Source organism: Pan paniscus, chromosome 13, assembly GCF_029289425.2.
Source record: "Pan paniscus chromosome 13, NHGRI_mPanPan1-v2.0_pri, whole genome shotgun sequence".
Taxonomy (NCBI): Eukaryota; Metazoa; Chordata; class Mammalia; order Primates; family Hominidae; genus Pan; species Pan paniscus.
The window spans coordinates 43,848,338-43,990,792 of record NC_073262.2 but is presented as its reverse complement, the minus strand read 5'-3'; the positions used below and the strand labels follow the sequence as shown (position 1 = coordinate 43,990,792).

Sequence of the window (142,455 nt, the reverse complement as noted above, 5' to 3'; positions counted from 1 at the left end):
TCCTGAGGGGCGATGCTTCTGCAGGGCCTGTGACTTGGTGCACAACTTCAGACACCATCGTCCTGGGGCAGCACTGCACCCTCACTCTCCAGATTACCTGAGGTGAGGAGTTTGAGACTAGCCTGGCCAACATGGTGAAACCCCGTCTCTACTAAAAGCACAAAAATTAGCCAGGTGTGGTGGGCACCTGAAATCCCAGCTACTCAGGAGGCTGAGGCAGGAGAATTGTTTGAACCCGGGGAGTGGAGATTACAGTGAGCCAAGGTTGTGCCACTGCACTCCAGCCTGGGCAACAAGAGTAAGACTTCATTTCAAAACAGCAACAACAAACAACAAGAACAACAAAACCCAACATTTTCCAATACAACGAAACTCACTAAGCTTTATAAGGCCCCCATCCCTCCAAGTATTATCCTTTCTGGCTGCCCCAACATTAATGACAGCAACTGGTACTAGCCATCTGACATACAATCCCAGTACATTTTTGGGCTCTGATGTTTTCTAGGAATTTTTTCTTTACAGACTTACTGAAATTAAGCTCTATTCCCTCAAGACCTGGTTTTCATAAACTGTATAGTTTTGCAGTTGAGGGAAAATGGTCTGAGGTCAGTCAATCCACTGTTGACACAGAAATGAAATAAGGTAACGGTAGGATTATTGTTAAGATTGAGAGGTGTATGAATCATCCTACCCTCTTTCCCAGCCCCCAGGTGACCATATAATTAAAATATCCTTGATATTTCTATGTCGTTTAAGTTGTTTTTAATTCTAGAACCCCTCAATCTTTCTCTATTCAACTTAAATGAAAAGGCATTTGAGTATCCAGAAGACACTCAGCACTCAGAAGCAAAGGAAGAAAAATGGAAACATAATGGTCAATGCCCATGTTCTACCCCAGGATCAAATGAGGCATTAATATTGAGAGTTGTGATTCTGAATGAGTCTTAATCTCATGCACATCTTAGTTGTTCAAAAATGTGTCATGTCAGCAAGGTGGTAACAGTGAAGATTTTCTACAATCAAAATAGTATAGTTATGTTCTGTTGTATAAAATAGAAATAAATGGACCACATTGATCAGAAAAATCACCCTAGCATATTCCGACAGCTTAATTTTTAAAAAGCTATGTTATATTAACAATTTAACCACATAGATCTGTCAGCTAGAATACATGTTGCATATTTAATTGACAATAATTTTTTTGCTCTCTCAGAGAGGTGTAGATAGATTTTGGGGTTATCAAATGGTTCTGACTTTTTTTTTTTTTTTTTTTTTTTTGAGATGGAGTCTTGCTCTGTCACCAGGCTGGAGTGCAGTGGCAAGATCTCAGCTTACTGCAACCTCTGCTCCCTGGTTTAAGTGATTCTCCTGCCTCGGCCTCCTGAATACTGGGATTACAGGTGCACGCCACCATGCCCAGCTAATTTTTGTATTTTTAGTAGAGACGGGGTTTCACCATGTTGGCCAGGATGGTCTCAATCTCCTGACCTCGTGATCTGCCCGCCATGGCCTCCCAAAGTGCTGGGATTACAGGCGTGAGCCACTGTGCCCGGCCGGTTCTGACATATTTTTAAGAAAGTTTGGGCTGATGCTATGGTAACTCAATTATTCATGATACATGTCATCTTGTAAGTAGGAGTATTCAATATTCATGATTTTGAAGCTATTTCAGAATACTATAATCACACTTGACAGACTTCAGAATTCGTTGAAAATCTCTGGAAATAATTAGCAATTTGTTATCATAGACTCTAAACAGACCTTCAAAATGCATTACATAGATTTGGTAAAACAGATTGTCAGTCTGCCAAAAGTAATCACTTTGGTTTGATTTGCATTGAATGAAAATTTTATAATGTAAAGCTAAACTTTTCAGGATCACTGCACTGGGTTTCTATAGGACAACATTGAACAGGGCTGCCACTGAAACACCTTGGATGAGAGCCTCAAACTCCCTGAACACAGCTTCCAGCACACTACTGGGAGAATGATTGGGACTCAAAAATATGTGCAATGAATGTACTTACGAGCTTGTTGGAAAGGAAGTAAAGAGGTTGTATGTAATTACCTCAAATTAATACTACTACAGATAAAGTAGTAATCAGTACTGACAAAGTAATAGTAGCGCCAAAGTAGTACTAATAGCCCTACACTAGTAGTAGTAATAAAGTGGCATCGCTATTGATTCTATCCGTCTACCTACCTACCTGTCTGGATGGGAGGGCATAGGATTTGACTGTAAGATTGGGCTTAGCAGTGAAGACAAAAGAGCTCATGCATGCTTTGGACAGGTACGCACTCAAACTTGGTATCATGTGACTGTTCTGAATTCCAGAACCAAGGCTAAAAGGTGGAAGTTTTGCTTGACTGTGTCTCACATTTTCCTGTTGGTCTATTTTCTAACACATGTTGCTAGAATTCTTTTTACTCTGACTGCCTTTTATGTACAGACAACGCTGTTATTGACGAGATCACTCCCAAGCGGATTGGAGATTGTCCCAATACTTAGACCTATAGCAAGGCCTTGGGAGAAATGGTGGTGCAGCAGGAGAGCAGGAACCTAACCATTGCCATCCTAAGGCCCTGCATTGTGCGGAGCAACGTGGCACGAGCTTTTCCCGGTAAGCCCACTTACCTGGATTCTGTGTTTTGCTTTCAAACTGAGGTTCTTCTAGCCCAATTATTTTCTGATGTCTTTCTTCTTCTTCTTCTCCTTAGGATTTATAGCTAAGTGCAGCCAATCAAATATTAACCCATTATACTAGGGCAAAATTCCACTTTGGGATCATGCGGCTCTTCTGGCAGTTACCCTATCTTAGAGTTGGATGGAGATCTTAAATTAGCTTCTAACTACTCTAGTCTCAAAATTCCCATGGGTGATGTTTTCATATCTTGGCTTTCCCACTATAGCTTAAACATACCAGAATGTTCTTGATGGCCAAATTGGTAGTATTGCAACTAACTGCCAGGGTGACAAAGCTCACAGAAGGATCTCAGTTTGGGAATACTAATTTTTTTTAACCTCCGTATACTGCTGTGTCCTTTTGAAAGTACTTTGAATTATACCATCTTCTTCAAAGCAAGTCTGTGAAGCTTTGGGGGCAGATAAATCCCAGCTCCACCACTTACTGGCAATGCAACAGTTTTGAGTTGTTCTTTCCATAGAACAGGACAGATACTACTTTGGAGAGTTGGTTTAATGAGACAATGTAGGAGGAGTGCTCAGTCTCTAGTAAAAAGCAGGTCCCTACTAAAAGGCTCAGTGAATATTAGTCCCTTCATCTCTTCTCCTCCTGTATCTTTGGTCTCCCATTATACGCATTTCAACTTTTATACTGTAAGGTAAAGAGACGGCTTAGGGCTTAGGAAACAAACTGAAAAAGACATTTCCCTCTAACTACTCTTAAGCATAATCTTTCCTGTAACATCTTTAAGCAAGTCAACACACATTACTACCAATCATGTTTTCGATGTTCTCCTAAGGAGGCTAAAATCAGGAATGAGGTGAAGTATGGTTGGTGAATTGCTTAGCAGATCATGATATAAGAACAAGGTTCAATGTAGCCCTTAAGATGTCATAAAATGCCACAAAACCATTCATGACTCCTGCTACGAACAACAATCCTGGCCAAATTTTAATTCTTGCACAAAGTGCAGAAAATAGCCAATGCTTTGCCATTGATCTTTGGGATCAATGAATTAGATCTATTGGCTGGAGTTTCAGTGCCCTTGTTTAAAATTTATTAAGATTAGACTGCAGATGTTCCAAAGATACAACAATTTTCTGAAATGTGTAACCAATGGAAATTTTCTTTCTTTTAGGGTTGGGTTGATAATCTAAATGGATCTAAATTAGATCTATCGGCTGGAGTCTCAGTGCCCTTGTTTAAAATTTATTAAGATTAGACTGCAGATGTTCCAAAGATACAACAATTTTCTGAAATGTGTAACCAATGGAAATTTTCTTTCTTTTAGGGTTGGGTTGATAATCTAAATGGATGTAGCCGACTCATTATTGCGGTATGTATAGGGATGAGGAAGTAACTGTAATGTAGTGGAGGAACAGTAACAAAATTCTTAGTGCTGGCTTAGCTTCATTGATCCAAAAACATAAATGCTACTTTACTATCAATTGAAGCATATTATTTCAATTATTCTGGTTATAATATGGAGGCAGGATGAAATTATTTTTATTCTTTTAGAATTTTTTATCAGGAAAACAGGTAAAGTGCTATCAATTACTATTTAAGAGTTCTATTTTGAAAAGTCTTTAATAATTAAGGATTTTTCTTTTATTTTAAAAAAAGTTTTTTAAAAATTAAAAATAAAACAAGCAAAAGTCTTAGGAAAATGAAGCAAGTAGCCCTGCCACTGTATGTACAGTAATACAATATTTGTCACAGTTATTATGTACAATATTATAAAAAATTTCACATACAGTACAAATTAAGGCCCTGTTTCTCAAAGGACATCAAGCCTTATGACCTGGTGGGAGGGAAGATGACACTTAATTATTGCGCCATTTTGAAAAACAGAATTCGTCAAGGCGGATAGTGGTTTTTTCCCACCTGGTCTTCAGTCACAGGTGGGGGCTGGGGTGGTGGCGTCGTCTTTGTCGTCAAGGTAGACCCTCTGTAGCCACACTGCCCTGGGGGTTCTCTGGGTGCAATAAATACCAGTCACAGTTTGGGAGGGGGCCGTGCGCAGGTGGGCGGAGGCCTCTGGGCTGCATGTGCCACTTCCTGTGCAGGGCAAGGTGGGCAGAGCGCGAGAAGGCGCGGTCGTACCAATGGCCCTGAAATGGCCAGTGGCCCCTGTGCTTGTGGTGGTGGAGAGTTAGCTTGTCTGAGTGAGCACGCTTCCAGCTGCATCCATCCCAGTGGCAGTGGTCGGGCTTGTCACTTGTGTACTGCGCAGATGTGCCTGCAGGGGAGAATTCTTGCTGGAGGTCTTGCCGTAGCCGCATAGGTATGCCTGGTGTTGCGGTTCCCAGGCCAGGAGCAGCTGCCAGCTTGGGCTTGGCCTCTAGCAGCTCCAGCGGGGACGCCGGCGCCACCACAAGGATAACGCGGGCGACTGGGGTTGCCAGGCCCAGGGCTGTGGCGGCGGCGGCCACCGCCTAAGAGACTAAAGACGGGCGTGGAGGGGCGGAGCTGGGTGGGGGGCGCCTCATAAAGGCGGGGCTGGGTGTCCCAAACCAGGGCCACGGAAGGGCAGCGGGAAGGAGGCGTGCGGGCCGTAGGGGCTGAGGGGCGGGTGTTGGGGGCGGCGTGGGGGGCACCCGGGACCTCGCATGCATGAAACTGCAGGCCCGGGGCGCCCTAGTGTTTGAGGACGCGCGGTCCATGCCTGAACCTGGGTACGCAGCCATAGCCACCGCCATTCGCTTCAGGGGGCTGGGCTTTGACCAGGGGGCTGGGCTTTGACCAGGCGGCTGGGCTTTGACCAGGGGGCTGGGCTTTGACCAGGCGGCTGGGCAGCGCCAGTTGAAAGCGGTTGAGCAGGCCTGGTGCGGTGGCTCATGCCTGTAATCCCAGCACTTTGGGAGAGCAAGGCGGGCGGATCACGGGGTCAGGAGATCAAGACCGTCTTGGCTAACACGGTGAAACCCCGTCTCTACTAAACATACAAAAAGAAAAAAAAAAAAAAATAGCCGGGCGTGGTGGCGGGCGCCTGTAGTCCCAGCACGTTGGAAGGCTGAGGCGGGCGGATCACGAGGTCAGGAGCTGGAGAACATCCTGGCTAACAGGTGAAACCCCGTCTCTACTAAAAATACAAAAAAACAATCAGCTGGGCGCGGTGGCGGGCGCCTGTAGTCCCAGCTACTCCGGAGGCTGAGGCAGGAGAATGGCGTGAACCCAGGAGATGGAGCTTGCAGTGAGCGGAGATCGCGCCACTGCACTCCAGCCTGGGCGACACAGGGAGACTCCATCTCAAAAAAAAAGAAACCGGCTGAGCAGTGCGTGCCATCTGGCAGCGGGTCCAGCTCCGGGGCGCCTTAGGGCAGCGGCGTGCAGTGTTCGGGTAATAGGACGCAGACGGCGGGGTCGCCGGGGGCTTCGGGGTGGCCTCGGCCCCAGGCCATCCAGCCCTGTGGACCGAATGGAGTCCCGCACGCTGTTGAGGTAGTCGTGGGTTCCCCTGGCCTCGGGCTCGGCGCGGGGTCAGCGCTCCTGCAGGCGGCGCTTGCGGTACGGGCTGGCGAAAGTGGAGACGGACCGCAGGATGGATTCACTTGGCGACATGGCGGGGAGCTGGGAAGACGGACACCGGTGAGTGGCTGCCCGGGAGGGCTGGTCGGGGCGCGGACAGGCGGGCATGGTTCTGCCAAGGATTTTGCTTTATCGCAAGATGGGGGTATTTCGTCCTTTCTGCAGTTTATAATTGCATGAATTAGTGCAGTGAATTGAGGATGCAGTAAAAATATCTTCAAAGATTATTAAATTCGTTATTATAAAACAGATACAAGAGTTTATATGTGTGTATGGAAAGCAGGTATACATCAATAATTCTTAATGAATACAAGAAACAGAGCTACCAATATTGGAGCAAATTTTTCAAATACAAACATCAGTGAATATAGGCAAGGCCTTTTCTTTTTTATTATTCTATTTTAAGTTTTAGGGTACATGTGCACAACGTGCAGGTTTGTTACATAGGTCGACATGTGCCGGCAACGCCTTTTCAATAATATCTTACAAGGAGAAACGTGGCTCCTCTAGGTGAGCAGCCCTCAGTGCGCATCTCCCTGAAGTCCACATTGATCTGGCAGAGCTGTGGGGTTCGCAGCTCACACTGAGGCATTTAGGGCCTAAACCCCACTTTACTCTTTTGTACAATGAATGGGAAATCAGTGATCTAAATGGTTTAAATCTTATTAGGGATTCAGACTTCCCTTCAGACTCTGTCTCTATTCCTCCCAGAGCTGGGTTCAACATGAATTCAAATAGAAATATGAGACAATGAATTATGGCAGTGACAAAGACCTTCTTTCGAATTTCGGATTTTTCTAGCAGCCCCTTTCTTTCTGCTTCCCACCTGCCTTCAACTCTTTCTCCTAAAAAAGTTCAGTTGGGGTGAACGTTTGGTGACTTAGAACATCATTATTTTAACGTGATCCCAAAGCGGTTTTCATTATATGCAAAGCTATATATTTATTCACATTTTTAAAAATGTTCTAAATTGGTTTCTTATGTCCAAAAGAAGGGGAGCTAGTTATAAGAAAAGAGAATTGAGTAACATAAGAAAGTGCTAATCATTTCAAATTAAAGTGGGAAACATGCAAAGCAGAAAGAATGAATTTCATAAACTCAACAAATTATTAACATAAATAAGTCCAAACTCTTGTATCTATATAACATCAGTGATCTGTGAGGTGAAATGAGATTCTGAAGAAAAAGTAAATAATAAGGCCATTTTTCTAAGCCAAAAAAGTTTTTGTCATTAATTGTGGAATTTCACCAATTTTTTTCAAATAAAAGTTTCTTAAACTTTTAGTGCCTACTATTGCTTGTAGGTTAATAAACCCTAGCAGAAAACAAAATCATTAATGAAATGGAAAACAAACATTAATGGAAAATTTGTGTAACCTTAATTCTTAACGTGTCTTATGAGTTAATTTTTAAAATGTGAAGGTTTATTCTTGGTGTTTGGTAGTTAACTAAGTTTATTAATCTCTCACAAATATGAGGAATTTTATTCCCTAAAGGAACGTGAGGAACAGGAGTAGTTCAAGAAAATGCTGAAGATGCGCTTGGCTGGGAAGCTAGGATAGGCTGACGAAGTCAGACTTAGTGTGGGAACCTGGTAAGCAGTGGATCGATGTTAGCTGTTTTCACTTATTGCACTAGTATAATCAGTTTGATGATACATACTTCAGCCCCAGCTGTTACTTAAGACCTGGTTTCACATTTTATGTTCTTTTTCCTGTGCAGGCTGGGAAAGGGTTTCTTCTGTCCATAAAAGCTACTCCAATGGCTGTGGGAGACTTAATTCCAATTCCAGGTGATACAGCCGTCAATCTCCCACTAGCTGTAGGATGGTGTGCTGCAGTTCACAGGTGTGGATGCTCAAGTGGGCTTTCAAAGATGTCATGAGAGGGAGGGTTATTGTATTAGGCACATTTTCCAAATATAGGCATTTCATTGTACAAGACCCCAAATGTGAGAAGGTGTTTGTTTCAGTGTTTTATAGAGTTCCTAATATGCCATCATATATACATTCAGTTGTTTTCAAAATACACTTTAGTACTTGGCTACTCACAAAGTAATAAAACATTTAAATCACTTAACCATACAATTCTTGATAACCAAAAGGCTTTTCTTTCTACTCAGTAGTTTAACATTCAGCTTTCTTTTTTAGGACAAAGGAGATAGAAGTGGATGAAATGAGAGAATTTTCTTTAATTGAACTCTGGTTCATGCCAAAAGTGTTCAATCACTATGTGTGGGGAAGTTTCCTGGTACAAAGGAAAAAAAAACAGGTTGTTCATACACTTGGCTGTGTTAGTAAGTGGTAAACAGAATTAAATTTTTTTATGTGAACTCACACATATGTGCTTCATAATATGTCACTCCTATTTAACATCTCTTTCACACACACACATCCCCCCACCTCCGCACACACCCTTTTGCTAGTCTTCTTCCATTTTGCTTATTAACCCAAAGAAAGAAAAAAATACAGAAGCCTTCTTGCATAGGTTGCTTTAATCAGATGAATTATTGAAACCACTCTGTCTAAATATTATTTTCCCTTATTTTTCTTTCATTAGTTTTCCATTCAGTTGTATTTATTTAATTTTTATTTCATTTTCCAGACCTAAGTAAGTGTTAGTCTACCACTGTACATCTGGTAACCTCAATCCCTGCAACCGGGGCAAAATGGGTAAGTACTTTAGCCATGTAACTGCATAATTACTAGTGTCTGACACAGAGAAAAAATAGACAGTGTGTCATGGAGCTTAGAGCCTACATGGGGAGGAGGACAAAAAGTAAGCAAAGAGACAAAATAATGAGAAATTGTAAATGTGTGGTAGTTAATTAGAATGTACTGTGGTTACCAAGGAAAGGAGTCATTGGGAACACATACATGATTGTAAGCAGTAGGGGGTCCATTGGCTATAGAGATTTTAAAAAACGATGAAATAAAGCAAAAGTTGGCAGTTATAAAGAATCTCAGTGATAAAATACTGAAATACTCCTCCCTGCTGGGGCAGTGGGTCCTATACACACCCCTTCCCTTCTTGATATGTCACTGAGAATGCGACGTGATCAATGACCAATGAGATTTAGAAAAGTCGGGTGATGTTATTCCTTCCTTATTGAGTGTGTAATAGTGATCACTAATTTATGCAACTTGTTTCTCTTGGGTGTGCATTAACTACTCTACTAGTGATTTGTAAAAGTGAATAGGAATCACTATGGGAGAATAAAAACAACACCCAGATTTCTTGGACCCTGTGACCAAGGTCTTGGGTGATGCTGAGAAAACTGTATTTTTAATAAGCATCTAGATGATTCTTGATGCTTGTGGAAATGCTCTTTGAGAAACCCTGTACTATACAAATGATTAATTTGTCTGAATGTAAGGGATTTAATCTGATCCATGTACAAAAACCATGGAAATCAATTTGAGTACAACTTAAACATCTAATGATGGTAGAAGATAAAAGTAAGGAGTTTTGCTATTCTGTAGAATTTCTTAGTACCTACTAACTAATGCACCCCTTCTATCCCTGTTACATAGGTACCACTAGCTCTTCGTATTCCAATGGTAAGCCATGGTACCACACTGAGAGTTCTATTGCAGGGCAGCTGGACACTGTGGCTCATTTATATATTGTGGCTTTGAATTGAAAAATGCTTTTCCAGAAATGAAAAATACCTGGCCTGCATGTTTCCTCTACCTCTCTCACACCTATAGCAAACACTGCGGGCTGATACGACATTGGTTATCCCTGTGCCAAGGCTCTGTTCTAGATTCCCTTCTAACACAGCATTTCTGGAAGCTATTACTATTAATTTGATGTTGCATTCAAATTAAACTCATTTGTGTTTCCTATTGGGGACTCTTAAGAGGGATAAAAATGCTGCCTACTAGGAGCAGTAGCCATGTTAACAGGAGGTTGAGCATATATAGTCTCAGGTGATATTACAAGGAGTGATAGACAGCTGGGTGGGTGAACATGGGCTATCTCTCCATGGAATTGTCTCCTTTAGTGTCCCTTAAGAAGAATTTTTAATCTCCTGCATATAGATCTTAAGCATCTTTTATCAGATTTATACCTAGGGCCTAGGTAATTGATGCTTTTTTTTTTTTAACTAATTTAAATGTCTTTTGTAAAAATACATTTTCTAATTGTTTGTGCATGATGTCAAATGCAATTGATTTTTGTATATTGACCTTATATTCAGCTATCTTGCTAAACTTATTATTGCTAGCAATTGTATAAAATTTCCTCATAATTTCCTAATATAATCATAATCTGCAAAAATACAAGTATTATCCCCATTTTTTCAAGCTTTAGATCTTTATTTTTCTTGTTGATAGCACCATCTCAGCTCACTGCAAGCTCTGTCTCCTGGGTTCACGCCATTCTCCTGCCTCAGCCTCCTGAGTAGCTGGGACTACAGGCACCCACCACCACGCCTGGCTAAATTTTGTATTTTTAGTAGAGACAGGGTTTCACCATGTTAGCCAGGATGGTCTCGATCTCCTGATCTCATGATCCGCTTGCCTTCGCCTCTCAAAGTGCTGGTATTACAGGCGTGAGCCACTGCGCCCAGCCTTCTTGTTGAACTTCTACTATAATGGTGAATAAAAATGGCAATAGTAGGTATTATTGTCTTGCTGCTCATTTTAAGCGGAAGACTTCAAATATTAAACTCACCTGCCATTTTTAGGATAAACCCAACTTGGTCATACCATGTTATCTTTTTTTATATTTTGTTTAATTCAGTTTGCTAATCATATAGTGCCCTTGTTTTTCTATTATCTGAAAGTGCTTTTGTAATAGTGGAGTAATCTATTCCTCGAAAACTTGGGAAAAGCACCTTTAAATTATCTTGATTTATAATTTTTTGTGAGAAGATTTTTTATTGCTTCAGTGTCTTTAATAGTTAAAGAATTTTGCAGGCTTCATTTTCTGTTGGAATCAGTTTTAGTAAATTATATTTGTCTCTTTTTCTAAGATTTTGTTTGTTCTAAAATGTATTTACATTCTTTTTTGTATTAATATTTTTGTCCTAAACTGTATCTGTAATTATGCTTCTTTTTAAATTCATAATATTTGTGTGTCTTCTCTTTTCTTCTCAGCTAGTCTCCAAAGGGTTTATTTTATTTCTTTTTTTCAAAGAACCAACTTCTTCGGGCTTTATTGACTTTTTTCTTTGTTCTTTCTTTCTTTCTTTCTTTCTTTTTTTTTGAGATGGAGTCTCGCTCTTGTTGCCTAGGCTGGAGTACAATGGCATTTTCTTGGCTCACCGCGACCTCGGCCTCCCAGGTTGAAGCAGTTCTCCTGCCTCAGCCTCCTGAGTAGAGTAGCTGGGATTACAGACATGCGCCACCACACCTGGCTAATTTTGTATTTTTAGTAGAGACAGGGTTTCTCCATGTTGGTCAGGCTGGTCTTGAACTCCCGACCTCAGGTGATCCACCCACCTTGGCCTCCAAAAGTGCTGGGATTATAGGCATGAGCCACCGCGCCCAGCCTATTGACTCTTTATCATGCTGCTTTGTTTTCTATTGCATAGATGTATTGCCTTATCTTTTTTTCCCCTTCCTCCTGCTTTCTTTGATTATGTTTTTCTTCTCTTTAACTTAGAAATATAGCCCATGAATATTTGGCTTGTCTAATACATCATTTATGGCTTTATATTTCCCTCAAGTGCCACTTTGGCTGTATCCCACACATTTTGTTGTATAATGTTTATGTTATCATTACTCTCTAATCCTTCAACATTTTTCATTTGAATTTCTTCTTTGACCTATGAGGATGTAGAGTGCAGTTTCCAATTGCCAAATTACATTTTCTACATGTGCATGAGTTTCTCCTTGTCCCTCACATCAGACAGACAGTAGCTTAATGGTTAAAAGTCTTGGGCTTTGAGATCTAATAGACTTGGATTCAAATCATAGCTCATTCACTCACTCCTGTATTTATTAAATAGACATTATTCTTGGTGCCGAGGGATATATCACTAAACAGAAATCCATGCTCACATAGATGTTATATGCTGATATGCGTCCCGCCATTTAGTAGACTCCACTCTTATGAGTTGTATCAGTTGGAAAAAGTCTCTCAGTTTCTCCCTGTAGATCAATTTTTTTTATCTATCAGTGAAAATAATAATTATTCTATTCTAGGGAGCTCTTGGGAGAACGTAGTGAGATAAAGTGCTTAGTACAGTGGTTAGAACAGTGAACATTTTAGTAAATGCTTGCTATTACCATATGGACAGCTTTCTTAGAAACCCTTTCCAAACCTAGCCCCACCCCTCCCCTTCCTTCCTGGCACCCAGACAGAGCTAGATGCTTCTTTTGTGTTCCTCCAGAGCATATTGTACTGGCCTCTAGCAGAATACTCAGGCAAAAGATTGTAATCGTGAATTGTCCACATGTCCCACCAGACTGCCAGTTCTTTAAAGACAGAGAATATATCATATGTAATTTTTTTTACCTCAGCATCTACCACAGTGCCTGGCAAGTGTTAAATGCTAAATAAATATATTTGAAATGACTAAAGGAAGGATTGATACAGATTTAGGAAAAGGAAAGTAAGTGTATGTTGCTGAGATATCTATTGATTCGTTTAGTCAAAAAATGTTTATCAGGCACTGATTACCTGTCAGCCACTTTTCAAGGTACTGTATAGGTTCAAACAAAACAGACAAAATTTTGTTATGGTACTTAAATCTTAGAAAGGAGAAATATACATCAGATATGGTTGAGTGATTGCAGAAAAATAAAACAGATTAAAGAAGTAAACAGTATTGTGGGAAGGCTGCTATTTGATATGTGATGGCCAAAGAAAGTCTCTCTGATAAGGTGTCATCTTAGTAGAGACCTGAAAGAAGTGAGAGGGCAAATCAGAGGGACACGTGGATGAAATATTCCAAGTTGAAGAAACAGTAAGTGCTGAAGTTCTTTAATCATATTCAAGGACAGCAAGGAGGCCAGTATGGCTGCAGCAGAAGTACTGAGAGGGGGAGCGGTAAGAGGTGAAGTCAGAGTGGTGGGCAGAGAGAGTGAGGATGCAGAGAGTGCAAGCCCTTGCAGACCATGGCTTTGCCTCTAAATGAGAAGAGATTCCATTGAAGGGCTCTGAATGGGAAAGTTCCTGTAATACACTCTGAGTTACATTTTACAAGAATCCCTCTGGCTGCTACATGGAGGTCCGACTAGGGTTACAGGGGTAGTGGCAGAGACCACTTAGGACAGTATTGCAACATTCCAGGCTACAGTAGTGGTTTGGATCAGAGAGCTAGCAGGTGGAAATTATGATTCTGGGTATTTTTCAAACAGAGCTGATAGATTTTGTTCAATTGTGTGTGGGTTGTTAAAGAAAGAGAAGAATCAAGGATAACCCCAAAGTTTTTGGTTGAACTACTAAACAAATTGAATTAGCATTTGGTTAGAGGTAGAAGACTGGTGAAATAGCAAGTTTGTGTATGTATTGGGAGGGGGGTGGTTAGCAGTGGGTGTATCAGGAGGCCCATTTTAGAGCTGTTAAATGTGAATGTCTCTTACACCTCCAGGTGGAAATGTTGAATAAGTATATGGATATATAGATCAGAACATCAGTGTTGAGATCAGAATCTCTTATGCTATCAACCTGTACATAACTTTCTTATTTACCACCATCTTTTTAAAGTATAAATCCCTATGGACCAGATGATTCTTGAGAATCTTCTCTGAAGAGGAGTTATATTTTTCAGATAGATTTTTAGATTTTAAAAAAATGCCATTTTTTTTTAAGTAGGGCAATAATCGTAGTACTATAATAACTGACATCATAATTGAATAATGAGCTTAGGCATATGAAACCTACATACCTTAAATAAAATTGAATTCAAATGAGTATCTTTTTGAAAGAACTGCTGAATTCACAAATGTATGTAAACAGTTCTTAGTTCAGCTTAATCTAAGTATTAATATAAAAACACTACTATGGATAAAACCCTGGATACCAGAGTGGACAGTTGAGTCTTACATATTCCCAGAGAAATATTTAAAGTAAACTAACACAAGAAAATCTTGCCTTTAGAATTTTTAAGTTAAACTTTTAATAAAGATTCAAATAAAATATTAAGAAACTTTCTAAATGGTTCTGACAGTAATGGTCCAGCCAGGGAAATAAAGTTTCTAGCCTCTTTCTTGGGGCTTTCAGAATAGACTAGATAACCTTAGAATTAAATGTGGATTTATGTTTTTCTGAACAGTACCCCCTTTTATTGACTACATGTTTCCCCAAGAATTTGTTTTATAGTAGGTGTTTCAAATAAAGGGTACAATTCTTAACCCATTCACATTGTCTCATTTTGCAGATAACCACTTGCCTAGCATAAAAATCTTTACGTTGTTCTCAGAAATTGATTCTTGACTCTACACAGCAAATCCTTTGTCTTTATTGTTGTGACCCATTATAAATACCTTCCACTATGATGGGCTTATATTCTCCTATTCTCCTCTAGCACTTACTCTCTTTTTTTCCCCCAGGATTCCAGGTCTTGGCAACCTTTGAAATTCCAATTCCATTTGTGAGAGCTTTGACGAGGCCATATGCTGATTTCACCACCAGCAACTTCAGAACCCAGTACTGGAATGCCATCAGCCAGCAGGCCCCTGCCATCATCTGTGACTTCTATCTGTGGCTCACTGGAAGGAAACCCAGGTGAGAAGCTGAGTCAATGGCTTTGACAATGTCACTGCATATGGGAGATTGAGGCCCCAAAGTCTTTAGGGCTTCCTTCAGCCAAAGATTAAAGGAGACAACTGAATCTGACCCATATATACAGATTGAACACACCTACTCTGAAAATCCAAAATCTAGAATTCTCCAAAATCCAAAAGTTTTGAGTGCTGACATCATGCCACAAGTGGAAAATTCCGCACATCTTACCTCATGTGATGGGTCACAGTCAAAACACATTCAAAACTTTGTTTCATGCATAAAATTATTTAAAATATTGTATAAGATTACCTTCAGGTTATGTGTATGTGGCTAAGTGTGTATGAAGCATAAGTGAATTTTGTGTTTAGACATGGCTCCCATTCCCAAGATACCTCATTGCATTGAAGCAAATATTCCAAAATCTGAAAACAGTTGAAACCCAACACACTTCTGACCCAAGCATTTCAGATAAAGGATACTCAACCTGTATAAGTTTTGAACAAACAAAGCAGTCATAGTGAGAAGCCACAGAAGCCTCCTACATTAAAAATGCTCCAGCATAATAAAGGAAGGTAAATGTTAAAGCGCCTGCTTGATGAATTCAGCAAGTGATCATTCACTCAAAAAGAAAAGCAACTGAGACTCTGTCGCTAGGGTTTTTCAAATAGGTAGAGAATCTTAAATATCCAGTAATGATGACAACCTCACTTACTGGGAGCTTACTCGTGGGGCTAAGGAGGATGCATGATGATCCCATTTTTATTGTCACAGCTACCGAAGGAAGATAACCTCATCAACCCAATTTTACAGATGGAGAAATAGAAGTTAAGGGAAGAATCTGAAGTAGTCTCAAAGGCAGTGACAGGAAGGATGTGGAGAAAGCTGAGTGTCAAAGTCAGTATTCAGGACCGGCTTTACTGCTACTTAGAGATGAATGAAGAAATCAGAGGGAACGCAGTGTGCTGATGCTAAAGCAGCTGTCACCACCCAGCTATGTGACATAGGACATATTCTTTCTCTGTCTCACTTGACTAATATGATATGTCAGAGGAGACATGATTGTAATTGCCTAAAGCAATTCTTGTGATCAAGAATCAGAAGCATGAACAGTATTGCTCTCTGTGTTAGCCCCTTTATAAGGGAGGAAGTCATCTTCAGCATGTTGAATTGTCATCTTTCTTAGCAGTGCAAATGACTAAAACTTAGCCAATGTAGAGTTTGTCCAAATTTGGAGCTCATAACTCAGTTCTTGAGCAAAGTGAAAAGAAAACATTGTGATTATGGGGAAAATATTTGTACGGGACTTATCAAATAAAGATAGGAAAAGAAGAAAACCCAAATATTATAGGCAGAAATGCTAAAGGTTTTAAAATATGTCAGGATTGGAAGAAGGCATGGATAAAGAACAAAGTTCAGTTAGGAAAGAGAAACACGGAAGAGACACAATAAAAGTCATTATGTATTCTGTGAGAAGTCAGACAGTAAGATTTGTGGGAAATGGGTTGGTTTGTTGTATGGTATGTATTTTAGCAATAATCTTTATGGCAGAGAAAGCTAAAATCCTTTAGCTTGCGTGAATGATCACTTGCTGAATTCTTCGAGGTAGGCATGATGAAGGAGGGTTTAGAGGAGACACAGACACAATGAACTGACCTAGATAGAAAGCCTTAGTATACTCAGCTAGGAATAGTGATTCTGAGGACACACTGTGACATGATTATGCCATTACATGTATGGTAGTGATGGGGATGATAGAAGGAAGAACTGATGGCATATTTTCACCCCCACAAAAATCAGTTAAATATTGGGACACTAACCATCCAGGTCTAGAAAAGTCACATGCCATAGCCATGGTATTGCACATCATTCATCTTGCATTCTTTGAGAATAAGAAGATCAGTAAATAGTTCAGAAGTGGGAAGCTTTGTCCAGGCCTGTGTGTGAACCCAATATTTTGTTTAGAAATAGAACAAGTAAGTTCATTGCTATAGCATAACACAAAATTTGCTTAAGTGGTGGTCAGCAAATCCTTGAATGCTGCTTAATGTGACGAGGTTGGTAAAATCCTTTGTGCAACACTCTTACTCCCTGAATGTTTTGCTGTGCTGGGGCCTGTGCATGCCAGGCAAGGCCAAGATGGCTCAAAGAGCAACCAGCCATCTCTGCAACCTGCCACCTCCTGCTGGCAGGATTTGTTTTTGCATCCTGTGAAGAGCCAAGGAAGCACCAGGGCATAAGTCTACTCACTTATATATGTCTGGAACATAACGCTTGTTTGTTTTTACAACAAATAAAATTGATCTTGAATAAAAACTGAGTGGTCATTGTCATTAATCTTTGAACCCAGATTAACCTTTTGGTCATGCCTAGTCTAAGAGAAAAGAGATACTCTTATCAATAAATACAGAGCCCAGCTATGTCAGTGAAGATCTCAAGTACATAGACAGTAGTATAGGGAAGAGTCAGAGGCCAAAAAGACAGGGATGGCAGACATTGAACAGAGGAGAGTGTGGTGTTTGCGTTTCCATCAACTGAGATTATGGAAGAACACCTGAGGCTTGGGGAGAGCACCTACAAGATACCATAAGAACACCTATGAAGTGAGAAAAATTGAATTACTGTTGTTCTTGTGGTTACGATTGTATTTATGGTTGTTACTTCACTCGTATTAATCACCTATGTGCCCAAGTGTAATCATGAAGTTAGATTTTTCCCAGATTTTTTTATTAGACTCAAGAATTCCCATAGACAAAGGCAATATCACTATCCTTTTTATACATTTCTTCTCTCAGTTCTGCAGAGCCAGAATGTAGAGTCCAATCTTTTAGATAGGTTATGCAATAAAGGCTGACTTGGATTATCTAACTGGTACATGAGGCCCCGTGTGGTAGTTTACTCCAGAGGAAATTGGCACCTGTATATAATTGTAGTTAAGTTGATCCCTTGATATCAGAAAAGTTTCTGCTATGCAGTCCTTTTTGATGATTTCTTAATAGATATCCTCATTTTAGACAGTAGCAGTAGCCATAGATGTACTTGGCAGCAGAATATTACAGATGGTAAACCTTGAATCTGCGTTTTAGTAGCAAGAGCATTTGGAGTCTTGTGCTTCCCTTGTAGACATCTTAACATCTACATCCTATCTTTTGTCTACTGTTGTTACTGCTACTAGTTCCATAGACATTCTAATTTTCATTTGGGATATAATTTTTGTTATTTGTAAGCTCCCCCTTTTTCATTTTTTCACCCCCTTTCAGACTGTTCTAAAATCAGAAAGGAAATTCTCCTCCATGAGCATGTATATGTTTTTGGCTCTTGGAACTTGAGATGATGGTGCAAGTAAGTACCAGCACATTTTCCAGATAAGTCATGTGAAGTGATTTACGTTTCATAATATGATCATTTCTGATTGATCTTATCTATTATGACCACCCATAGAGATGGCTGTAAAGAATTAAGAACATCAAACAATGTCAAGTTGTTCATTGCATGTATTTCAGAACATTGCCAAGATAAAGCCAGGTGGAGTCATTAATTTCACCAGCAAGTTATTTCCTTGCTGCAATACCAAAGATTGTAATTTTTGAATTAAAGCCTCCGGTTTTTCTAACTCATCTTTCATTGTTGATCATGGCAAGTGAATAATTAATGAATGTATATGTTTAGGTTATGAGGAATTTAAAACACACCCTAAGACTTGTAATGTTGATTGCTTTTGAATGTTGTAATGGTTTTGAGAGTGTCTGCTTAATTACATACTTGCTTTTCTTAGAAAATCAACTCATTTCATTATTAGTGTTTAATTTTCTCTTAAATATTTAACTTCATATTTTAATTACTGTGCCTGGGATTCCATTAGATATTTGAAAAGATCAAGTTTAATGTTTTTACCCAGGTAACATATACAATGGCTCAAGATTTGTGTTCAAACTTTGATCTCACAATTTAAAAAAACACGCATTAAGCACCATGGAAATCCCAACAACTTCAGCAAGAAAGAGTCTTTGTTCCATAGTTTCTTTGCTTGATAAATATGTGGACTAAAATAAATGGAATATCTTAATTCAGTTTTTGCTTCATGAGACTGGTTGAGTGAACTTAGGCCTAGTGTTTGAAAATTGGCCTGTTGTAGAAGACTGATATTCTAATCGCCTAAAGAGAGTCCATTTCTTATAAGAACACATATATTTTGGAAAATGTGGTATTTCTCAGAAAACTGCTGAAATGAATTATGTATCTTTTCTATCTTTAATTTTATTACTTTCAAAGATCTAAAGCTTTCACTTGAAAATTAGTCTTTTGGAAAAAAAGACATTGAAACTAGTGTTAAATTATATTTCATTGAGGTAATGAATATGAAGATTCATTTGCTGTAATCTCCTTGTGATCTTTTAAAGTAGTTTCTTATACTTTTAAAAATAACACTATAATGGTCTATATGTGTATCAGTTTTTACAGTAATTTGTCTAAACTTCGCTTATACCAGTGTGCATGAAGAACCAAGTGCAGTCTGAATTAGCACAATGCAAATAGAAAACCGACCTTTTATTTTCCTCACAAAATTATATCTAATATAAACCTTATGTAAATAAGGAATTTTTAAGTGCTTGTAAATTAATAAGAAAATAATACAAAATGTCAGTGGAGTAGAATAGTTAAGGATTTTATATCACAGTAAAATGCATTTCTAAATTGACAGTATTGTTATAAAACAGATTCTTGAATATTGTATCAATTTATCACCACTATTGAAGTCAAAATAAAGATGGATCTCTAAAGTATACAATTTATTTGGGAACAAAGAGAAGATTGGGGGTTTACTAGCAAGGGAAATGCTACATATTGTTTTGAAAGAAAGCTCACGGACACTAGAGAAGATTTTGGGAGCTGGTCAAACAAGCCTAATGGGAGACAAATCTTTTGAGACTTCCCAGGAGCCCAACTAGAAAATCCCTTAGTCAATTTTAGGTAAAAAAGACTTAAACTTGAATTTGATTCTGGGGAAGTTTGTCATTTGTTTGGATGCAAAAAGCCTAAAAATATTTAATTAAAGTAGAATTACATATCCTTGAGAGATAATGATCACTTATTTAACCAGAGTAATAATGGAAAGACTTCAAAAACAAATTCAAAAGTTACATAGTCAAGAGAAAAAAAATACTTAGACCTGTATTAGAGATGACTTAGTTTTTTCAGGTGGTCAAAACCCGAATGAAGACAGCCCAAACCACAAGAAGCTATCTTAAAACATAAAATATCTGCTTGTTAGGTAGAATACTTAGAGAAAGAGAAAAAACCTTTTGTAGTATGACCATTTCTCTTGGTATATGCCCTTTTGAGTAAGCTGGAAATTAAACCCCATGAAAAACTACTTAAATTCAATTAGATGCCCGAAGAGTGTGTGTCTAAGGTTATAAGTAAACCATATTATAGAATAATAATACACACACACACACACACACAAGTAGTACCTCCACCAGGGGGAATGGATGGCTTTTAGAAAAAGTAAGAGCATGTGAAGTTTCCTGGTTACATAGAACAATTTGGATACATCAGGAAAAGCCAAGAGTACAGAATTAATCTATACTGGAAAAACATTGTTTTTCCAGTTTTTTTTGAGACTAACATTCTCAGTGTCAGGTTATAATACCTGAGTGCGAAATGCAGAAAAATGCAATAGGAACTGACAAAAAAAAAAAAAAAAAGAGAGAGTCACCACTTTAGTTAAGCAAAAAGATGTAATGTTTTAAGGAGAGAAGAAGAGCAGAAGGCATTGATGTATTAACTGCAAATTACACGTAGTGAGATGCATAAAAAGCCAAAGCCTTGAGATAAAAATCTGAAAAACTTTAAGAGGAAAACTCTACCTCCTGAAACGAAGCGGTCATTTATTTTTCTTTATTGCTGCTTCTAAAAAGAGGATACATGTACAGAATGTGCAGGTTTGTTGCATAGGTATACGTGTGCCATGGTGGTTTGCTGCACCTATTGACCCGTCCTCTAAGTTCCCTCCCCTCACCCCATCCCCCAACAGACCGTGGTGTATGTTGTTCCCCTCTCTGTGTCCATGTGTTCTCAATGTTCAACACCCCCTGAATGAGAACATGCAGTGTCTGGTTTTCTGTTCTTGTGTTAGTTTGCTGAGGATGATGGCTTCCAGTTTCATCCATGTCCCTGCAAAGGACATGCTGTCATTCATTTTTCATGGCTGCATAGCATTCCATGCTGTATATGTAACACATTTTCTTTATCCAGTCTATCATTGATGGGCACTTGGGTTGGTTCCAGTCTTTGCTATTGTAAATTTTGCTGCAATAAGTTGAATGATTTATATTCCTTTGGGTATATACCGAGTAATGGGATTGCAGGGTCAAATGGTATTTCTGGTTTTAGATACTTGGGGAATCACCATGCTGTCTACCACAATGATTAAACTAATGTATATCCTCACCAGCAGTGTAAAAGCATTCCTATTTCTCCACAGCCTCGCCAGCATCTATTGTATCCTGACTCTTTTAAATAATCACCATTCTGACTGGCATGAGATGGTCTCTCATTGTGGTTTTGATTTGCATTTATCTGATGATCAGTAATGTTGAGCTTTCTTTCATATGTATGTTGGCCAACTTCTTCTGAGAAGTGTCTGTTCATATCCTTTGCCCACTTTTTAATGATATTATTGCTCATATTAACTTTGAAATGACTGAAAATTCAAAATAAAGACAAAGATAAAATTATATTTTTTAAGTTATAGGTATGAAGTATTTTTGAAAGGAAAGAAATTTCTAGATTATATGTATATGTATGTGTATATATTTATATGTATATGTGTGTATATGTATGTGTGTATATATAATATGTAGATACTGTTTTCAACAAAAAAATTAATAGAGTCAAAATAGTACCATCTCCAGATGTTTTTATTTAGCTTGGTATCTAAAATCATTTTAGGTGACTCATTCCCATGTGTGGAAAATTATTAAAATTTGTTGTCTACATCTGTGGTATTCAGTATAGTAGCTGCTAGCTACTTAACTTTTAGTCAGTTATAATTAAATGAAATTTAAAATTCATTTCTTGCATCATACTAGCTACATTTCAAATGCTCAATAGACACATTTGCCTAGTGGCTACTTTATTGGACAGGGCAGGTATAGAACATTTCCATTATCACAGAATATTTAACCAGACAGCATTGATCTAAATGGTTTTTTTTTTTTTAACTGGAGTGCAGTGGTGCAATCTCAGCTCATTGCAACCTCTGTCTCCAAGGTTCAAGCAATTTTCTGCCTCAGCCTTCCAAGTAGCTGGGATTATAGGTGCCCACCACCACATCTCGCTAATTTTTTTATTTTTAGTAGAGACAGGGTTTCACCATCTTGGCCAGGCTGGTCTTGAACTCCTGACCTCATGATCAACCAGCCTTGGCCTCCCAAAGTGCTGGGATTACAGGCATGAGCCAGTGCGCCAGGGCAAGTGTCTTGTAGAGAAAGTTTATATTATGATTCAGATTTCCATGTTGCCCATCTTTTTTATTAATCTTATAGACACTTATTGGAGTGCTTATTATGTCTTAAGTGCATGAGAAGTGCAAAGAGTGTAAAGACAAAAATGATGTAGCCAAATGAAGTGGTGGAGACAGACATTTAAAACATAATTGCAACCCAACATGAATTCTCCAGGGAGAGGAGAGCAAAGGACAATGAAGGCAGAAAGAATCACGCTTGCAAATCCATGAACGGTGTGGTGTGTTTGGGAAACTCTGGGTAATTTATTTAGCCCTAGACAAGTAAAAATAAGGACTAGAAAGGTATGCTGAGGCCAGATCTTGAAAGATTTCAAATAACTGCAGTCAGGTTACACTCCATTGAATGAAAACCCAGTTGAAACTGGTTTAAAACACAAATGTGGTGTATTGATGTACAATGGAAAAAATCCAGCACTAGAGTGGTGAGCAGCTGTGATTCAACTAGAACTCTGGCTGCCTTGGTCTTTGTGAGTCTCTCAACTCTGCCACTTTGTTCTGGTTTTATCTTCATGATGAATAAGATGTTTGCTGTAGCTTCAAGCTTTACACACATACATGGCAATGATTGGATGAAGAGAGGCTGGCCCTCTCCACGATTTTCTCCCAAGATTGATGAAACTTGTTTTCTAAAAACCCTCAGCAAATTTCCCTCCCATCGCATCAGCCTAGTTAAGGTTACCTGTCCATTTCTGGCCAGCCCCTGTGGCCTGAGATTATGCCATGTACTAGTTTGTTGAGAAACCTCAGACATAAGCCAATCACTGTCTAGAGTGTAAGAGTGCATGGAGATCAATCAGCTTTTCTCTGAAGCTGGGGTGAGATTATGTGTTTCTGAGGCAAGGTCGCTACTGGAGAAGGGCGAATACCTGCGTGATAATTCAGAACTCATCAAGAGATAGAAGACTGGGTGTTAGGGGGTTAGCATTCTGAGTGGAGCATGGTTTCTGGAGTCAGACCTGAGTTGGTGTCCTTTATCCACCAGTGGGTGGTGTAACTTTATGTAACTGAGCCTCAGTTTCCAAGTGGAGATTATAATGGTCATTGTCTTTCATACCGTTGTGAGATGTAAAGGGTTTAACACAGGAAAGGCACTTAGAATAGTGCCTGAACCACAGTAAGCGCTCAGCAAATATTAGCTTTAAATTCATACTCAAATATGGGAGGGAGTTTGAACTTTATCTTTTAGAGTCTGACACTCCCATTGAAGGTCTTTTGTATCCTGACAGCTGGAAGATTTCCTACTACTTAAATAATAATAAAAAATTAGAACTCAAGTGATGCTGATGATGACAGGAAATGTGAATTATTTGAGTAGTTGGGACATAAATCACATGGCCCGCAAAGCTGAGAATATTATCTGGCCCTTTACAGAAGTTTGCCAACTCCTGAAATAGAGGACCAGAAAAATGTCTTCTGATATAAAACACCTAAACATGTTAAGCCTGGTGCAGTGGCTCACCCCTGTAATCCCAGCACTTTGGGAGGCCAAGGTAGCTGAATCCTCCCACCTCAGCCTCCCAAATAGTTCCATATCAGTCTGGACAACATGGTGAAACCCTGTCTATACTAAAAATACAAAAATTAGCTGAGCATGGTGGCAGTTGCCTGTAATCCCAGCTACTTGGGAGGCTGAGGCAGGAGAATGGTTTGAATCCAGGAGGCAGAGGCTGCAGTGAGCCGAGATCACACCACTGCACTCCAGACTGGGCAACAGAGTGAAACTCGTTCTGGAAAAAAAAAATGTTTTTGTGAAACAGTTTTAATGCGCAGCTGAACTTGCGGCAAAATAAGGAAATTCCTAAGTGTCCTGAAATGACAAGAAAGTACACACCTGCACACAGAGCGAGAGAAGTTGAACAAGCACACATACAAATATGACAAATGTGTATTGAGAGCAAAAATATACATCAGGTACATATTGCTCTGTGCCTGGGGAGCAGGGGCAATAAGGTAGAAAATAAAACAGACATGGGATAACCTCATAGATCTTAAAGTCCAGTGAGGTAGGCAACTTTTACAGGAAATAAATGTATATTAAATATTTTGAAAAGTACTGTGAAGAAAAAGAGCAAGACGCTTTGAAAGAGAGTAACAAGTGACACCTGCTTTAGGATTATGTGCCTTGAAAAGGACTCCAGAAATAGTGCCACTGGAACTCAGGAGTTAAAGTATTCATGGAAATGGGAGAGAGCATTTCTTTTAGGTAGATGCCTAGGCTCTGCCAACTTTGCTTGATTCTATCTGACTCTGTAAGACAAGTTATAGAAGTATAATAATGCCTTTGCTACAAAACCAGAAATGGATAAATACTTTAGAAGAAATTTTCACGTCTCATCAAATGGGCATTTTCATGCTATAGTAATTGTTCCAATTTAAAACATTCATTTATACATATTTTCTTCTTCTTTTCTTTCCTTTTTTTTTTTTTTTTGAGACAGGTTCTCACTCTGGTTCCCAGATTGGAGTACAGTTTGCAATCAGCTCACTGTAACCTCAAATTCTTGGGTTCAAGGGATTCTCTTGTCTCAGCCTCCTGAGTTGCTGGGAATATAGGCACACACAGCCACAGCTGGCTAGTTTTCATATTTTTTGTAGAGATGGGGTATCACTATCTTGCTTATGCTGGTCTCGAACTTGTGGTCTCAAGCAATCCTCCTGCCTCAGCCTCTTAAAAGTGCTAGGATTACAAGTGTGAGCCACCACACCTGGTTTATACATATTTCAATAGTTTTAATATAACAGCAAAGTCCATTTGAGGCAGAGGACAGACTTTTTAAAAAATTATTGAAACATCTGTCTTGCTCTTATCACCATGGCTGGAGGGCAGTGCATGACCATGGTTCACTGCAGCCTCAACCTCCTGGGCTCATGTGATCCTCCCACCTCAGCCTCCCAAGTAGCTGGGACCACAGGTGTGTGACACCATGCCTGGCTAATTTTTTTTTTTTTTTTGTAGACATGGTGGTCTCACTACATTGTAGAGGCTAGTCTCGAACTCCTGGTTTTAAGCAATTGGCTAGTCTCGAACTCCTGGTTTTAAGCAATTTTCTGGTCTCAGCCTCACAAAGTGCTGGGATTACAGGTATGAGCCACCACACCTGGCTAGAGAACAGACTTTTAATAACAAAAGAAAAGTCCTTTTTATCCTCAGGTTGACTTTAGGAGCCTGTCTAAAGTAAAGGTGGGTAGATGAGACTGATTGCTTACAGAAAGCTAGCTTTGTGTGCTGAACTTGATACTATTAGAGGTTTCTTGAAAGATCTGGGAAAAAAGGTTTAAGATTGCAACTGGAAGATGTTTGCTAGACTAGAAATGGAGAGTCCCAAGCACTCAGGAATTCAGCAAATGGCTGCTGGTTAGGTTTTTGTTTTTATTTTTTGGATTTAAGATACCCTCAAACTCTAGTTATTTCTGAATTGAAGATGACCAATTGATGGGTATGTTTGTATTAGTAAAATCAAAAAGCTTATTAATTTATATTTCACATTAACAAAACCCATAAAGAAATTATACTTTGCCTTTGTAACCCATATGTCACCTTGGATATCCCTGCCCTTTAATAAAATGTAATTAATGAATTCCCCAAGAATTGTTGAGGATTCTCAGGTGGCTAATTGTTCATGGTCATCTCTGCTGTTGCTGGGGATGGATCAGTTTTGTTTATGAATCATTTTCATTTCACATGGGCTCCATAACAAGTCGATCCAGACCAGGTAAAGGCCTCGTTCTTCATTTGTCATAAATTGAGAATCAAACAACAAAAAGAGAGAACACGTGCCTAGGCCTGCCTAACACTCATAGGACCTGCCTTTACCTACCACACATGGACACCCAATCTTTCAATGCGTCATCCTCTACCCTGTTAACTGAAGTTTTCTGTGTTTATTTTTCTCATCTTTTAAATCTTCCATTTACTGTAATTTAGGAGAAAATGAGGTCACTGAGTTTGTTAATTCATTTTGCTGAGTTTAGTACACTAATTCTAGGCAACATTTCACAGACCTGGCTCTTTCATGGTGTAATAAATGTGGACTTTTGCAAACTGTTTTCCTCTTTTTGGTCTCACAGCTATGTTTTGGATGATTAAAGTTGCTAAAGGTCTAAACAGTCAATAGCAGGTTACTAGTAGGTTTTGTTCTTACGTCTGCACTGGGCGGTAGCATAGGGCAGTAGAAAGAACACTGAAGCTCTAGATACTACTATCTCCTCAATCAGAGAAGTAGAGCTTGGTGGAGAGACCATAGCCTAGTTAGCTAACCCATACGAGTCTTGTTTTTGTTATGCATAAAGTGGATCTGATAATAATAGCTATTTCACAGGGATTTGCAAAAATCAAATGTAATCCTAAGTATAAAATAATGTTTTATATAGTGCAATATAAATATTAGTTTTGTTATGAGTAACCTCTCATTTCTTTTACCCAGGTATGTTCTTTTGTTCGTTATCCCTAAGCAAGACTCTCTACATTGCCTGTATCAGTTTCACACTCTTATCAAGGATGTATACATTCCTACATTTTCTTTCCTACAGTTAGTCATCATTTCATTAGAAAGACATTTAAGTATTCACATTTGTATTATAACATTTAATTTGAAAAAAGCTTTTTGCAAGAAAGGAGAGTATAATCAGGAATTCATCTATAAAGTCCTAGGTTTCACCAGCCTGTGCCACATGTGTTCACAGTCACTCTCCATTCTGCATGAGTTGTACTAATGTGGGAGTTGAAGGAGATAAACCCCCCAAATCAGTAGCTTAATACAAATGAAATGTGATTGTCAATCACAGTAGTTCTAACTGGTAGAAGGCGTTGCACTCCACAGTCACTCAAGGATCCATGCTGATGGAAGGTTGCCATCTTCTGCACATGGCTTCTAAGTCATCCATCTCTCTGGATGACAATATCCAGCTGCCAATGGGGTAAAAGGGGCACTGACATCATGTGGAAGGATTTTATGGTCCAGGTCCAGCAGTGCCCATCACATCTGTCCATATTCCATCCTCAGAAGTGTTACTGGGCTACATCTAAGTATGAGGATGGCTGGAAGATACATAGCTGTGTGCCCAGGAGGAAAGGAAAATAGGATTATTGCATAACTAATGAGGTTCTGCCATGGCCTTCTTTTTAGGTCACCAAATACCTGCCTTCCTGTCTTTCCCACACATACAAGACACTCATTCCTACCCAAGGGTCTCATACCATTATTGCATCCAGTTCAAAGTCCAAAGTCCAAAGGGGAGTAGACTATCCTCTGTATCAGATTGTGATATGTCAGCTTCTGGTTTTGCATTCTTGAATAAAAAGGCCAATTTTCTGCCTCCCATGTAGAGGTAAAAAATATCTCTGTTCTACCTCTTGTCATGGTAGAACAATGAAAACACCACCATAATTGAAGAAAAAAATAAAATTAAACAAACCTGCTATGCAAGAAAGAGAAGACAGGCAAGCAGCAGTCCCTAGAGTATAACCATAAGGAAATCGTGAGTAGCAAGTAGTGAGAAGCTCCCTACACAGGGCATGGGGAAATTCCTTAGATAGCCTCTGAATCTGCTCTTTGGGAGGAACCCTCTTTTCCATCATTTTTGGTGGTGGCTCCATCCTCTGGAAGGTTCTTTTTTCTTATTCCCTGGCTGTCACCCCTGAACTGGCTGTTAAGGAGTGTGCTTTTCTTGAGGTCTTTGGCTTTATAACTCATTCTGCAAGAGTAAAGGCGAAAACCCATGGGTGTTTTATGCCGATCTGTCCCGCAGACTGGCCAAGTGACGAATGAAAGGAGTTCGCTGACACAGGTATTTTTCCTGACAATGTGGCTAGGGGACTGCACCACTCAGTGCTGCCGATGAGAGAGTGCAGCAGCCGAAAGGAGTGCAGCTTCCCTAAGCTGGCCCCACTTGCATTTATTTAGTACAGATTTAATGACAAGGGCTTGGAGCAAACACAATTTGTGGGTAATTAACATTGTCAACCCCCCAAGTAGAGAGCAGTCCTGCACATGAATGATCAAAGGTTGGTTTCCAGAGATATGAGTAGAACAATTTATCTAGATAAGTTTCTTTACATTCTCTTGTTATCTGACCCTTGCTCTTAAGAGAATTTAACTGCCTTCAGCTAAATTCTCTTTTGAAGCTTTTGCAAAACCTCCCGTTCTTCCAAGAAGGTTTGTGTCTTTCCCTATAACCTTTTCTTACAACTTTTCCCACCACACTGACCAAACTCCTACAGTTTTAGGTTTAAGGTCAGTCATTTGCTGGCTCTGGGGCTGTGGAAGAAAAAATAAATCTGTCAGTTCATGCACACAGTGTGACAGCTTGGCATAAGTAAAAGACATGAACAAAAGGATTAATGAAGGAGTGAAAGAAGGAAGGCGTGTGCATTAGGTACAACATCATCTAAAAACTAAAAAAACCGCAGTGCATTAAACTCATTCATTCAACAAGTATTGGTTGAGTGCCTACTAAGTGTCAAGTGCTGGGCCCAATGTGGGGAATTCAGTGGAGGATACAGTGGCAACACATGGAAAGTAAAGGCAGTGAAAAGGCCGTGGACTTAAAAATTAAAGGAAAAAAAGGGGTAATACATTTGTTACTGGTTTTAGCAAATCGAAAAAATGTGAGAAAATAGTGCAGTGTTTGCCAAATCTACAGCTCTTGCACCCTCACTGAGTCTCAAATTAAGAATGCACAAAAGCAGAATTACTAGGAAATGAAAGTTTTATGGGTGTATTCCCTGAAGTAATAGCACTATACTGCAAAATTGGTGGAGGTCGTCTGCACATTTGAAATAACCAACCTGCACCTTTACCCCCTCCCCCAGATTCTAACCAAATAAAGTATGAAATAAGGCAGAACTCACCATGCTACACCAACTTACCAGGAATGAAGTTGATGCTGATTGGAGAAGTGTCAAGCAATAAAGAAGAGTTTGGATTTATCTTTAACATTGTCTTCATGTCACTCGAGACTTTAATCTCAGCCAAATCTACTTCCAAAACCAATCTCTTGTGCAATGATCTTGTCTGGGTCCAGGCCAAGACTTACTTCTATTGCATAGATACTCTCACCCTTCTTGATTTTTACTCTGAAGAACTTTCCTGTCTGGGTTAGTGTTTCCTCTGGTAGGCATCAGATTCTGCAAATATTTATTGTCTCATGTTAATCAAGGACCCCTCTAGATTCTGCTATTTAACTTTAAGTATTTTGACATAAACAGAGTGATTTAAATGCAGTTGTAACTTGTTCCTAAGTAGGGCCTGGTATAGTTTTTAAGCAATATACCTCTCCAGTCACACATAATAATGAATGGATTCTAACTTACGCTAAGTACTACCGTGTTCCTGAAGGTAATAAACCATGTCAGCTCTGTGAGGCTTAGAAATTTTTCTTTAAAGCATAGTAATGAAAAATGTTACCAGTTTTCCTTTGATTACTACTATATTGCCCAGGAAGTGTGATCAAAAGACATCTGTTATATGTATCAAAATTCATACATCTGCTTCCTTCATTTATGGTATCACCTCTAACTTCCAGTTTCCCTGCTGTCAGAGAGAAACAATTAAATGGGAGATGCTTTAGACAACAGGATTTTTAAAAATACAGTGGCCACAGAGAATTGGAACTGAAGAATCAGAAGAGAGGATTAATTTTCTTTCTTCTTACTAAATTTCTTAAGTATTTTCAGAACTCTTAAAGAGACATATCAATAGCGGGGAAAGTATCTGAATTAATGGCAGGATTCTTGAGGACTTTCTCACAAAGATAATTAAGGTGGCACTCTAAGAAAACAACCAGAGACATCACAAATAATGTATAGATATTTTTATTGTAGTATTACTTATGGTAAACTTGGATCCAATTTGAATGTTCCACAATAGAGGAATGATTAAATAAACAACAGTACATACAAGTGTTAGAAAAGTATTCAGGCATTAAAAATCATGTTTTATCAAATAGTAAATGACACAAAAAGGCTTGTAATATATTCAATACAAAACCATATTCAGTATAATCTCAACTCTTAGCCCTAAATGTTGTTATGATCTTGGATTAATTTTTTTTTTACATTTTCAAATTTTCAAATTAGAAGTATGATTATTCTACTTCTATGGTGTGGAAAAAATTACCCTCTGTAAAAGTGAAAAAATAAGAATAGTCATCTTCTACTTTCCACGTTTTCCAAATACAATGAACACATTACACTTTTACAGTGGAAGAAAAGAAACACCTATCTTTTAAAATAGTAAATAAATCAGAATAAGAAATTCATCATGAATTTATAAAATTATGTCATCAAGTATAAGTTCAGTTCATGTTTAGTTTTGAAACTTTATCAAAATTAAATAGTTTGACTTATTTTTATTAGAAATACAATTCTAAGTATTCAACATTGCTTTTTAAACAATTATCTTCTAGTTTTTCTCAAAATCTGAGGAGCTGCTACGGAAAGCACACCAGATCTCATGTGTTGAAACGTGAACATGCTCACCACAGACCAAGGACATTCAACCTGTCAATCCCCAGGATTTCCAAGCCAGGAGTTTCATCTCTTACTTGTGGAAAATTTGTTCATTTGATTATGAACCAATCAGCTTTTCATTGTGTCAAAATCAAATCTAGATAGTGAAATTGATATTTTATCTTTATTGTTATCTTAAATATATTTTGGCTTAAAGAGACATAAGTGGCTCTTCCCCACTATACCAGATAACAAGTTGCAAATAAATCATTCGTAGTAAAGTTCAAAGAAAGCTTGAAAGCATTTTGAATTTCCTAGTGTCTTACAGATTTGTTTCTTTTTACAACAACCATGTCCCATGTATATCTATTTAGGACCTTAAGTTGTTAATAATCTACTCTGAATAATTCCTTAAGAAAACATTAAAAGGACAATGTCCATACCTGGGAAATAAAACCCAAAGTAGTAGAAATTATATTAAAAATCATGTAGTTAATTAAGAATGATTGTGAGCTTAGACACTGAAAAATATGTCACTGAAAGAATACCAAAAATGGTCAGCCTTTTCCTCTTAAGTTATAGAAAGGTATATAATATAAGTACTTAGTACATAAGAGAAGAGTTAGAATGAGATTGTACCAGGTTCAGAATTCCTCATCCGAGAAGAACAGACAAAATTCAAGGTTTTTAGAGAGGGACTACCCTGAATGATGTCACCAGTAAGTGAGTTTATAAACAAAGACAGAGCTTGGCAGGTTGCACTGGATACTTCAAACCAGTTTCTCTGGAAAAATTTGAGTTACTCAATAAACCCTCAGTTTTCCTGAGGTAAATCAACTTTGAAATACAATGGAGAACTCTGGGTGATAAATCACGCCGTGTTACACACTAGGACTGCAGTTCACAGAACATGATTAGATTTAAGGCAATAGAAGATAGGAATATTTTTTGAACTAGTTTATTGAATCCTTTTGAGAATATCACTGTTTGGCAGTTCCTAGAAAGCTTAGACAAATTAATCTTCAAGAGGCAAACAAATTAACTTTGAACTAAAAAACAAAAACACAACCAAAAACTTTGAATTAGAAAACATCTGCTAAGAAAAACCCAACAATCTGACATGTTGATTATTATTTTTTAACACTGCAGGAATACAAAGATGATTTTACTATTCAGACCTTTACATATCACACAACAGAAAAATCCTTCAGTTGACTAGTTTCCATAAACTTTGTAGCATTATGGCAAAACAAGAGTCATCTGTGAAATACACAAATGTTTTGTACTGAGGGATATTTTCACATAACACAGGAGATGATAAATTTAGACCCCCTCAATCTCATCGTCACACTGATTATACTGTAAGCAGTGATTGGGGTGCACACATTGCATGTTTTGAAGGTATGGATGTGGCAATTCTAACATATGTTAACATTGTTTCTGAAAAGCTAAGGTTTTGTTATTGAACTACTATTAGAAGTCGAATGTGATCTTCTTCCAATGTCTGGCATTGCCTTCCTGTGGAATTAACATTCTGTGTGATTTAGAGTACGTGTCCCAACTTTCTCAATGCTCATAAATACCTTGTCTGTAGGAAACTTACTTTAAGGGAAAAGCAGCTTTAGCCTGTCTCCAGTATATGGCCCTGACTTGCTTATACATGTAATCTATTATGAAGGAAAAAGAGCCATCCTCACAAATCTACAAGATTAAAACTCCTAGCACAAACACAGCTTGAATCAGAGCTTCTGTAGCTTCTTTCAGCAAAGGGACCATCGCCAGCACTGTAGCTACAACATATGCCTTGCCATCAGATACAAGAGTTAGGCTTCATATCCACGTCCTGTGCAATAAAAAAGCTTTAAATCTGAATGGAACATCCATAGAACTAGCTCACAGACAACTCAGAAGCAGGAACACTTTGGTCTGTGTTCAAGTAAAATGAAGGTTGAGATTTCTTTATGCAGCAGCAGAAGTAGGATTCTGTATCTCTCTTTGGAGTCAAGTTGGTCTTTGAAAGAAAACCAATTTGCTTTTAAGAGGTTCTAATCTAGCAGGATACCAGATGATGGCAAGTGTGTTTAAACCAAGTATAGACTAAGGGACTGGTACATTGAAAAACTACCTTCTGTTTCAGCAGAGGGTAATCAGGGTGTCAGCAATGCTGTTGTTACTACTAAGGTCACCAAGGACCTAGACCAAGAAGTTACATCCAGCAACACCTTGTTACAGTGTACAGAGGTCAACAGTAAGAGGTAAAAGAAAAAGATAACCTTTTATCAGACTTTTACATTACATTGCTAATTTTTATTACAGAATATTTTTCATTCTTTTATTTTGATCCACTGATATTTATTTCTGATTCTGACTCTGCCTACCATTATTCACCCTACTTGTTAATTCTAATCTATTCTTTTTATTTGTAAAAGCATAACTTTTCTGAGGCATAGTTGTGTGTGTATATGTGTATTTAACCTATTCTAGAAACAGTAGAAAAGATAGTAGAAGAGAAATAGTAGAAGAGATTGAGATTACAGATTATAATAGAATGTAAAGAGTTTTATACAGTTAATACCTGAGAGTCTGCACAGTGGGGAACTCTGAAGTAATATGTAAGGTGTCAAGAACAAGCAGGTCAGGACTGTGGCACTCAAAGGGCAGGTAACCAGCTTTTCAGTAACATTTTTAAGTAACAGTTTCACAGATCCTCAGATAATGCCAGGGAGTAAAACACAGATCTCAAAATCCATACAGCAGATTTCTGGTTTCCAAATTTGTGGGATATAGTACTTAATACAGTATTTGAAACTCTACAATTGCTATGGAAGAGACATTCTGGAGAGTTATGTATTATCCAAAAATAAATTTTTCAGAAGCAAGAAATTTTAAAATAAGAAACCAACCAAAAAGAATGGCCAACCTTTAAACTTTTTTTCCATTAATAAGGAGCTACATAGTCTGCTGGTGAAGAACTTGATAGAAATTGACTGTTTTCACTTAGTGGGCTGATCCTCTTGTATCTGTGTCAGATAAAATCATAGCACTTATTATTTGTTACCATGGATACCATGAAGATACTGCCATCCACTAAATAGTAGTAGAGGAAGACAACATAATTTTCTGGAACTAGTCCCATTTTGCCTTCATAAGTTGCCTTTAACCATCCTGGTTCCACTGATGGGTCCATGCTGGAAAATATCGCTCCTTGCGGGAAGGAAAACTCATGCTGTGCTCTGCTTTACAGGAGTACATGGCTTTGGCTTGGTGCCCAGAAGAAACTGGCTTAGGTGAACCAACATTTTCAAACAGTTGAGCTTTTGCTGCCACTACTGAGCCAGTACGCTGATAGCCATTGCTTGAGGCGGTGTCTAGTCTTAACCTGCTGCACATTTTTGGAGGCAGGTCTGGGTTTGAAGCTTTGGGTGTCTCCTTGGAACCTACAGAAGTTAAGCTTTGAATAGATGCACTGTTGCTTGTGTTTCCTTCAGCTGCAGAGATGGATCTGAGAGAAGAAGCAGAAGCTCTTTTCAGTCCTGAAAGCCTATAAGGCCCTTTCTTGACTAGGTCTATGGGTGGGGAAACGTCCCTGGGCTAGTGACCGAAGCAACACTCTGGCAATCTGATTCTGCATCTGTCTTGGTTGCATATTCTCTAGAAATTGATTCAGGACTGGTTGTCCAGAGACCAAGGCTTTTCTGTCCATGGGAAGATGACGGGGTTGCAATCCAAGGAATCCCTCCAGATTTCTCCCTGGGCTGGCAGGAAGCTGACTTTGTAGTGCTATTTTGTTCCGAGGAAAGAGAAGAGAGTGACTTGATGCTCCCCATGGGGGTGCTGTCTGGGCTGCTGCTATAGGAGTCACTATCAGATTCAGCCAGGCATGGAGTACACCTCCCTCTGGGCTTCCTAGAGCCTGTAGAGAGGCAGATTGCTTGTGTCTTTTGCGATCCAGATCGAGACTGAGGCTTAGGAAGAGGAATGCTTGGGTCTAGAGCAGTATGAAAAATTGTTTCATCGTGCTCTGTAAGAATTTCTAACACAATATTCTGAAATTTAATATTCACCATAGAAGCTACAGTTTATTCTTGTGCTCTCATTAGAGTTGGGAGAAATATGGCACCAAGATTTGAGACAGTCATGAGATTTTGTTGGCTGTGCAGTGATACTTTGACCAGATGTTTTATTAAGATGTCCAGCATCTCTCTGTTTTTCTCTGGCAATTTGCACACCAATGCATGTACAGCCTCCACCCTGTAGTTTTGGTCATCAGATTTAACAGCAATGATACAAATCTTTGTGTAACTTGTAAGTCATCAGTGGTGCTGCAAAGCACCTGAGGTAGTTTTTCAGGCCACTCATTGTCTTATTGTCCCACAGTTCAATATCAATATCAGGAGGGGATTTAGGAGAAAATATGATATTCACAAGTTTTTGAACTTTGGAGTTCACTCCTCCTATTCAGTAGAGGCCTAAAACGGTGATACCGCTTGTTTCCACAGCTTGAATGCAGTTTCTCACAAAATTGAACCCTGCTTCATTCAAATACCTTTCTTCTTTCTTGCTTATGTCAGGAAGAGTATAAATCCTTTCCTTCCCATCCATGGCTTCAAGCCAGAGTTTCCTATTAGCTTCTGAGAAGGCCTGTAATGTGATGATCCCATGGCTTTCAACTACTTGTATGTAGAAGCAGAATTGTTTGTCAATTGAATCTGTCTTTCGTCAGATACAAGATTTTGAACATTTCCGGTGTGCTAGTAACAAGGCTGTTTAATCCACGTAAAACCAAGCAGTCGTTTCTCCTGGACATATGGATAGCCTTCCATCGTCCACTGGCTGGGTGGTCTGTAGTCCTGGTTGGCAGATTTCATCCTTTGCATCAACCCCTTTACCTCTTGTCGAGTACTTTCAAAATTATTCCTTGTATTCTGCAAGTCAAACTGCAGCTGTTGCTTATGCGGTGAAAATCCTGGGCAAGTTCATATCCCTTGTGATAAAAAAGTAAATAAACCCTGAAGAAATGACAAAAGCGGTTCAACAAATTCAAACTTTTTTTCTTGAACCGCTTGAATTTTAAAGACATATTCTTTTTTCTTTTATTTATTTTTATTTATTTGTTTATTTATTTATTTTGAGGCGGAGTTTTGCTCTTGTTGCCCAGGCTGGAGTGCAATGGCGCAGTCTCGGCTCACCACAACCTCTGCCTCCTGGGTCCAAGCGATTCTCCTGCCTCAGCCTCCCGAGTAGCTGGCTTTACAGGCGTGTGCCACCATGCCCAGCTAATTTTGTATTTTTAGTAGAGACGGGATTTCTCAATGTTGGTCAGGCTGGTCTCGAACTCCTGATCTCAAGTGATCTACTTTCTTATGATGCAGGCTTACAGATGAGGTGACAGATGTGGTGTGCCAGCCCTGAGGCACCTGGACAGGCCTGAGGTCCTGCCTGGCTTGGTGGCTGGCTCTGGGACCTGTGGGACCCCAGCAGGCAGGGAGGAGGCAGTGTGGGCTGGGTTGGGGCAGAGGCTACCCTGCCACCTTGCTCTCATTTTACCTGGTATTGGGGACACAAGCTGGCCACCTTGCCAAGGTCTCGGGAATCCTGAGGTCCAAACTCCAGTGGCCAGGAGCAGGTTAGAAATGCATATTCCTGGCTGGGTGGGGTGACTCACGGCTGTAATCCCAGCACTTTAGGAGGCCGAGGCGGGTGGATCACGAGGTCAGGAGATAGAGACCATCCTGGCTAACATGGTGAAACCCCGTCTCTACTAAAAATACAAAAAATTAGCCGGGCACGGTGGTGGGTGCCTGTAGTCCCAGCTACTCATGAGGCTGAGGCAGGAGAATGGCGTGAACCTGGGAGGCGGAGTTTGTAGTGAGCCGAGATCGCGCCACTACAGGCTGGGCGATAGAGCAAGACTCCATCTCAAAAAAAAAAAAAAAGAAAAGAAAAAGAAAGGAAATGCGTATTCCTGGGACTTAAAGCTCCTGAGGGGGTCTGGGGTGGCCTGAGTCTGCATTTCCACCTGCCCTCAGGTGATTCTGTGCAGCCTTGACTCCCCTGGTCCTGGCCTCCAAGGCCTGCCCTTTCTGAGGCCTCTGCCTTCCTCTCTCCTCTCCCTCCCTGCTCACCTAACTGATGTCCACTGAGCTGCTGGACAGGCATCCCCTCCTCTAGGAGGCCTCCTGGCCTTCCCTCCAGCTCAGCACGATGCTGAGGAGCGACACTGGACAGTACGGCCTCCTCCCCTCCTGTGGTGCTGCTGAGCCCAGGGACAGTCACTGGCCAGTGGGAGGCAGGAAGGGGCCCAGCACTGGCTTTGCATGGCTCTCTGGGCGTGCCCCTGCCTGGGAAGTGGGAATCAGGTGAGAGGCACCTCCTCCTGGGCCCCAGGAGAGCTGGCAGCTCCATCAGACCCTCCACTGCTGTGTCATCAGAATGACATTTCTCAAACAGGGTCACCTCCAAAGGGCAGTGAGCTAGGTGCTCCTAGGTAGCACCCCGGGCAGGCCCTGCCCAGTTCTTTCACTAACCTGTCAGAGGCCAGGTGAGCAGCTTGTGTGTTCCTGGTTCAGTCCCCTGGCAGGTGTGCTGGGCAGGGCCCATTCTCAGGAGCCGTCTTGCCTACCTGGTGCAGACACACCCAGGCTATGACCTGCTCAGCAGATGTGCAGCAGGGACCCCTAGGGAGGACTCTGGGGCTGCACTGAATTCAAATCTTTATCACTTCTGTGGGCATGGATGTGGATAGCGTGGGAACGTGGCCTCTCTAGCCTCAGTGGCCTCCTCTATAAGGAAGGTATAGTAATAACAGTACCACCCAGTAGGCACCCAGTAGGAGCAGAGACATCCCTCCATTCCTTTCTCAGACCCATGGCTTGGTCCCAGACCAGCAGCACAGCAGCCTCTGGGAGCCTCTTAGAAATGCAAATTTTCCAGCAGTTCTGGATCTCCCAAGTCAGTGACAGCCCTCAGGGTGATGCCATTACAGGTTCAAATTTGAGGATCACTGGTCTAGAATGGACTCCCTCTCTCCCACTCCCCGTTTCTCTCTCCCGCTTCCTGCGCTCACTCCTGCTCAAGGGCACTTCCTCTGTGCAGCTGCTAGTTCTGAGGGCTGCCACCAGGTGTCAGGGCAGCCTCAGGAATGTTCCGGCTGCCACACCTCCCCCCTCCCCACCCCCCGCCCCAAGCCTGGCCCCTGCTGCGTCTCAGGAGAGGTCCTGAGAGGGTAAAGGGCTTCTGAGCTTCTCACAGGATGAATGCTTCCCCGTGCTTTTCTGACTGCTCAGGGTGGACCCGAAGGTGGCAGATATGTCAGCGTCCTGTGTGGTGGGGACAGGGACAGCCCCACAGCACCTAGTGGGATGTTGTGAGATTTGTGGGGCACGCCCAACTCCTCCTCTACTACTGCCGAGTCCTCACTCTCTTATTCTGCCCTAGGAGGCTTCTCCAACCACCCTGCTCTGTCCCCATTGTGACTCCTGGCCACGGCCTCTGACCCTCCACCCAGTCCAGTCCTCACGGTAGGGCCTCCGAAGGCCTGTCCTGCTGTGCCAATGCTGAGGCCGACTTTGGGCTATTGGTCCAGGCCCTGCCCGGCCCTGTAACTACACGTCCCTCACCGCCACCACAGGCTTGGTGGACCAAAAGCCTCCTACTGAACACAGCCCACTAGGCTTTGCCCACAGTCCCCTCCCAGCTTGCCCACTCCAGCTCCCCTGAGTTCAAGGCCAGCCCACACCGTCCCACGCACTGGACACCCTCCCGGGCGCCGGTGGAGGAGGCTGAGTAGGGCAGGCAAGGTCTCTGCCTGCAGCCACACCAACCCAGCGGCTATCCTCCCAGCGGGGCTGGGCAGAGCATCGGGAGGACTGCCCGGGTCGCGGAAGGGCGTGCGCTGGATTCCAGGCGAGGAGCTGCTGTGCGAGGCCCGCAGGCGGGCTCAGGCGGGAGTGGCTATGGGCCGTGGGCTGCGAGGGCAGAGAACTTTGGGAAGCGATTTGGGGATGGCAGCTGTGTGGCCACACCGAGGGAGCCCTTGAGATGGCTGGCTGCAGGGCGGCTATCGGGTGGGGGGAAGTGATTTCTGGCAGAGCTCCTGGGCCTTGTGCGGGGGCGCTCGTAGGTGATGCTGTGGGGCAGAGACTTAGGAGTGTGGTTGTGAAGGGCGAGATTTCTCCTAAACATCCGAGTGGGAATGTCCGGAGATCAGTTCAGAGGCCTGGGCACAGCGGTAGCAACAGAGAGCCCGGGGCGAGGCGGGTTGGGCACGTGGAGGGCATCGGTGGCCCTGCCACGTTTCAGTGGAAAGCCGAGTGAACTGGAGTTGGGGATGGGGGAGGCCGTGAGTCCAGTTCCCTGCACCTTCTGGAGCCTCCCTCCCCAGACCCCTCCTGACAGGGGCTGGGCCTCTCCCAGGGGGCCTCACGCAGCGCCGGCCCTGAGCATAGGGGCGGTGGAGGCTGAGGGTCCAGCCCTTCGAGATCCGCGCCCGCTACTTCCGCTCTCTGCGGGGCTGTCCTTCCCTCATCGGTGCCCGCTGCGGCCCTGCGGCCGGCCCGGGAGCACGAGGGAGCCAGGGGGCACGGTCCTGCCCTCAGGAGGCTCCACGTGGACACTGCGCAGCTGGCCTTAAGGCACGCATGCGCGTGTTCATGTGTGCGTGCGTGCATGTGCGTGCTTGTTCATGTGTGCATGCGCGTGCACGTGCGCGCGCTCTTTGCCCCCACAGCGTCACTCCTGCACCCTGCATCTAATGTCCAGAGAGGTGATTATCATCTCCACTCCCAATTCACACCTGGCCCTGAGTCAGCTACATGAGTGGTCCAGGCCTGGCTGTCCTGGGTCTTGTGTGCCACGTGGCACAACACCGGGTCTGTAAGAGAAGCCGTGCCACCAGCCTTGGGAGGCAGCGCCCTGCTGGGTGGGGTCTCCAGAGGAGAGCTCCAGAGAGAGAAAGGCCGAGCTGCCTCCACCTCCCCCAACATCCTCCCTCAACCTCAGCAAACGCGTCTGTAAATGGGACAATGACAGCGTCCGCCTTAGAGAGTTGCTGAGGTGAGGAACGAACACCCACGGGACCCACTTACAAGACTGTTGGGCACAGAGTGCTGAGTGCTGCTCTGAGCACCACGTTTACAGACGAGGACTCAGAGCGGGAGATGCCGGTACAGCAGGGGCTCTCAGCCACCCTCTCCCAGAGGCAGGTCCCAACGGACCTCGGTGCCAGCTTGGACGCTGCGCTCAGCAGTTGTGGAGTTGATTAATAACATTCTGTCCCACATTCGCAGATTGGAAAGTAATGCCTGATTAAGACCCTAAGCATGTCACTTGTGGCAAACACTCAGGCTATCTTCGAGGGGGCAGCATTGACTTCAGGGCTGAAGGCTTGGCTGGTTTTCCTGGGACACACCTTGAAGGCAGCAGAAGCCCTGCTACCAGGAAACAGGAAAGGCCAAGGAGTTTGTGCTGGTCCTCAGGCCCTCAGCCCCTAGGAGGCTGGAGGTGGAGACTGGCCCTTAGGCGGTGGCACCATGCCTGAGCATGAGGGGACACCTGGGGCACCCTGTGAGGTGGGGGCAGAGGGGTGGAAGGCTGTGGGGAGGTGGGGGTGGACCGGCTGCAGACAGAAGAGCTACACTTTCAGTTTCTCTGTTTCCTCCAAATTACTGATCAAACCCCCTGGGGTGCTGTGGCCGCACCATGCTTCAAGCCCTGTCCTGGAGGGTTTCCTTCAGTGGGCCTGGGCCATGGGTTTCAGCAGAATGTGAGGATGAGCTGAGCTAGGAATGGGTGTGGGCACCAGGCTGGCCTTGTTCTGCCATGTGCACCGGCCGTTCTCTCTCAGCAGCCCCAGGCCACACAGCAGGGACGGCAGGAGCGGGGTTTTCGGAGGCCGGTGTAACTCCAGAGCCTGCCCTCCTCACCTCATGCAGCCGGTGGACATGAGTCCAGCCCTCTGCTGGCCAGGCCCGGGCCTGCTGGATGGGCACAGCACCCCTGGGGAGGTTGGGGGTGGGGACATTCATTCACTTTAGCCATGGAAGGGAGACCTGCCTTAGCGGTCCTTGTGTTGTGTGGAGGCTGTGACCAAAAGTAAAGTGAGGGCCTCTTTGTGCAGGGTCTTAGGGCATTCTGCATTCATTCATTCCCTTAGTCCCTCATCAAACGTGCCCTGAGCAACTAACTGCTCCACACCTGGTCCTGGGTTGGGCATGGCCAGGCTCTAGGAGCTTGTCTGGTAGCTGTGCATGAGTCAGAAAATGGAGCCCCTTCCTCTAGTGAATCTCCTTGTGCCGGGTGATGGGCTGGAAGCAGAGTGCACCTGGACTGACCCCATCCCCGCTGGACCTCTGCCAGGCATTTTTGCTCCCTAAACAACCCCCACAGCCACATGAGGCACCCCGGGTAGTCAGGCCTCCTATAGCCAGGCCCTTGGCTGTGGCCTGTCATTTAGGGGCTGTCCCATCCCCTAGTAGGATCCACACTTAGGGACTCCCCGCCATCGTGCCCAGGAGCTCCCACCACCACCTGGCCCAGCCGCCCACACCTCCACCTGTGCTCCATTCTTTCCACCTCCTTTATCAACCCCCTGCCCACCTATTGCTCGTGGTTAAGCCCTGCCCTCTTCCTGGCCACATGATGTGCCTGCTCTTGGCCACCCCATGGGCTCCTTGGTGACTGTGCCAGGTCAGTGCCCCCTCCTGGATCTCCTGGCCCAGGAACTCCCCATTGAATGTGCTTTCACAGCCTTCCATCAGTCCAGCCTTGCTCTGCTCAGGGATTGTGAATGCAGAGATCTGGGCCAGGTTTGAGGGTGCAGTGTGGTGGACACCTCCCACACTGCCATCTATCAGGAGGGCAGCTTGACAGTATGTATTGAAATCCTTAAAAATGTGCATACTCTGACCATGTCCTTATGGGTATCCATCTCAAAAAAGATAACCCCAAAAGGGAAAAATGTCTCCTACACAAAGTTGCTCATCATGCATACCTAGCTGAAAATTGGAAACATCTTAAATGTCCAGTAATGGGAATAAAGTAAATCATGGCACAAAGAATCATTTCAGAACTAATGGAAGTAAATGAAGACCATGAAGATCATAACGGCTGAGTGAAAAACAATCAGGTGAGTGGTGCTATGCATATTAGCATAAAATCAATGTTGAATGCCCTCTGCAACGACATCCACGTCCTAATCCCTGGAACCTGTGAACACATTACCTCGTATGATAAAAGTGATTTTGCAGATGCAATTAAATTAAGGACTTTGAGATGGGAAGATTATTCTGGGTTATCCGATGAGGGAGGAACCCAGAGCCAAAGAATGCAGCAGCCTCCAGGTGCTGGAAAGAGGAGGAGCTGAATGCTCCCCCGGGAAGCTCCAAGAAGGATGCGGCACTGCTCACACTGTGATTGCTGACCTCCACAGCTGTAAATAGTAAATAAATGTGTTGTTTTAAGGCAGTACATTTGTGATAGTTTGCCACAGCAGTAACAGGGAACTAATGCCTTAGGTAAGAGTCAATTTATTGGCAGGCCAAGGTGGACTGATTGCTTGAGCTCAAGAATTGGAGACCAGCCTGGGAACATGGCAAAACCCCATCTCTACAACAAATACAAAAAATTAGCCAGGTGTGGCGGCGCATGCCTGCGGTCCCAACTACTATGGATGGAGGCTGAGGTGGGAGGATTGCTTGAACCCAGGAGGCACAGCCTGCAGTGAGCTGAGATCGCACCACTGAACTCCAGCCTGGGCGACAGGGTGAGACCCTTCCCCCTACTCCAAAAAAGTGTTCAATTTCTTTAATGGTTCTAGGACCATTCCGAATATTTATTTTATCATGGTTTGAGTTTGGTCATTTGTGGTTTTCGAGGAATTGGTCCATCCCTTTTAAGTTGTCGAATTTGTGAGTGTAAAGTTGTTCCAGATATTCCCTTATTAGCTGTTCAGTGGCGGCGGGAGCAGCAGTCATGGCTCGGCTTCATTCCTGACATGGGTAATTTGTGTCTTTTCTCTTTTGTCAGCTTTTAAAACAGATTTGTTAATTGCTTTTTTCTTTTTTAACTTTTCTTTACTAGAACAGTAGAAAACAAACAAAAAGCAAGCATGGGAGGGAAATAATGAAGAGGAGAAAATGGGAAATAATGAAGAGGAGAAATCAGTAAGATGAAAATTTCTCCTCTTCATTATTTCCCTCCCATGTTTGCTTTATTTTGTTTTCCTTTTCCTAGTTTCTTGAGTAGGGACTTTGATTGTTGACTGGACACTTTTTCTCTTTAATTAATGCAAGCATTCAGTGATATAAGAATCTCAACACTGCTTTTGGTACATCCCACATATTTTGATATGTTCTATTTTAATTTTCACTCAGTTCCATGTATTTTTAATTTCCTTTGAGATTTCCCTTTTCACCTATGGATTATTTAGAAGTATGTTGCTTACTTTTTACATGATTGGAGTTTTTCTGTTTTCTTTCTGTCATGGATTTATGGTTTTATTCCATGGTCAGGGAATGTACTCTGCAGATTTCTGTACTTTAAATTTTGTTGAGACTTGTTTTATGGCACAGGACAATGTCGGCCTTGGTGGATGTTTCATAGATGTTTGAAAATAACTTGTAGCTTGCTATTGTTGCATGCAGTGGTTCTGTTGGTTGATTGTGTTGCTCTGATGTTCTCTCCTTGCTGATTTTCTGCATCATTGTTTTATCAGTTGCTGAGAAAAGGATTAACTCAAAATGGATCAAAGACCTAAATTTAAGTGTAAATTTCAATTTATTTTAAAGTGCAGAATTCAGTGGCTTTAAGTACATTCAAATGTGGTGCACCTATCACCACTATTTCTGGAACTTTTTCATAACCTCAAACAGTAGCTCTGTATTCATTAAGCACTAAACCCTATTCTATGCTCTCCCCATCCCTAGGTAGCCTCTATTCTACTTTCTGTTTCTATGAATTTGCCTATTCTAGATACCTCATATAAATGGAATCATGCAATATTTGTCCTTTTGTGATTGGCTTATTTCACTTAACATAATGCCTTCAAGATTCATCCGTAGCAATGTGTCAGAATTTCTTCCTTTTTAAAGGCTGAATAATACTCCATTATATGGCTATACCACATTTTGTTTACCCATTCATCTGTTGATAGACATTTGGGTTGTTTCTATCTCTTAGGTATCATGAATAATGCTGCTATGAACATTGGTGTACAAGTATCTTCTTCAGTTTTTTCTTTTTTTCTTTCTTTCTTTCTTTCTTTTTTTTTTTTTTTTAGAGATAGGGTCTCATTATATTGCCCAGGCTGGTCTCAAACTCCTGGGCTCAAGCCATCCTCCTGTCTTAGCCTCCTGAGTAGCTGAGATTACAGGTATGTGTCACCACATCCAACTTAGTTCTTTTGAGTACATACCTAGGAGTGAGATTTCTGGGTCACAGAGTAATTCTATGTTCAGCTTTTTAAGGAATGGCCAAACTATTTTCCAAGTGGCTGCACCATTTTAAACTTCTATCAACATTGCATGCAGGTTCCAATTTCTCCATGTCCTCACCAACACTGTTATCTTGTTATTTTCCTTTTGCTATTATTTTAATTTTTGTAATAGCCATCCCAGTGAATATGAAGTGGTAACTCAGTGTGATTTAGGTTTGTATTTCCCTAGTGACTGATGATGTTGGGCATCTTTTCATGTGCTTGTTGTCTATTTGTATATCTTCTTTGGAGAAACGTCTATGCAAATCCCTTGCCCAGTGTTAATTTGGTTGAATTTTTTTGTTCAGCTGTAGGAATTTTTGTATATTCCAGATATTAATCACTTATCAGATACATAATTTGAAACTTTCTGCCATTCCATGAATTATCTTTTTACTCTGTTGATACTGTAGTATCCTTTTATGCACTAATGTTTAAATTTTGATGGAATCTGATTTATCTATTTTTCCTTTTGCTGCCATGCTTTTGTGGTCATGTTTAAGCAATTATTGCCAAATTCAAGTCATGAGGATTCTTTCCTATTTTTTCCTAAGAATTTTGTAGTTTTAGCTTTTACGTTTAGGTCTTTGATACGTTTTGAGTTGATATTTGTATGTGAGGTGAGGTAAGGTAAGGGTCCAATTTCATTTTTTTGCATATGGATATCTAGTTTTCTCAGCACCATTTGTTAGTAAGACTGTTCCCATTCAATAGTCTTGACAGTATAGTAGAAAATCAGTTGAAAATCAATGTGAGGGTTTATTGCTGGGCTTTGTATTCTATTTCATTGGTCTATATTTCTGTCCTTATGCCAGTACCACACTTTTGATTACTGTAGTTTTGTAGTAAGTTTTGAAATCAAGAAATGTGGATCCTCCAAGTTTTCCAAGATTGTTTTAGCTAATCAGGGTCCTTTGAAATTCCAAATGAATTTCAGAATGGATTTTTCTTTTTTTTTTTTTTTTGAGACAGAGGAGTCTTGCTCTGTCGCCCAGGCTGGAGTGCAGTGGCAGGATCTCGGCTCACTGCAAGTTCTGCCCCCCAGGTTCACGCCATTCTCCTGCCTCAGCCTCCTGAGTAGCTGGGACTACAGGCACCCGCCACCACACCCGGCTAATTTTTTGTATCTTTAGTAGAGACAGGGTTTCACTGTATTAGCCAGGATGGTCTTGATCTCCTGACCTCATGATCCACACGCCTCAGCCTCCCAAATGCTGGGATTACAGGCGTGAGCCACCATGCCCGGCCTAGAATGGATTTTTTCTAAGCTGCAAAAAAATGCCATTAAGATTTGGATAGAGATTACACAGAATTTTTAGATCACGTTGGGTAGTATTGTCATCTTAACTATATCGAGTTTTCCCATCCGTGAACACAAAATATCTTTCCACTCATTCAAGGCTTCTCTCATTTCTTTCAGCACTCTTTTATACTTTTCAGAGTACCAGTCTTCTGCCTCCTTGGTTTAATTTATTCCTATTTTAACTTTTGTGGTGTTACTGTAAATGAAATTGTTTTTTAAATTTCCTTTTCAGATTGCTTATTGCTAGTGTGTAGAAATACAACTCATTTATGGGTGTTGGTTTTGCTGATTTAGTTTACTTAGCCCTGTGTGTGTGTGCGCGCTCATGTGAAAGTAATTCTACGGTTTTCTACATATGTCATCTGTGAAGAGAGATACTTTTACTTCTTCCCTGACAAATTGGTTATCTTTTATTTCCCTTTTTCCCCTAATTGCTCTAGCCGTAACTTTCAGGACTATGTTGAATAGAAGTGGTGAAAGTGGGTTTCATTGTCCTCATCCTGATTGTACAGGGAAATTTTTTGGTCTTTCACCATTAAGTATGATGTTAACTGTTTTTTGTATGTGGACTTTACGTTGCGGACATTCCTTTCTGTTCCTAATTTAATGTTTTTTATCACGAAAGGGAGTTGGATTTTTTTCAAATGCTTTTTTTTCTGCATTCTGTTCATGGTCCCCTACTTTATCCTGTTAATATGGGAGTGATTGCTTGATTTTCACATACTGGGCCGCCTTTTCATTCCAGGGATAAATTCCATTTTGTCATGGTTTTTAATCCTTTTATTATGCTGCTGAATTTGCTAGCATTTTGTTGAGGATTTTTGCATCAAAGTTCCTAAAAGACATTGGTCTGTAGTTTTCATTTCATTCATGTCTCCACAGTCAGACAGTATAGTGTCTCTGTCTGACTGTGGTATTAGGATAATGCTGGCTTCATAAGATGAGTTTGGAAATGTTCCCTCCTTTTCATTGTTTTGAAAGATTGTGAGAAGGACTGGTGTTGATTCTCACATAAATGTTTGGTATAATTTAAAAGTAAAGCCATTTCTCCTGGGCTTCTCTTTGTTGGGAGGTTTTCGACTTACCGATTCAACCTCCTTACTTTTTATAGGTCTATTCACATTTTCTAACTCTTTTCACATTGGTTTTGGTAGATTTGTACATTTCTAGGAATTTGCCTATTTCACTGGGTTATCCAGTGTGTAGGCATGCAGTTGTTCATTATATTCTCTTATAATCTATCAATTTCTGTATAATCAGGAACAATGTCTCTTCTTTCGTTTATGATTTCAGTAATTTATCCTATTTTTTTCTTAGTAAATATAGCTACAGATTTGCCAATTTTGTTGATCTTTTCAAATAACCAACTTCTGGTTTCATTGATTTTTCTATTGTTTTCCTATTCACTATTTCATTAATCTTCACTCTAATCTTTTTTTTTTTTTTTTTGAGACAGAGTCTTGCTCTGTTGCCCAGGCTGGAGTGCAGTGGCGCGATCTCGTCTCACTGCGAGCTCCGCCTCCTGGGTTCACGCCATTCTCCTGCCTCTGCCTCCTGAGTAGCTGGGACTACAGGCGCCTGCCACCACGCCTGGCTAATTTTTTGTATTTTTAGTAGAGACGGGGTTTCACCGTGTTAGCCAGGATAGTCTCGATCTCCTGACCTCAAGATCTGCCTGTCTTGGCCTCCCAAAGTGCTGGGATTACAGGCGTGAGCCACCGCGCCCGGCCCACTCTAATCTTTATTATTTCCTTCCTTCTGCTTGGGTTTAGTTTGTTCTTTTTTTTTTTAGTTTCTTAAAATATATAATTAAATTGCTGATTTGTAATCTTTCTTCTTTCATAATGTAGGCATTTACAGCTTACATTTCCCTCTTAGCCCTGCTTTCATTACATCCCAGAAGTTTTGGTACTTTGTGTTTTCTTTTTCATTAGTATGGAGGGGTTTTCTAATTTCTGTAGTGACTTTTTCTTTGACCCACTGGTTGTTTAAGAATATGTTGTTTAATTTCCACATATTTGTGAGTTTTCCTTCTAAGAATGAGTTCTAGTTTCATTCCACTGTAATCAGATGAAATACTTTGTGATTTCAGTGTTTTAAAATTTATTATCTTTTTGTGGTTTGTTCTGTAGAATTGACATGAGAAAAAATGTATATTCTGCTATTGTTGAGTGGAGTGTTCTGTTATGTCTAATCAATTAGAATGTTGTTCAGGCCTCTGTTTCTGTATTGATCTTCTCTCTAGTTGTGCTATCCATTATTTTAAATGAGGTATTGAAGTCTCCAACTATTATAGCATTGTCTGTTTTTTTCCTTCAATTCTGTTGATTTTTGTTTCATATATTTTGGGGCTCTGCTGCTAGGTGTTTATATTTTATAACTATATCTTTTTGGTGGGTTGAAACTTTTATCAAATGAGTCTTTGTGTCTTGTAATCTTTTTGATTTAAAATCTATTTTGTCTGATTACAATATGGCCACGCAGCTTTTTCTTTCTTTTTTGAGACTGACTCTCGCTGTGTCTCCCAGGTTGGAGAGCAGTGGCATGATCTCAGCTTACTGCAACCTCCGCCTCCCAGATTCAAGCAATTCCCCTGCCTCAGCCTCCTAAGTAGCTGGGATTACTGGCATTTGCCACCATGCCCTGCTAAGTTTTGTATTTTTAGTAGAGACGGGGTTTCTTCATGTTGGCCAGGCTGGTCTTGAACTCCTGACTTCAGGTGATCCAGCTGCCTCAGCCTCCGAAAGTGCTGGGATTATAGGCATGAGCCACCATGCCTGGCCTACTCAGCTTTTTCTATCAGCTATCTTTTTCCATTGTTTACCTTTGTAATGTAATATCTTTTTCCATAATTTTACTTTGAATGTCTTTGTATCTAAATGTTTTATAGGCAGCATATAGATGGATCATGTTTTTATTTGTTTATTTATTTTGAGATGGAGTCTTGCTCTGTTGCCCAGGCTGGAGTGCAGTGGCACAATCTTGGCTCAATGCAACCTCTGCCTTCTGGGTTCAAGCAATTCTCCTGCCTCAGCCTCCCAAGTAGCTGGGATTACAGGTGCCCACCACCACTCCTGGCTAATGTTTTCTGTATTTTTAGTAGAGATGGGGTTTCACCATGTTGGCAAGGCTGGTTTCGAACTCATGACCTCAAGTGATCTGCCTGCCACGATTTCCCAAAGTGCTGGGATTACAGGCATGAGCCACGGTCTGCATCATGTTTTTAAAAAAAATCTAATCTGGTCTGGGTGCAGTGGCTTATGTTTGTAATCCCAGCACTTTGGGAGGCTGAGGCAGGCAGATCATGAGGTCAGGAGTTCGAGAGCAGCCTGGCCAACACAATGAAACCCCGTCTCTACTAAAAAACACAAAAAATTAGCTGGGCGTGGTGGCGGGCGCCTGTAGTCCCAGCTACTCAGGAGGCTGAGGCAGGAGAATCCCTTGAACCCAGAAGGTGGAGATTGCAGTGAGCCGAGATTGTGCCACTGTACTCCAGCCTGGGTGACAGAGAGAGACTCCATCTCAAAAAGAAAGAAAGAAAGAAAGAAAGATAAAAGAGCTATAGCAATTAAAATGGCAGAGATGGAGCAATGGAACAAAATTTAGGTCTGAAAAAAAGCCCATGTATATTGGGGATTATGGGATGTTTTGAATGGGTGGGAAAAGGGAATAGATTGGTGTTTAGAGAACTGATTACAAAGGTGGAAAAAAAAATTTGGCAGCTCTGTTTTTCACCATTAACAAACATACATTTCACAAGGATTTTTTTTTTTCCTTTTCGAGATGGAGTCTCGTTCTATAGCCCAGGCTGAAGTACAGTATGGCACAATCTTGGCTCACTGCAACCTCCGCCTCCCAGGTTCAAGCAATTCTTCTGCCTCAGCCTCCCAAGTAGCTGGGACTACAGGTGCACGCCACCACACCCGGCTAATTTTTGTATTTTTGGTAAGGACACGGTTTCACCATATTAGCCAGGCTGGTCTTGAACTCCTGACATCATGATCCGCCCGCCTCGGCCTCCCAAAGTGCTGGGATTATAGGCGTGAGCCACTGCACCTGGACAGATTTCACAAGGAATTTTTAAAAGCTAAACATTTAGGGCCGGGTGCGGTGGCTCATGCCTGTAATCCCAACACTTTGGGAGGCCAAGGCAGGCAGATCACGAGGTCAGGAGATCAAGACCATCCTGGCCAACATGGTGAAACCCCATCTCTACTAAAAATACAAAAAATTAGCTGGGCGTGGTGGCGGGCACCTGTAGTCCCAGGTAATTGGGAGGCTGAGGCAGGAGAATGGTGTGAACCCGGGAGGCGGAGCTTGCAGTGAGCCAAGATCATGCCACTGCACTCCAGCCTGGGTGACAGAGTGAGACTCCATCTCAAAAAAAAAAAAAAAAAGTTGCTGGGTTTTCTGTCTGTGTGTGCTCTCTTCACAGGTGAGCTGCAACACACTGTAGTCAGATATGCTTAGTCATTAACGAAACTGCCTTCTTCCTTTTCTGTTTTGTGGAGAGGACTCTGCCTTGCTAGGGATGTATCTCCTCAACAGCTCTCATTAGAGTCCTGTAAGGAACTGCTCCCACTGTCCTTGTTCACAGGTGAGGAACCTGGGCTAGGAAGGCCCAGGTGAGCAGGCTAGTGGGTGTCAGAACGCACTTACCTTCCTGAGCCACCGCGGACCACAGGCCTTCCAGATGCCCTTGCTGGAAGCACCTGTGGTGTCCTTCAGGTTCCTGTGACTTGATCTAAAGTTGTGTAGCTGGAGAAAGCCTGCAGAGGAGGTGCTTTGTAAACTGGGAAGTGCTACAGAAGACTTAAGAGAGAAGAAATGCCAATGAAATGTGTCATCTCAGGCATTTGTTGATGGTCTGAGGAGTGAAGCTGTGATAAGCCCTGGGCCACCTGGAAACCCTCCCTGCTGCCTGCCCGTGGAGGCCAGGACACCAGCTGGGCACCCTACCTGACTGTCCTGTAAAAGGGAAGCCACATCTGACTGCTGCAGGGAAACCAATGATTGTGTCATCAAAATCTTAAGGAGAAGGCTAGGCCAAGACTTAAGGAGATGGATCCAAGACGGTCCCAAATGGGAGGACCCTGGGTCAGGGCAGACCCCCATTCCTGCCATCAGTTAGAAGTGAGATGAGATTGGAGATAACCAAGGAAACTCCAAACTCTTTAGTTTTAAAACTGATTTTTGGCCATGACCTGATTTTGAAAAGCCATAAGGTAAGGCCAGGTGCAGTGGCTCATGCCTGTAATCTCAGCACTTTGGGAGGCCGAGGCCAGCAAATTGCTTGAGCCTGGGAGTTTGAGACCAGCCTGGGCAACATGGTGAAACCCTGTCTCTACAAAAATAAAAAATAAAAAAATTAGCTGGGCGTGGTAGTGTGTGCCTGTAGTCCCAGCTACTTAGGAGGCTGAGGTGGGAAGACTGCTTGAGCCCGGGAGGCAGAGGTTTCAGTATGATGGTGCCACTGCTCTCCAGCCTGGGCGACAGAGCGAGACTCTGTCTCAAAAAAAAAAAAAAAAAAAGCCACAAAGTGTATCTTTTTGGAGAGAATATTTGTTGGTGGGCCCCTGACACGGGTGTTTTAAAACCCTTCTGGACGATTCTCTTTTTTTTTTTGAGACAAAGTCTCGCTCTGTTATCCAGGCTTGAGTGCAGTGGCGCCATCTCAGCTCACTGCAACCTCTGCCTCCCAGGTTCAAGCGATTCTCCTGCCTCAGCCTCCCAAGTAGCTAGGACTATAGGCACATGCCACCATGCCCGGCTAATTTTTGTATTTTTAATAGAGACGGGGTTTCACCATATTGATCAGGCTGGTCTCCAACTCCTGACTTCATGTGATCCATCCGCCCCTGCCTTCCAAAGTGCTAGGATTACAGGCGTGAGCCACGGCTGGGAAGGAGACCCAAGGCTCACTGCCTAGGGGCAAAGGCTGTGCAGATGGAAGGGCCAGGCTAGAGGAGGTGACCAGCCTAATAAGTGATTGGTGAGTGGCAGAGTGGTGCCGTAATCTATCTGTCCTGACTCCAAAATCTTTCAGAATCCCCAAATCATGCAAATTACCTTAAAGACCACGAGACTTCCACAGACCACGCATGGGTCTTATATTCTTGGCTGAGCTCTCTCATTTGATCTTCACTGTAGTCCTATGAAATTGGCACCTGTACTTTGATCTCCATTTTCTAGATGAGAAAAATGGGGACTTTGCCATATTAAGCAACGTGCCCAGCAGCACGCAGCCAGGAGCCCAGAAAGCCTGACGCTGGAGGCGCCCCTGCGTGAGCTGCAGCGCTAAGATCTGCTGTGAGTTTAAAATTCTCACCGGATTTTGAAAACGTAGTCCTAAAAACAAGTAAAATATCTAATGAACAATTGTTCGTATTGATTAATCGGTTAAATAATATTTTGGATACACTGGGTCACAAATCAATCTCATGTCTTTTTGCTTTTTCAACGTGGAAACTGGAAAATCTAAAAATGTGGGTTGTGTCTTCTTCCCAGTGGACAGCGCTGCTGGAAGCCTGCCCCTCCCCGCGCTCAGTCCAGGGACGCTGGCGTTTCTGCGCAGCCGTGCCAGCAGCCGCGAAAGCGCCAGGCAGGGCTCAGGCTTTCTGTTTGGGATTCATGTCCAGGTGCCGGCCTGATCCTGAGCAGGCGCTTCAGGTGCCCGAGAGTCCATTCCCAAATCTGAAGAAGGGGCGAGGAACTCTCCTCACAGAGAAGCGTCCAGCACAGCGCTAGGGAGGGCAGGGGTGCGGGGTCCGGTTGGGAGGACGACGAAGGCGGACGTGGCGGCGCTCAGGGAGGCTCGCCCAGGGCCGATGCGGGTTCCAGACCCCCGGCGAACGGAAACGTTAGAACCTCCCTAGAATTGACACGAAATAAGCCACGTAAGGGGCTGGGAGAGGAGCCATGTAGAAACTGATACAGTGCTGCCGGCGAACCGGGTGGCCGCCCCAAGATTCCTGCGGGCCGCACAAGTCTCAGGGGCTGTGGGGAGGGGCCAGGGGCCCGCAGGGCTGCCTGTCTCTCTGGCCCCGCCCCGCCCCAACGCCGCCTGCTGCTGTCACCGCTATGCTATGACATAGGATATATGTCCTATGATATAGCTGGGCCATAGCTATGAAAACACGGCAGTGCTTAAGTAGATCAAAGCGGCTGTTCAGAAAGTATGGGCTCCTCCACGGGTGCAGTTCGCAGAGCAGCTCTGGGGAGACACGCTGAGTCGTCTGTCAGAACGAGGGGACTGGTGGGCACCGGAAAATGGGGATGAGAAGAAGGGCGTTAAGGGGCGTTGGCGCAGGTGACAGGCTGCAGATCAGCGCCCGAGGCTGCAGCACACTCCCACCGCGGGCCGGAAGGGCAGGGACTGCACGGGTACCCTGGGGACAGAGTGCAAGTGACCCCCTGTCCGCCACCCCAGAGTACAGCGTGTAACTGTACACCCTGGAGGTTCCCCAGCCAACCTCCTGGGTTTCAGGCAGGTGGCCAGGGTGGGTGTGGGTCTGAAGGGAGACCCCAGCCAGGGCGCATTGGCTGCAGCCCTAAACCCCCGCAGGTCTGTGTAGCTCCCCCAGCCACTCAGCCGCCCTAAACAAGGAAGCTGGAAGCAGACATCCCTGGGTGTGTTCAGCTGCCCAAGGCCACCAGCACCTTGTGTGTTTCCTTCTTCCTGCTTGGCAGGGAGCAGCTGGAAGCCATCTTGTCCTGAGACTGGTTGTTTCATGGCCGCAGATGGCTGCACTCCACCAGGAAGTAGAAGGAACACAGGCCGCCTTGCAAGCCTGTCTTGTGTGGAAGAAACCACTTCCCTAGGAGACCAGAACTAAGTCACTTGACTCCTCTCAGCTGCAAGAAAAGTGGGCAGCCCTGATGGGCACACCCTCGATTCCCAGCTGAGGCTGGCACGGTTGCTGCCGGGTGGGTGGGAGGTATGTCAGCAAGTGGGGGTGGCTGGGTGGGAGGACACTGTGAGGGCCTGGGTCACCAGTGACCCCAGAGACTGCAATGCACTCCAGGTAGGTAGTCTGCATTGCTCATCACAGTTTTTCAGTGCCCTAGAATGCCTGGCAAAGAATCTGCTTTTAAACACAGGTTAAACTATGATGACGCTCAGTCGATGGGAGCTTGTCATTTGGGCAGAAAGTATGCAGTCCACTATTGGGGCTTCTGGGACTGAGATATGGGAACACTCACATTTTGGGCTTGGAGAAAGATCCCAGTTACAACTGAAGTGATTCTAAAGTACCAGGTTAGCTCATCTTCTAGCATTTTTTCCTCCTAAGTAAAAAGCTTTAAAAGCATGAAAGATTTGGGCTCCTTAGCAGGGCTTGAGCCTTCAGAGGTGGAAGTGATCCACCCAGCTAACCACCCCACACGAGCCAAGCAAGTGTTAAACTCTTCCCAAAAGAGCCGCTTGGCAGGACACCATCTAAGGGCAAAGGCTTTAGAGGTGGGTGAGTTACACTATGCTCAGTGGTGCTGCGGGCCCAGAGCACTGCCATGGTCTCCCAAGCTTGTCAAGATCCTAGTTACCCAGAGCATTCACAGCCTACTGTTTGCACTAACTGAAAATACTTAGGTGAATGAGAAAGTCCTCATTCATCCCTTGGACAAGGAGGAAGCCCCATGGCACGCACTGTAGACCCTGCTCCCAGGTTGCCATCGTTCTGTTTACTGGCTCTCGAATAGTTGAAAGTCCACTTAATAATAAAGTCATCCAGCGCGTTTCTCCTTGTCACACACAGAGCTATCATGAGGGAACCTTGTAAGTGCCTTGTTGAAAACCTGGAGCACTCTAGCTTTGTCACAGTGTTTCCCAACAGTTGGGCCTGGGAGCAACTCTGTGGAAGGAGGTTCTGTGGTGACATCACTTTGGAGAACTCTGACTGTGAGATTCCTCTTTTGGAAAGATATAGTATACCTTCATGTATCAACAGCTGTATGTCCCTTTGAAAATAAAACTCTTTAACAGAAAACTCCATTTCTTTTATTCATGTAATATTAATTAACATCTATGGTGGGCAAATTAATGGCCCCTCAGAGATGTCCCTGTCACAATTGCTGGAATCTGTGACTATAGTGGTTTATATAACAAAGGGGAAATCAAGGTTGCAGGTAAGATTAAGGTTGCCAACTAGCTGATCCCAGATAAGGAGGGTATACTGGTGACTCAGGTTGGCCCAGTGGAATCACAAGGGTCCTCAAATGTGGAAGAGGGAGGAAGAAAGTCAGTCAGAGGAGAGATGATGACGGAAGCAAGGTCAGAGAGAGATTTAAAGATGCTATGCAGCTAGCTTTGAAGATGGAGGAAGGGGCCACAGGCCAAGGACTGCTGCAGCCACTGGAAGCTGGAAGACACAGGATACAGATTCTCCCCTAGAGCCCCCAGAAGGAAAGCAGTCTTGCTGATTCCTTGAGTTAGTCAAGTGAGATGCATGCGGGACTTCTGATCCCCAGGTCAAATGTCTAGTGTGGCATCCGCATGTTCGGGAGAGAATTGGGGGCCTAGACAACATACCAGACATTTGACCTAGAGCTAAGATGGGGAGTGAGAGCAGGCATGAAGATATGGTCTGAGATCAACATGGAACTCAGGAACAACAGGCAGCGCTTGCCTGCCTGAGACACTCACATCTGTGTGTGAGGTGCCCATGGTGTGAGCACACAGTCAACCTCTGAGTTGTCACGGAACCAACCACAGCAACTGCTGTGAGCAGAAAGTCACGAGCTTGTGCTCACTGTTGCTGCCATGCAAACTAGCAAACTAGGCCCCTCTTTCCCCGATCCTATTTTTAATATCTCTGACAATGAAACAGTGTGTGCTAACCCAAAGAAAAGGTAAGTCATGTCCATGGATAACCTTGGATTTGAGCTGATCCCTTTTGAATGCTGTGCTCCTGTTTCTCCATGTCCACCCACTCTCTGGAGAGCAGCCAGGCAGATAACGTGGGAACGTGGAAATGTAAAGTGGAGACTCATACCCCCACTTCCAGTAGTAACGATTTCTTAAGTTTTTCCAGCTAGAGAGTAGGTGTACTCTGGAAGCTGGGGAGCTGCAACCAGGCTTGGGGGCCATGGTTGCCACCCAGCACCTTTGCCATTTGCTTGTCAGAGTTCTCCCAGAGCTGGTGCTTTTGTCCAGGAGGTTCATTCCTAAGAATATTTATCTCACCCACTGCTGAATTTTGGGTAAGAGACTCTGGAAAGAAACCATTTCTTGTACTTTGCTAAATCATCATCAGTAGTCAGTGGCCTCTAACACCAGGCTCTCCACCCAGTGTCCATTGCTGACAGCCCTGCCGAGCCGGAGGCCCAGCATCTGCTCAGTGTGGCTCCAGGCATTTGCAGTCTTGCTGACCTGGCAGGGGGCTCAGGGCAAAGCCGCAAACAGGCTGTGTCCAGGAAGCTCCTCTGTTGGCTTGAGCACCGTCTAAACTGAGCTCATTCAGCAGAACAAAAGTGTCAAGCCAACGTGTAGTTCCTTTAGTCTCTTGCATTCCCCAGACCCTGGCGTGTGCACTTCTGGGGGTGATGTAATAATTACAGAGTACTCTGATGAAAAGATTTTTATTTTATTAATTGTACTGCTATTTGTGATGTGAAAAGTAAAAAGAAGGATCAGATGACATCCAAAGAAAAATGTTAAGAAAAACAGAAAAAAATCAGAGACAGCCACGACAAACATGACATAGTTGTGCCCTGTGACTGATGCTGGGGCACCCGGATAGGAAGGAGGGCTCCTTTCCAGTACATGGGGTAATGTCCAGTGAATACCTTCTCTCAGAGGACACGTGCACCTCTGCCCACTTGCTTCCATCCCTCTCCACCTCTGGGCACATTATCTCCTGATTAAGTTTATTGGTAAAAGGGTCTTCTGCAACTCCACCTGTTACACATCGCTGTTTCTATTTTTCCATATTCTTTTCCGGGAAGAGGCTATTTGCATGAGGAAATTTGCATATTTCTCTGTGGCTGTTATTCTCATGTAGCGAGTTTGCATTTGGCTTATTTCACTCAATATTGTATCGGAAGCATTTTCCATGGTGCATATCATCCCAAAATAATTCTCAACTGTAGGGGTTGGTTGTTTCCTGTTTTTTAAAAGTTTTTAAATTTTTTGTAGAGACGAGGTCTCACCGTGCTTCCCAGCCTAGTCTCAAACTGCTGGGCTCAAGCCATCCTCCTGCCTCAGCCTGCCAAACGCATAAGCCACCCCACCCAGCCTGTTTCCTTTGCTTTTTTTTTTTTTCTTTTTAAATGAATACCACTGGACACACAGCTCTTGCCTTCTATTGAATTTTCAGTTGTTTTTGGAGAATAAATTATTGCAAGTGGGTCAAAGCGCATAAATGTTCACACTTCTTAAGTGCCCACCCCACTAAGCTTGAGGCCTCTTCGCTCATAGAAACAATGGTGACCTTTGTCCTCAATATGCAAAGGACCTTATCAAAGAAACTTTTCAAAGAATGAGATTAAAAAAAGTGGAAAAATGATGAAGGATATGAATGTTACTTCAGAAAAAAAGAATACACTTGGTCACAAGCATATGAGACATACTCAACCTTACTGATAATTAAAAACTTGCAAATTCAAGCAAAAAAAAAAAGTCTTATAAGCAAGGACTGAAAAGTTTGGTAATAGCCCCGATGGTAAGGTCTGGGGAACAGTCACTGTCATTGTGCTCTGCAGACATGTCAATGGACAAAGCTGTAGGGGAGGATAACTTGGCAACCACTGTCCTCAGTGCTGGGGACAGCAGTACTGTCCAGTAGCACTTCCTGCCACCGTGGAATGTTCTGGACCTGGATCCAGCATGGCTGCCACAAGCCATGTGTGCTTACTGAGCAACTGAAATGTGACTGGTGGAGGCCGGGCATGGTGGCTCATGCCTGTAATCCCAGCACTTTGGGAGGCCAAGGCAGGCAGATCACAAGGTCAGAAGATCGAGACCATCTTGGCTAACATGGTGAAACTCTGTCTCTACCAAAAATACAAAAAATTACCAGGTGTAGTGGCGGGCGCCGGTAGTCCCAGCTACTCGTGAGGCTGAGGTAGGAGAATGGTGCGAACCTGGGAGGCGGAGCTTGCAGTGAGCTGAGACGGCACCACTGTACTCCAGCGTTGGCGAGAGTGCGAGACTCCGTCTCAAAAAAAAAAAAAAAAAAAAAAAAGAAATGTGACTGGTGCAATGGAGGGACTGGATTTTTAAAATTTTTATTTGCTTTTAATAAATGAATTGAAATAGCCACACATGGCTAGTGGCACCTGTATTAGATAAGTGACACCTGCATAAGGATGCTGGCTCTAGGAAGCCCAGCAGCCTGTGATGGGTCTGCTTTGAGAACAGGGCATAGCTGAGTGCCCTGTGCTGGGCTGTGGCTAAGCCAGCTGAGTTAAGCACATCTCAGGGAACTTTGTATGCAAAACAAGAAAGAGGAATTGAAAACAGAGAAATAGTGGGAAGAGGCAGAGGAGAAGAATGAGAATTGCCTGTTGCCGTTTTTGAAGTGTGGCCTCCAGGCCTTGCAGCTGTATATCTGAATGGCCATGAGCAGCACCCCGGGCCTGCGTGAAGTCTGGCTGAGTGGCCACCGAGAAGGGTCTTTGCTGCCTCAGGTCCCAGATGTGGCCATCAGTACTTGTCAGAACCAGAGCAGGGGACTGTGCCTTACAGTTGGTTAGCTGGATCAGCTAACCAACACTCTCTGGCTGTTCCTGGCTCTTACATGTGGAACCAAAAATGTTATTGTACAGTTTGGTAAAAACATTCATTACCTCATACATGATGGCTTACAAATCTGGATGCAATGGATTTGCACAAAATGAAGCATAGCTTAGTTTCTTCATGATCTGGCCTAGTATAAAACGAGGGGATGCTGTTTGTCATGTCAATGACAGGGGGTGGGAGAGAGAGTGGCCACTCTGCCAGTGGTTTCCTGCACCATCTGTGGTGTGCACTAGCATTTCCCAAAGGGAGCAATATATTGGACCCTTTTCAAGGCAAATAGTATTGACAATGCCTGATAATTCATCTAGGGACCCTAGTTAAGTGTTCTATAATTATTAAAGAGAGTTAGAATTGTAAGCCAATTTCAGTTGACATATACATATATACATATATACACATACATATATTTTAACCTTTAAAAAATTCTCCCTGGCTGAACGCGGTGGCTCACGCCTATAGTCTCAGCACTTTGGGAGGCTGAGGGGGGTGGATCATGAGGTCAAGATATCGAGACCATCCTGGCCAACATGGTGAAACCCTATCTCTGCTACAAATACCAAAAAAAAAAAAAAAAAAAAAAAAAATAGCTGGTTGTGGTGGCAGGCGCCTGTAGTCCCAGTGACTTGGGAGGCTGAGGCAGGAGAATTGTTTGAACTTGGGAGGTGGAGGTTGCAGTGAGCCAAGATCATACCACTGCACTCCAGCCTGGGCAACAAGAGTGAGACGCTGTCTCAAAAAAAAAAAAATTCTTCCATTCTTTTCATTTATTTTGATCACATGTATTACTTCCAAATATAGTCATAAGAGAGACAGATGCTAGATATGTGGATAGGCATTTTCTACCCCAAGGGTATGTAATATTCCATATTTTCAGATATACCTCTATAATTTTTTTAATATTTAGCTTTTTTTTTTTTTGAGATGGAGTCTCACTCTGTTGCTCAGGCTGGAGCGCAGAGGCACGATCTCGGCTCACTGCAAGCTCTGCCTCCTGGGTTCACGCCATTTTCCTGCCTCAGCCTCCCAATTACCTGGGATTACAGGCACACGCCACCACGCCCAGCTAATTTTTTGTATTTTTAGTAGAGATGGGGTTTCACCATGTTGGCCAGGATGGTCTCGATCTCCTGACCTTGTGATCTGCCCGCCTTGGCCTCCCAAAGTGTTGGGATTACAGGCATGAGCCACCGCACCCGGCCCTAAATGTTTAGCTTTTAAAAATTCCTTGTGAAATCTGTCCAGGTGCAGTGGCTCACGCCTATAATCCCAGCACTTTGGGAGGCCGAGGCGGGCGGATCATGATGTCAGGAGTTCAAGACCAGCCTGGCTAATATGGTGAAACCATGTCCTTACCAAAAATACAAAAATTAGCCGGGTGTGGTGGCGTGCACCTGTAGTCCCAGCTACTTGGGAGGCTGAGGCAGAAGAATTGCTTGAACCTGGGAGGCGGAGGTTGCAGTGAGCCAAGATCGTGCCATACTGTACTTCAGCCTGGGCTATAGAGCGAGACTCCATCTCAAAAAGAAAAAAAAAAAAATCCTTGTGAAATGTATGTTTGTTAATGGTGAAAAACAGAGCTGCCAAATTATTTTTTTCCACCTTTGTAATCAGTTCTCTAAACACCAATCGAATAGATTCCCACCCATTCAAAACATCCCATAATTCCCAATATACATGGGCCTTTTTTCAGACCTAAATTTTGTTCCATTGCTCCATCTCTGCCATTTTAATTGCTATAGCTCTTTTTTCTTTCTTTTTTTTTTTTTTGTTTTTGAGATGGAGTCTCACTCTGTCGCCCAGGCTGGAGTGCAGTGGCACAATCTCGGCTCACTGCAAACTCCACCTTCCAGATTCAAGCGATTCTCCTGCCTCAGCCTCCCAAGTAGCTGGGACTACAGGCACCCGCCACCATGCCTGGCTAATTTTCTTTAGTTTTAGTAGAGAAGGGATTTCACCATTTTGGCCAGGCTGGTCTTGAACTCCTGACCTCGTGATCCACCTGCCTTGGCCTCCCAAAGTGCTGGGATTACAGGCGTGAGGCACTGCGCCCAGCCTTAATTGCTACAGCTCTTAAAATTTAAAGCTGTTCCTGGACATTTTCTCTCACAGATGAATAGTAGAATCCATTTGTCAAATTTCATTTTCAAATTATTTTGGTAACTTGATTAAATATGCAGTATTTTCTAAGCTGACAAAGAACACAATATAGTCTGAAGGTGGAGGTGAGTCAATGGGCTTTCCTCCCTCACTCCCCAAACAGCCCCCATTTCCACATGGCCTCCCTCTGACATGCAGCCCTGGTCACTGGCCAAGAGCAATCTGTCTGCCCATGCCAGAGGCCTTCCTCTCCCTCACTTTCTAGTTTTCTTTATGGCATTGGTCAGCACCAAATAATATGTCAACATTATTTATGCATATTTTAGATTTATTGTCCATCTCTTCTTGCTATAAGTGAAAACTTTGAGTTAAAAAGGGCAGAGCTTTCATTGATCTATTCACTGATCTATCGGCAAGGCATATCATAGACACTGAATATTCATAGAATGAATGAGTGAATTTGGCGTGATGGCATTTGAGATGTGAAATTTGCCATCTCATTTGAACACCAACCTTGGTTTTAGGGCTAACTCCCCTCCAGGGGTAAGATCCCTGGGAAGGTGCTCTCTGTTGAGGAAGAGCAACTTCCCCATGGAGAAAGGCCTTTGTTTGGTCAACACCACATCATTTCATTTAATTTGATCTTCTCAACAATTCTGGAAGGAAGACAATGCAGATTCACCTGCAGGTGGGAATGTAAATTGGTACAACCTTTTGGAAAAAGAGTTTGGTTTAATGTGTCTTAACCATGTTCTCCCCTACCCCTCAGTCAGAGACCACCAGAACACACTGTAGGCTAATAAACTGGGCTTGTTCCTCATTGCAGCAAGGAAGAACGCATACCCTGGGGAGCCTTGTGTGTCCCACTCAGTAAGGTTGTTAGAAAGAAACGATGATAGGATTAGGGCTTGGGTGACCTGCAAGGGGGTTTGAGGAACCCGGGCTCTGCTTGGATGGATGCTGTCAGGAAGTGGGGCTAGCTCTAGGGTTGGGGGTCTTTCTTTACAAGCAGGAGGAAGGAAGCCAGGCAAGAGCTGCCCAGCAAGGCAGCCGCCATGCTCAAGCAGCCAGCACAGGGCATCGTGGCTTCTGTGGCGGGGATGGTGCATTTGTGCTCAGATGTGAGTCCAGAGGGGCTTGGTCCTGTCTCGATCCCTCATGGTCGGGGTGGACTTGCCTGACATGTTATGTTCCATGACATAGTTTACATTCAGCAGAATACCAGGGCCCAGCTCCTGCATGTCAGGGGCTGCTGTTCTCTTTCCCACTGCCTTTTAACCCAAGGAGTCCACTTTTGGGCATCAATCATTAGCAAATAGATACACACGCAAATGAAAAATGTAAGGCCGGGCACAGTGACTCACGCCTGTAATCCCAGCTACTCGGGAGGCTGAGGCAGGAGAATCGCTTGAACCTGGGAGGCGAAGGTTGCAGTGAGCCAAGATTACGCCACTGCACTCCAGCCTGGCGACAGACTCAACAACAACAACAAAAAAGAATGAAAGAAAAAATGTATGTACATCTCACCATTATTATTAATAGAGAAAATGCCCTCCATATATAGGTGCACTAAAAAAGTTTTACAAAGCAAATACGTGCCACAGGCCATGCTGGGCAGGGCAGAGTGCAGACAAGGCTGAGGATGGCATGACCACGAGTGGCCACCATAAGCTGGTGTGTGATGCAGCCCTACAAAGATGGCTCACTGACCCAGAGACACTCAAGGACAGTGCTAAATAGAGAAGTGAGACATACGACTATAAATATAGTGTACTATCAGTCATGTAAGGGAAAATCTTTATTCATTCAACAAATACTTCCTGAGGACTGACTCCCTAGGGGACAGACCTGCCCCTTGTCCGTCTTTTCTCTGTGATGATGGTATAGGGAGATGACATAGAATGTCCTAGAGGGAGACTGGCTAAGTTCCTGGACCTGGCTTCATGAGGCATAACTACCAGCTGCTGAGGTCCAGAAATTGGACGTTTTCCCCATATACTCCAAATTGATGACGCTTCTGAGGACCAAACAATGACAACCAAGTTCATGTTTTGGTGACTGCCAAGAGGGCGTGGGCACAGTTGTAAATCCACTCTGTTGACTGCCAGCTGGGGATGACTTCTGCAGTGAGAGGACAGCTCAGTCGTGCTCAGGAACTTTCTGGTAGCAGAAAGACCTAATTCGGCCTTGGCAGGGGTCAGGCTGGCCCCAGAATTAAAGCCAGGTGAGAAGGAGCATCTTGGATGAGAGTCACCAGGCCCCAGAGGGTGAGAGCAAATCCTGGGCAGGCTCCTGATCTAAAGGATGGATTTTAGGGGAGTCCCCAAACAGTCCATGTCCTTTCAGGTGACATGTTTTACATTTCATATCTACTGTGTAAAACAAATTATTCCCAATCTTAGAAGCTTGAACAACAATACTTCTTATCTCACAGCTTCCCTGAGTCAGGAATCTGGGTGTGGCTATTCAGGGTCCTCCAGAACAGGGTGTCCCATGGCATCTCAGGCACAGTACAACCCCACGTCTGGGTCTACTCATCTCCTGCAATGTATACTTTACATTCTGCTCTTTTTTTTTCCAGCAAGGCCTTTCCATGTCCACATCTAAGCACACACAGCAAGTTTCTCCGCTTGCTTTTTAAGTCTGAGTATTCTGGGTAATCCAGTAACTCCTGGCCCTCAACTTCCCAACTCCTGACTGGGAGACCAATCTGATCCACCTGTGCTGGTCGCAGGCCAGTGCCTGAGCCATGGCCTGTCCAGCAGGTCAGGTGAGCGGCTGCACATGCCCCCAGTACCCTGCACAGCATCCCCTCCTTCCTCGCCTCCCACTTGCACCCTGCTCCCTGAGTGTGCCTAGCCCTTGACACGTCCTTTAATGCCAACAATTCCTTCCAGACCAGAGACACAGGCAGGGGCTGAATGCATGCCACCCCCTCGCAGGTCCATGGGGTTGAAAACTGGCCTTGCCCCCAACCTGCCCTGTCCCAACACCCTGGCTCCTCCTTCCACACATTCCGAGTGTCACCCCTGTGGGTGTGAATGTGGGAATGAGACCAGGTGGAGACAAAGCCACTGAAGCAAATTCTGTCCCTTAAACCTGTGGAACCAAAGCAAGACTGGCAACTCTGACTCTCCTGTGACTGCTCTGCCCTCCCAGTGACTCTAGCTCCCTAAGCTGGAACCCAGATACAGCTTCAAAGGGCATCCAGAGGCCACACAGGATGTGGGCTTATCTCTTGCTCTCATGCGGGGGAACAGCTTCCCAGTGTGAATAAGACATTTGATCAGCCAGTCCTGCTCAGAGCCCTAGATCCACCCTGCTCTTGCTAACCTGAAGAACAGACACTAGGCTGGACATGGTGGCATGTGCCTGCAGTCCCATCAACCTGGGAGGCTGAGATGCAAGGATTGCTTGAGCTCAGGTGGCCGAGGCTGCAGTGAGCCATGATCCAGCCACTGCACTCCAGCCTGGGTGACAGAATGAGACGCTGTCCCTAAAAAAAAGAACAGACACTGCAAGAAGCACTCTATCTTGTTATAAATTTCACCTGCCAAGAACTCCCTGCTTTGACCTGCTTGCCTGCAGGTCATTGGCCCTGAGCAGGTAGTCAATGTTCTTTTACCACTTTGTAGTCGCACCTCCATTTCTGTTGCCCTTATCCTTCTTCACATCCACTGGTAACTGTCTCCTGACTGATTTCCTCACCACCACTACCTGCATCCTCTCCCCTTTCCCTCATCTAGGAAACATGGTGCTTTCTAGTTCTAACATATGATTTTCTGTCTCTCACCTACCCAAAACACCATGTCCTCAATTCCACATTAAAGCTAGAACTAGCTATTCATCTTAGAACCACAGAACTCAGCTGTCTAGAAGAAAACAGTGTTGTGCGTCTCTCTTCAAAACTACATATATCAAGAAGCTTCAGACTTGGGGAAAACATAAAAATAGCTGATGTTGGAAAGAGTAGGGGTGGGGCATTGGGGAGGAGAAAGAAGGAGCCAAAAATTGGTAGGAGATGGCCATGAAGCATATTCTGTCTTCCAGCAAATGGTGAAGCCATTCTAGAAATACACTCATTACTCCACTCAGTCCTGGGGAGTCTAAATTTCTTTGTAATACATCTCCAACTAGAAGCATTTATCAGACATAAAATCCCCTAGACATCTAACTTGCCTTTCCAGGAAAAAAAAAAAAAGACAAATATAATTTAACAATAAACTTGTGTAGGAAGACAGACACTAATGGTGAGAGCTGCACATAGTTGGTGTTAATGGTAAATTTCTTGAAGTCTGATTATTCTAGTGTAATCAAAATCCTCCTCAATTCAAATACCTCTTAGGCTCTCTTGACCCATCACTAGCCTGCCTGAAAAGCAGGAAAGTTCAGTCACTTAGAGAACACATCTTAGGCACACTATTCTGTTGCTGGCACATGGGACACATGAGCTGATGAATTGAGTGTGCCTATGGGGTCAGGTTTGTCTACGCAAAATCAAACGAACAAAGGCCTCTGAATGAGTAGTTGCCAGCGGCCTATGCAGCGACTACTTCCTCCCCACTCACTCAGCAACTTGGGCCACATTTCTGTATTGCAGGGTTGGAATGGACTTTGTTCAGCCTCAGTGAGGAAGGGACCAAACACATTTGTCCCAGGTTCAAGGAGATCATGAGATTCTCCTATTTTCCAAATGTCAACACTGGGGATGGTGTGTATACAGTAGGCACATTTCTGGGGAAGTCGGCTATCTCACCAAAATATTCCAAGTAATTGTTGATATTCTGGATGCTGACTGCTTAGAGGCATCTGCTGTACATATGACAATGCAAATTTGAAACATTGGCTGGCAGTGGCAGAGCTACTGATCCCAAACCCTGGTGTGGCTCTTTGACCGGTTTGAAGGTCAGGGTGGAGAAAGTTCAACTTTAGAGCTCTTTCCCACCAAGCTTTTCTTTTCTTATTAAATTCAAAAAATGTTTATTGATCAACAACTCAGTGCTAAACCTATGGGAGAACCCAAAGACTTAAAAACCTGGGGTCCTGCTCGCCAAGACATGTTAAATGAGATAATATAAAAATTCCCATTTCTGGTACCTGAAAAAGGCTTGGGGCTGGAGAGGTGACATTGTTCAGCTTGCTGACCTCATCAATCATCTGTCCCCAGACAGGCAGACAGATCTCTTGGAGAAGTCATCCTCAAAAGTAAGGCTGCAGAGCCAGGGTCTGCTTGAGAGCAATGGAATCCAATGGAAATCACTTCTCAAGTACACTTTATGTTTGGATATTTCTCAGCTCTTAAAGCTTCTGACATTGATTGGATGCTGGTATGGCTTTATAAACACTTGTCTTTTTCATACACTCTTAAGGATTCACGTCTCCTCGACCATTTTGTATATTCTAAAATAACTATGCCATAAAATAAATGAAACAATTCCCACTTACTGCATAGTTTATTCAGATATTGACCTTATGCTTGGGCTGAACTTAGCTATAATTGAACAAAGAGTGATAAGCCATCGTTGCTTAGTGATATTTTCTATCACCTTTGCTGAGGCTGCAGTTGGCATTCTGCAGGCTCTTTCCAACAAGACCATTTCTCTGGTACACAACTGAGCAATTACACGGACTGAGCTGAAATCCACAAGCATTTGCGGAGCACTGCTCTGTGCAGGGGAAGCTCCAAACACCTAGGTGGCAAAGAGGAGCAAGATCCATCCCTGACCCACAGAACCTGCCTGTAGACCCCAGATCCTGCCGGCCCAGGGCAGGGGTGTGATGAAGTGGACACCAAGTGCTCTGAGGAGCAGTGTGAGGGAAGAGAAATTCTGGAGAGGGAGAAGGCCCCACATCCCCAGGGCAGGTGAGATGTGAGCTGGGTCTCCCGGGATGAAGGAGACTGGGCCGAAGGAGAGGGTAGGGAGGAGCACTCCAGGAAGGCAGTGAAGTTTGGTGGAGCACTGACCGGGTGGGAGGCAGGAGAGGAGGTGGGAGTAGGGCCTGGAGGGTAAGGTTACCAGGGGCTGAGAAGCCATTAGACTCTCAGCAGCAGCCCTGAGCTCTTGAGCCTGCCCTTTGTTTTTTATCAAGCTCCCCCCACCATGTTAATATCAGGGAAGCTCAGGGGATCCCTATTGCAAGTGGCAATTCCTCACCCTCCCCTTCTGCTTCATGAGGTCAGATATCAGCTGCCCAATATCCAGCAGCAACTTTTAATACCATGTTTTGTTTCTGAAGGTAGCAAGGACATGTGAGCTTGGGAGTATGTGAAAAAAGCACTGAATCGAGAGTTAGAAAACAGAAACAAAGTTTTCATCAATTATGTAAAGCAGCTCTCTGCCCCTGAGATTGGAAACCAACCTAACCACAAATGAGGCCTAGTTTTCTCTCAGGACGTCACGGTCTAAGACAAACAAATGCCATACAAAGGAGAGAAGTCAAGGCAGGGGATGTTGAAAGCAGAAAAGGAGAAGTAACTAACTCCTGTGAAAAGGAGGCATCATCAGATCCGATCCTACTTGGAAACTGACAGCTGAGCCTTCACTGTTCCTACTGGGTCAGAAACAAAGCAACACGAGTATGGTGCCTGCAACGGTCCCATTGACCCCCACGTCCCATGGGGGTTTGTGAGAGCCCAGACAGATGCTGTGCACCCAGTGGGCTGCACTGCAGAAGAGGAGCCCTGAGCTCAGGGCATATCCAGAAGGAAACATCACCTGCTGCAGTGTCCTATTGCAAACACAGCTCTGAGATGCCCAGTTCAGGAGCGGCCAGGCCTTGCATTCCTGGACCCCCGGGGTGTGAGTTTCCTGTGGCTGCCATAACAAATGACTATAAACCGTGTGGCTCAAAACAGATGTTTATTCTCTTACAGTTCTGAGGTCCCAAAGCCTGAAACTGACGGGTCAGCAGGGTGGTTCCCTCCACTGTCTGTGAGGGAGAATTGGCCAGGCCTCTCTCCTGGCCCCTGGTGGTTTGCTGGCAATCTTTGGCATTCCTTGGTTTGCAGACGCTTCATCCCCATCTCTGCCTCCATCTCAATGACCTTCTTCTCTTTGTCTCTGCGTCTCCCTCTCCTTTCTCTTATAAAGACGTCATTGGGTTTAGGGCCCATCCTAAATACAGGATGATTTCATCTCCAGGTGTTTTAATTACATTTGCAAAGACCCTTTTTCCAAATAAGGTCGCATTCACAGGTTCTAGAAGTTAGGACTTGGACCTATCTTTTTGGGGGCCACCATTCAACCCACTACCTCCAGGAAAGACCTGTAGGAGAGCAAGAGACGGGTGGAGGATTGCCTCTCCCATTGCTGAGCTTTCTTAACAAGAGAACGGTTTTTATGTCAGCCTGAAGTAGTGATCTACATGAGCAAAGACATGGGTCTGGAAAGAGGAAAAGAATATTTGAGACAAGGTATCATACTTTACTAGAAGTGAGGAAACCTGGAGTAAATGGTGTGAGATAAATCAGCCTGCACACTTCCTAAGTGTCAGCACTGTTCTAGGAGCTGGGACAGTAGCTGTAAATCAAACAAAAACTCCTGCCCTCACGCAGCTTACATTCTGATCAGGAGAGACAGGAAACAATATTAAGAGGTAAATGTTCAAATATATTAGAGGCAGAATCTAGGAGAAAAGTATCCAAGGCAGAGAGAATAACCAGGGCAAATGCCTGAGTGGAAACTGTGCTTGCCATGCTGGGCCAGGAGTGAGGCTACTGGGTGTGAAGTCAGAAACCAAGAAGGCGCAGAGACTGGACCCTCCTCGCATGCTGGCAAGGTGGCCTGCACAGCTCCACATCACATGAACATGTGTATAAAACACCAGACCAAGGCCAGGAGCAGTGACTCACGCCAGTAATCCTAGCACTTCGTGAGGCAGGGGCAGGTAGATCACGAGGTCAGGAGTTCGAGACCAGCCTTGCCAACGTGGTGAAACCCCATCTCTACTAAAAATACAAATATTAGCTGGGCATAGTGGTACACGCGTTTAATCCCAGCTATTTGAGAGGCTGAGGCAGAAGAATTGCTTGAACCTGGGAGGCGGAGACAGAGGTTGTAGTGAGCCAAGATTGCGACATTGTACTCCAGCCTGGGCGACAGAGCAAGACTCCATCTTTGGGGAAGAAAAAAAGGAAAAACAGACCTCTGAATCGGAGAAATGGACAGTTTATTACTCAAAGTGAACACGGCAGCCAGAACAGTATCTTTAGTCACTTTCCCATGCCCCTATTCCCAAGAAGAGGGCATGTGGATCGTGCCAGCTGGGCAGGCAGTGGGTCTGCATCCCAGGAGAGGGACCCGAAACTGGGAGACTTGGAGATTTTATCAGGGCTGTGGAGGACCTGCCTTTCCTCTCCTCCAGAGATAGATGACTTATTATCCAGCAACACAGAGGTCAGCACCGACCTCACCAGCAGGAGGCTCACAGGAGTGGCAGGGGCATTGGGAGAGTGGGAGGCAGCACAGGGTCAGCTCTTTCACGAAAACAGAGAAACGGGGCAGCTCTAGAGTGGGAGTAGGGGCACAGAGAATAGGAAGGAAAGGCGGCCGGCGAAGGTATGATATCACACCAGCTCCCACTGTGGGCACCCAAACCCAAGCCTCCTGGGAAAGTCTAGGAACTGTTAAAAATCCACACCTCAGCATCACCCTGCCAAGGGGTGGGGTGGGGTAGGTACACATCCCCATCATTCCTTGATTGAAGGCTGCAGGAGAGTGGAGTTCATGCCAAGGCACTTGAGATCGACCACGGATGCAGCCAGGCAGAGGCAGAGGAAGGCCGGCCCTATCCCAGAGAAGGGCAGGACAGGGGTGGACATGGGGCCCAGGGCACTGTGGCAGTGCATACAGGGACCTGGGCAGGCACAGTGTCAGTCAGAGGTCCAGAGACCTGAAAGTGAGAGGGGCGGGACCCTTGAGGTTCAGGGAAAGAGTATCTTATACTTTTTCCATTTTGCAGTGACTTGGAGATTTGTCCACACCAGTGCACAGAGACGTGTCCTCCTTTTATTCCTTTTAACAGCCGCTTAATGTTTTATCCTAGCAGGAACCCTAACATGGGCCATTTAAAGTGTTTCAAATCTTAGGGGGCTGAGCCTGGTGGCTCACACCTGTAATCTCAGCACTTTGGGAGGCTGAGGCAGGAGGATTGCTTGAGGTTGGGAGTTCAAGACCGGTCTGGGCAACATGGCAAAAACTCATTTCTTAAAAAAAAAAAAAAAAATTAGACCTGTAGTCCCAGCTACTCGGCAGGCAGTGTGAACAGCAAGGGGTCAGTCTGGTTGGGAGTCTGTCTGGCGGGGGTCTGGCTGGGGTCTGCCTAGATAGGGCCTGATTTGCTGGGGGTCCATCTGTCTGAATAGCTGGAGATGTGTACTCATTTGGGGGACTTGTCTGTCAATCTGGAGGATCATGTCTGACTAGCTGGGGTCCATCCATCAAGACATCAAGATGAGAGTCTGGCCGGCTGGCTGGGATGTCAGGATTCCATGTGGCTGATGTCTGCCTGTCTGGCAGTCCATCTGGTTGGTTAGGAGTCTGTCTGGCCAGAAGGTCTGTCAGCCAGCCAGCCCACCTGAGGGTGGGGGTGGGGTCTGAGAACTCTGTGTATCTGTTCAGCAGGGGATCTGTTTATATCTGTCTAGTAATCTGACTAACTTAGGGGGTCCACCTGGCTGTCCAGCTAGCAGAGATGTCTGTCTTTTGGAGGCTCTGTTTGGTGGTCTCTCTGGCTGCACTGGTCTATCAAGCTGTTGGCTGGTCTCTCTCTCTCTGGCTGGGGATCCCTTTGTCCACCTGTGGACTGTATCTCTGAAGCTTTGGCTGTCTGTCCAGGTTGGTGGTCCATCTGTCTGTCTGCCTATCTGGAGGTCTTTTTATCGGTCTGCCTGGGGTTAATCTGCTTGGCTGTGGTTATGCCTGGCTTAGTTCTGCCTGGATGGCGAAGTGTCCATCCACTTCTCTGTGTGGTCCCCTGAGTGTCCAAGTGAGGGAGGCTGAGGTGCTGAGGATGGACTAGTGCTATATGGTGAGGAGAGCAGTCTCCGGAAGCTCATCTGTCCCTTCTCCCCTTCATAACTCAGGGGTCATGCCCCTTCCTGATCTTCTTTCTTGAATCTGCTCTGTGCAGCCTCACCAGCCACTATACCCTAGCTACCTCCTCCAGCCTCAAGCCTTGAATGCTACAGTCATTGGGGCAAAGCCCCCACATTTCCCACCCTGAGAAACTTTAACTTTGATCCAGGCCCACTGTTTCCATTCTGCGCACGGCGCTCAGCAGCGCCGGGGCATCAGCAGTCCGAGCTCACAAGAGGCAACAGGCAGGAACTAGCGTAGACTTACACCCGGGTCCACTCAGCAGGCGGGTCCCGGGGACCCTTCGGCCTCCCAATGCGCAGGTTGAAACCTGGGAGAAGAAGGGTGCCGTGGGTCTCATGGAGAAGCTGAGGTGTGTGGAGGCTGGCAGACATGAAGAAGGCCATCCCCCCGCCTCCAGGTCCTCCTGGTTCACTGCAGCCACATCCACAGGACTAAGCTCCATGCCCCATCAACCCCAGATTCCTGGGTTCACTCAAAGCAGCAAAGTCCCAGCAACCCAGGCTCTACCTGACTTACCTAGCCCACCGGTCTGAGCTCCACCCGCCACGTCCTCGTAGGCGCCAGATCCGGCAGGACTTTGGTCAGCAGGAACTGAGGGCAGGAGACCCCCCACGGGTCAGCTCCGGAAGCCCCAGGGAGTCCCAAGACCCCACCCCTAGCGGGGACGCTTCCCCGGAGGCCCGAAGGGGAGAGCCGAGGGCGCCGGGCGGGAGAAGGCGCACACCCCGGACGGGGCCTCCAGCCTTTGAGCGCGGCCAAGACAAGTATTGCCAGGAACCCTGCCCCTGGACCGCGACTGCGACCGCCAGGGGGCGCTTCCGGGGCGTGGCCAGGGACGCCAGGACATCAGCGTCGGGGCGTGGCCAGGCTAGCGGCTGGGGTCCCCGCGGCCGCCAGGGCCTGACGGACCACTGCAGGATGGTTCCGCCCTGCGGATCACAGCAGGATGATGCCCTGAGAATGAGCAAGCCTCGACTCACCGCAGCCAGGCAGCGTCCCCCTCGCGTCCTCCGCGTGCGCCCCGGGTCGCTGGGCGCGCGGCGTCACCTGGCTGTAGAGCGGCGCCTCGTCCGCGCTGCGCGCCCCCGTCCCCGTCCCCGTCTGCGTCCCACGCCCGGCGCCCGCTGGAGCCCCGCGCTTCTGCACCACCGCGTAGATGTCAGCCATGGCGTGGCCCGGGGACCCGGGCACAGAGATGCTCCTGCAGGCAGGGAGGGCCGGGAGGAAGTGAAACGGCGGCGCTGGGCAGGGCGGGAGTGGGGAGGCTGCTCAGCGCGCAAACCACGGGCTTCCTTCCCGCCGAGGCGGTGCGCTAGATGGGAGGGAGGGCTCCTTGGGTTGGAGGCCTCGCTTCTGTGTCCCTAGCGCCCTGCAAGTTAGGGGGATGAAGGAGGAACGGGGTCAGCCTGGAGGGTAATTGGGGCAGAGTGTTGGTTTGAGGGGTGGTCATTTCTGTGTCAACGTCTACTGAACAAAAGAATGCGGAAGTGGCATAGAAGACAGGAAGGGATGGCCGCAAGGACAAGGGCCTTAAGTCTCCGCTGCGAAGGCGGCTCAATCCCATGTCCGCAGCACCCAACGTGCGGCCTGACAAGAAGGCGGCGTCTAGAATTATTTGCTGAATTTTTTTTTGTTGTTTTTTTGAGACAGGATCTCGCTCTGTCGCCCAGGCTGGACTGCCGTGGTGCGATCTCGGCTTACTGCAACCTCCACCTCCCGGGCTCAAGCGACTCTCCTGCCTCAGCCTCCGGAGTAGCTGGGATTACAGGCTCTCACCAGCACGCCTGGCTAATTTTTGTATTTTTAGTAGAGACAGGGTTTCACCATGTTAACCAGGCTGGTCTCCAGCTGGCCTCAAGTGATCCGCCCTCCTTGGCCTCCCAAAGTGCTGGGATTACAGGGGTGAGCCACCTGAATTAAGGTTTGATTAGAGGATCCAGGAAAGGCCTAACTCAGAAGGCAGGGCAAGCCTTAGAGGCAGAGGCAAGGGGTAAATGAATCATCTTGGGGTGGGTTCCCAGAGCTCAATTCGAAGAAAGGGCCAGCGAACACTTGGCGAAGTGAACAAGGAACGGACTGGTGTTCCAAGGATGAAGAAGGGGTTAGCCTGAGAAATTGGGCAGGGAAGAATGCGGGGATGGAGCCGGGTACCTGAGGACCCCTCCTGGTGGGCGGGGTATGGCGAGAAGTGCCTGGGGAGTCTGGAGGAAGAGGGCATCGTCGTAGAGTGGGGCACAATTCTGAAGAAAAACAGGAGGGGAGGCTCCTGAGGGAGGAAGCTGGCCAGGCCTCTCAAGGGGCTCTGGGAGAAAGCTTAAGATGGGAGAGCCTGATAAGGATGCCTGGAGGAGGGCACAGGTGGATGTCATAGTCAGTGCCTGCTCCCAGTAGTCCCGGGGGCTGGACCCTGCTCGGGGTCCTGGTCTCTGAGGGTGCTGATGGTGGACAGGAGAGTGGGAAAGGAGCCTCTGTACCTCTTTGATGTTCTGGTAGTGGGGGCTGGCATTCTGGAGCGTGGAGCAGAACATCTGAGCCACCGTGTGGTACAGGAACCTGTACTGCTCCTGTTGGGGTGAGGGACCATCAAGAAGGGAAGGCAGGGGCAAATGACAGCAGTGGGCCACTGTCCCTGAAGATTAGGAGACCCAGGGTTCACCTCTGTCTGCACGGCCGCAGGCCGCTGCTTCCTCATCTTAAGGACCACATCAAAGAGACTGAAGTCAGGTGGGATCATCTGGGGCAGACAGACAAGGCACTTGAGCAGGACACGTGGTCATGGGCAGCACACTGCACACACGGGATGCCTGCATCGTACCTGGGTCAGGAGCAGCTGCCTCACATAATCCACGGTGCACAGGACGCCTGTTCGCCCACAACCCGCACTGACAAGAGAATCAGAGTGTGCCTGGTCAGGTCCTGACCACAACCCCTTTTAGATGGGGCATTTGGGGATGGGGGTGAGGGTCCTGATGGATCCCCTGCAGAGCCTCTTGATTCCCAGAATCTTCAGATTATATCTGAACAAGGAAAACCTTTTTAATCACTTACATTTTGTTGAGCAGCAGCTGTGTGCTTATTCCCCAGCTGAGTCTGTGCTGAACAAGTGCTCACAATTACAGTCCATGGAGGTGAGCAAGGGTTCTCAAAATAGGCACTCAGACTACAAGACTAGCCCCATGCCCTGTACTCCCCTCCATGCTCTGTCCCCTCTGCCTCACCAGACCCTCCTGAAGCCCATTTCCAAAACCTGCAGTGGACACAGAGGGGTTCAGGGCCAGATCCCTGGAGGCGACGGGCTTCCTCCACCATGGCGAGCATGTGGTCAGGACTGCTGGGGACCCCACGGTCTGGCCAGGACATATACTGTAGCTGGTACACAGAACGGGACTCCTGAAACACAGAAAAAGATGAGCAAAAGACTTAGAAAAAAAAAGAAAAAAGCATTAATTGGCCATCTACTATACACCAGGCCCACTTCTAGGCATCTTCCATTTATGTCTACCAGACAATAACTGAGGAAGTGGGTACTAGTATGATGCCCATTTTTACAGGGGAGGAAACCTCTCCCCTTTCAGGAGCCCCTTTACCTCCTCCTCCCCTGTCACAGTACCTTCTGGAATGTGACCTTGAGGGTCCTGAGCATGATGTCCTCATTCAGCCACTTCTCCTTTATCTGAGTAAGGGCGGGTGGGGCAAGTAAGAAGAGGGAGGAGAACAAAGATCATAGGTACCAGAAGACATTTATAGAAAGCAAAGCATTCCTGATCAAAAAATCAAATACAGAAAACATTTTAAAAATTCATATAGCCCAAACTTTCCCCAAAGCTTTCATTAAGGAAACATTTGACACAGGAGCAAAAGAGGAACTATTATAAAAACACAAGCCCTTTTGCAATGAAAAGAGATGTCTTTTGTTCTAAAATGAAACTTTTATTGTATTTATTAAGTACTAACTGTATGTATGACTTGAGAGAGTTCCCCAAGCTCTTTTGAAATGGTAAGAGAAGTAAGAATTTCAACAACCTAACCAGGCACATTTACATGACAGAGATTAACTGATTGTAGCCAAAATAAAAATGCAAAGGCTATCCCTATATTAAGTTCTAACTATTTGCAGGCTAACACCAGAGGGTTTCCTGCAGTATGAGTGGACTGTGGGTTAAATCATTCAACCTTTTAGGCCCAACCCAAAGCCTTTCCACCCTGGGAATCTTCCTTGAAAACTCCCACAGCTCACCAGAGTGATGCAGAAAAGCCCAGTCTGCAGTGGCTCCTGCTCCTGGGCCCAGTACCGCTCACACCTTTTCTGCAAAAGGTAAGGGAGAAAAGGCAGGGAGTGAGAAGAGGGAGTCAGCTTCAGAGCTAGCTCAATCCTGCCACAAGACACCCCAGGTGCTCGTGGTGGAAGCACAGGCAGCTATACTTATAACCTATAACAGAGGCCAGCCAACAGAGCCATCAGATTAAACACATGCAGACTCAATGGAGGTGCGCTGCTGACCATGCAGGGGAAATACAGTCCAGGATACCCTCCCACTGTAAGCAACTAGAAACTGGACAAAATACATGAGCCACTATTTTCAGACACTGGTTGGCAGGTGTTGCAGTACTGTGGTCACTGAATAGACCACTCCGGCTTATTGCATGGAAGTGTCACCAGGCTGTAAGACATGAGTCTAATGATCCCACTGAGTTGAGCCAGAGACCATGGCTCAAGGAGGCAAAAGCAGCTAGAATTTGCAGGGCAGAGTCCTGGATGGAACAGAGGTATGCAAATAAAAACAAAACAATAACTTGCATAGAAGTCCCCTCCTTGATTCTTTGGTTGAATAATCTGAATATATACAACATGAAACCCCATGAGGCCAGGCAAGAATAACTTACCATGAAAGAATAGTAGGGATCTGTAGGATGAACATTTCCTTGAGCTCATGATGAGAAAGAATTCACATTCCCTCTAGCTAGAGTGTAGAGGCATTATCAACTATAAGGGACATTTAGTAGGGAACCTAGAATGACCACACATTAGAAGTATGGCTAAATTAATTCTAGAACAAAGGCTACTTGATCAACCATCCAAAAGTTCCTGAAAAGGCAAAACACTCTAAAGAAAACAATCCAACACTTACCTGTGCAAAATTCAAAATATCAAGCATCCAGTAAAATTTTGCTGGACATACAAAGAAGCAGGAAAGTGTGACCCATAACCAGGAGAAAAATCAGTCAATAGGAAAGGGCCCAGAAATAACAGTTCAGGAAAGAAGCAAAAATCTTAAAATGGCTATTACAAATACACTCAAAGATGAAAAGGAAAACATGAACATGATGCAGAGTGGAATGAAAAATACAAAAAATAACCTGAATGGAATTTATAAAGAGGAAAAATAAAATATATGAAATGAAAAATCCACTAATAGCAGGGTAGACACTAGAAGAAAGGATCAATAGACATGAAAACATAGCAATATAAATAATTCAAAATGAAATGAAAAAAATGAAGAGAATCAGTTCTCTGTAGAAATATACCAGTCTAGTGTATGTGCACGTGGAGTCCAGAAGGAAAGGAGAAAGAGGGATAACAGAAACTTTATGTGAAGAAATAATAGGTGAAAATTTTCCCAAATTCGACGAAACTATGAACCCACAAATCCAAGAAAGTCAATGAACCAGAGGGAGAATAAACCTAAACCTAAAGAAAGTCATGCCAAGGCAGATCATGATCAAATTACTGAAAAAGAATGAAGAAGAGAAAAAAAAATTTTTTTTTGAGACCCTTGCTCTGTCACCCAGGCTTGGAGTGCAGTGGCTCAATCTCGGCTCACTGCAACCTGCAACTCCCAGGTTCAAGCGATTCTCCTGCCTCAGGCTCCTGAGTAGCTGGGATTACAGACACACACCACCATGTCCAACCTTTTTTTGTATTTTTAGTAGAGACAGGGTTTCACCAGGTTTGCCAGGCTGGTCTCGAACTCCTGACCTCAAGTGATACACCTACCTTGGCCTCCCAAAGTGCTGGGATTACAGGCATGAGCCACCACACCCGGCCCCAGAAGAGAAAATCTTAAAAGCATTACGCACAAAAGGACACATCACATACTGAGGAACAAAGTTAAGAATTATAGCAACATTTTGTCAGAAACGGCAAGTCAATGCTATGATATCCTAAAAATGCTGAAAACCTTTTCAGACAAATGAAAGCTGAGGGAATTCATCACAAACAAATCTGCATTATGAGAAATATTAGAGTAAGCTCTTCAGATGCTTACAGACAGTGGCTGCTGCCTGTAATCCCAGCTATTTGAGAGGCTAAGGCAGGAGGATTGCTTGAGGCCACTTCAACACCAGCCTGAGCAACATAGCCTGTATCTTAAAAAAAAAAAAAAAAATTAAAATTAGCTAGGTGTGTTGGCAACATAGCTAGCCTGTATCTAAAAAAAACTTTTTTAATTAGCTGAGTGCAGTGGCACACCTGTACTCCCAACTACTTGGCAGGCTGAGGTGGGAGGATTGCTTAAGCCCAGGAGTTTGAGGCTGCAGTGAGTGGTGACTGCACACTGCACTCCAGCCTGTATGACAGAGTGAGACCCTATCTCTTAAATAAATAGAATAAGTAAGCTCTGCATACAAAAGGAACGTGATACAAATGGAAATACAGATCTACACAAAATAACGGAGAAAAGTAAGTGGCTAAATGTGAAAGATATTTCATTTTAAACATCTTTAAAAGATAATCTAGTGAATTTTATCAAACAAAGAGAAATTAATACCAGCCTTTCACAAACTCTTGCAAAAAACTGAGAGGAACCATTTCCCAACATATTGTATGAGGCTAGTATTACCCTGGCACCAAAACCAAAGACATCACAAGAAAAGAAAACTACTAACCAATATCTCACAAACATAGACACAAAAATTCTCAGTGAAGTACTAGCAAAGTATTAAACACCATGACTAAGTGGGATTAATTCCAGGAATGCAAGATTGGTTCAACATATGAAAGTCAATGTCATACACCATATTAGTAGAATACAAAACACACGATCATCTGAATAGATGCAAAGAACAAAATTTGACAAAACTCAACAGCGTTTCATAAAAAAGTTCATTAGAAACTCAGTGCCCAGGATTTTTATTGGGGCACCGTCTGCACAGAATGTAGGCACACTCTGCCTAGCCTGTACCAAAATGTCAGACTACCAGCAGGAGAACAGGTGTTCTGCATAAAGCATATTGTTTGTATTAACAGTTCAGGCATAGTGAGCCACTGTTATCAGAAACCTAGGTTTCTAGAGGCCACCCAAGAGTCAACCTTACAGGAAGGCCTTTCTAAGCATAAACATTTATGCTTGCCATGTTTAACTCTTCTGCACAGCAGGGGACCTACCCAAAATAGCCAAAACAATCTTGGAAAAAAGAACAAATTTGGAAGACTCATACTTCCTGATTTCAGAACTTCTACAAAGGTATAATAATCAAAACTATGTTACACTGGCACAAGGATAAACACATCAATCAGCTTAATAAAATTGAGAGTTCAGAAATAAACCCTTATATTTATGGCCAATTAATTTTCAACAAAGGGGCCAAGACGGTTCAATGGGCAAAGCATAGTCTTTTCAACAAATGGTGCCGGAACAACTGGATAGTCACATGCAAAAGAGTGAATGTGGACCCCTATCTCACATCACATACAAAAGTTCATTCAAAGTAAATCTGAGACCTAACTATAAGCAAGAAAACTACAAAACACTTAGAAGGAAGAACAGGAGTAAGTCTTTATGACCTCTGATTAGACAATGACTTCTCAGATACACCAAAAGCACAGCAACACAATAGATTGGAATTAAAATTTCACAAAATGTTTGTGCTTCAAAACACAACATCAAGAAAGTGGAATGACAACCCACAGAATGGGAAAGACATTTTAAATCATGTACTGATAAGGGACTTATATACAGAATAATGCTTACAACTCAATAATAAAAAGACAACCCCAAATAGCCCAATTTTAAAATGAATAAATGACCTGAATAGACATTTGGCCAGAGAAGATATACAAATGGACGAATAAGCACATGAAAACCAAAACCACAATGAGGTACCACTTCCCACTCATTAGGATGGCATATATGTCATTGTCATATGCCACATAATGATGTTTTGGTTAACAACAGACCACATATACGATGGTGGTGCCATAGATTATAATGGAGCATATGTAGAAACCTGATACATGGCACTTGATATTGACACTGCATATTAAGTTGGGGAAATGACTGATACTCAGTAATGGTGCTGGGACATTTGGTTTTCCATATGAAAAATATATAAATAAAAAATGTATATACTATCTATGTTTGTGTAAGTATACTCTATGATGTTTACACAATGACAAGATAGTCTTAACAATGCAGACCATATCCCTGTCATTAAACTACACATGTCCCTCCCTCTCTCTCTCTCTCTGCTGATGGGAACGTAAAATGGTACAGCCACTGTGGAAAACAAAATGTTGAACATAGCGTTATCATATGATCCAGCAATTCCATTCTAGGTGTATACCCAGGGAACTGAAAACAGGGATTCAAACAGATACTAGTATACCAATTTTTTGTTGTTGTTGTTGTTTTGAGACGGAGTCTCGCTCTGTCGCCCAGGCTGGAGTGTGGTGGTGCGATCTCGGCTCACTGCAAGCTCCACCTCATGGGTTCACGCCATTCTCTTGCCTCAGCCTCCCGAGTAGCTGGGACTACAGGCGCCTGCCACCACGCCCGGCTAATTTTTTGTATTTTTAGTAGAGATGGGATTTCATCGTGTTAGCCAGGCTGGTCTCGATCTCCTGACCTCGTGATCCGCCTGCTTCGGCCTCCCAAAGTGCTGGGATTACAGGCGTGAGCCACTGTGTCCAGCCTGTATACCAGTGTTTGTAGCCGCATTATTTACAATAGTCAAAAGGTACAAACAACCCAGATGTCCAACAGGCGAATGGATAAACAAAATGTGATATATACATACAATGAAATATTATTTGGCCTTGAAAACAGTGAAATTCTGATACACACTGCAACATGGATGAACCTTGAAAAAAGGACAAGTATTGTATATTAGTGTATTCCTGATTCCACTTGCATGAGGTACCTAGAATAGGCAAATTCATAGGGACAGAAAGGAGAACAGAGGTTACCTGGAAATGGGGGAATGGGGAGTTATTGTTTAATGAATACAGAATTTCTGTTTGGGATGATGAACATGTTCTGAAAATAGACAGTAGGAATGGTTAATCCATTGTGAATGTACTTAATTCAATTGAATTATACACTTGAAATGGTTTAAATGGCAAAATTATTTTTAACATTCCTCACTGAGCACCTATAAACTGGCAAATTTTATGTTATGTATATTTTACCACATCATTTAAAGAAAGACACAATGGCATACCACTTCACAACCCCTGGGATGGCTATAATTAAAAAAAAAAAAAAAAGACAGTAACAAGCATCAGGGAGAAGAAATGGGGACCCTCAAACATTGCCGTGGAAATGTAAAATGATGCTGCCGCTGTGGAAAACAGTTTGGCAGTTCCTCAAAATGTTAAAAATAGAGTTTCCATATGGCCCAGCAATTCCCAGCAATACCCAAGAGACATGAAAACCCACATCTACACAGAGACTTGTATATCAGTGTTGATAGCAGCACTGTTCATAATAGCCAAAAAGTAGAAAGAACCCAATTTCTGTCAACCAATAAGTAAAATGTGGTAGATCCATTCAATGGAATAGTATTCAGCAAACAAAACAAAACAAAACAAAACAAAATGCTAAGCAAAAAAAGGCTACATATTATGTGATTCAATTATATGAAATGTCCAAAGTAAGCAAATGTATAAAGACAAAAATAGATTAGGGATTGTCTGGGGCTGTAGAGGTTGCTGGGAAATGGGGAGTGACTGCTAATGGATATAGGATTTCTTTTCTTTTTCTTTTTTTTTGAGAGACAGTCTTGCTCTGTGGCCAGGCTGCAGTGTATTGGCGCAATCTCAGCTCACTGCAACCTCCAACTTCCTGGTTCAAGTTATTCTTCTGCCTCAGCCTCCCGAGTTGCTGGGATTACAGGCACATGCCACCATGCCCAGCTAATGTTTGTATTTTTAGTAGAGACGGGGTTTCACTATGTTGGCCAGGATGGTCTCGATCTCCTGACCTCGTGATCCACCAGTCTCAGCCTCCCAAAGTGCTGGGATTACAGGCATGAGCCACCATGTCTGGCCTGGATTTTTTTATGGAATGATGAAAATGTTCAAAAACTTATTGTGGTAGGCCGGGCACGGTGGCTCATGCCTGTAATCCCAGCACTTTGGGAGGCCGAGGTGGGCGGATCACGAGGTCAGGAGATTGAGACCATCCTGGCCAACAACGGTGAAACCCCGTCTCTACTAAAAATACAAAAAATTAGCCGGGCGTGGTGGCAGGCGCCTGTAGTCCCAGTTACTCGGGAGGCTGAGGCAGAAGAATGGCGTGAACCCGGGAGGCGGAGGTTGCAGCGAGCTGAGATCGCGCCACTGCACTCCAGCCTGGACGACAGAGCGAGGCTCCGTCTCAAAAACAAAAACAAAAACAAAAACAAAAATCTTACTGTGGTAATAGTTGCATAGCTCAGGAATATAGATAAATGATGGAACTGTACACTTTAAGTGACTGAATTGTACATCAATAAAGCTGTTTAAAAAGATATTCTAAAACAACTATAATAGCAGTGTACTGTGGAGTATATTTTATATATAGAACTATAATATATAGTAACAATAGCACAAAGCATGGAAAGGGGTAATCGAAATATACTACAGTAAAGTTCTGACATTTTACATGAAATGTAGAATATTATTTGACTATAGACTATAAGTTAAAGATATATATTGTAAACCCTAAAGCCACAAGTAAATATTTAAAATAAAGATGTATAGCTAATAAGGGAATAATTACTATGCAATAGATTAATAAAAAATTCTCACTCTGAAAGAGAAAAAAAGAAGAAAAGAACAGAGCAAATAGAAAACAAATAGCAAGATGGTAGGTTTAAACCCAACATTATTGATAATTACATTAAAGGCTGAATATTCCAATTAAAGGCAGAGACTGTCAGATTAGATTTAAAAGTAAGTCCTGGCTAGATGCAGTGGCTCATGCCTGTAATCTTAGCTCTTTGGGAGGCCAAGGTGGAAGGACAGCTTGAGGCCAGGAGTTCGAGACCAGCCTGGATTATACAGTGAGACTTAATCTCTACAAGAAATAAAAAACAATTAATCAGGCATGGTGGTGTATGCCTGTAGTCCCAACTCCTCAGGGAGGCTGAGCTAGCATGATCACTTGAGCCCAGGATTTTGAGGTTACAGTGAACTATGATTGCACCACTCCATTCCCCTCTGTCTTAAAAAAAAAAAGTCCCTACAATACACCACCTACAAGAAACACACTAAAAAATAAAGATGAACATAGATACAAAGTAAAAGAATGGGAAAAGACATATGCAAACTCTAAAGAAATTTAAGGCCGAGGGCGGTGGCTCATGCCTGTAATCTCAGGACTTTGGGAGGCTGAGGCTGGTGGATCACCTGAGGGCAGGAGTTTGAGACCAGCCTGGCCAACATGGTGAAACCCCATCTCTACTAAAAATACAAAAATTAGCTGGGCGTGTTGGCAGGCACCTGCAATCCCAGCTACTCGGGAGGCTGAGGCAGGAGAATCGCTTGAACCTGGGAGGCAAAGGTTGCAGTGAGCCAAGATCGCGCCATTGCACTCCAGCCTGGGTGACGAGGGAAACTGCATCTCAAAAAAACAGAAAGAAAGAAAGCAAAGAAAGAAAGAGAGAGAAAGAAAAGAAAGAAATTTAAATGGCTGTATTAATATCAAAGTACACTTCAGAAAAAAATATTAACAAATAAAGAGTCATTACATATTAGAAAGGGATCCAATCATTAGGAAGACATAATCCTAAATGTATATGTACTCAATCATAAAGTTTTAAAACATGAAAAGTAAAACTGAAAGAATAGTTACAGCAGATTTCAACATTCTTCTTTCAGCAAATAATAGGGCAAGCAGACAAAAAAAATTGTCAGAAATAAGACTTGAATAGTGCTGTTGACAAACTTGACCTAATTAATACTTATTGAACAGTTGGTAATTTCAACACTCCTCTCTAAGCAATCCATACATTTAGAGAAAATAAATCAGTAAAGATATAAAATATACAGTAAAGATATAAAAGTGTCTTTTAAAAAAGTCTGTCAGTTGACCTAATTGGTATTTACAGGACACTCCAGCCAACCAAAGCAGAATACACATTGTTTTCAAGTACACTTGAAATTAAAGTAGAAAATGAATTAGTTGGGCGTGGTGGCATGTGTCTGTATTCCTAGCTACTCAGGAGTCTGGGGCAGGAGAATTGCTTGAACTTGGGAGGCAGAGGTTGCAGTGAGCTAAGATTGCACCACTGCACTCCAGTCTGGGCAACAGAGCAAGACTCTGTCTCAAAAAAAAAAAAAAAAGTGGAAAATGGAAAAATCAATAGAGAAAATGAATACAAATGAATACAACCAAAGCAGGTTCTTTGAAAAAATAATAAAATGATAAACTTCTAGTCCAAAGATTGGCTGACATTTTTATAAAGGGTCAGATAAATACTTTAGAATTTACAGGCCATATAATTTATTCAACTTGCAACTACTCAACTCTGCCACTGTAGCATAAAAGCAAGCATATACAATATGTAAATAAATGAGTGTGGCTGTGTTCTAATACACTGTTTACAAAAAACAGGCAGGAGCATGAAAAAAGAGATAGCGAGATAGAGAGATGAGACAGAGAGAGAGAGAACACAAATTACCAAAATCAGGAATGAGAAAGAGACAAGACTACAGATCATACAGCCTCCACCATCAGCTAGTCACCCCAGGGAACCCCTACCCCATCCATGGAGCAGGCAAGAATGTAGAAACCACATGAAGCTATGTGCCTTCAGCCTTCAATGTTGACATGCATTTATTTATTTAGTAACTAATTTATGTTAACAGGCAAAACAAAAATCCCTGGCCTTGTGGATCTTACCTTCTAAATCAGGGAGATTAAGCATAAACAATGTACATAATACATTTGTAGATTATCCAGTGTGTTAGGAGTTCACAAGAACTGTGAAGAAAGAAGGAAAAGTAGGACAAGGGAGGGAGAATGGAAGTGCTGAGAGTTTAAAATGGTGTGAAGACCCACCCAGGAAGGTCTCATTGAGGAATTAACATTTGAGCAAAGACCTGAAGGAGGTGATAGAGCAAGCCACAGGGAAGGATGTCCTAGGCTGAAGGAATAGCCAAGGCACAGACCCTGAGGCAGAGCCATCCCTGGAACATGGGAACAGCAGAGACCAGAGTTGTTAGAGTGGACTGAATAAAGGGAAGAGAGGTGGAAAGAGAGATCAGAGCCTACAGGGGAAGCAGTCAGAATAGGGCCTTATGGTCTAAGGTGTGAAATGGCTGGGAAGCCCAGCAGGAGAGGGGTTGCCAACACTGGGGGATGAATAACATATCAACAAGAACTTAGAGGAACAATGGGGCTTCCCACAGAGCCACAATAAGGTCATTCCAAGAGCTGGACCCTCGGGTCCTGGGGTCAAGGAGGAGCTAGCAAGATCCCTCCTCCCTCCTCCCACAAGGACATGAAACCTGGGGGCAGAGGGCACCTACCCGCCCATTCTCTATCTCTCGACAGGCCATCAGGATCACCTAGACAAGGAGGGTCAGGGGAGAGGAAGGTGATTTGGGTGAGGGGGCCAGGGAAACTGCCGAGGGGGTACTTAGATGTTGACCCCACCATTGTGCCCCACCCCCAAGTGCTGACCTTGACCCCAAACTCCCAGACCAGTCTCCAGAAGTCTAGCAGGGTGTGAGGCAAGGGTCCTTGCGTGGCAATGTAGGCCAGGCTTCCATCCACGCCCTGGTGAAGGCCGAATTCACGACTGAGATTCTGCGGCCCACCCCTGGCCACTCCCAGTCCACCTCCTTCCGTGACCCCAACCCTCACCCGGATGAAGTTGCCATTAATGTAGTCGCTGTGTCCCTCTTCCCGGAGCAGGGAGAGGATTACTCGCGTCTGATCATCTGTCAGCAGATAAGGTGAGAAACGTGGAGTTTGGATAGGATAGGGTGACGGAGCCTCTGACAGCCCCCTGGCTGAAAGCCAGCAGGGGACCACACACATGCAGAGATCCCACCAAGGTGCCCTTGTGGGCTGCTGAGCAGTGCAGAGGGTGAGGCTCTGGGAGGAGAGCACAGTGGATGACTGCAGTGCACACTGACGCCTGGACGTGGCGGGGCGTGCAAGGCTGCACCGACTCCCTACAGAAGCCCCGACTTACATGGCAGCACGTCTTTGTAGCGGTTCTTCCTCACGTTCTCTGGCCGACTGCCGGCCTCGGTGGAGCACACGCCGTCAGCCTTCCAGGCGGCCGAGCAGGCCTGGATGTCCTGGTAGAGCATTATGAGTGGGTCAGGGAGGGGAGGAGACAGGAGAGGAGCCAGGTCAGAGTCCCGGGCCACCTAGGCACGCTTGCAGGATACAAAGCCAGTGGCCTGGGGAGGTGAGTGCAGACCCCGATGGCACTGGGCCTGCCTAATAATAATGATACAGAAATAGTGACCCAGGGCACCTTCTCTGTGCCACTCTCTGTGCTAAGGGCATGTAATCATCACAGGTTCCTACGACGTGGGTACTATTATTGACATCCCCATTGTGCAGGCGGGAAAGTTTATGCACCACGTGGTTCAGCGACTTGTGGAAGGTCCCAACCAGGAAGTCACACGGTGAGGGTTGAACTCAGACCCTCTCGGCACCCACCCCCTGCACACTCAATCTGTGACATTGTCTTGTAAGCAATAACTGTAATGAAATATATTATGGGCTATGTAGCTAAACATATAAGACAATGTACAATGAATGCATAGGCATTATAATGTATGTACAAGATACTATAGGCACTGTGTTACTGGGAGATTATAATAATAATTAGTGAATCGTGTATTACCATCATCGTCAGGTATTCGTAATCTCAATGATAATAAGTAACACCCATGCCACCACTGTGTGCCAGCCACTATTCTAAGTACTTTACTTGTGTCCATTGGGTCATTTAAGCCCTCATGATGCCCTTGTGTAGTGGGAACACCTAGAAGAGCGCAGTGATTCCTGCACATGCGGGAGGCAGGCTTGGGGAGCAGGGGTGCCCTCACCACCCAGCCTTCCGCATGTGAGGCCCTCTGCACTGTACACGGTTCAGAACCCACCCAGTCGCATGATGTCATATATCACATGGGTATTATGTTTACGTTTGTTACACACATTCTTATATTGTATAATTATATATTTTACATTTATTATGCATTTCTTAGTTTCTTATATACAATGTTTCTACATGTGTGTAAATTACTTAGGTTTATAATTATCTGTTACTTTTTTTTTTTTTGAGACGGAGTCTCGCTCTGTTGCCCAGGCTGGACTGCAGTGGCGCTATCTCGGCTCACTGCCAGCTCCGCCTCCTGGGTTCACGCCATTCTCCTGCCTCAGCCACCCGAGTAGCTGGGACTACAGGCGCCCGCCACCACGCCCAGCTAATTTTTTGTATGTTTAGTAGAGATGGGGTTTCACCGTGTTAGCCAGGATGGTCTGGATCTCCTGACCTCGTGATCCGCCCGCCTCGGCCTCCCAAAGTGCTGGGATTACAGGCGTGAGCCACCGCGCCCGGCCATCTGTTACATATTTTATATCTACTTATGAATTTATCAAATAACTTTGGTCATTTTATAAATTATAATCTTTGTTATATTCATTTGTTGTATTGTTTTATGCAGTTATGCAATGTTTATTGTATAAACGGTCATTTATAAAACTTTTATATATTTGTCATATTTCTAAACTTGATATATGTCACCATATATCAGTTTATGCGTTTGTATGGTATGTTTCTATGTTTGGTACATAAGCGATTACACTTTAAACACGTCATCAACTGTAATGTACAGTGCCTAGGATGCTGCGTGAGCCTTCCTAATGCTGGGCTTGCACTACCTGTATTGTAACGTTTAGATTTTTTGTTTGGTTTTGTTTTGTTTGAGATGGGGTCTCACTCTGTGGCCCAGGCTGGAGTGCAGTGGCACCATCTCAGCTGTGCAGTGGAACCATCTCAGCTCACTGCAACCTCTGCCTCCCAGGTTCAAGCGAGTCCCCTGTCTCTGCTCCCTAGTAGCTGGGATTACAGGCATGCGCCCATGCCCAGTTGATTTTTGTATTTTTAGTAGAGACGGGGTTTCGCTGTGTTGCCCAGGCTGGTCTCGAACTCCTGAGCTCAAGCGATCCTCCCACCTCGGCCTCCCAAAGTGCTGGGATTACAAGCGTGAGCCACCGCACCTGGCCCACGTTTAGAATCTTTATAGGCAGTGACGAACGCCCCTACGAAGTGTGCGCCCAATATGTGCTAAGTGCTTTTCACCCACATCATTTAATCCTTAGACCAGTTTGGTCATTCATGTCCCCATTTCACCAAGGGAGAAGCCGAGGTCGGAGGGGCCAGGTAGACCGCCTGGACCACACGCGGATGGCCGGGACGCGGATTCGGGACGGGAAGCGGATTCGGGCCGGACGCGGATTCGAGCCCGGCGTTCACACCCTCACCACGCCACAGCCTCCGTGTTCCTCTTCGCCCTGCTGCAGCCCCTTCCTTCCTGTGATCACAGGGGACAGTCAGGTCGCCAGAAGCGGCGGGGCCGGGGCTGTCCAGCGCAGCAGGGCCGCCCGCCCTCCCCTGCGGCGCCCGCCCCGCCTGTCCCGCCCGCAGCCAGGTTGTTCCGGGAGCGCGACGAGGACACCGGGAACGAGGGTGTGCACGGTCCGTCCCGGCCTGGCCGTGGACGTCGCGCTCCGGGGCCGGGGGGCAGAGAGTGAAGACGGAGATAGCAAGAGCGACAGAGAAGTGCTGGGGAGAGAAACACGGAGAGACCCCCCGAGGCGGGGAGACACCGGGGACACCGAGACAGAAAGGCAGAGCCCGCCGGGCGCGGAGGACAGGCGTCCGCAGGGCCAGGGCCGGGGCGCGCCGCTCGCGGACCCCGTGCGCCACTCACGCTGAACTCGCCGGCGAGGACTGCCCCCTCCCGGCCGCCCCGCGCTTCCAGCCGCTCCAGGAAGCTCCGCGCCGAGTCCAGGCTGCGGCTCATGGCGCCGCGGGCCAGCAAGGTCCAGCCCAGCCGCCGCGCGCGCGGCGAGTGTGGACGCCGCGGGAGGCGGAGGCCGGTGACTGAGTCCCCGCCCTTGCCTCGGCAGCCAATGGAAGCGCGCAGCGGCGGGCAGGGCGCCCCAGCCACTGTGTTCTGAGCCCGCGTAGCCCCACCCCGGGCGCTCCGGCCGCTGTGGCGGGAGCCCTAGGTCCTCGCGGGCTGCCCTGAGCAGAGTCCAGCGCCGGCGCTTCCCCTTTTTTTCGGCTGCCGCGCCCACTGGTGGGGGGGTGGCACGGTCCCAGGTTCGCTCCCTGCCGCTTGGGACCCGCCCCCAGATCGGGATCCGCGCCCAGGGGCCGACCTCCGGGTGCCGGCTCTGGGTGGACGGCCGAGCGGTCTCGCCAGGCCCTCCCGCCCGTCTCCTGGGAGCCAGGCCGCGCGGAGTCCGAGCTGGGGCGGGCAGCAGCCTTGGGTGGAGACGGTCGCCGAGATCAGGCTGCCCCTCGTGCCAGAGGACCCCGGGTCGGGGGCGTCCCGCGCTGTGCGCTCCAGCCGGGCCCAAGGGAGGCCGGGGAGGAGCAGCCACGCCGTGGGAAAGGCCAAGTGGCAGCGGGATCTTCTCTATCTGTGTATTTCCCGAGGAATTTGTGGTTCCTCTTTTTCCCGGATGCGCTGGGGCACCAGGGTCAGTCCTGTGTGAGCATCTCGACCTGCACAAGCCTGCTGGGAAACAGAACTGAGGCACTGGAAGTGGGTTCTGGGGAACGAAGAGCTTCTCTTTTTTGCCTGCCCTGACACTCCCATCTTCAGAAAGTGTGCAGAGGTCAGAGGAGAGCCGCCGTTCCAGCTTCCGGGATCACCGAGGGGAGGCTGGAGAGAATGGACTGGCACCTGGGTCTCTTCAAGGACAGGCCTAGGTTAGCCCCCTTCTCGCCGAGGTCGGAAGAATTAAGAGGGGTGTCACTGGAAGGGGCGTCAGTGGACACCAGTTTGAGGTCGTTGAGGGGTTGAAAGGTAGCATTGGGGCCTGGATGTGTGCCTGAGTCTCTGAAGGGTCAACAGGGGCATGATGTCAGGTGGTCAATTTAATTCACTAGGGGCTATCAGAGTATTTAAGGGCACACTTTCTTAAAGGTCCCGGTAGGAAGTGGTTTTGGCTTTGCTATCGCTGCCCCAGCTGCTTAACTCAGCTGTGGCAGCATGAAAGCAGACAATATAGTGTGGCTGTGTCCCAAAGAAACCATTTATGGACAAAGAAATTAGAATTTCATGTAATTTTCATGTGTCATGAATTATTCTAGTGTGTGTGTGTGGCCTACAGGCTGTCGTTTGCTGACCTTGGCTGAAGTGATGGAGAGATCAAAGTGGCTCTGTGGGGATCAGCAGCTAGGGCTGTTTGATTTATTGTGGGGTCCGCAGGGGTCACTGTGAGATCCACGTTCATCATTTATCGGTTTCATCTTTGAGCATTCTCAGGGAGGTCGAAGGTCAATAGTAATCGTTTAGGATGGTGGTGATAGGGAATTCATTGGAAGCCAGTCAGAGTCCCTTGGATGTTCATGGGGAGGGGGGGTGTCAGTAGATATTGACAGTCATTGGGAGGCCAGTGGATACTTGGGACAAGAAGTGAAAGTAATTGTGGGGCCATTGGGATTTGGAGTGTTAGTAATTGAAGGGTCCGAAGAGTCTGGGAAGTCATTGAGAGCTCTGCTGAGTGCATGATAGTGACTCTCAGTATAATCATTGAGGGTTTGTGGATGGCCATGGAGATCCAGGGAGGTAGAATACAGAAGCATCAGTAAGCTTTCAGAAAATAAAGACATTTTCTGGGAAAATGTGAGCCCCTGAGCACACATGGTTATTCAGGGCAGTCTTTATGGGCTAGAGGATCTCTGTCCAGCAGCAGGGATCCTGTTGAGGGCCTGTCCTCATAGGCTGAGGTCTGTCTGACTGGTGGAGGGCATGTCGTCCAGCTGAAGGTCTGGTTGACTAGGTGGGTGGGGTGTTCTCTCCTCTGGGGTAATGTCTCTGTCCATTTTGGGGAGGGCGCCTGTCCTTGAGGGATTCTGACCTTTGCCTGGCTGGGGGGCCCAGGTGTCTCTCTGGCCACAGGCCTATTTGGATGTCTGGCTGAGGGTCTTCCCATCTGTCAGTAATCTGTCTGTTTGTCCAGCTGGGTGTTTCCCTGGGATTCTGTCCATCTGGAAGTCTGTCCAGCCAGGGTGTGTGTGTTTGTGTGTGTGTTTGGTGGTTTGTCTATTAGAGGATCTGAGTGACTAGCCAGATGCTGCCTTGTGGCCTGTGAACATTAAGTGGCTGAGGCTGTAGTCTGCCATTTGTACTTCCAGCTGCCTTGAGTGTCTTTCTGTCCTCGTGTTCACCCTCACTCCAAGCCCCAGCTTGTTGTTTAACCCACCTGTCCTCCTGACACCTGACCGTTCCTCATGTCTCTCCAAACATCCAAACTCTTAGCTTGCCCTCTGTTCAGCTCAGGCTAGGTGTGGGGGATGGGAAGACCCCACATCTTCCAGAGGCCCTGGCCCACCCCGGCTTTTCTCTCCCGGAGGACTGCCAGCTGTGTTCTTGCAATGAGACTCACTGCTGCTGGTGGCCCTCTTGTTCACGCTGCCAGCAGCAGTCTTGCACAGTGGGAGCTGCTGGCACTGCTACAGAGACCCCAAGCGTGCCAAAGCCCACATGCCATGTGCCAGTCTGTCACCTTCCCACCAGTCAGTGTGGCTACATGGGCCTCTCAACAGAGCCAAGAGGACAAGGTAGAGGAAGATGCACAGGGACAGGTGCACAAGGCTGTGAGTTCAGCCTGCTCTGAGCCTGCAAAGGGGAAAAGAGAAACTACAGTGGAGACCCCTGGCAGACACCCCTTCCTCCGGGATGCTTGCGGGGAGCTCCTTGGAGACTGCTGGCATCTCCAGGGTACAGTTCTTCTCCAGCTTCCTTTTTTGCTTAGTTAAAAAAGGGCAGAGACCATCCTGGCTAACACAGTGAAACCCCGTTCTCTATTAAAAGTACAAAAAATTAGCCGGGCGTGGTGGTGGGCACCTGTAGTCCCAGCTGCTCGGGAGGCTGAGGCAGGAGAATGGCTTGAACCCGGGAGGCGGAGCTTGCAGTGAGCCGAGATTGTGCCACTGCACTCCAGCCTGGGCGACAGAGCAAGACTCCGCCTCAAAAAAAAAAATCAATAAATAAAAATAAAAAAAGGGCAGAAGACTGGAACCAAAATGTTTGAGTTAGAATTCTGGCACCATGACTTTCTCAGTATGACCTTGGGCAAGTCATTTAATTTCTATGTCTCAATTTCCTCCTCTGTAGGACTGTGTCTCTTCTTGTTGCTTTATTGTGAGAATTTAAGGAAATCATTGTATATAAAGCATTTAGATAGAACAGCACTTGGCTTGCAGTATACACTTGGTGCTATTAATATTATTATTACACTGCTAGTTTCCCTTTCTGATATTGCCACGCCCACCTCGTTACTCACTCCTCTCAGTTAAAACAAAAGTGGAAGGGGGGGCATAAATTTGAAAACATTTTCCCATTGCTTCATTCTGTTAAAAACCTTCAAGCTGGGCGAGTTGTCCTGTTGGTCCATCCACAAGTCTGGCATTTAGCAAACAGGAAAAAGGCAACCCTCTTCAGTGCAAGAGGAAGCATGTGGCTGTGTCCCCCTCCCGTCCGATGCCTGAGAGCTCTAAGTCCTCTGGGAGAGCTTTTGTTCCTGTCTCCTCTAACTCTCCTCAGGTGTGCCAGGTTTCAGTGTTCTGAATCAAAGACGACTCCTGGTCCCTCCATGGGAAAGGGTCAGCAGCTCAGCGCGGTGGAAAGAGAAAGCCAAAGAGAAAGGGGCCTAAGAGAAAGCCACCCTACCCCTTCTCAGCGCTACCACCAAACCCCACAACCCCCAGCTCTTTGTGGAGGCTGACCTGCTGCCCTCGGGAGCTGTCCTGCAATTCTGCTTCAGAAAGGAGGGGAAACCACTAGGAATAGAGGGGAAAGCCCTCTTCCCCATCTTTAAAATACTCATACCAACTTTTCCCCCACTCCTCCAGGGCAGAGCCTGGGCATCTGCATGGCCCAGAGCAGGCCCCCGATGTGCCCCTGGAGGAAATAAACTCGGGCAGACAAGTGCTCTAACAGCAATGCTGGCAGCACTCTGGGATTTCCGTGACTGACAGGCCGGGTCAGGCTGCTGCCTCCTCAGCCTGCAGTTTCTACACCTGATGCTAGCCCAGCTTCAGCATACTTCCTCTGTATGCGGTGCTTTATTTAGAAAAGACCAATTGGCCATGTTATTGTCAGCAAATGCCGGCCAGGGTCCTGCACAGATGAGGGCCGTGTCTGCGGGCCCTGATTGCACAGCCCATGTGTCATGGCTGAGTGCAGTTCCCAGGACAACCAAAGGGATGCATGGATCCGTGTGCATTGCTGTCTGCCCATCAATTATAACACCAGAGAGAAATGAGTGTGCATCCATGCTTGGGTGAGTGTAAACACCTCTGGAAGGATTCCTATAATGAGGGGGCACCCTCACTGCTGCTGCTGACCAGGGTGTTCTGAAGTCCTAGGCAATGCAGGGTGGCAAGGAGAAAGGAGGGAGGGGCCCATCAGAAATGCTAACTGGCATATAGCATAATCAGCTACAAAGTTTTAGAAACTCTTATGAAAAACTGTAAGGACTAATGAGAAAATTTAATGAGGTAGCTAGTTAAAATACACTAACTAGGCCAGGCGTGGTGGCTCATGCCTGTAATCCTAGTACTTTGGGAAGCCGAGGTGGGTGGATCACGAGGTCAGGAGATCGAGACCATCCTGGCTAACATGGTGAAACCTCATCTCTACTAAAAATACAAAAAATTAGCCAGGCATGGTGGCGGGCGCCTGTAGTCCCAGCTACTTGGGAGGCTGAGGCAGGAGAATCGCTTGAACCCTGGAGGCGGAGTGAGCCGCGATTGTGCCACTGCACTCCAGCCTGGGCAACAGAACGAGACTCCATCTCAAAAAAAGAAAAAAAAGAAAAAAAAATACACTAAGTACTTACACACACCAGTTTAATGAATTTGAAACTGTAATGCAAAAAGCTTCCATATTAATTTCTTGAGAAATAGGCACCAAGTTTGAACCCCTAATAAATTAATGGAGCTAAGCAATAATACTGCCTACTGACATCACAAAAATGACTCCCAGGCAGGCACTGAGATTCCTAATGAAAGAACATAACACCCTCATCAAGTATTACTGCTAAAAAAAATTTGCAGGTGTATCTGGTTGAGCCTCTAGATCTCAATATTAATTCAGAGAAAACACAACGGCAGACAAAAATGTTAAATGACACCACAGTGTTAAGATCAGCAACATCCAGACGGTGAAAGGTCTATTAAGACAAACCAGTTTCCTAACTGAGTAAACTGCAAAGAAACAATCTTATAGAGAGACTCAAGACTTAACACACAAATGCTCATAGCAGCATTGTTCACAATGGCCCAAATGTGGCAAACAACCTAAATTTCATCAACTGATGGATCAAATGTGGCATATAATAATACCCCATGTATAGGGACATACATGGAATATTATTTGGCAATGAAAAGAAATGAAGTGCTGACATAAATAAGTTACACTGTGAATAAGCTTAGAAAACATTATGCTAAGTGGAAGAAGCCAGTCAGAAAAGACGTATTATTCCATTTACATGAAACGTTCAGAAACAGCAAATCTATAGAGACCAAAAGTATTAATTTAAAAAAAAAATCCTGTTCTAAGGCTGGGCGCAGTGGCTCACGCCTGTAATCCCAGCACTTTGGGAGGCCGAGGTGGGCAGATCATGAGGTCAGTAGATCGAGACCATCCTGGCTAACACAGAGAAACCCCGTCTCTACTAAAAATACAAAAAATGAGCCGGGTGTGGTGGCAGGCACCTGTAGTCCCAGCTACTCGGGAGGCTGAGGCAGGAGAATGGCGTGAACCCGGGAGGCGGAGCTTGCAGTGAGCCGAGGTTGCACCACTGCACTCCAGCCTGGGCGACAGAGCGAGACTCCGTCTCAAAAAAAAAAAAAAAATAAATAAATAAAAATAAAAATAAATAAATAAATCCTGTTCTAATGTCTCAGCAGAGTCTGGCCAAAAGTAGACTAGTGGTTGCCAGAGGGGCTGGGGCCTGGTGGGAGGGAGGGGATTAGAGTGACAGCTAATGCGTATGGGGTTTTTCTCCGGGGCAGTGGGGGCAGAGGGGGACAAAAAATGTTCCAAAATTAGATTGTGGTGATGGTTACACAGCCCTATGAATATGATTTTTAAAAAATCATTGATGCACAGGGACGGGCGCACAAGGCTGTGAGTTCAACCTGCGCTGTGAATTGTGTAATATGTTGACTATCGCAATAAAGCTGTTTTTAAAAGACTTGTCAATTATTTGCAATGAATGGACCTGATGTCGATCTTAGTCGAAACAAGCACACTCTAATCAAGGCAAGCTGAACATTAAGTGGATATCTGATGATATAAAGGAATGATCATTCATAATTTTATGTGTAATAATGTTTTTTTTTTGTTGAGTCCTTATCTTTTAGAGATATACATGGAAATACATATGGATGAAATGTTCTGATGTCTGAGATCTACTTTAAAAACTGGTGGAGTGGATACAGGGAGTGGGTGAGCTATGAAGACTGGCTCACATCAAAACCGGCTCAGCGACTCACTATACCATCTTCTCTGCTCTTGTATGTTTCAAATTTTCCACAACTAACAAGATTTAAAACAATCAATCTAGAGGTGAACAAATGCATCTATAAGGAGAGCAGACCCATCACAGAAAATACATCACACACAAGGCCAGTAAGTATTTGAAAAGAGGCACAACCTCCAGAGTAACTAAAGAAATGCAAATGCAATTGGGGAAACATTTTGCACCTAGTGCGTGACAGAGGTTAAAACCTCTGATGATGCCCAGGGCTCACCTGGGGAGCAGGTGCTCACATCTTGTGATGGTGCCTGTGGAGAGACACAACCTCTACTATCATTTTATTTTAGTGTTTTCTTTTTATTGAGATGGAGTCTTGCTCTTGTTGCCCAGGCTGGAGTGCAATGGCGTGATCTTGGCTCACTGCAACCTCTACTTCCCGGGTTCAAGCGATTCTCCTGCCTCAGCCTCCTGAGCAGCTGGGATTACAGGCACCCGCCACCATGCCCGGTCACTTTTTTGTATTTTTAGTAGAGATGGGGTTTCACTATGTTGGCCAGGCTGGTCTTGAATTCCGGACCTCAGGTGATCCGCCCGCCTCAGCCTCCCGAAGTGCTGGGATTACAGGTGTGAGCCACCACGCCTGGCCTCTATCATTTTAAAGGCAGAATTCCTCTTGTAGGGATGTATGCATCAGATACACTTGCATAAATATGCACAGAAGTATGTTCAATGATGCTCTCGAAGCAGTATTTGTGGGGGTAAAAACAGGAAACCACCCAACAATGTAGCCACAAGGAAGGAGGCAGATCCATGTGTACTAGACAGCCTTGGAGCCCTGTGGCATCCATTTGTCATTAAAGGGTAAGATACAAGGTTCAGAGTAGTGTGCACAACATGATCCCTTCCAGGTTAAAATATAATTAACAGTCAACAAACTTATGGATACCATGAATAAAAGATATCAGTCCAGCTTCTTTAAAAAGTCAATACTGATGACCTCTGGAGAGTAGGGATGGGTTCTTTGGGGTGGAAGGAGGATGATGGTTTACTTTTCACCATGTGCACTTGTGTGTGTTTTTAAAAATGTTTTGTAGAGATGAGCTCTCCCTATATTGCCCAGGCTGCTCTCAAACTCCTGACTTCAAGTGAACCTCCTTGCCTTGACCTCCCAAAGCACTGGGATTATTACAGGTGTGACTGCACCAGGCCTTCTGTATGCTTTTTTATCATAAGGATGTCTTCCAAGTGTCCGCCTGTACCCCCACCCCAAAAAATGGGCAGAGAACTCAAGAGGGCAGTTCTTCGTGGTCAAGTGGATACAATGTTCACCTGCTAACATTACAGTAAAGAACCTCCCTCCTCCCTGGGTACCCAGTGCACCAGCAAGGCGTTCAGCCTTCTGGGGATGATGCAGCACATACGCGCAAGTGCAGGGCCCTCCCTGCCTCTTTTGCACACTGACAGCATATCACACATGGCGTTTCACACCATGCTTCTTTGTATTTAATGTCTATCTTGAGGAGCTTCTCAATGGCTATATCTACAGAATGGGAAAAACTATTTGCAAACCATGTATCTGGTAAAGGGTTACTATCTGTCTCAACTTGGGCTGTTCTACCAAATACCACAGACTGGGTAGCTTAAACAACAGGCATTTATTTCTTACAGCTCTGGAGGCTGGGAAGTCCAAGATGGTGGCTCCAGCAGATTCAGTGTCTGGTGAGGGGGGCTTCCTGGTTCACAGATGGTAGCTTCTAGCTGTGTCCTCACATGGCAGGAGGGGCAAAAGAGCTCCCTCGGGCATCTTATATAAGAGCACTAATTCTATGCAAGAGGGCAGAGTCCTCATGACCTAATCGCTTCCCTAAACTGTTGACCTTAGGGATGAGAGTTCAATATACGAATTTTTGGGGGACACAAACATTCAGGCCACAGCAGTATCCAAACTATATAAGGGACTCAAGTCAACAACAAAGAACAAATGACCTGGTATATGCAAAAATGCTCAGTATCACCAACCGTTAGGGAAATGCAAATCAAAACTGCAATGAGAGAGATCACCTCATACCTGTTAGGATAGCTGTTATTAAAAAACACAAGATAAAGAATGTTGGCAACGATGTGGAGAAAAGGGAACCCTAGTGAACTGTTGGTGAGAATGGAAATTAGTACAGCCTTTATGGAAAACAGTATGGCGGTTCCTCAAAAAATTAAAAATAGAACCACCATTTGATGCAGCAATCCCACTTCTGGGTATACATATAAAAAAGAGATGAAATCATTATCTTCAAAAGATAGCTATACTCCCATGTTTACTGCAGCATTTCCACAACTGCCAAACTATGAAAACGACCTAAGTGTCTATTGGTGGATGGATTGGTAAGAAAATGTGGCATGTATATTTTTTACAAGGAAAGAAATCCTATCATTTGCAATAACATGGAGGAACCTGGAGAACATTATGTTAATAGAAATAAGCCAGACACAGAACAAATACCACATGATGCCACTTACATGAGGAATCAGCTGCTGAGCACTGGGTGTGGCCCGTCCCCTCCGCGTTGGCACACTGGCGGCTTCCACTCAGTGAGTTAACTTGGTGGGCTGCCCCTGACACAGGCTGGCCCTGCTACCCACATCTGCCTGCTGAAGAGCTCATAGGACCCTCACTCTTGAGGGGATGTTAGCATCAAATCTCTCTCTATGTTAACCCCCACACTGACTCCAGGCCCAAGCACGTCCCACAGCCATCAGGTCCCCACCCAAAGGGATCCCATGGGCTTTGCCCTGCAGACTTGGCCTGACCACTCAGAGGCAGGCGGGGCCATGACACAGACGGTTTATTCAGACCTCTCCACCCGCCACAGTTCCGCATCCCAGTTCAGCAGGCCATTCTGTGACAGTTCCTACTGGTGGGTCTGTCTATGACAGCCCCATCCTGAGTTCCAAGTCCATGTCCTGACTGAGTGGTGAGTGTGCTCACTCAGCGCTCAGGAAGACCCTCTTGCGTGCGGTATTGGTGTAAGGGTGCCAGCGCCACTCCACGTCTGCTGTGGCCTCCTGCTCCAGCGTGCCCAGACGGATCATGTACACTGCAGGCAGGGATGGCATCAGCCCCGGCACAGCCAGCCTCCCCTCCCCACCCCAGACACGGGATTCAGCCTCAAACTCACGCTTCAGCTCAAAGCGGGGCCCGACCTCAGTGAGCTCCACGTTGCGGTGGTCTGTCTTCTTGTACACATGGTGCCTGGGAGGGAACAGCTGTGGGTCAACAGCAAGCAGCACGAGGTACACAGGGTGGGGATGCTTTCCTGGGGCATGGCCCGTGGACCCACCGGAATGATATGTAGTCGTCCTGGTTTGCGAAGGTAATGACCCGGTGGCTGTCATCTTTGGGCACGGGAAATAAGTATCGGAGGATGTCAGAGACCTGGGGCACAAGGAAAGAGAGGGAAACAGAGTGGCAAATGCCTGGCCTGGCCCGCAGCCCCAGCCTGAAGGTCCCCAGACTCACCCGCTTGCCCAGGCGGGAGGAGAAGCCGTGTGTGATGAGGTGGGGCTTGGCCTCCGACATGGTGCCCAGGTCTGGGATGTCATGCCGCATGACCACATTGCACAGCGTGAAGTAGGCAGTAGGACCAAAGGGCAGGTGGCTGACGATGAGCCCCACTGGCAGGGAAAGGTGGCTGTCAGAGACCCCGTCTGCCCTCAGACGGCTCCCACCCCGACTCCCTCCCTCCGGCCTCACCAGGTGTGCCCCGATGCTCGTGAACGACCAGCAGATCGGTGACGCCGTTGGCTTTGCAGGCTCGCACCAGTGCCCCCACTTCATGTCGACCTCGGTTCATTCGCTGGGCGCCCGGGAACACCAGCTTCAGCTCCTGGGCGTGGATGGCAGTGTACAGTCAGGACTGGGGCTGTGTGTCCTGGGTGTCTCTCCCTCACTCCCTGCTCACCAGTACCTTTGCAAACATCTTGAGGCGGGAACTGGGGTCTCGGGAGGTAGTGATCATAACCTTGGGATCCTCGACTCCTGCCCATCGGTATTCATCATCCATGTGGCTGGTCACACCTGTCAGGAGCACGAGGGGCAAGAACATGACAGTCTTGGGAATGAAATGCTAACTTCGGGGCAGCCAAGACCGCCTGGATGTCGCTGTCTGCCGAAGCCTTCAACAATAGGAATTTTCCACATGCACACCGGGCAAGAGGGCAGCCTCCAACTACTCTGGCTGCTGAGCACAAGCGTGGCTGAGAAACAGAATCTTTTGTTTAATTGTAGTTCGCTTAAGCTGTATTAGTCACATGGGGCTAAGCAGCTACTCTATTACACAACGAAGTCCACACTCTGCTAAGGCCAACGGTGACAAACTCTTTTCCCTCGTAACAAATATCTATAATGTTTGGGATTCCTTTCTTGTTTCTTGAATAATGCAGTGAATAAACGTATGGGCACCAATAATGTGTGACGGACACTGTCTTGCCCCAGCAGGCACTCCAGTGGGGGAGGTAATTAACAAGTCAGGTGCAGAGTCAGTGAGGCACTCCCATGTGTGCCATGTAAGTGGGACAGGGCACACTCAGGGAGAGCCCTGCAATGCCATCTGTGCAGTGACAAGGGCATGGGGGACAGTTCCAGGAGCAGTTTCCTCTGATGGGATGGTGCCCGGTGTGTCTGAGGAAGGACTGGAGACCTGCCAGCTCAGTGTTGGGGAGGGCTACCTTGTATAGTTACCTTCACCTCCGGCATCATCAAACTCCAGGGACCCCTGTAAGGCCAGAGCCTCTCGGCGTATCTCAGTGGGAATCAGGCGGTTTTCTGCAGAGGGAAGAGAGAGGGGCTGAGTGAGTCACAAGCATGGAGACCTCAGCTCATCCAATACACCACAGCTTACTAGCCTGCACATGCTTGAAATAAAAATACCTCAGCCCTTTCTGAGCTTGGATACAGCATGGATAGAGGTGACAAAACTTTCTACAGGCCAACCCCCATAAACAGTGGTTACTAGGACTTCATTTTCTTTAGTCTCATGACTTGAGGACTTTCTAAAATATCTTAATGTACTGTATTGCTTTTATAATCAGGTAGAAATCTAAACATCGATTTTTTTTTTTTTTTTGAGACGGAGTCTCGCTCTGTCACCCAGGCAGAGCAGTGCAGTGGTGCCATCTCGGCTCACTGCAAGCTCCGCTTCCTGGGTTCACGCCATTCTCCTGCCTCAGGCTGGCGAGTAGCTGGGACTACAGGAGCCCGCCACGGCGCCCGGCTAATTTTTTGTATTTTTAGTAGAGACGGGGTTTCACCGTGTTAGCCAGGATGGTCTCGATCTCCTGACCTCGTGATCCACCCGCCTCGGCCTCCCAAAGTGCTGGGATTACAGGCGTAAGCCACAGCGCTCGGCCTTAAAAATTACTTTTGAAAAGAAATATAGACTGTTCTGTATGTATGATGGTGGACCAGAGACCTTTAAGCTCTCAGACAGCAAAACCGTTGGTCACGATGCCCACAGCGCTTCGAAGGCATGGCTTCAGCGGGCCCTGGACCGCAGGCTGCCTACCGCAGAGCACAGCGCTCCAGGTGCGCACTCGGGGCCAGCACTGTTCTCCACGGAGCTCAGAGGAACTCCTGCAGGGAGGATGGGCAGCGCAGTCTGCAGCACCAGCGCTATCCAGATAGTCTTTAGAGAGAATTTCTTTTTTTTTTTTTTGAGATGGAGTCTTGCTTTTTTGCCCAGGCTGGAGTGCAGTGGCAGGATCTCGGCTCACTGCAACCTCCGCCTCCCGGGTTCAAGCGATTCTCCTGCCTCAGCCTCCTGAGTAGCTGGGATTACAGGCGCGTGCCACCACGGCCGGCTAATTTTTGTATGTTTAGTAGAGACGAGATTTCACCATGTTGGTCAGGCTCGAACTCCTGACCTCATGATCCGCCTGCCTCGGCCTCCCAAAGTGCTGGGATTACAGCAGTGAGCCACCGCTCTAAAGAGAATTTCTACAGGACAAGATAAAGTCTTTAAAACTTGGGACGAACTTGACACACTGCACACAGCGGGCAAGCTGCAAAACCCGGGTACTGCAACGTCAGTGACAAGTAATTAATACCATCACACCGAAGAAAGACTCTCAAAACCAACAGGAGAACTCAATGAGCAAGGAAAACGGCCGGCAAGCATTTGGAAAGACGCTCGGATATTCGAACACAAATGCATGCCGGGGTGGTTTACCACGCAGACGCCCGCGGGGCCGACGCCTTACCTTCCAGCGCGCGCCGCAGCCGCTCCTTCCTCTCCTGGGCTGAGCGCTGCGCCTCCTCCCGGGCCTTGCGGTACAGGTACTCGCGGCGCAGGCGGGCCTCGCGGCGCAGCTGTGGGAACAGCAGGCCCAGTCACTCACTACTCGCTCCCGAGCCCCGGAACCCCGGAGCCCCGGAGCCGCTGAGCCTCCAAGTCCCCAGAGCCACATCCCCAGCACTTCACGCGCCCCGGACCTCCGAAACAGGAGCTCATTCTCCTACCATCTTGAGTGCCGCTTCCACGTGGGTCCGGGAGAATCTGTGGGCTCCTCCAGCACGACACAGTCCTCACTTCCGCCCTCAACCAAGATGGTCCCTTAGACGCTTCACTGGTGCCTGCAGCTGTGGGGAATGCCCTATGTTAAGATGGCGAATAGGGCGGGGACATCTCAAAGCGATTGGCCATTCCGGCAGGGCGTTCTCCTTGGGATAACCAATAGACTGGATACAGAGTGTCACACGTGACTTAGTACCGCAGCTAATAAATATGTCCGCCCAGGCTTCTCCATCCCCGCCCTCCCCCGACCACCGCCGTGCAGAGTGCAGTTTTCAGATGACGAACCGCTAAAACAATCATAATTAGCGGCTGGAAACAGTTCAACTGTAAAAACCGCACACCGACTCAAGGTTGCCTGCCGGCTCCTTTCCAAATTAACTTTAAAACCACTCTTCCCTCAACCAAAATGGTTTCTGTAGAGCTTCGCCTTCTTCCATCGCCACAACAGTGGCGCGACTTCTAAGATTCGGCAGCTTCCGGAAGGACTCAGAACCACCTATAACCCTAGCCGACAGTTCAGCAGGCTGATCCACTTGGGGGCTAATTGGAGAAACCAGTTGATTGGTTGCTTCCGTGCTGCTTCTCTAAGGGCGCTTGCCCTTAAAGAAGCTGACCCAGAGGCCTTGGTGCTGCCGGCGTGGGGATCCCCAGATGGGAACGCCCCTTGATGGAGGATCTCGTGTGCCTATTGGCTGTCCTGCCAAACTGCGGAGGGTGACAAGGAAGAAGGTGGCTCCAGATCTGGAGGTGTGTCCATGGCGGCGCTTGACCTGCGAGCGGAGCTGGATTCGCTGGTCCTGCAGCTGCTTGGGGACCTGGAGGAGCTGGAGGGGAAACGAACGGTGTTGAACGCCCGGGTGGAGGAGGTAGGCGCCTGGGGCGGGCAGGAGGGTACACGGGCGTAAACTGAGTCTCACCGCTTTCCTCTCCCTGCAGGGCTGGCTCTCGCTCGCCAAGGCTCGCTACGCGATGGGCGCCAAGTCGGTGGGGCCCCTGCAGTATGCTTCCCACATGGAGCCCCAGGTCTGCCTCCACGCCAGGTGAGGAAGCTTCCATGCTGGGCTGGGTGGGCGGGCGGGCGCGTTCTAGGCCCGGGCTGCCAAAGCTCCATCCTCCCTTCTCGTCCTTCAGCGAGGCCCAGGAGGGACTCCAGAAGTTCAAGGTGGTGAGAGCTGGTGTCCACGCCCCAGAGGAGGTGGGGACTCGCGAAGCAGGTGAGCCCCCTCTTCCTTCTGCAGAACCCCTTCCCAGTGTCAAAGACAAAATGCAAATTATGGAGATGATTTAAATTAGGTTTTTGCGATAAGAGAGAGCATCCCAGAGCAGAAGAACAGAATGTTTTTGTAGGGTGGTTTTGCCTTAGACTTTTATAGGAAGTAGAGAAATTGTTGGTGAGTTGCTTTACACTGGGAATAGATTTACAATCACATACGTTTCAGTCAGCTGAACAGAAAATATTTATCTGTGTGTCTAGCTAGTTTCAGAGGGACAAACTTCTAATCCCAGTTAATCATTCCTGAGACAAAGAATGGGGAGTTGGAACGTCTATGTCTGGTCAGTTGGCATGTTCAGGTACAATGGGTAAGGTCAGTGTCACAGGCAAACAGGGTCATCAGTGGGTCTTACAGGAGTCACGGGAAAGAGTGAACAAACAGTCTCATCTGAATCACAAGGGGAAAGGCTGTGTTTTGTGGTAAGCTGTTTCCTGGAACCCCAAAGTTGGAATTTTCCAACCAACAATGTTTTATAGAATCATGAGCTCAGATCAAGCTCAACATTGTCACCAAGATGATAAAGGTCAGGGAGTAAGATCCCAGCCTCCTCCAACCTTTCTTTCCTCAGGTCTGCGGAGGCGCAAGGGCCCCACTAAGACCCCAGAACCGGAGTCCTCTGAGGCCCCTCAGGACCCCCTGAACTGGTTTGGAATCCTAGTTCCTCACAGTCTACGTCAGGCTCAAGCAAGCTTCCGGGATGGTGAGTGGACCCTGTTGTTTGGCTCTGTGGCCCTCAGACCCTCTATCCACAGGGAACACTTGAGCACTGCTGCCATGGCTGGGGTTAGTCTGTGAAAGGCTTTGCAGGTTTTCCTCCATCCAAACTTCCGTTGTACACCCATTGTTTTTTCCAAAAGCATTTACTGGTTGTTGGCAGCATTCGGGTTCATGCTAGCTGCTGGGGATACAGCAGGGAACAAAAGAGACAAACACCTTTCATGTAATGTTTAGAAGCAGAGAAAGGCAACGTGCAAATAAGTAGGCCCTTAACATAAGTCAGGCTGTGAAAATTGTTATGAAAAACACATAATGGAGTGGGACAGGAGTGGGCCAGGGGAGGTCTCTCTGAGGAGGTGAAGGAAAAGCTTTGTGGGTGATTTTGGGGAACAGTGCTCTAGATGGAGGAACCAGCCAGGACAAAAGCCCTGAAGCCAGATATATCTGGTATGTGCCGAGGCCGGTGGCCTAGAGTGGAGTCAGGTGACGTAAGCCCTGATGAAGACTGTGGGACCCACAGAGAGGCTCTGAGCAGAGGATGGTGCAACTGGCTGTATAGGGTCACAGGAATGCTTGGGTGCTGGGCGGGGACACAGAGCAGAGGGAGGAAGCAGGTGTCAGGGAGCAGCCAGTGTGAGAAGCAGATAGCGTCACTGGAGGAGGAGGTAAGTGGTGGGAACCTGCACAGGTTTTAAGAATAGAAGCCCCAGAATTTGCTGACAGATAAGATATGGGAGTAACGGAAGGAAAGGAGTCCAGGAGAGCCTGCGGTCTCCACCCAGAACCCCTGGGAGGATGGGGCGACCCTCACCTGCTGTGGGCAGCTGAGAGGATTCCAGAAGGCAGGAGTTGGTGTGGTCTGTGTGGTGTCCACCGACGCCCTGCTGGAGAGTCTGAGTGGGCACTTGGGCACATGTATCTGGAGTTTGGGAGAGGCCTGGGCTGGAGAGAGATTTGGGAGTCCACTGCATAGCACTGGTGTTTAAATTCCAAAGTTTTTGACACAAACACTGGTTTAAAGCTGAGATAGAATGAGATCAGCAGAGGGCCTGGGGAGTATGGACGGGAGGTGAGGGAGAAGAGGGGAGAAGCCAGTCAAGGAAACTGAGGAGCAACACCTGGGGGCAGGTGTCCTGGAGGCCAAGAAGAGAAAGTGTTTCCTGGAGCAAGTGATCCAATGTGTGGTCAGCCCTGCTGCTGAACAGGAGGCCGAAGACGAGAGCTGCCTGGAGGACTGGGCAGCAGCTGTTCCAGCAGAGACATCAGCAAAAGCCATCTAGAGGTGGATCCAGAGTGTGGACTAACAGAGAAAAGAAGTGGAGGGAGAGCAGGTGAGGGCAGAGAGATGCTGTAATAATGGGGGAAGGAAGGAAATGAGGGCATGAAATGGTATTACTATCTGTGAATTTTTAGTTCCTGGTGGGTGATATAATGGGTCCAGGAAGTCTAAGGAGGTGACATTTTAGCAAAGACCTGAAGGAGGTGTAAGGCCTCAGAGGTTCTGGAGCAGCCAATGCAGGGCCATACCTGGAATGTTTTGGGACAAGTGTGGGGGGCAGAGAGGCCTGAAGCCTTTCCAATTTCTGGGGATATCCAGATCCTCCTGGCTCGTGTGTTACACTACAGATACCATGGTGACCTTCTCTCCTTTCCTCCAGGCCTGCAGCTGGCCGCAGACATAGCCAGCCTCCAGAACCGCATTGACTGGGGTCGAAGCCAGCTCCGGGGACTCCAAGAGAAACTCAAGCAGCTGGAGCCTGGGGCTGCCTGACATGCGTGCAAAGAGGCAGGGCAGCGAGCACAGCTGTTCTCCGACATGGCTACGTGATCTCAGGCCTTCTTCCTTCACAATTAGCTCTTGCCCCTACCCCACGCCAGCTAATGCCCCTTCTGTGTCCCTGCTCTGCATGTTTCCATTTTCCTTAGGTGTGAAGTTTGAAGAGGCAAACAGTAATTTTGAAAGCCACTACTTTGAAACCATTCTAAGGCCTGAGTTCCCATAGGACACACTCACATAGGCAGGTACACGTTAGTCAACAATTGGAACTGCCTCTTGGATCACTCAGCTGTGCTTTCATGGCTGGATGATGGAACACTGTGCGAAGAGAGATGGGGGGCACACGAAGTAGCGCTTCATGCTTAGTACATCCTCCAAATTGCCTTTGCTGGAGGAGAAAACCGTACTCAGCCAAAAGATCAGGACAATATGACTTGAGTCCACAAGGACACAAACACCTGAGTAGCTGGGCAGCCCTTGGCAGGGTCTAAGCCGGGAAGTAAAAATGATCTGGCCTAGATATTTAAGGGAACTCTAGGAAGAGGCCTAGGTTTTTAAAATCCTGTCTCTTTGTCTTACCATAAGAGGCTGAGCCTCTCTTCATTTTTTTGAAGGGCCACTTGTGTTTTCTGTTCTGGGAACTTCATTCATTTTTCTACTGGGTTGTTGATCTTTGCAGTAATTTCTAGGAGCTGTTTATGTTTGGAGGTAATTGGTCCTTTGTCCATATATATGAGATGTAAGTCTTATTTTCCAGTTTATCTTTTTGCTTATTTTTTTTGACTTTTTATTGTAAAATAAAACATCAAACTGCACAGAACAGTTGAATAGCTTAATGAATAACTACAGTAAAAGCTATGGTAACCACTACCCAACTTTTGTGCTTTTTGATCATTATTTGTACGTACAGTTGAATGTATCTAGCTGTCACATGATTCTGAATTTGGGTTTGTAACTGATAAGGCAATCAGGGAATTCTCCAGCATTTTCAAGAACCTCTGTGGTTTCAGTTGAAATGTCCAGTGAGTCATGTCCAGCTTTTCCACCATCCGCCCACGTGCTGTATGTCGGTTAATGCTGCCCTTTTGTTTTGCTAACTCCCAGTGTAAACCTAATGTAATTTGGGGGTTTTCATTCTGTTTCGTGGACATTACTGTCAATACACCAGTACCACATTGTTTTACTTCTTGAACTTTAACATAATCCCTGTAGGGCAGATTCGCGTTGGGTTGAGGGGTCGTTTATTGGCCCTGTTGACCTTGAGTTGCCAGGGAAAAGACTAATGGGGGAACTCAAATGGAACCCCTGTGACTGCAGGAAAAACGGGTATCTGCCCCCAAACCTCACCAAAGGTTGCCTTTTGTAACAAAGATCCTATCCACAAGGTTCCAGTTAGTGAGATTCTGAAGCCAAAGTAAGGAAAAAAATTAGTCAATTTTGCTGGGGCCACAAATTCTTCCAGGAGGAGGTGCGACCCCGTGGAGCACGCCCTTTGCTGCTGATTGTGGGCGGACACTGGGGTGGGCACGTGCCTCCCACTGCTGGCTTGGGGCTGGACTCGCAGGTGGGCATCCTCCTGTCGGGGCGAGGCCATGGGCTCTGCAAATGGGGTTTGATGAAGACAGCAAATCTTTAGCAAAGCATCCTTAACTTGCTGCCCTGACCTTCTGCCCTAACTCCAGCTCTTGGGGAGACCGCCAGGAAAGGGGATTCTGGCTTCTGGGGGGAAGTGGCTTGTCCCACCAGGGCTAAGTCGAGAGACCGGGTTCATGCAGCGAGTCTGGCACGGCTGCAGTCATACGAGTTTCTACAGGGACAGCAGGAGCTCAGTGCTGCGCAGTGGTAGCTGGGAGGCGCTGGCGGCGAAGCTGACGCATGTCACATATACAGATATGGTGGCACCACCTTTTAGCGGTTCCCATATGGTCTAGCGGTTAGGATTCCTGGTTTTCACCCAGGTGGCCCGGGTTCGACTCCCGGTATGGGAACAGAAGTGGCTTTTTTTTTTGCGGGTGTATATTTTTTTCTTTCAACTTGAAAATGTTCGCCAGAAGAACTTTGACTTTTCGCCACTAGAACGCTCCAGGCCAGATTGGGTATTTCCTCTTCACTTGAACTTGGAGAAACAGGCCCAGGGAGATCCGGGCCCCATCGCTGTGTGTTTTGATGGCAGTGACCATTTTCATCATGACATTAGCTAGTTGTTTTGACCATCAATAGCTTACTGAGTATATTAGGTGCCATATGCATCGCAGGTGTGAATATTAGAAGTAGTGAAATGCCCAATAACATTGAAAATATTCAAAATGTGTTGCTGTGGAACCCCCAGCAGAAGGCAGATCCCCACTGGCCTCCATCACGCTCCAGCGCACTTGCTCAGGTTGGCCTCGAGTCCGTGAGCTGCCTCTGCAAGGCAGGGATAGGAAGTCCTAGGAAGTCTACTGGGAGCATAGCACTCTGGAAAAATTTACCTTTCTCTCTTGCTGCTGCTTTGTTTTGTCCAGTAGTCAGGGTTCCTGTTTTCTCACTGGGACAGTGCGGGCTTGACTCCACTCCCCCAGCAGAAAACCAACTTCAAACTTCAATGATGCCTTCGTGCCAGCACACAAACACATGTCTGGTGGAAAGGAGAACCCAGCTGGGTGAGGCGGCAGCTTCAGTCCCAGCTGCTAAGGAGGCTGAGGCTGGAGGATCGCCTGAGCCAAGGAGGTTGAGGCTGCAGTGAGCCGAGGTCATGCCAGTACCCTCCAACCTGGGCTACAGAGTCAGACCTCTTAACTAAAAAAGACATTGTTTTTTGGCTTGCTCAGTTAATCCAGGGAGATTATATGTAAGGCTGAGGTCATGTCTTCAGGAATTACTGCCACACTCATTCATTCATTCATTCATTCATACCTTTGTTTTTTATAATTATCACTAGTAAGCATACCAATGAAAATTTTTGTTCTGGCACATAAAGAGCTTCAAAATCATCACTTCCATCCTTACAACAAGAAAAAAGCTGAACGAACTGGAAAATCAACAACTCTTCGATTCCTCAGAAAATTGAGGTCACGTGGCAAACCACTCCCCTGAAAATTAGAAGGAAAGGCAAATACAGAGCTACAGCTTGCCAGGCACAGAAGCTGCTGCTGCAGCCAGCAACTTGTAGGAAAACTTAAAGGGTAACTGACTAACTGCTAGAGCCTGGGCATGTAAGCATAAGAGAGAAAAGATGCTGGGGACATAGCCTTAAGGGGCCCCCACAGTCTCATGGGTTTTAGCTCTAGGAATTCTATCTTGTTCTTAGGTGAAAATCGGAGAAAAATCTGCTGGAGCTTCTGGCAAGGGGAGGGAAGTGTAACCACTTTGAAATGCACACATAACGTCCTGTCCTCTTTAACAAAGGCTTAAAGTCAGAGCAACTACCAGAGCCTACCCAACCCAAGGGAAGGAAAATATCCACCTCCAGTCTGCTTTAGTCTTCCAACTCACATTAAAAAAAAGCTGAGAAGCACTTGTGAGTGGCACAGCCTAGGGACCACTGGTTCACAACAAGACTGGGCCCTGATCATGGGTTTATAGACCACTCCCTGCTGTCCCCACATCTTACTGCCACATCACTTAGGGCTCCTATATATTAACAAGGGATTGCAGCTGAAAGAACTGCAAGGCCCAGAATTTATGTAAGAAGCAGTTTCTAGGGAAACCCAAAGGCAACAGGGGATGCAAAAACAAGGACACTAGAGGAAATTTTAGCCCCTGACATTTACAGCTACAGCAAACCAGAAACACAGCCTCCCTCCTTAGTCAGATAAATATAAAACCTCACACTAAAAGCCTATTTACCTCAGTTCCTCTCACCTTATGCATGTTTGGCTTTCAACAGAAAATTACAAGATGGGAGATAAAACATTTCTGCAGCAGAATGCCTCCATCAGCCAGTTGCCTGCCTGTGGAATTTTGGAAGCCCCATGGCCTTCCTTTATTCCATTCCATCTCTGTCCCTTAGAGTCCAGGCTGCCATGTTTCTACTGCTATCAGAATCTCAAAACCTTTGTCTCCTGCATAATTCATGGGGTTTCAGCCAACAGACAAAGGGGCCCTCCACAGATCTTTCCTTGGTAACCCCATCTCTATTTCTGGCTTCTGCTGAGATGGTGGAGTGGTTCCATGAGTCACATGTCCAATCTCTTTAGCAAAATGTTATCCAGCCACACCCTTGGTCCTCTTTCCAGAGTACACTTTCTAACAGTGAGTTTCCTAATTTTTGTAGTCTTTGTAATCTGGACATCCCGAGAGCCCCTAAATCATTAAGTGCCAGCTCCTTTCTGCTTGACTGTTCTTTACTCGATGTACCTTTTTCCTCTCACAGTTCCTATTAGCAGCAAGCAGGTTGTACCTTCAACACTTCCCTCAACTAAATATCCAAGCTTTTAATATCCAAGCTTATTGTTTATCATGTCTACTTTCCATATAACAACAGAACACAATTTAGTCAAGTTCTCTACCACTTTATAACAAAGATCTCTTTTACTCAGCTGTCAAAGAATATGTTCCTCATTTCTTTCTAAGACCTCACCAGAGGCACCTTTAACATTATGTTTCTACTAACATTCTGTTCATGACAATATATGTATTCTCTAAGAGCATCAGTCCTCAACCTTTTTGGCACCAGGGACAGGGGCTGGGGGGCTGGGAGGATGATGGGATGGTTTCAGGATGAAGCTGTTCCACCTTAGATCATCAGGCATTAGTTAGAGTCTCATAAGGACTGCACAGCTTCGATCCCCAGCATGCACAGTTCCCAATAGGGTTCATGCTCCTATGAGAATCTAATGCCCCGCTGGAATGACAGGAGGCAGAGCTCAGGCGGTAATGCTGGATCACTGGCTGCTCACCTCCTGCTGTGTGGCCTGGTTCCTAACAGCCAGGGACCTGTACCAGTCCTTGGCCTGGGGGTTGGGGACCCCTGCTAAGAGGATAGAAGCTTCTCTACAGCTCTTCTCACTTCCTTCTGAGCTTTCATTAGAGTTACTGTCCACATCTCCATCAACTGTTTCCTTAATGGATTCTAGACTTTTTCTATCACGTGCCTCAAACTTCTTCCAGCCTCTCCCTGATTCCAAAGCTCTTTCCACGTTTTAAGTATTTGTTACAGAAACATCCTACTTCCTGGCACCAGTGTCTGTATTGGTTTCCTAGGCTGCCACAGTAATTTAACACAAACTTCATAATTTATCTTCTCACAGTTATGAAAGTCAGAAGTCTGGAATCCAGGTGCTGGCAGACCTGTGTGTCCTCTGAAGGCTCTAGGGAAGAACGCTTCTCTGCTTGTCCTAGCTTCTGGTGGTTCTGATTGTCCCTGGCATTCCTTGAGTTGTAGCTACATCGCTCTGATCTCTGGCCCCATCCTTCACGTGGCCTTCTTCTCCATATGTATCCATGTGTCCTCTCCTTCTCCTGCAAGAACAGCAGTCACTGGATATAGAACCTACTCTAAGCTGGGTGTGGTGGCTCACGCCTATAATCCCAGCAATTTGGGAGAGCGAGGCAGGTGGATCACCTGAGGTTGGGAGTTGGAGACCAGCCTGACCAACATGGAGAAACCCTGTCTCTACCGAAAATACAAAATTACCTGGGCATGGTGGCGCATGCCTGTAATCCCAGCTACTTGGGAGGCTAAGGCAGAAGAATCACTTGAACCCAGGAGGCGGAGGTTGCTGTGGGCCGAGAGAGCGCTACTGCACTCTAGCCTGGGCAACAAAAGTGAAACTCCATCTCCAAACAAACAAAACAAAACAAAACAAACAAATAGACCAGAAAAAAAAAAAAAAAAAACCAGAAAAAACAGCCTACTCTAATCCAGTACAAATCACCTTAACTTAATTACATCTGCAAGATTCTATTCCCAAATTAAATCATCTTCTGAGGTTGTGGGTGGACACGATATTTTTTTTCTTTTTGATGGGGAGAAACTGTTCAACCCAAGACAGAGCACGTGGAGGGACAAACTGCAAAAACAGTGGATTCCTATAACAAAGTTTTAAAAATGCTGCCTTGACCCACTTTCGAGGCCCTGGCTAGAGGCCAGTTTCCCTTCTTGGGCACCCGATTAAGTTCATACTTGCAACCACTGGACTCTCTCACTCTGAGCTAATCAAACCCCTCCCCACCCCATAACACGTGCTCTCTCGGGAACTGTGAGTAAAATGTTTCAGCTTCACTCATGTCTTATCTTTTCAATATCAGTCATTTCCTAATCTGAATAATGTTACCTAAATAATAATAAAACCTATTGAAGCAGCGGGCCCAGCAAGCAGGGTGGTTTGGTGGGCTACAATGACGGCCACTAGGCCGCCCTTGCTTACAGACTGGCCCCACCAGGTGGCAGCACCAGTCCGGGGCACAGCTACGTTTTGCTGTCTAACGGGTGTCTGGTGAATCTCATTCCTAAATTGTGAAACTTTGAGTCATCCAGAGTTTCTCCTAAACCAAGGTATCAAGTGCTTCGGGCAGCTCAAATTAATTGGCTACTTCTGGTTGTCAAGAAACTCCACAGAAGCGGGCAAGGAGTGAGGAGGGGGTGTGGCTCTCCTCCAGGTGCCATGGAGCCGGCTGAGTGGCTCCATGTCAGGCAACGCGGACGCATGGCTGGCAACACAATCACTCTCTACGCCCCTTTCCACCTTACGGCGGGAGACCGCACTGCCAGGACGGCCCAGGGCCTGGTGGCTCACGGGGTCGGTGCGCCAGCAGCCTCTTCCGGGATCCACCGCATCCCGCGAGTCCTTGATAGTATTTGTAGACTGCTGTGGTGTTGTCTGCCTTGATGCTGTCGCAGTTTGTTCCTCGAACCCCGTGCAGTACAAGGGCTCATACCCACGGAGACCGCTGGCACAGTGCTTAATAAAAAATGAAGGCCGGGCGCGGTGGCTCACACCTGTAATCCCAGCACTTTGGGAGGCCGAGGCGGGTGGATCACGAGGTCAGGAGATCGAGACCATCCTGGCCAACATGGTGAACCCCTGTCTCTACTAAAAATACAAAAAATTAGCTGGGCGTGGTGGCGGGCGCCTATAGTCCCAGTTACTCGGGAGGCTGAGGCAGGAGAATCGCTTGAACCGGGGAGGTGGAGCTTGCAGTGAGCCGAGATTGTGCCACTGCACTCCAGCCTGGGAGACAAAGCGAGACTCCGTCTCAAAAACAAACAAACAAACAAAAAACAAAAATAAAAAATAAATCAAAGGGGAGGGAACACCTTCTTTCTGCCCTGTCCGAGACCCCCAACAAGGAGGTCACACAGTTGATTCCGGAATGGGAAGCCCTGGACTCTGGCCTCGCAGAGCAGTGATGGTTGGGTTAGGTTGGTGAAAGTAGAAATGAAGAAATGTGGGTGAGTTCAAGAGATACTGATGTAGTGGAATTAGTGTGTCTTTGCAATGTTTTGGATGTGAGGGGTGAAAGAGCAATTAAAGCTGTTTTCCAGATTTCTGCCTCATGCAACTGTTTGTGCCTTTCACTGCGGAAACTGGAGACTAAACTGGGCTGGAAGTGCGTAGTTTTTTCGTTTTTGTTTTTTGGAGATAGGGTCTTGCTATGCTTTCCAAGCTGGACTTGAATTCCAAGGCTGAAAGGATACCATCCTCCACCTCAGCCTCCTGAGTAGCTGGGACTACAGGTGTGTGCCCCTGTACCCAGCTTCATGAGTTTAGTTTTATACGTGTTGAATTTTAGCTATCTTGGTTAAAGATTTCAAGGTAGAATATGTGGGTCTGTAGCTCAGTGGAGAGGCTGGTTATGTTGGTTATGTGTTCCATCTCGATGTTGAAGTTACTGATCCTTTCAGGGAGGTCTTGGAATGAAGAGGAATACTGAGCTAAGTGCCAGAGTCCCTAGTGAATGAAGAATTTAATTAGGGTATTTGTTAGATGGCACAACAAAGGGGGTTGGATAGAACTTTGGTTGAATGGTTTGGTCTCTTCACAGGAAGACTGCTTTCTACAAGAGGATGGGTTAGTAACAGTCTGGAAGTGGTGATGGGTACGAAGAGCTCACTGCTTCACCCTCAAGTGAAGAAATAACACTTGAGAGGACTTAGGAAAGGTAGTCTTGGCAGGAGAGAGCCAGGTTTTAATTTGAGGAGGTCAAAGGAATGCTTTAGACTAGTTAAGGATATGAAAGTTTGTATAATGTAAAGGTTTAGGGACTGTCAGAAGATGAGGTCTCTGCCTTTCTAGAAAGCATATTCTCTTTTCCTTACTATTTATGATGCACAAATTATTTACACTACAAAATCAAGCTTTTATAAATTTAAATCTATAGATTTCACATTTTTAAGGATATATAAAGTTTCTATAGCTTTACCCATTGAGTTTGGTTTTTGTTTCCCCTACATTTCTTTCTTTCTCTTTCCTTTCCTTCCTTTTTTATCTTTCATCTTTCTTTCTCTCTTTCCTTTCTTTCTCCTTCCTTCCTTCCTTCCTCCGTTTTTTTGAGACAAGGTCTGCCCTCTGTCACTTGGACTAGAGTGCAGTGGCACGATCTCGGCTCACTGCAACCTCTATCTTCCGGGTTTGAGTGATCCTCCTGCCTCAGCCTCCTGAGTAGCTGGGACAACAAGAGTGTGATACCATGCCTGGCTAATTTGTTTTTGTATTTTTTGTACAGATGGGGTTTTGCCATGTTGCCCAGGCTGGTCTCCTACTCCTGAGGGTCAAGCGATCCACCTGCCTCAGTCTCCCAAAGTACTGGGATTACAAGCATGAGCCGCCGCACCCAGCCCACATTTTCTGCTTTTTATGTATCTGCTTTTCTATTTCAGGACTCATATGAATGAGCAAAACATATCTTGAACACTCATGCAAAAGAGTGTAAGAATCTAGCAGAGGCTTTATTGGCCTCTGAGACTTTAGATGCCAAAGAGATTCAAGTTGTTCTTGAGGGGAAGAAAGAAACTGGAAGTGAGATAACTCTCTTCTTGATAGGGATGTATTACTAGTTTCATTGAAGATTGGAAGCATTAGTCTCTCTTTGGCAATGCTTTCCCATCCATTCTTGAGTTAGTATAATTCAAGGGTGTGAGATACTTTGTCAGTCTATTGTCATGATGATACCTATTGCAAATTAGCAACCTTGTAGCATGCATATTTAAAAAAAGAACAATCAGGATTTAGAACAGCTTATTTGAGAAATGTCAGTCATAAAGTTGAAAGAAATGATTTTATGGTTGGTGACTCTACTAGATGCGAATAAAAATTGTTCCCTTAGCTCTTGGGAAGCATTTTTAGTTTGCAAGCTAAAATTGTTGAAGGATATCCATTATCTCTTGATATTACCATTTATCTTTTATAATAAAATATTATTTGGTTGTTGGTAAATCATAATTTTATGTACATCAATGGAAACTTAAGATGCAGTAATTATGCTTCAAATTAACTGCATAAAAATGTTTAAATCTAAGAGTAGAGAGTTGTAATTCAGTTACAATCAGAATTTAAATGGTTATAACATTTTAAAATGGACAATAAGAAAGGCAGACCATAAGAAGTACCGTAAAAGATGTGGAGAAACTATAACCCTCATACACTGCTTGTTAGAATAAAAAATTCTACAGTCACTTTGAAAACCACATCCATTTAGTTATGAGCATATTTCTTAATTTTAATGTGTCATGTTTTAATAAAATATGTCGGAATAAAGACTTTGGATTGAAAAAATAATACTGAGTAGTGGACATGATTTGGAGAGTTGGTACCTTTGAAACAAATATTTTATTTCTATGCAAATACCTTTCTGTCCCCACTCTGTTACACATGAATCCTTATTTTAGTCAGGAATATAATCTTTCCTCCCCTTTCACAACAGAAACTTAATTAAATTATATATAAAAGCAATGTTTTCTGAACTACTTCCATCTTCCATCACCATGACAATATAAACGGGTGGCTAATCTGTTATGAATGTGAGAACGCATTTCATTAAAAAAATTACTAAGTTGCCAAACAGGGAGGGTGGGAGGACACTTATTTCTTAAATAAATCCTACTTCAGAGAGCTTGCTGTGAATGTTCTGCTTCTGGAAGCAGGTATTTGACTCATCCAGGAAATCAAGGCTGAGAGAAGGGCTGGTGGCTGGTGAGCTGCTTTGTCTGAGAAAGGGAGAATTATTACTGTGTTGAGACTTGTCTGCACTCTCCGAATTTGTTTTGGCAAAGAATGCTTGAGTGTTTACAGAGGCCCAGGTGTTGGTCACGGGCAAAAGACAGTGAGCCATTATGGGGACGGAGGATCCATTTTAAATCCCACGTGAAAGGGCCTATTAAAGGTGTGAAGAGGCCTCAGAAGAGTATAATTCAAAGTGGATCTCTGGATGCCTTAGGAGCTGTGAGAAAACAAAGGCCAGGATGGAGTGCGTTCATTCAGGTTAAAGCAATTGGAGGTGAGGACACCCGTGGGCAGAGAAATACTCCTGAGAGAGTTGGTTTTAAAATAAATGCTGTGTCTGGAATTGGTGGGTTCTTCGTCTTGCTGACTTCAAGAATGAAGCCACGGGCCCTCGCGGCGAGTGTTACAGTTTTTAAAGATGGTGTGTCTGGAGTTTGTTCCTTCAGATGTTCATATGTGTCCAGAGTTTCTTCCTGCTGGTGGGTTCGTGGTCTTGCTGACTTCAGGACTGAAACTGCAGACCTTCCCGGTGAGTGCTACAGCTCTTAAAGGCGGCGCCTCTGGAGTTGTTCTTTCTTCCAGTGGGTTCGTGGTCTCGCGGGCCTGGCCTCAGCGTGAAGCTGCATACCTTAGCAGTGACTGTTACAGCTCATAAAGGCAGCACGGACCCAAAGAGCGAGCAGCAGCAAGATTTAGCACAAAGAGCAAAAGAACAAACCTTCCACAGCAAGGAAGGAGACCCAAACGTGTTGCCCCCACTGGCTCGGGTGGCACAGACACAGAGTGCTGATTGGTGCGTTTACAAACCTTTAGCTAGACAGAAAGGTTCTCCAAGTCCCCACCCAACCAGAAGCCCAGCAGGCTTCACCTCCCAATGGCACTGGCTGCGGGACTTTGCGGCACCTAGCCCGGGCACTCTTGCAGCCCAGAGGGAGCCCGTCCTCCAATCAAGCCCAGCAGGCACCCGCCGGCGGCGCGGAGTGCAGGGCAGCGGAGGCGCGCCCACCCGGAACCGCGCCAGCCCTCCAGCGCCCTGCGCAGCCCGGGCTCCCGCCCGCGCCTGTCCCTCCACACCTCCCCGCCAGCAGAGGGAGCGGGCTCCGGCCAGACCCAGAGAGGGGCCCCCACAGCGCAGCGGTGGGCTGAAGGGCTTCTCCAGCGTGGCCAGAAGGGACGCCGAGGCCAAGGAGGCGCCGAGAGCAAGCAAGGGCTGCTAGCACATTGTCACCTTTCAATGCCATATAAAGATTGCTGGAAATTATCTTACAACTGTTATCAGTCAGATAAGAACTCAACCACCCTTTGCAAATTTGACTCTTGCAGGATCAGAAACCATAATTTGGTAGCTGAGGGAGGGTGGATGGAATTAGGGAAGAAGAACTGTGCCTGCCTCCTTCCCTTACTGCATGTGACCAGACTGCGACAGGCCCCAGCTGATTAACTCTGACTTTGGGGCTTTTTTTCCCCCCCGAGACATTGTCTCGCTCTGTTGCCCAGGCTGGAGTGCAGTGGCGCGATCTCTGTTCACTGCAAGCTCCGCCTCCCGTGTTCATGCCATTCTCCTGCCTCAGCCTCCCCAGCAGCTGGGACTACAGACGCCCGCCACCGGGCCCGGCTAATTTTTTGTATTTTTAGTAGAGACGGGGGTCTCATGGTATTAGCCAGGATGGTCTCGATCTCCTGACCTCGTGATCCTGCCTTGGCCTCCCAAAGTGCTGGGATTACAGGCATGAGCCACCACGCCCGGCCAACTTTGGCGCATTTTTATCATTACATGGGGAGGGACAGTCTGTTTCAGTGCTTTGTCAACTAAAGCAGCACTGGGTTTTTTATATTCCTTGAGAATCATGTTTTCAGCCTGGGCGGAAGAACATGTACATATTTAATTGATAAGGGACAGTGGGAGATGATGTTGCCTTCTGATTCCCCTTGCATTCTGCTGAAAGCTTTCCTATCTGATTATGTTAAAACTCAGGAATGACCTTGTGAGAGCCTCATTCTTTGTTCTTCCTCTCATGTTGGTTAACTCAGTTTATAGCCTTGTTTTTGTTTAGTGTCTCTCTGTATTTCTCTCCTCGGTATGCTGTTGTACCTTAGTGCAAGGGAAAGACTATCCCTCTAGCTTTTTTCTGTTTAGGATGTATTTCCAGCTGCTTTCTCTGTTTCTTCACAATGTTTGATTTGTACTTTTGTAATAAACTGTTCTATAATTTATTGTGTCTATTTCTGCCTTCCCCACTTGCGGAGTTCCAGGAAGCTTCTTTTGAACACCTTTGCATCTCTAAAGCTAAATGGAGTGCTTTATAGGTAGGTACCTAATACATTTTAATAGGTATTCAATAGATGAAATTTCCTCATTCTCTCAGCATCAGGCAGAGCATTAGAATAGAGGGATCAGACTCTCTGAGGAGGGTTAAAAAATGCTGCAGAGAATAGGAGTATTAAGTGCCTTTTTCATCTCTGAAAATATCCTGGAGAGTATTGTAGTAAAAAGACTGGTGGGCCAGGCGTGGTGGCTCACACCTGTAACCCCAGCACTTTGGGAGGCTGAGGCGGATGGATCACTTGAGGTCAGGGGTTCAAGACCAGCCTGGCCAACATGGTGAAGCCCCATCTCCACTAAAAAAATACAAAAATTAGCCAGGCAGGGTGGTGTACATCTCAAAAAGACTGGTGGAATGCCTTCCTGTAGGGGAAAGTCTGATTTCTTTTTAAGAAAAAGAAAAAAAATATAAGGCAAGATTGTGACCCAGGATAAGAGTATCTGTCACACAGAAGGATCTGTCAAATGAGTGAAAATTTAAGATCTCTAGCATGTGAAATTCTAAGGTCTTCTGGATTGGTTTCATAGAAGAAGCACTTTATCCTTGCTCAACCAGTTAGTGTCATTTAGGTTCAAAATCATATATATTGCATACATTTATTACTAATGAAAGTCTCTTAGAATTCAACCTTATGGGACACAGAGTTACACGAGTCTTTTGTATATGTATTTCTTTTCTCTCTCTTTTTTTTTTTTTTTTGAGATGGAGCCTTGCTCTCTCACCCAGGCTGGAGTGCAATGGTACAATCTTGGCTCACTGCAACCTCTGCTTCCCAGGTTCAAGTGATTCTCCTGCCTCAGCCTCCTGAGTATCTGGGATTTTTGGTGCACACCACCACACCCGGCTAATTTTGTATTTTCAGTAAGGATGGGAGTTTCACCATGTTGGCCAAGCTGGTCTTGAACTCCTGACCTCATGATCCGCCCACCTCAGCCTCCCAAAGTGCTGGGATTACAGGTGTGAGCCACCACGCCTGGCCCTGTATATATATTTCTTAACGCTGAAAGGCTTCAGACTTAACTGTAAGACTAGAAGAGGATGTTGATGGACTTATAGTGAGTGAAGCAGAAGCAGCAGCAGTTAAATCAAACTCATCTTATTTAAAGACTTCTAGTTAGTAATCTCATCCATGTCAATTTTTTTTACACCAAATTTGCACAGGTAAAACCCACAGGTTCCATAAATTATGTGATAGAGACCATGTAATTAAAGTGGATGATCATGTTTTTTTGCTTTCCTTTAGGAAGAAAGTAGTATTTCTGGGTTTTGTTTACTGAACACCTAAATGGAATTTTTAAGGTGAATTGATATACCATTAGCAATCAGATGCAGACTTTTTTGGAGTTAAAAATAATGAAATGGAGTATTTCATGTTATAAAGAAATGAAAAAACCTTTAATATTTTCCAGATCTTATGTTCTCTCTCTATGTATATGTGTCTAATATATACATATATGTATTCCAGATATTATATTTCTCTCCTTAGATATATATTGTCCAGTGAATCTACCAAATGAGCAAATTAAAAGGAGATGGTTTTATGTTTGAGTAGATGGGTGTCTACTGAGTAGGGTCTATATTTAAATAAAAATGGTTATAATGCAAAAAAGCATGGATTATATGGATTCTGAGGGAGATGTATATATAGTGAGAACGTCTCTGTGGTTGCCCTTTATTACTGAAGAATTATATATAAGTGAACAATTTTACTTAAATGTGCTTATCTTTTATGCTTCCTCATCTTTTCTGCTCTGCAGAAATGATTTTAGACTCTAACCTCACATATTTTGCTACTGTTGTCCTGGAGCATGTTGACAACCTGTTGTTCTTAAACCAGAGATGCTTGTTACTTCTGTGTAACTCTCTTAGAAATCATAAACCAGTTGATGAAAGAGGCAGAAGTGGGATAAAATGGTAGAAGAAGGGAGACAAATTAGAGAGGAAATGTGAGAAACTGGCTGTTAAACAGAATTCCCAAGAAGAAAAAAAGGAATCTTTGTATTATTTTGAAAAAAAACTCCCACAGTTATCAAAAACCACCATCAACCTTAGCCAAAAATATGAAGTGACTGAATGCTTATAAGAAATTTGTGAACTTTAAAGTAGTTTTTATCAATTCTGTGAAGAAAGTCATTGATAGCTTGATGGGGATGGTATTGAATCTATAAATTACCTTGGGCAGTATGGCCATTTTCACCATATTGATTCTTCCTACCCATGAGCATGGAATGTTCTTCCATTTGTTTGTATCCTCTTTTATTTCATTGAACAGTGGTTTGTGAATATCCAAATAAACACAGTAAGAAATGACAACGGGGACATTACCACCAACCCCAAGGAAATACAGAAATCCATCAGAGACTATTGTGAACACCTCTTTGCACACAAAGTAGAAAACCTAGAACAAATGGGTAAATTCCTGGAAATATACAACTCCCCAAGAGAGAACCAGGAAGAAACTCAAACCCTAAACATGCTAATAATGAATTCTTAAATGGGATCAATAATAAAAAGCCTACCAAAAGCCCAGGACCAGATTGATTCACAATTGAATTCTACCAAACATGTAAGGAAGAGCTGGTACCATTCCTACTGAAACTATTCCAAAAATTGAGGAGAAGGGGCTCCTCCCTAACTCACTCTATGAGACCAGTGCCATCTTGATGCCCAAACCTAGCAGAGACACAATAAAAAAGAAAAGTTCAGGCCAATATCCTTGATAAACATAGATGCAAACATCCTCAACAAAATACTAGCCAACTGAATCCAGCAACGCATCAGAAAGCTCATTCACCATGATAAAGTAGGCTTTATCCCTGGGATACAATTTTGGTTCAATATATGCAAATCAATAAATGTAATTCATCCATCTAAACAGAGCAAAAAATAAAAACCACATGATCATCTCAATAGAAGTAGAAAAGGATTTTGATAAAATTCAGCATCCCTTCATGTTAAAAACCGCCAACAAACTGGCATTAAAGGAACATAACTCAAAATCATAACAGCAATCTATGACAAACCCACAGTCAACATCATACTGAACAGGCAAAAGCTGGAAGCATTCCTCTTGAGAACTGGAGCAAGACAAGGATGCCCATTCTCACCACTCCTATTCAATATACTACTGGAACTCCTAGCCAGAGCAATCAGGCAAGAGAAAGGAACAAAAGGTGTCCTAAAATAAGAAGAGATGAAGTCAAATTTATCTCTGTTTGCAGATGATATGATTTTATACCTAGAAAACTCCATAGTATCTCCCCAAAAGCTCCTAGGTATGATAAACAACTTCAGCAGGGTTTTTGGATATAAAATCAATTTACAAAAATAATAAGCATTTCTATACACCAATAGTGTTCAAGCTGAGTGCCAAATCTAGAACACAATCACATTCATAATAGCCACACACACAGAATATAAAATATGTAGGAATACAGCTAACCAGGGCCCGCAGCACCTGGGATGTGGAAGCCTTGGAGGAGTCAAGGCCTGGGTCTCTTTATGAGCAGCAAAATGAAAACAACACTTTAGTTGGTTTCCAGTGCACCCATAATTTCCCTATAGTGCACTTTAGAGACAATTTTAAAGTGATTTAACTCACAAAATTGTCTATATAATATTTTTAAGGTATACACTTTTAAACATGTTATTCACATTATAGAAAAGTGTAAAATGAGAGAAATAGTTCCCATAATGTATCAACTTCTGGGCTAAAAATTCTTTAGATAAAATCCAATATCCATTTTCTATCCATGTACCCCTATGTAAATATATACTTTACTGAGGAACCTTAGCAGGAAAGTGGGAAGATGGTTCATGTTCTTGAATAGAAAGAATTTTCTCAAGATGTGAGCTCTTTCTGTATTTATCAATTTTGCCTAAACCAAATAAAAACACCAAAGTTTTAACGTTTAAAAATTACACTTGCTGTCTTTTACTGTTATGATGACATTAAAATTTATTTGTAATGCAATGAAAAATGACTTGCCTTCCTCGATATCAAAATGTGCCATTAATTTCTATAAGTCATTTACTAACAGCTGAAAGACATAAATGAATGGAACAGACTAGAAAATCCAGAAACACCCATATATATGAAATAATTTAGAACTTGATAATGGTGACATTTCATATTAGTAGAAAAAGATGAATTATTCATAAATGGAATGCCTGCTGTTTGGAGAAAACTAGCTGGATTTTTATGTCACAAAAATAGGTTCCTGGTGGAATATAGATTAAAAATTTTAAATATACAAAATGAGAAAACTACCAGAAGAAAACACAAATGCCTATTTATACAGACACTTTTTTTTTTTTTGAGAAAGAGAGTCTCGCTCTGTCACCCAGGCTAGAGTGCAGTGGCGCGATCTTGGCTCACTGTAACCTCCGCCTCCCAGGTTCAAGCAATCCTCTTGCCTCAGCCTCCCAAGTAGCTAGGATTACAGGCATGCACCACCATGCCCAGCTAATTTTTGTATTTTTAGTAGAAACGGGGTTTCACCATGTTGGTCAGGCTGATCTTGAACTCTGACCTCAGGTGATCCACCCACCTCAGCCTCCCAAAGTGCTGGGATTACAGGCATGAGCCACCGCACCTGGCATACAGATACATTTTCACGTTGACAAAGACCTTCCTAAGGACTTCACGAGCAAACATTTTGAAGGTTGGTTTAGCAAAATAAAAATTAAAACACCCCATATATAAGAAAAAAAATCAACAAAACACAACATACTTGCAAAGTATTTACAACATACTTGTATATACACATATCAGATGAGCAATGTATTTTCACGTTCAGCAATGAGGCTCCGTCTGAAAAAAACCAAACAAAACAAAACAGAACAAAAATAAACATAAATGCCATGAAAACCAAAAAGACTGAGAAACTATCTCAGATTAAGAGACTAAAGAAACAGGACAACTGGACACAAAACATCATGGACTGTGAATCCCCATCTTTGATTTTCTTTGGCTACAAAGGATATTAGGGAGACAGCTGGCACAATCTGAATAAGGTCTGTAGATTAGATATTAATATTAGACAAACTTGAATTTCCTCATTTGTGAATCATACCATAATAATGTAAGATAATTATTTTTAGGAAGCACACACTGAAATATTTAAAGTACAGAGGCATCAGGTTCACAACTTACAAAATGTTCACAAAAAATTCATTATATATATATATTTGTATTTATCTAGAAAAAGAAAAGGAGGAGAATGAATAAAGCAAATGTGGTAAAGTGTTAATATCTGAGGAATTATATCCAAGAATTTTTTGTACAATTCTTATAATTTTTCTCTAAATCTGAAATTGTAAAAATAAAACATTTCTAAAAAGAAAAGCTGATTTAAAAAATATTAACAAATTATAACCCACTGAATGAAATAAGCCATGAATCCATGTTGATACCAGTAAATGAGTAAATTGAAAGTCTAATGAGGAACAGATGTATTTCCATAGTCTCAAATTTCCTCCTCACAAAATACAAATTAATTACAAGGTGAAAAAATAACATGACAGAGGAGAAACCCAGCAAATGCCACCATTGGTGATCAAGGCTAACATCACCAATAACAAAACAAATCAAAATTGTAGGTCCCATGGTAAGATGCAATGAGATCACAGGATACTCATAAAAAAATGTATGGTCCAAGTCTAATACTAAAAGAAACATCAGAGAAACCCAACTGAGGAAATTTCTACATTACTGGACTTTGCTTTTCAAAAGAGTAAAGGTCATGAAGGTCAAGGAAAGACTGAGGAGCTGTTCCAGACTGAAAGAGTCTAAGAGACATGACAACTAAATGCAATCCATGAATTTGAATGAGATCCTTTTGCTGTAAAGGACATTACAGACAAGTAATAAAACTGAAAAAGAATCTGAGGGTTACATAACAGAATGTATTACCTAACAATGTATTCATATTAACTTTCTGATTATGAAAGTTGCATTGTAGTTAGAATGTTCTGACCCGTAGCAACACTCACCAAAGTAATCTGGGGTGATTTACTCTCAAATGTTTCTGGGGGAAAATGTTCTTTGTGTAAAACTTAGAACTTTTCTCTAATTTTAAGACTGTTTCCAAAAAGTTAATCAAAAACATCTTCATTCATGTAACGCAGTTCCCTACTATGTGCTGTACATTGAGCTGGACATGGGGTCCGTGATGCCCAAGCAAGCTGCTGTCCTCCAGATGTTCATGTTCTGGTGACCTCAGGAAACTATTAAAATATAAGGAGGTGTGCAACTGGCATTCCCAAACTCTACTTGTGAGAATGCTAACTGGCACAACCTTTTGGAAGGCAATTTATCATGCAGCAAGAGTCCACAACTGCACATGTCCTTTGATCCAATCATTTGACTCATCAGCTCCAGAGAAATAACTAGAAATGCAAAAAGAGACTGATGGCTAAACGTGTTGATTGAAGTGCTATTTATAATAATGAAAATTTGAAGTATCCCCAATTATGGAGGATTGGTACTAGTAAGATTTACTTTCTACCGGGATTATGTGTTACTTTTGTAATCAGAAAAATAAATATTATAGTCATGCGGCATATAATGATGTTTTGGTCAATGACAGACTGCATATTCAACAGTGGTCCCATATGATTATAATGTTATATTTTTACTGTAGCTTTTCTGTGTTTAGATGCACAAATACTTGCTATATGGTCTGTAGCTGAGGGACAATATGCTGTACCACGTGATCTGGGTGTGCAGTAGGCTACACCGTCTAGGTTTGTCTACATACACCCTATGATCTTCTCACAACAATGAAATCACCTAATGATTCATTTCTGAGAATGTATCCCAGACTGTACTGAGGAGCACCATGGGATACAGGCCATAGTTCTGTGCATGATGTGGCTGGAGTCCTGAGGAAGGAGAGGGCTAAGGACTGAATTGTGTCCCGCTCCCCACCCCCAATATTAGATGCTGAAGTTCTAATGCCCAACCTGACTGTATTTGCAGACAAGGCCTATAAGGAGATGGTAAAGGTTAAGTGAGGTCATAAGGGTGGGCCCTGATCCAATAGGATTTGTGTCCTTGTAAGAGATCAGAGAGCTTGGGTGCTACCTGCCCACGCCCTGCCCTGTGGGAGTACATGCCCAGCTGGGTGTCCACATGGGTGGAGGGGCTGGTACCTGTTACCCGCCCATCCCCTCCAGGCTGGGACAAGAGCCCTGTGGGCCTGGGTCCTGGAAAAGGGCCCCCCACCCACATGCTTTCTGGGTGGGTCCCGTCCTGCAGAGTGCTGTGGGAGCTCCACGTGCCCCTGCTGATCTGCCCATCTGAGCCTCGGGGGTCCTGGGCACTGAGAACTGGGCTGGGGGTGGGCACTGACATTGGGGACAGAAAGGGGCTGCTAAAGGGGGCACTGTCTGGGCAAGGCCCTGTCTGGGGGGACGCCCCAGCAGGTACATCCAGCAGTGGGAGGAGCTTTGGATGGGGTGAGTGCCCTGTCCTGAGGGGTATTGTGAGCTGAAGCGGGGGACCTGGAGGTGCAGGGAGAGGAAGTGGAGTGATGCAGTGGTCCCAAAGTATGTCTCAAGGCCTCAAGACTCTGGTGAAGGGACAGAGAAGCCAGCACTGGTGAGGGAGCAGGGAGAGGGAGCCGGATGGCCCGGCTCTGGGCTAGACACACGGTCCAGCTGGGCTGCGCTGTGGAGCCCCAGTCCCTACCAGGGCTTGTCCTGTTCTCTGAGGCACAGGGACTCCTTGTCCTTGGCTCTGACCCTGTGTCTTCCACAGTTGGGATGTTGAGTCCATGGGCAGAGTGGGGCACAAGGGGACTGAGATGCCAACCCAGACGGATGGCAACTAGAGGCTGCACCTGGCACACACGTCCCATGCAGAAAGCTAACACGCTCTTTGCCAGGCATGGTGGCTCACTCCTGTAATCCCAGCACTTTGGGAGGCCAAGGCAGGCGGATCACAAGTTCAGGAGATCGAGACCATCCTGGCTAACACGGTGAAACCCCGTCTCTACTGAAAAACACAAATAATTAGCTGGGTGTGGTGGCGGGAGCCTGTAGTCCCAGCTACTCAGGAGGCTGAGGCAGGAGAATGGCGTGAACCCGGGAGGCGGAGCTTGCAGTGAGCCAAGGTTGCACCACTGCACTCCAGCCTGGGCAACAGAGCGAGACTCCAACTCAAAAAAAAAAAAAAGAAAGAAAGCTAACATGCTCTTTATTTGGGGATGAGGGACAGGAAGCACTGGATGGTGCCTGCACAGTGCCAGCCGCTCGCTGGTAGCTGGCCAGCTGTACGATGGTGGGATAGTGGACGCGGTAGGCCATGTACTTCTGGGGGTCATCACTGCTGCTTGCCCAATGCACCGAGGGATGTCAGCCTGCCCCTGGTCCCTGGACAGCCCCCTGAGGACCCCAACCCATGGGGCCCAGATGCCTATCCAGGCTGCCCCATGGGGTTCTGTGCTGAGAGAGGCTATCCTCACACCAAGAACAGGAGGGGAACCCCACATTTCTTTTCAGTGCCTGGACAGTTTCATTTTCTGTGTATGGGAGCAACCCTCTTCTCTGTGACTGGAGTCTTCGTCTCCACCACGGGATACCTCCTTGTGTGCCAGGGCACAAGTCTTGTGCCCCTCTGTCCTGTGAGTTTGCCTCTGTTCCTGCACTCTCAGTGTTTCCATCACTGGGCAGGAGCCCTTGGCCCTTTGCATGGGAGCTGAGGGAGTTCTTGAAGCACTGAGAGGGTGCAGGGGGAGGGGTCTGGGGCAAAGGAAGTCAGGGAAGAGGGAAGGCATGAGGGGGAGGGAGGGACTCAAGGTTTTGGCCTGAATTTGGGGGTGCAACAAAGGGGCTCCCTGAGGCCCCGGACCAGCTGCCCCCAACCCACATCTTTCATGAATGTCCACAGGCCTACAGTACGTTCACAGGGAGGTCCCAGGTTCTAAGAGGTGACAGAATTCTTCAGAGCTAGCACTGGGGTCAGGACTGGGGAACTCCCTCATCCTATGGGGCTGCCCCATGGACAAGTTGTGGATTCGGAAGGGACAAAGGACACTCGGAAAAGAGGGGACCTGGGGGTGCAGATCGTTGGGGCCAGGGCTCTGTATAGGATGAATGAGAGCAGTGGCTCCCAGCCCACCCCACCTGTCCACACCTGCAGTGATGGCCCAGGCCTGGGTTTCCACCTCTGAAGCAACTGTTTCAGCCAGGAGCATCCTTGGGGTGGGGATGCCTTGTGGCTCAGCTTCCCAGAGCTAAGGGGAGCACTCATAGCCTCCTGAGTGTAGAAGCCGTCCCATTTGGGGTTATTTTCTGTCAGGACAGGATAAGCTCAGCTTCCCCCTCACTAGCCCTACCCCTAACACCTACTAAAAACAGAGCAGGACAGAGGAGCCCTAGGTTCCAAGCTGGGAGAGAGGCAGTCAATAAAAACTCAAGCCCCAACAGGAAGGACTGCCTGAGATCACTGACCACACCTCTAGCATAACAGAGAGGGGCCAGGAAAAAGGCAGCCCCTCAAATTGGCAAATTCTACTTAGAATTTGTACAAATTCAGCTTCTATTTAGGTACACTCTGGCACTTTTTCCATTCCAAGCTTTTGGGAAGAGTAAACAGTACTCCCACTGTCTTCACTTCCTCCTCACCCTTTGAAATCTGAGATGGGGGGCAGGGGGGAATCCGTTAGAAATTGTCCAGGGGTGTACAGGGCCAGTATTTGCTGCTCAGCAGAGCCAGCTGCTAAATAGCCAGTAATTCTGCTGGCTGGAAACCACTTACAGCTGAAAAACAGCCAAAGAGTGAGGATTTTCACCAGGGAAAGCTGCAAAGCAGAATGTTGGTTTTGCTCTTTTTCTCAGATAGCTGGTTTTCCAGTGTCCCTCTTAGGCATCCTAGAGCCTATACCATTCTCTTTGGGCTCAAATGGCAGCTCTGCACCCAAGCCCAGCCACACCCAGGAGCCTGGGTCTATCAGGTGCTGGCCTGCTGGCCCCGGCCCACTGCAGGGCTGGTTCTCCCACCACCATTTTGCTCAGACTGCCTTTTCTTTTCTTTTCTTTTCTTTTCTTTTCTTTTCTTTTCTTTTCCTTTTTCTTTTCTTTTCTTTCTTTTTTTTTTTTTGAGACAGAGTCTTGCTCTGTCACCCAGGCTGGAGTGCAGTGGCGCGATCTTGGCTCACTGCAAGCTCCATCTCCTGGGTTCATGGCATTCTCCTGCCTCAGCCTCTCGAGTAGCTGGGACTACAGGTGCCCGCCACCACGCCCAGCTAATTTTTTGAATTTTTAGTAGAGACAGGGTTTCACTGGGATTTCACCGTGTTAGCCAGGATTTTCTCGATCTCCTGACCTCGTGTTCTGCCTGCCTCGCCTCCCAAAGCGCTGGGACTACAGGTGTGAGCCACTGCACCCGGCCTCAGACTGCCTTTTCTTCAGCCTCCATAACCTCCTGACAGCCAAGCCCTGGGCTTCCTGCTCCCCCTGTGCAGTGGACCAGGTGTAGTCTCTCCTCCCTCAGCTCCAAGCACACCCTGTTCTGTCCCCTCCTGCCTTTCCTCTGAAGTCCCCTCAATGGGCTCTGGTAAGGCTGTGAGCTTGCATATCACAGAATGCTGACCACCCTTTACTTCTTTTCCTCCCTGCAGAGTGCACCTGAGCTAATCTTCTCCATTCTGGCAGCTTCAGTGGGTCCGGGGGTTCTGTCCGGAAGGGCCACTCACCTAGGCCCCCGCAGCCAGCAGTAGCTGCATGCACCATGCCTGGCCCTGCAGACTGGCAAAGTATAGGGGCACAAAGGAGTCCACCATGACCTGGTTCACAGAGGCGCTACTCTTGCTCAGCTGCTACAGCTGTCAGGTTTCATCCCACTGGGCTGAGTCCCAGAGCCAGCTGACCAGGGCAGTGCTCCTTTCTTCTTTCCTCCTGCAGGACCTTTGCGGTCTAGTCCAAGCACCCTTATTCTTATCTGCTGCTCCTCAGTTCCCAGCTCCAAGGCCTCCCCATTCTCCAGGGCAACAAAGTTATGCCAAAAAACCAAAACCTCCCTGGGGCCACCCAGTGTTCAAGGTCCCCTTCTATGGTCTCATGACTGCCTCTCAGCCCCTGAGCAGGCAACTCTGTCCCTCCAATCATCCCTGCCACAGGAACACCCATCACAGGGCCCCTACCTCCTGGTGGCTGCTGAGTGCCTGGGGTGACCTCAGCCCTGCCCTCCCCATCTCTGGACTCTGCCCAAGGAACTCTCATGGACACCCCCTGACCTGGGGCTCAGTGGGCTGCCAGCACCTGGGAGCCTGTAAGGCTGAGACCCAGCAGGCCGCACGTGGCCTGAGGGCCTCACTCTCTGGCTGGCAGACCCTGAAAGTGGGATCCCACTGGGGGGGTCCCTCAGGGTTTCCATGAAGAAGGAGCACCCCGTCCCTGGGGGAATGCAAGCAGAGTGTGGAAAGGAGTGTGGGGGCCTCCAGGGCTTTCCTGACCCCACCCCCAGGTTCTGAACGCTGGTGTATGGGGCCACTAGGGCACGGAGAACAGCCACCCTGCTGTAGGATTTAGATGTTTAGATATACGATAACACCGTCCCAGTCAGCACCCACAACACCCACCCTGAGGCCCACCCGAAAGCCACAGCCCATCTGCCCCAATGGGGGTGCAGGTGGGCAGAGCCTCTTCTGTCCTGTTCATCCTGAGCCCTGAGCTCCTCGCAGGACGGGATCAGAGATCAAACCTGGAACAACAAATGGATGAACCAAAGAAGGGGAGAGAGCGCCCTAGGATCCTCTAGGTGGAGAGAACCCTTGGCCACTGCTGCTTGGCTCATGGCAGGGGGAGGGAGGGTGGGCCTGGGCCTGCCTGGCACTTTAAGAGGGCAGTTCTGCCCACCTTGAATGCCCCTCCTCCAGCCACCAGGGGAGGGATCCCCATTGCCCAGCAACAAAAGGCCCTTGGTGTGTACAGTGTCACCCAGGCAACGGGGAGGCACATCCTTCTTTGGGTCAGAGCAACTGGAGCTGCCCCATTGACTGCACCCAGCTGACCACACCCTTCACTCCCCCAGCCCTGATGGGCGCCCGGCACCGCAGTGTAGATGGATGTGCTCCTGACTATGCACCTGGCACCACAGACTGTGCCGCCCCTGTAAGATGGACCACGTGGCTTGCAACACAGGTGACTGCACTCCTCAGGCCTGGCCACTGCGGGCTCAGCCAGCCACCTGCTGGACGAGTGGTTCTAGAACTGCTATGGCCACTACCACCAGGCCTTCGCAGATCACCAGCAGTCAGACCGCCAGCAGTCAGAGTGGCAGTGGCCCGAGAGCCAGCAACTGGCAGCCCAGACCCAGGCACAGGTGTGGTGTGGGACTCCACATCAGGGTGAGTGAGCACCTGCGGGATTCCACGGCTGGAAGTCGGAGCTGCAGCGTGAGGTGGAGGTGCTGGCAAAGAGTCAGACCTGCGCTGGTCCAGAAGCAGCGGCTGGAGCACCTCCTGGACACCACTGCCCAGCCCTTCTCTATTGCCACAAACAACCTGCAGCGCTGCACGTGCCGCCAGCACCCTGACCTTGTGAGCTACCACATGGAGACGGAGTTGCTGAGGGTGCCACAGCCTTGGGTCCCAGGACATGCAGGCACAGAGAGGAGGGATGCAGGTAGTTCATGTGGACAAGCCAGGTGACTGCTGCAGGCACGCAGGAGCCCAGGCCTCTGCACCCTGGGCCCCCGAGTCCTGAAATCTAGCACCTTAGTCACAGGAGGCAGCTTTGTCCCAAGGGACCCTAGACATCCAAGCAGCTGTCTCTCCTCTGGGTGCCTCTCCTCCTCCAGTCCATTTGAGTTCAGGCACATTCAGCCTGACCCTTAGCCCTGGGGGGCTGAGCCACAAGCCACCCCCACTCCAGATAGCAGAAATATAATTCCAGAAAAAAGGCGTGATATCTTCTGAATGACTCCAGGGGCTGGAAATAGAAACCCGGGAATATGAGAAGCAAGAGTCAAATCTGATTCAAAAGTTGGAAAAGGGCTGGGGGCGGTGGCTCACGCCTGTAATCCCAGCACTTTGGGAGGCCAAAGCGGGCAGATCACGAGGTCAGGAGATCGACACCATCCTGGCTCACACGGTGAAACCCCGTCTCTACTAAAAATAAAAAAAAATTAGCCAGGCGTGGTGGCGGGTGCCTGTAGGCCCAGCTACTCGGGAGGCTGAGGCAGGAGAATGGCATGAACCCAGGAGATGGAGCTTGCAGTGAGCCAAGATGGCGCCACCACACTCCAGCCTGGGCGACAGAGCGAGACTCCGTCTCAAAAAAAAAAAAAAAAAAGTTGGAAGAGGCTTTCAATTCTGCAAGGTATCCAGCCCTCCTTCAGAGCCACTAGGGGTGGGTGGGTTGTCTGTTACATGGTTTCTCTACCTTCTTACCTTTTGCAAAGCATCTTCTCCTGCCTAGAATACGCTTTTACTTTTGACCCAACTTTCTGCTTCAACTCTTTTGCTTGTTCTTATTTTAAAAACTCATTTTAGGACTCATTTCTGGGCAACTCCCACTAAGCACCTTCCTCTCACTCCCAACTCTATGCCGTTTCCAGAGTGCTCTGATTCTGTCTGTGTTCACCACCACCATGATCATCACCACCACCACCACTGTCACCACCATCATCATCATCACCAGTGTCACCACACAACCATCACCATCATCACCAATACCACCACCACCACAAACAACAACCATCATTGCCACCATCATCACTACCATCACCACCTCCACTATCACTACCAACACCATCAGTACCACCATCATAACCACTATTATTTTCACAGCAATTTATTACGATTATTATTGAGCCTTTTTTATGTGTCTGTCACTGAGATGAGCGCTTTTATATGCATTATATCACAACTACCCTATAAGGTAAATACTATCTCCATGCTCTATCTTCCCTACTCTGAACAGGATAGAGAGTAGTCTCAGTCTATTAACTGAGACTTAGATAAATAGATTAAGTTCCTTAAGGGATGTGTTGTGAATAAGTGAAGGAGCTCAAATTTGAACTCAGGTCTATCTGACACCTTATCATGTGGCTTTGTGATTGCCTGTTCTTACTTGGTCCTTTCCAACTCTGCTAAGAACAACCTGGTGAAAGCTAAGGCACAAAGGAGGAACTCTACAAACCTCAAAAACATTTTACTGCTGACTGAATATGCTGAATGATTGAGAAGAGGGTGTCATCTGCCCATACTGTAAGGGAAGGCAATATTGAGAAGAGGGAGGAGTGTGATGATTCCCAAACTGAAAGGACTCAAGCCCTAGTGAGCTTCCAATGGCCAGGCCAGGGACAAACCAGTGACAAGATGGCAAACGGCACAGGCAATGGCCTAAACCTCCAGGAGTTTCTGGAAACAGCCACTTCCCTTCCTTTGTCACTCTGTCATTTCTAGTTTGTCCCTTCACAGAAATAAGAGACACTTTAGCAGTAGAATTTGGAAGAAGCCTCAGGCCATGTCCTTTAGGATGGAAGGGTGTGGTCAAAGAACAGAAGATGACACCAGAGGAAAGATGATGCTGGTTGGAGTTGAGGAACCAGCAGGAAAGGTCAGGAGAGGAAGGGGAGCCCAACCCCAGTGCAGGGGTCTGTTTGGGTTCAGATGATGGTAGCATAGAGCACAGACTTGAGAGTCTTATGGGTTGGGAGTTTAAACCAGGCTCTGCCACATAAAACATGCTGTTTTTTTTTTTTTTTTTTTTTGAGATGCAGTCTTGCTCTGTCACCAGGCTTTAGTGCAGTGGCACGATCTCAGCTCACTGCAACTTCCAACTCCCTGGTTCAAGTGATTCTCCTGCCTCAGCCTCCTGAGTAGTTGGGATTACAGGCAGGTGCCACCATGCCCAGCTAATTTTTGTGTTTTTAGTAGAGATGGGGTTTCACCATGTTGGCCAGGATGGTCTCGATCTCCCGACCTCGTGATCTGCCCACCTCAGCCTCCCAAAGTGTTGGGATTACAGGTGTGAACCACCGTGCCCAGCCTAAAACATGCCATTCTTTTACTTCTCTGAATCTCAGCCCCCTCACCTTTAATACAGAATTGTGTTACCTCCATCTCACAGAATGCCAATGGGAGGGTCAGATGAGTTAATATATGTAAACCCCTTTGCTCAGTACATGGCAGATGGTAATCTCTTATTTCTATAATAATTGCTCTTTTCGTAATAAGACTCAGAGTCTGTGATGTTTGCTTAGGACACTTGGCAGGGAAAAGGGTGCCTATACAGGGAATCCAGAGGGAGTGAGGGGCGTAGAAGCCATAGACAGATATTCCCAATTCTAATGGATGGGATGGAGGTATAATAAGTGTAAGCAAGTGGATTTGGTATCCAAAGGGTCAGAAAGGAGGAACTGTGACAGAGAATAGCCATGACCTTGAGTTGAATGACTGCCAGGGTTACACCAGGCCAGACAAGTTCTAAACAGAAGCCAAAAACCAGGTTGGGATTCCCCTAGTCTGAACCACAGGTCAAGGTCAGACACTGGAGAGACATTGTCAAGTATCTAGCAGCAGAACCGAGCTGGAAGAAAATAGAGCCAGAAAAGGCATTGAGGGTATGAGTATCAAACCTAAGCTCTTTGAAAACTGCAAGGAACAAGATGAGAGACTGAATGGTGGAAGAAGGGGGCAAGGTGTCCACTCTTTTGGCCAAAAGATAGTACAGACCATTGATAAACCACAAAAGATAGTACAGACCATTGATAAACCACAAAAGATAGTACAGACGATTGATAAACCATGTGGATCCCTAGCCGCACCACCGGCTAGCTTTATGAACTATGGCAAGATGCTTAAACTGTCTGGCCTTTAGAGTCATAGTCTATTAACTGGGGATATAAAGGTAATAATACTACCTAACATGGAGAGTTGTGTGGAGATTCAAGGAGGGAATACACATTTGAAAGTGCCTGGAACATAGCCAGAGACCAATTAAGTGTTAGCTGTTGCTGTTATTTGATGAGCTCCAGCTCTAGGATTTTTAGAATAGGGTTGAAGAAAGTACCTGAAGTTTCCAATGTGTACATGACAACTCACTAGCGTAACAAAGCAGAGGGAATGGAGAGCAGGCGTCCCAGCTGAGAAACAGGAGCATGCTAGAGAAGAAGGCTACCTGGAATAGATTGTTAGTGAAGAAAGGCAGCGGGAAGGAGATGAGAAGCCAGGCCAAGCTGAGAAGAGGGTATCCACATCTGTGCTATTGCCAGAATCTTGGGGAGGATCGCCATGGAATCCAAATATCTGCATGCACATGCACGCACAGGCACACACACACACACACACACACACAAAACCTACAGTCATATTCCAGAATTGTTCCTTTCTTATTCTTTCAGAAACAATGAATATGGATCTGCAATGCGTCAGGGCCCTATGCTGGGCACTGTTGCCCAGGACTGATGTTGTTCCTTCCTCACAGAATGTATGGTCCAGTGGAGGAGAGGAGGCTTCCTGAAGGAGGCAGGATCCTGGCACTGAATAGGAGTCAGCTGCAGAGAAAGCCAGTGAGAGGAGTGTGGGATGGGAAGGTTTGGAGTATCTAGAGAAGGGAGTATAAGAAAGGCAAAGGGACAGCATGTGCAGAAGGCCAAAGGTGTAGAGGCAGCATGTCACACTGAAGAGGGTCAGGGTGCCAGCACCAGAAGAAGAGGAACGGGAAATGGGCACCAAAGGAGCAGGTGCTTTTATACTTACTGGTAAGGACACTGAAGCCCAGGGTACATAACCTGCCAAGGTCAATCATCAAGTAAATGGCAACACTGGAATTCAAACCCAAATAGAACACTCTCTGAAATCCCTGTTGTTATTCATTGCTGCCTGGACCTGCTGGGTATACCCAGGGCAAGCAGCTCCTGTCGAGAACAGCAGAAGGCAGGGGTCTCCACAGCTGCCGACACATTATTCTCCCTGCCTAGGAAGGGTATTTGGGTGGGAGACTGGGCAGCCATTGGGGAGGTTATTAGGGAACCTCTAAGGAAAGTTTGAATAATTTTTTATCTTCCTTGTCTGGATAAAGTACAGTCTTGAAAACTGAAAAACCTTTGGATCAGAAATTTGAACTTGGTGCTCTCTTTCCTAAGGTGTCAGGAAAGATGAAAATAAAAGTAAAAATTATTTCTACAAATGAGAAGGCTTAAGGAAGATAGTTCATGCCAAATCATCAGCAAGTATGAAATCCTGACTTTAACACACCTGCTGTTTGTCATAAATTCCCTCTCACTGATGCCCACTCAACTTTTACGTATGGCACTCAATGTCAATCATCCCCACCTGGGCAGGATAGTTAAGGGAAGCAGGAGATCATGTCCGCGATGGTTACTGCTGTGGCCCCAGAAGAATCTCTGCCTCACGGCTCTTGCCCACTCTTCTGATTACCCTCTTCGTCTTCTTCAGTAGATGTCATTGTGTCAATTGATGTCCAACCACTGCTAGAAGTAACTTCATTTTTGTAGGACCTGGACAGCCTTGAAGATGGTGAAGTAGCCTAGTTTCAGTCTTTCTGGAATGAATTTAGGTTGATTTATGGTCATTTTGGTAACTTTTCACTTTATTTCTTCCTTTCTGTATCTTTTCTGACAGTTTTGTTGGCATGGGGATTAATCATTAAATTCAAGAACCAATGAAAGGCTATTTTAACAAAGGCTTGGGCCCTTTACTGAGAATATAATCATTCTTTCCTTCTTTCTTTCCTTTCTCTTTTCCTTCCCCTTGCCTTCTTCTCTTCTACCCTTCTCCTTCTCTTTCCTTCTCCCTCCCTTCTTTCTTTAAACACACATAGGGCACTCTCTAAGATGCCAAATTGCATGTTGGATGTGGGGGGGTGTAGTCTTTTTTTTTTTTTTTTTTTTTTTTTGGAGACGGAGCCTTGCTCTGTCGCCCAGGCTGGAGTGCAGTGGCGCAATCTCGGCTCACTGCAAGCTCTGCCTCCCGGGTTCACGCCATTCTCCTGCCTCAGCCTCCCGAGTAGCTGGGACTACAGGTGCCCGCCACCAGGCCTGGCTAATTTTTTTTTTTTTTTTGGTAGAGACGGAGTTTCACCATGTTAGCCAGGATGGTCTCGATCTCCTGACCTTGTGATCCGCCCATCTCAGCCTCCCAAAGTGCTGGGATTACAGGCATGAGCCACCGTGCCCGGCCAAGAAGGTGTAGTCTTATATATATGAGAGACAGTCTTTGCCCTTCAGTTGTTCATAGCTTTAGAGAGGGGAAAAAGCAGGTAAAAAAATAAATATTTGTTGTCAATTGAAACGTAGTCCTGTGTGGTAAACCATTGGCCTTCAACAACTATGTCTTCTCATATTTTCAGGTCTATGAGAATATTCCAGCTTGGAATATTTTAGGACAAGAATACTCTAGGGCTGAACTCAGCTAGTCACTCCTGTTTTACATGACCAATAAGCTGGTTTGGCTCCAGGCTGAGAGCTTGCTTCATGTCTGTTCCCTGTGGATTCATTCTGCAGCCAGGCTAAAGGATCAGCAACTACTCAGGGCATTCTGTTCTCATAACGTATCATAGGAGCGCAGGAGGGCAAGCCCAATCATGCAAGCACATTTAAGCCTCTGCTTATATCATCCCTGCTAACATTCCATTGGCCAAAATAGGTCACATGGCCAAGCCCAGCCTCAGTGGGGCAGGAACCTATACCCTACTCTCCAACAGTGGGAGGGCAAGCGACTGGATATTTGCTGAACAATATTTCCAATAAGCACAGGAAGTATCAGCAAAGGGATAGGTGTAGCACAGAGCACTATGGGGGTGCAAAGGTAGAGTACCTAAAACAGTGTAATCAGGGAAGACATCCAGGAGGAGGCAAACCTTTGGCTCTCAAGAAGTGAGCTGGTTCAAGGTATAGGATTGTGCGTTCAAGGCAGAAGGAGTTCTCCATTTAAATGTATTAGAGAGGGTCACAGGGCCCATTTTGGTAGCTAGTGTTTTGAGCACCTATACAGGGATGAGAAGAAACATTTTTGGAAAGAGGGACAAAGGCCAGATCCCAAGATCATGTCTTCCAGGACTTACAGGACAGATAGTGAAGGAATCTGGTAGTCAGAGGTGATGGCAAGGCCACAAAGGGTGCTAAACAGGGGAGGGAGTAGTCATGACTCCGTCTTTGAAAGATGGACCCTGGTGTGGATGATGAGTAGCGAGATGACCTGGATGGAGTGAGGCCCGTTGACCTACAGGTGAGAGATGAGAAGGGCATGAAAGGAAGAAAACTACAGGATAACAGGTTTAAGAGATAGGATTCTCAGGTCAAAAATATGGAGGAGAGGGGGAGTTGAGAAAGACTTTGAGGTCTCTGTTATTATAGTTGCTCTAATAATTATTCACTGTTACTATTTGTCTTATGATAACTTGGTGAGATGCCAGTGATTTGACGATGGACAAAAAAAGGAACAAAGTGAGTTTTGCAAGCAATAGACTGAGAAATTTATATAATTCAGGGGCATGGTCCTTGATTGGGTTATAAAAGGATATGAACCCTTGGAAAAGAAAGCAATGATTACCATGAGGCATCACAGAAGACTGCCTCTGCTCCCTTTCTAGTGGAGTTATTTGGTATGGGTGAAAGAACTAAGGTCTTGGAGGCACACCAGGGTCTGAATTCCAGGTTCAACACATACTAGTTCTGTGACTCTGAACAAATTCTTTACACTACTCAGCAGCCATTAATTTGACCACTCTGGGACTCAGCTTCATGCTATATAAAATAGGAAAAAGTGTACTCAATGTGGTTATCACGAAAGTTAAAAAAGTTAATGAATGTAAGTGTCCTAGCTCAGGGTTTTCATCTCTCAACAGATATGTTAAGTGTTTACATGGATCAATTCATTTATTTTCATACTCCTTTCTATAACAGTGCCTTCCCTTTTTGTTGTATTTCTTTTAGGTAACTTGAAGCTGCTGAACTTCTTCAAACACAGGCCCTGAGCCTGGCTGGGGTGCCTTCACCTCCTTTGGGACTCTCCCTCACTCTGATGTACAACAGGGCCCCATCTCAATAGTTTCCCAGTTTCTCACTGTATTTCAGCCCCATGCACCCCTCCAGAAGATATCTCACTAGCTCTTTCTCCAAAATGTGTTTACTGCAGAACACCATGTATCACCCCATGAAGAAGAAAGAATTTTGCAAATATGGGGCCTTGACAAAGTTTCCAGAATCTTCCAGACTTCTCAGCTATTATGCATGAGAAGCCTCACACCCTCTCTGAGACAGTCATAAAAGTCCCTATGGGTTCATACTTCTAACATTATCTTTTCCTTGAATGTGAGGCTCTACAACCTCCTCTTTCATGAGGATATAGAAACAATTCTTCTCAGCATTAAAAGCCTGAGAATAAGTGTCCCTTTCACTCAGCTAGGGGAATTATATTTCCCCCGGTATAATGGAAATAGAATTATCACTGGAGTCATTTAAATTTAGATTCACATCTAAGCTGTGCTATAAAAGAGTTATGCAAAAAAGGTGACCTCTCTGCATCTCAGTATTCTCATCTGTAAAAGAGCAATTAATGCCTACCTCATAGGATTGCAAAGGAGGTTGGATTAATTAACAAATCTAAAGTGTGCAGTATAGGTCTGCTGTGCCCCATTCTCCTTCCTCTGTTTCTACCTTCAGGGGCTACTAACGTCTCTGATCTTTTTGGGGCTGTCCTGGCTTGAGCTACAGGGCCATTTAACAGCTTCAGACTACCAGCCAGAAGCATCTAGAATTAGTTTTGATGCTTTGGGTCTGGTATCCAGGGTGCCCTGTTGAAGATCAAATTCTGACTTTCTCAAAGAGTTATATTCAAATGACTCTATCTGAAGTACTTTTCCCACTCATTCTTCACACGTTCATGTCTATTTACTTCATTACTCTTACCACAATCCAGAACTACCTTGCTTATTTATTAGGATGTTTTGTACTGCATCAACTAGAATTTGAAGTACATGAGAGCGTGAGCTGGGTTGTTTCATTTTTGTTGTGTCCCCAGTGTTAGCACACAGATGTGTTATAAACGTTTTGCGATGAATAAATTCTCGTGTGTGCAAGGAGCAGCCATGGGCATCCACAGTTCTATTCAATTTTGACTTTGCAAAAGTCTTCCACCCATTGAATGATGTCTTATTCTTGGATAGCTGCCTTGGTTTCTCTACTTGGCTCTCCATTTCCTGGTGAGTCTCTGGCCCTGTCCTAACCTGTGGCTGACTTGGTTAGGGCTCTGATACTCTGCTCAGATCTTGCCATGCTCTTTCCTCAGTGAGCTAGCTCCTGAATCCTGAAGCCTCACCATCGTCTGGAATCTTGCAACACCAGCTAGGGTGACCTAGTGATACAGCCTGATGCCTTCTTGAGTTCGTTTAGCTATGGCTTGTCTGCATCTTGCTCCTTGCCAGAGGGCAACTATGGCCAGAAATTACACAGGAGATTAGAAACTATATATTATGTTTCCTAACTATGTTGATAGAACCAGCGTTAGGAGCAAGTTCATGGCTTCCTCTTCCTGCTGCTTCTTCAACTTTGTGATCTTCATCATCATCATCACCATCATCACTACCATGACCCCCATCACTGTCATCACCAGCATTAACCATCATCACCAACATCACATCACCATACTCACCAACATCACCATCATCTTCACCATCATCACCATCATAATTACCATCACTATCATCACCATCATCCTTATCATCGCCAACATCATCATCATTATTGTAATTATTTGCACAGCATAGAGGTTAAGAACTCAGTTTATCTAGATTTGCTCCACCACTAGTTAAGTTGAGCTCACCACTCAGCCTGTCCTTATGTCCTGATCTGTACAGTGCAGATGATAATTTTACCATAAGCTTTTTTTTTTTTTGAGACAGAGTCTCGCTCTGTTGCCCAGGCTGGCTGCAAACTCTGCCTCCCAGGTTCATACCATTCTCCTACCTCAGCCTCCCGAGTAGCTGGGACTACAGGCACCCACCACCACGCCCGGCTAATTTTTTGTATTTTTAGTAGAGACGGGGTTTCACCGTGTTAGCCAGGATGGTCTCGATCTCATGACCTTGTGATCTGCCCGCCTCAGCCTCCCAAAGTGTTGGGATTACAGGCGTTAGCCACTGCACCTGGCCCATAAGATGTTTTTATAAAGATCTAATAAAAATACAAGACAGACAACAAGTACAGTGTATACAATAGGCACTTTGTGTTATGAATATTATTACTAATAGTATCTACCATTTATTATATAAGAAGGTTTACTAGAAATCAAGTATTGAACTTTGCTGAACTATTTCCATCCATTAATTCATCAATATTTAGAGAAATTCTGCTATATGTGAGGCACTATTCTGGACTCTAAAATGATGTTTTCTCTAGTAGTGGACACAACCGACAAGGCCTCCATTCTTATGGAGCTTATATCTCATGAGAAGACAATGAAAAACCTCATAACAATATTTTTATCTGGAAAAATTACTCCTATTTTAAATTAAAAACTAGCTTGGATTCTTTTTTTTTTTTTTTTGAGATGGAGTCTCGCTCTGTCACTCAGGCTGGACTGCAGTAGCACAATCTCGGCTCACTGCAAGCTCTGCCTCCCAGGTTCACACCATTCTCCTGCCTCAGCCTCCCCAGCAGCTGGGACTACAGGCACACACTGCCACGCCAAGCTATTTTTTTTTTGTATTGTTAGTAGAGACGGGGTTTCACCCTGTTAGCCAGGATGGTCTCGATCTCCTGACCTCATGATCCACCCACCTCAGCCTCCCAAAGTGCTGGGATTACAGGCATGAGCCACCGCGCCTGGCCAATGAAGGGATACGGTTCACTTAATAATCTCATAAATTGGAACTTATTACCCCTGTGCCTCTTGCATAGCTCCAGACAAATATTTGTGAGAGGTGAAATGGCTGTTTGCTACCAATATTTTATGTGACGCTTCATTTTTTGATTCCTCAGATAACTACTTATGATGCATTAACCCATTTGTGCAGAAGGTTGCAGTTTTTTGAATTTTTGCTGAGTGAAAAATCAGACCTTGGTGATGACCTTGAGCAGTAGGGAGCAAATAACTCCCACATGCATAGCATTGCAATAATGGAACACTCTTTGCATAAGTAGGTTAACAGGATCATGAAAGCATAGTTATTTGTGTAACTAATTATGCAACTATTTTTTTTCCTCAACTTTAAAACACAGTAAGGGACCAGTTATTTTAAAAATACACCACAGAGACAAGTAGTTTCTTTTTAACTCAGTTTTGGTTTGTTGTTTGTTAAGGCCATTGGTTGGCATAAAGAATACAAAAACAGGAAGAGAAACAAGAATAGAAAGATGAAACAGAAGCAGCAGCAAAGAAAATGAAGAGGAACAAGAAAATAACAAGAAGAAAATACAAACTGGAAGAAAGGAAAAAGAACAGATGCAGGAATTGGAAGGCCTATTATGATACCTTTTATCCCTTCCCCAATTCATGACATTTGAAAAAGTCCAAGACTATCACAACAAAAAACAAGCAAAAAGATACACAAATAGTTAAGAATCTGTGTATCTTTTTGTTAAGAATGAGACAATGGTGCCACTCACGCCTGCCTCAGGCACTAGCAGGAGGAGGGCACCCTTTAGAGATGGCAGGAAAAGGGGGAGGACTCCTTCTTGCTCTAGGTGCACCTCCACCACTGCCACCATGGCCCACAGTACAGCACCGGCAAGTTCCTCCCCACCCCAGGTCGGGCTGGGTCCTGCAGTGCTCCAGGTCCCCAGACTTGCTGCTGCTACCACCACTAGCACCGATGCCAATACAACTGCTGTCGCCCTCAATGCGCCAGCCCACCCTGCAAGGCTCCTACCACCTGGACCTGCAGTAGCCCTCCTACTGCTCCGGGGGAGCTGCAGTCTCTGTTGCTGCCACCAACCGCATGAGGCGAGCTGCAAAGCCATGCCATCTGCAGGCTCCAATGTACCAGAGATGACTCCTCCTCTTCCTCCTCCTCCAGCCTGGCTTGGAGCAGCTAGATGGGCAAAGCTAGAAAAGCCTAAAACGGGATGCAGGGAGTGGTAGCATTAGAGCCTCATCTTGTCACGCTGGCCACTGGGTGGCAGGGACCAGTTTCAGCAAAGGCACTCACACCCACCCTCCAAAGTCCAGCCTCTCCTTCTGGCAAAAGCTGGCCAGGAACTGGGGCCCAGGGTGAGTGTGTGTGCCTTTGCTGAAACCAGCCCTAGGTCAGGTCCTGCTGGACAGAAATTGCTGGGTCCACCAGGGCTGCACTCCTCAGGGAGCAGGAGTAGGAGAAACTCAGGCCCAGCCAGCCCTGCCCACCCAAGTTCTGGTTCCCGTTCCTGATGCCTCCACCCACAGTGCCCTATCCCCCCACCCCCACCGCAGTGGTGCCCACTACTCCCTGCCCAGTAGTCCCAGGTGGTCTCTGCAACACAGAGCATGAGAGCATGGGCCAGGGAACCACAGTGGGTGTGGGGGCCCTGTCATACTCAAGATTGTGCAAGGAGGAGGAGATCGCTCTCTAGAGTCTGGAATTGGGGAAGAGGAGAATGGTCCCTTCCTTGGAGACCACCTGAAGGAGGAAGGAGGCCACTGCTGTCACTGCCACCTCTGCAGCCTGCCAACGCCACTAGCAGTGTAGCCCCTGATAGCACCCCTAACCTGCCGCCTGCTGCCTGCCACCAACAGTGTAGCCCCTGGATAGCACACCAAACAAACCCCGCACCAGCTGCAGGGTGTGTAACCCCAATATCCCCCCCAAAGCACCCTCCCTCCCCCACAGCAGGCAGTGTAGCACCCGATAGTGCCCACAACCTGACCCAGCCACGGGTGTTGCTGCACTAGATAGCACCCCAAACCTGCCCCCCCAACCCCACCTCGAGCAGTGCAGCTCCTGATAGCACACCCCCAGTCACGGACAGTGCAGCACCCGACAATGCCCCTAAACCACCCCCTACTGCCAGCATTGTAGCCCCAAAGAACTCCACCCAACCCACTCCCTGCCACCGGTAGTGCACAGAAGATAGCACCCCTAACCCATCCCCCGCCACTGGCAGTACACGTTAGTGCACACAACCTGCCTCCCCACACCACCCCCACCACTGCAGGCAATGTAGCCCCCCATAG

General features: G+C 45.6%; 4 protein-coding genes, 1 non-coding gene and 1 pseudogene across 13 annotated transcripts; 3 read left to right on the top strand and 3 right to left on the bottom strand.

Moving 5' to 3' along the window:
• Window positions 1-7,973: 7,973 nt before the first annotated feature.
• On the top strand, window positions 7,974-17,203 carry LOC129397334 (putative inactive fatty acyl-CoA reductase 2-like protein). Its single transcript, XM_063595084.1, has 4 exons — window positions 7,974-8,073; window positions 8,833-8,883; window positions 14,716-14,890; window positions 15,662-17,203. Exons 1-4 carry the CDS (start codon window positions 7,974-7,976, stop codon window positions 15,717-15,719), a joined length of 384 nt encoding a protein of 127 aa, XP_063451154.1. The 3' UTR covers window positions 15,720-17,203.
• A 15,863-nt stretch (window positions 17,204-33,066) lies between these two features.
• LOC117979301 (rho GTPase-activating protein 42-like) lies at window positions 33,067-39,536 on the bottom strand (annotated as a pseudogene).
• A 12,316-nt stretch (window positions 39,537-51,852) lies between these two features.
• PTPN18 (protein tyrosine phosphatase non-receptor type 18) lies at window positions 51,853-91,750 on the bottom strand. 4 transcript variants are annotated; one of them, XM_034954133.3, is made up of 16 exons: window positions 87,736-91,750; window positions 84,978-85,086; window positions 84,644-84,720; window positions 84,461-84,556; window positions 84,307-84,345; window positions 74,812-74,880; window positions 74,185-74,247; window positions 73,822-73,964; window positions 73,390-73,456; window positions 73,231-73,308; window positions 73,049-73,138; window positions 72,726-72,814; window positions 71,555-71,775; window positions 71,091-71,165; window positions 70,818-70,881; window positions 68,627-69,366 (listed from the first exon to the last, which is right to left on the bottom strand). In XM_034954133.3, the coding sequence occupies exons 1-16, from the start codon at window positions 87,826-87,828 to the stop codon at window positions 69,351-69,353; spliced, it is 1,389 nt and encodes a 462-aa protein (XP_034810024.1). In that variant the 5' UTR covers window positions 87,829-91,750; the 3' UTR covers window positions 68,627-69,350. The 4 variants fall into 4 exon arrangements, with proteins under 4 accessions (XP_063451429.1, XP_034810024.1, XP_034810025.1 ...); XM_063595359.1 differs by lacking the exons at window positions 68,627-69,366; window positions 70,818-70,881 and adding an exon at window positions 51,853-52,512; XM_034954134.3 differs by having other exon boundaries at window positions 68,627-70,881.
• Window positions 91,751-96,164: 4,414 nt separating this feature from the next.
• On the bottom strand, window positions 96,165-101,177 carry IMP4 (IMP U3 small nucleolar ribonucleoprotein 4). Of its 3 annotated transcripts, XM_003804154.6 has the most exons (9): window positions 101,040-101,177; window positions 100,781-100,889; window positions 99,264-99,347; window positions 98,491-98,600; window positions 98,277-98,409; window positions 98,043-98,197; window positions 97,864-97,958; window positions 97,702-97,775; window positions 96,165-97,620 (listed from the first exon to the last, which is right to left on the bottom strand). In XM_003804154.6, exons 1-9 carry the CDS (start codon window positions 101,040-101,042, stop codon window positions 97,508-97,510), a joined length of 876 nt encoding a protein of 291 aa, XP_003804202.1. In that variant the 5' UTR covers window positions 101,043-101,177; the 3' UTR covers window positions 96,165-97,507. The 3 variants fall into 3 exon arrangements, with proteins under 3 accessions (XP_003804202.1, XP_034810047.1, XP_034810050.1); XM_034954156.3 differs by having other exon boundaries at window positions 97,864-98,197; XM_034954159.3 differs by having other exon boundaries at window positions 97,864-98,197; window positions 101,013-101,115.
• Window positions 101,178-101,709: 532 nt separating this feature from the next.
• CCDC115 (coiled-coil domain containing 115) lies at window positions 101,710-105,732 on the top strand. Of its 4 annotated transcripts, none has more exons than XM_008960082.4 (5): window positions 101,710-101,841; window positions 102,031-102,134; window positions 102,226-102,308; window positions 102,937-103,068; window positions 104,744-105,732. In XM_008960082.4, the coding sequence occupies exons 1-5, from the start codon at window positions 101,746-101,748 to the stop codon at window positions 104,854-104,856; spliced, it is 528 nt and encodes a 175-aa protein (XP_008958330.1). In that variant the 5' UTR covers window positions 101,710-101,745; the 3' UTR covers window positions 104,857-105,732. The 4 variants fall into 4 exon arrangements, with proteins under 4 accessions (XP_008958330.1, XP_054965358.1, XP_003804203.1 ...); XM_055109383.1 differs by lacking the exon at window positions 104,744-105,732 and adding an exon at window positions 104,214-104,411; XM_003804155.4 differs by having other exon boundaries at window positions 101,828-101,960.
• A 1,046-nt stretch (window positions 105,733-106,778) lies between these two features.
• TRNAE-UUC (transfer RNA glutamic acid (anticodon UUC)) lies at window positions 106,779-106,850 on the top strand. Its single transcript has one exon. It is a non-coding gene; the product is annotated as a tRNA-Glu (tRNA).
• The last annotated feature ends 35,605 nt before the right edge of the window (window positions 106,851-142,455 follow it).

Coding starts and splice junctions, on each gene's coding strand:
- LOC129397334 (XM_063595084.1), top strand. CDS start 7,974: ATGGCTGTGGGAGACTTAATTCCAATTCCAGGTGATACAGCCGTCAAT. Junction 8,884..14,715: donor CTGCAACCGGGGCAAAATGG/GTAAGTACTTTA, acceptor TTTTTCCCCCAG/GATTCCAGGTCTTGGCAACC. Junction 14,891..15,661: donor CTCACTGGAAGGAAACCCAG/GTGAGAAGCTGA, acceptor TTATTGTCACAG/CTACCGAAGGAAGATAACCT.
- PTPN18 (XM_034954133.3), bottom strand. CDS start 87,828: ATGAGCCGCAGCCTGGACTCGGCGCGGAGCTTCCTGGAGCGGCTGGAA. Junction 73,139..73,230: donor CTGCGGCCGTGCAGACAGAG/GTGAACCCTGGG, acceptor TCACCCCAACAG/GAGCAGTACAGGTTCCTGTA. Junction 71,776..72,725: donor CCACCAGGAGGGGTCCTCAG/GTACCCGGCTCC, acceptor CCCTGCCTGCAG/GAGCATCTCTGTGCCCGGGT.
- IMP4 (XM_034954156.3), bottom strand. Junction 98,601..99,263: donor TGATGATGCCGGAGGTGAAG/GTAACTATACAA, acceptor TGCTCCTGACAG/GTGTGACCAGCCACATGGAT. Junction 97,621..97,701: donor GCCCCGCTTTGAGCTGAAGC/GTGAGTTTGAGG, acceptor CCCTGCCTGCAG/TGTACATGATCCGTCTGGGC.
- CCDC115 (XM_055109382.1), top strand. CDS start 101,850: ATGGCGGCGCTTGACCTGCGAGCGGAGCTGGATTCGCTGGTCCTGCAG. Junction 101,961..102,030: donor TGAACGCCCGGGTGGAGGAG/GTAGGCGCCTGG, acceptor CTCTCCCTGCAG/GGCTGGCTCTCGCTCGCCAA. Junction 102,135..102,225: donor CAGGTCTGCCTCCACGCCAG/GTGAGGAAGCTT, acceptor CTCGTCCTTCAG/CGAGGCCCAGGAGGGACTCC.